General features: G+C 44.2%; 2 protein-coding genes across 2 annotated transcripts in view; both read right to left on the reverse strand.

Annotated features, from left to right (window-relative positions):
• ptges3l (prostaglandin E synthase 3 like) overlaps nt 1–963 on the reverse strand; it is a 15,531-nt gene extending 14,568 nt beyond the window's left edge. Inside the window, exons 1-2 of the mRNA XM_034055838.3 lie at nt 760–963; nt 279–392 (exon numbers count right to left, since the gene is read on the reverse strand). Coding sequence (XP_033911729.3) covers nt 279–392; nt 760–788 — 143 coding nt within the window. The 5' untranslated portion in view covers nt 789–963. The remainder of the gene's footprint in view (nt 1–278; nt 393–759) is intronic.
• Nucleotides 964–11,082: 10,119 nt separating this feature from the next.
• Nucleotides 11,083–73,867, reverse strand: LOC117433315 (ceramide synthase 6-like). Its single transcript, XM_059006767.1, has 10 exons — nt 73,734–73,867; nt 61,970–62,072; nt 57,986–58,116; nt 47,797–47,854; nt 45,885–45,935; nt 40,960–41,052; nt 24,191–24,319; nt 13,302–13,408; nt 11,987–12,143; nt 11,083–11,224 (listed from the first exon to the last, which is right to left on the reverse strand). The coding sequence occupies exons 1-10, from the start codon at nt 73,760–73,762 to the stop codon at nt 11,153–11,155; spliced, it is 930 nt and encodes a 309-aa protein (XP_058862750.1). The 5' UTR covers nt 73,763–73,867; the 3' UTR covers nt 11,083–11,152.
• Nucleotides 73,868–124,964: the final 51,097 nt, after the last annotated feature.

Consider the following 124,964-nt stretch of genomic DNA (forward strand, 5'->3'; position numbering starts at 1 on the left):
ATCTAAGCAGAACCCACTAAGGGTTTTCTATTTAATTCAAAGGCCAACATCGATATATATATATATATATATATATATATATATATATATATATATATATATATATATATATATATATATATGCCTTTGGATAAAGTTTAAAATGTTAAACTATAAACTATTAACATCCCTGGAAACAACTATAGAGTATCTTACAGAATACACATGACAGGAGATTAAACATGTAATCATTTATTCTGAGAATGTAGATGAAATCACTCCCACAGAGAATCACTCACCTGAATATGAGTTTGGTTTCTTGAATATCAACTTGGACATCTTTACTGTCTTCTACAATGAAATTGACGTACACAAACTTTGGACGGTCAAACCACAGTGCACGTGCTGGTTGACTTAAAACACAAAGGATGGAAAGAAAAGTTTCACATCGTTTACAGTTTTAATAATATATTAAAAACCATCTAGTAATACATTTTACGCTCAATAGTGCTGAATTTAAAAGAAAATAAATTCAGTGACAAATGTTTTGCTGAGAGGACCTTTTCAATGTCTTTGTCATGTTTGTTTAAAATATTTTAAAATGTAAATGTTCGTATTATTTCCCTAATTATTCTCACACTCTAGGTAGTTTACCACTATATGTAATATGGCTTAACAAAATACATGTTCATTTTCAAATTGAAAATAAACTGTAACTTAGTTTTACCTTCTCCTTTTTATTACCATCCAGTCTGCAGGTTCAGGTTTTGCTCTACATACCTGTCTTCCAGCCTGGTGATTTTGGGCATTGTGTTAATATCCAACAGCAGCAAGTTTGGATGAAAAAATTGGAATTCAGCTGAAATCCAGGCCTCTCTTTTCCTTTCAAAATCCTGCACAGAATATAGCAGCCCGCTTCCCCACGCTTACTATCTCCTCTCTTATCGGTTTGCTATGTTTAGATGGCCCACACTCAGCTGTTGCTTTCATTTATAGCCATGCCAGGGAGCACCATGGTTATTTCCAGAGGCTTCTTTCCCTATACCCACCCCCTGTGTGAAATGGGACACCACTCCTGCCTCAGCCTGGTTCGCTCTCTGTGAGTTTGTTATCACTTACTCCCTGGAGTGGCTTGGGGGTGTGCTGGTGGTAACAGCTGTCAAGTTTCTAAACAGTACCTAAATTTAAAAAAGTGTTTGACTGTATTTGCAAGAGAAATGGTGCCTTGTGAATTATGGCCATTTTGGGCATTTCGTATTTAGGACCACTAATCCAAATGAAACTGTCCACATACATGACTGTTGCATACATCTGAATCAAGAAGATGTGAAATTATGTATCAAACCTCACAATTCAACCCAAAATGGCCTTTTTTCATAAAAATCCCCTTTTCCCTTCCAAGCACAGTAAAACTGATTGAAAATGTAATGAAAGTATGTGGCAGGGCTGAGGCCCAGCACATGGAAAGTGTGGTTTTGATTTGTTCATTTTTCTTCCAGGGTTTTGTGTAAGTACTTTATTAGGGAGCCAGATGCTCCATCTGGGACATCCTACCTGCTGTGTTTGGTTGCAGGGAAAATAATCTGGTGATTGGCCAGCTGTAGATCCCTAACAACAGAGGTTTCCAATCCCAAGTCCTAGTGTGCCATTCCACTCCAGGTTTAACATGGAACATGATATAATTAACTACATCAGGGACTGAATGGGGGGGTTAACAATTTAGAACAAGGTTGGAACAAAGACCAGGAGTGGAAGGACAAAATTTGGACATCCTGCCAATCAAGCAGGTGGTTGTGTCCCGGTAGAACATCTTGAGATAAAAGGGGGAGCTGACACACATTGTGCACAGAATACAGCAGCCCGCTTCCCCACGCTTTCTATCTCCTCTCTTTGTTATGTTTAGATGGCCCACACTCAGCTGTTGCTTTCATTTGTAGCCATGTGTAACAGGGCGAGGAGCCCTGTACATTGTTTTGTTTATTTATTTTTAGAACAGGGTCTCCCCCTCCGCCCCTGTGCAGTTTATTATTTTGTATTTCTGGTTTATTATAATTTATGATTATTGTTATTATTTATTATTGTATTTATATGAATGCGAAGCGCCGTCTGTATTGTTTTTGTATTTAAATATGACGGTGTAGCCGTGTGTTTTGTTTGTTTATTGTTTTATTTTAAAGTGTGTTCTGGCAGAGGCGAGAGTGGGTACTCGTCCTCTGCCGGGAATAATTAAAAGCCTCGTGCAGAAGGTGGCCATCTCCCGAATTAATTAAGTGATTCATTTGTTGCTAAATCGAGAGATGGTCACCTGCATATAAACCTACAGCGCTCCCGGTTCCAAGTGGGTGTTCAAGAGGAGGAACGAGAGTGGAGAGAGCGAGCGAAAAAAAAAACTAAACTTAAAAGTAAATACAGGATCAGTGAAGGCTACTGCCCAGCCTGACCTGGACCATTTATTGTTTATTTTGTGTTCGTGATTTTGTTTTGTTTAAACCTTTTATTTTGCTCTGAGAGCAAGTCTTTTTGTTTAAACCTTTTATTTATTTTTGTTATTTAAAAATAAAACGGTGCAAGCGCCTTGGCACCGTACCTGCAGTGCCTGTGTTTCTTCCTGCATTCTGACCTGATGTCACCACACACGACCATCATGTCACACCATGTCAGGGAGCACCATGGTTATTTCCAGAGGCTTCTTTCCCTATACCCACCCCCTATGTGAAATGGGACACCACTCCTGCCTCAGCCTGGTTCGCTCTCTGTGAGTTTGTTATCACTTACTCCCTGGAGTGTCTTGGGGGGTGAGCTGGTGGTAACAGCTGTCAAACTTCTAAACAGTACCAGCTGTTTAAAGTCATGTCTGGAAATAATGCTTTACTGTAGTAAAGGATGGGTGGCAAATAGCCCTGGATTTTGACACATGAAAATGAGCTATAGTGTTCGCTGAGAGGTTCACTTGGTAAAGGCACGACCACCTGCTGTGCAGAGTGAGTCACAGACAAAGGAGAGCAGGTTTGCTTCCTGGCTGTCTAAGTTTGGCTATATTTCTCAAATGATAAAAAGATACTTTAGTACCTTCCCTAATATGAGTCCCAAACTCTTAATTTCTAGTTTAAGTTTTGATGAGAGACTGCAAGGGTCGAGGTCATGTAATCCCACATTTCCTTTTAGTTGGTTCTGTGAGACCACTAGCACAACCTCTGTTTTATTTGAATTCAACAGAAAATTTTGTGACATCCAATGCTTAGAACATAAGAACATAAGAAAGTTTACAAACGAGAGGAGGCCATTCAGCCCATCTTGCTCATTTGCTTGTTAGTAGCTTATTGATCCCAGAATCTCATCAAGCAGCTTCTTGAAGGATCGCAGGGTGTCAGCTTCAACAACATTACTGGGGAGTTGGTTCCAGACCCTCACAATTCTCTGTATAAAAAAGTGCCTCCTATTTTCTGTTCTGAATGCCCCTTTATCTAATCTCCATTTGTGACCCCTGGTCCTTGTTTCTTTTTTCAGGTCCGAAAAGTCCCCTGGGTCGACATTGTCTATACCTTTTAGGATTTTGAATGTTTGAATCAGATCACCGCATAGTCTTCTTTGTTCGACTGAATAGATTCAATTATTTTAGCCCGTCTGCATATGACATGCCTTTAAAACCCGGGATAATTCTGGTTGCTCTTCTTTGCACTCTTTCTAGAGCAGCAATATCCTTTTTGATGTCTGTAAGGCAATTTCTAGCCGGACTACACTGCACCGATGTTCCTCTATTGTTGTAATTCACCACACCTGCACTAAGAGTACTCACTACTGGGAGAAGTGACCGTGTCTGTGTTGTGTGTCTTTGTTTTTGTATTATTATTTCAGGACTGAACCCCAGGGTTTATTTACTGGCGATACACATCGTTGTATTATTATTTCTGGTCGCCAGACCAGGCTTACAAATAAAGACTTGTTTGGACCGTGAACTCTGTTGTTTGTCGTTGTTGGAGCACTACATCACCACTACACTTGCACACTGCAAACCACTTTGCCACACGTGGTGTCAGAACGGGTGATATGGACGTTGCAATGCTCACTGCGCTATTGCAAGCGCTGGAACAGAGACGGGAGACGGAGGAGAGACAGTGGGAGGAGAGGTACACGGCGCTAATCGAGAGGGTTGGACTCGGACACGCACCCCAAGTACCAGCAGAATTCGTAATAGCACCCCCTAAAACACAGGCGCAGAAGATGACGGTGAAGGATGACCCAGAGGAGTACTTGGTTGCCTTCGAGCGGTTGACCACCACTGCATTATGGCCGAAGGACTACTGGGCGAGTCAACTTAGCGAGGAGGCCCAAGCCGCATACCAGGCCATGACTAATGAGGAGGCCAGCCAGTATGACCTGGTCAAGCAGGCTATCTTCCAGCGGCTGAACATTACGGGGGAAACCCGGACACCCTGGAGGCCGCCATCAAACTGGTGGAGGATTACAAAGACTCCCTGGAGGCCGCCGTCAAACTAGCAGAGGATTACGAGGACTCCCTGGTCTCCGCACGTACCGGATTACTGAGCCCTCAAGCCCCACCGAGCAGCCAAGGATCAGCGCCGCCTCCACCACCACCTCGACAGCGACAGCGTGGGAGAAGTACAGTCGTGGAAAAGTACAGAGCAGTTAGAAGCAGTGAGGAGAAATTACATCTTTAATTGCTTTAACCAGAAAACACTGCAGCTTAAAGTCTAACAGCTGTGTCTTTTTCTGATAACAAGCTGAAGCTCAGAGCAGCTGATTCAAATTTGCCGCCATTCTGAGACACGGGGGAAGGGCGGAGCCAGCAGCACAACACAGATACAAACAAAAGCCAGGCAGTCTTCCCAGCGACAGCGTGTGGAAGCGACAGCATGGGAGAAGTACAGTCGTGGAAAAGTACAGAGCAGTTAGAAGCAGTTTGAAAGCAGGTTGACAGCTAAACTAAACTTCCAAAAAAAATAAAAAATAAAAAAATAACATGGTCTTCAAGCCACTAATCTGCGACACCTGCATGATGTGGGAAATCCGAGAAAACCCAGTAGAGCTCAACCAAGTGTGTGTAAAGTGCTGCACGATCCAGGACTTGCTTAAACTAGTAAGTATGCTAGAAATGGAGCTGCAGGAAATAAGACAGCAACAGGAGCTTGAGGAGCTGGCACACCCACAATTCATACAATTCATGGAAGTCAGTACCCCTAGCAGACTGAAAGCCACCAGGGAGATGGAAGATGGTCAAAACAGCTGGGTTCAGGTAGGCAGAAGCAGGGAAAAAAAGAAACTTTGTCAAACACAACCACCAGAAATAAACACAACCACCAGAAATCCAGACATCCAACAAATTTGAGCCACTTCAAAATATAGATGATCAAAACCAACATCAAGAGAATGAAAGGAACAACATCCAGGACCCTATAAAATGTGCTGGCCAGGCAGCAAAAAGAAGGGAGGTCATGATTGTTGGGGACTCCATATTGCGAAACACAGCAAGTTCAGTTCGCAGTTTGGACCCCCTTACTACAACAGTGTGCTGCCTTCCAGGAGCCTCTGTCAAGCACAACACTGAGAAAGTGGACAGGCTCCTAGAATGAACAGGAGACGACCTGGTAGTAGTCATCCACATCGGTACAAACAATATTGGAAGAGACAGGCCAAGATCCCTGCAAAACAAATTTAGAGAGCTAGGAAGGAAATCAAAAGACAAGACCAAAACTGTGGTATTTTCTGGGATACTGCCGGCACCTTGCAAAGGACCATACGGACAGCTGGAAATACAAAATCAAAATGCATGGCTGAAATTGTGGTGCACACAGGATGGCTTCATCTTTCTTGAACATTGGAGCACATTCTACAACAAGGACTATCTATATAGGCAGGACGGACTGTACTTAAACAAAAAGGGAACCAATCTATTTGGAGAAAGGCTCCTTGAGGAGGTTCAGAAGCATTTAAACTAGAAAGGAAGGGGGGAGAAAACAAAAAAACAGAAGGGAGACTACATCAAAACAACGGCAACAACTCAGGTAAAACAGTGTGAACAGGCTGGCTGTAGGGGTGACGTCAGGCCAGAAAGGAGTACACAGACAAGCAGTAGTGGCAAGTGAAACTGAGATGCTGCAGTGCTCAGTGTGTTTAATTGAAACAAATAAAAGATCAAAACAAAAACAGCACATGCCACTTGAGGCCAAAATAAATAGATAAACAAAACGGATTAACACTAAACAAATAGTGGATGAACAGCCAAACAAACACGGTGAGTCCAAGCAACTTATATTTACTTTACTTTTTATTTCATCCTTCTCCACACCCGTTCTCCACTCACCAAACACACAACCGCGAGTGAGTGAAATGTGCATCTATATATACTGTTGTGCCAGGATTCGATTACTAATTAATTATTCACTTGAATCCCAGCATGTGAACTAATTTGTGCAATCCCGTGCTCACAGATTATTACATACTTTAAATGCACGTGAAGTGCAATCCCTGAGCCTAAATACTACATATTTTAAATCACTCATGCTACACAGACCCATTTATATCCTGTGCACCAATATCTATACATATTGCAACATATAACACAAATACACACAAGGACGGGTCACACTGCCACAGACAGCCATTAAATGTATTTATCTAAATGCTTGAAGTCTCAGAAACAAAATGTTACAACTTGAAGCTACTGCACTAACAAGTAACTACGATGTGATAGGTGTTACAGAAACTTGGTTGTCTGAGAGTGATGGAGATGAATATAATATTAGTGGGTACACACTGTATAGGAAAGACAGGCAGGACAGAAGAGACGGAGGGGTAGTGCTATAAATAAGAAATAGTCTTGAAGCCCAGGTGTTAAATCTGGATGAAGAAAAAAAAAACACAAAAAAAGGGTGGCTGTTTTTTTTTTAAATGTAGTACTAGAGGCGCAAAACAATTACATCCCAAAAGTAGACAAATCTAAATCTAAAACAAAATGGCCAAAATGGTTTAATAGATCAATTAAAAAAAATATTCAAGGAAAAAAGACACTTTACAGAGCGTTTAAAAGGGACCAAAAACAAAGTACACAGAAAGAGTAATTGGAACTGCAAACACAAGTCAAAAAGGAAGTTGGAAAGGCCAAGAGAGAGATAGAAATGAACATTGCTAAGGGGGCTAAAACCAATTCCAAAATGTTTTTCCAATATTATAACAGCAAGAGAACATTCAAAGAAGAGGTTAAATGTCTAAGAGACACAAATGGCAAAATCATAGATGAAGAAAAAAAATAGCAAATATATTAAATGATTACTTTTCACAGTTTTTACGAAGGAGGATACAGACAACATGCCCCACATGTCGACCAGTTCCTATCCAGTTTTAAATATCTTTAGCATAATAGAGGCAGAAGTGTTAAAGAGACTAGGAGCTCTTAAAATAAACAAATCCCCTAGGCCAATAGTACTCAAAGAAATGAAAGAAGTTATTTACAAACCACTAACCAAGATCATGCAACAGTCTCTTGAAACAGGGATTGTACCGACAGACGTAATACTTATCCACAAAAAGGGTGACAAAACCGAACAAGGTAACTACAGACTAATAAGCCTGACTTCTATTATATGTAAACTTATGGAAACTATAATAAGATCCAAAATAGAAAATTACCTATATGGTAACAGTATACTGGGAGACAGTCAGCATGGTTTTAGGAAAGGGAGATCGTGTCTAACTAACCTGCTTGATTTTTTTGAGGATGCAACATTGACAATGGATAATTGCAAAGCATATGACATGTGTGAGAGGGGAGGGATTTGGACTGACCGTCAGGTGCATGCGGGAGCCTGTAGGGGGTTCGTATTCTCCGTGTATTCCCACGCTGTCAGGTAATGTGTTATGACGGGACGAGCTGTGAGGAAATCGGCTGACGTTCTGACATTGGCTGGGGGGTGGGACTACACGGGGTGAATGAATTAATAAAAAGGTGCTGTTTTGTATCCTCTCTGGCTCATACAGGAAACATAGTGGAGCGTGACTTCACGGCCGAATCCTGAACAGTCAGAGGCTCTGGAGAAGTGACTCGGAGGGACGGAGTGGCACTTCAGCGTGAGGCTTACAGACTCGGGGGTGCAAGCAAGGCACACGGGTTTATTTATTGGGATACTGTTTTAGTGAGTGAGTTTGGCTGGACTGAGCCATCCCACAGTGTATTAGAGGGTGCAGAGCAGTGCCTGTTCCTCGGGGCTCCCACCGCTAGAGGGAGCAACGAGCCACGGTAAAAACCCGCCCACTTTATTTTGTAGTTTTTCCTTAAAGTATTTTGTTTTCTTTTTTCCATTTCGCCTTTTTACTTATTGTTCTTTTGGATTACACACCTGTGTGTGTTGTATGAAGACGGGGTACTATACCATTGTTGGTAGAGTGCCCTGAACTATAACAAAACACCTGCCAACCGAGCGCAAACTAATAAATCTGGGCGTCTGTGCCTGCGTTTCATATTTGAACTGTGTGTCTGTATTGTGTCTTCCCACACCCTACCACAACATGGTTTATTTAGATTTCCAGAAAGCTTTTGACAAAGTCCTGCATAAAAGATTAATTCTCAAACTGAACGCAGTAGGATTCAAGGAAATGCATGCACATGGATTAGGGATTGGTTAACATGTAGAAAACAGAAAGTACTGATTAGAGGAGAAACCTCAAAATGGAGCGAGGTAACCAGTGGTGTACCACAGGGATCAGTATTAGGTCCTCTGCTATTCCTAATCTACATTAATGATTTAGATTCTGGTATAGTAAGCAAACTTGTTAAATTTGTAGACGACACAAAAATAGGAGGAGTGGCAAATCTATGAAAAAGACCTAGGAGTTTATGTTGACTCAGAAATGTCTTCATCTAGACAATGTGGGGAAGCTATAAAAAAAGCCAACAACATGCTTGGATATATGGTGAAAAGTGTTGAATTTAAATCAAGGGAAGTAATGTTAAAACTTTACAATGCATTAGTAAGACCTCATCTAGAATATTATGTTCAGTTCTGGTCACCTTGTTACAAAAAGGATATTGCTGCTCTAGAAAGAATGCAAAGAAGAGCGACCAGAATTATCCCGGGTTTAAAAGGCATGTCGTATGCAGACAGGCTAAAATAATTGAATCTATTCAGTCTTGAACAAAGAAGACTATGCGATGATCTGATTCAAGCATTCAAAATTCTAAAATGTATTGATAATGTCGACCCAGGGGACTTTTTCGACCTGAATAAAGAAACAAGGACCATTGGTCACAAATGGAGATTAGATAAAGGGCATTCAGAACAGAAAATAGGAGACACTTTTTTTACACAGAGAATTGGGAGGGTCTGGAACCAACTCCCCAGTAATGTTGTTGAAGCTGACCCCATGGGATCCTTCAAGAATCTGCTTGATGTGATTCTGGGATCAATAAGCTACTAACAACCAAACGAGCAAGATGGGCTGAATGGCCTCCTCTCGTTTGTAAACTTTCTTATGTTCTTATGTTCTTATGTTCTTATGTTATTGTGAATTTAAAACATATTGCAAATGACATAAAATCACGTTTCATCTGCAATGCTACTCACCCCTGCTGAACTATTATTTCCTGAACACTAATTTCCTGAACTTATGTTCTTATGTTCTTATGTTCTAACACTTATCAGTACAGCTCTTATAAATGTTTACCATAGAAAAATACATTGCAAACTTATGCTGCATATTGTGAAGCAGCGAGGTGTGGTACAACATATTGAAAACAAATTAATAAAAAAAAAAGTTAAAATGTGTTAAATGCACAGTATAACTATTTGAAAAATACAATAAAACTATACATGTAATTAAATATTCAAATGCAGTAGACTATATATATTTTTTGTCTACTCGATGTAAATAAAGTTTTTTGTGTTTGAATCATTGAGTCCTATGTGTTCTCCACTCGGTGTAAATAAAGTTTTTTGTATTTGAATCATTGAGTCATATCTGTTTTAACAGGGCAGCAGTGTGGAGTAGTGGTTAGGGCTCTGGACTCTTGACTGGAGGGTCATGGGTTCAGTCCCAGGTGGGGACACTGCTGCTATACCCTTGAGCAAGGTAGATTGCTCCAGGAAAAATCCAACTGTATAAATGTGATATCTTGTAACAATTTTAAGATGCCCTGAATAAGGGCGTCTGCTAAGAAATAAATAATAATAACAGTGAAAGTGCTAACCCTCCCTTTAAATTCAGAAATTTGTGTAGGCGATATCTACATATTTCATGGTCTACCAATTTCCCGTGACACCGGCACTGCCTCCGATCTCTCAAGCCTCGATTTTATGGCAATCCAGAGCACAGCTGGACGGGCTACCGATCCCGGAGAACAGAGACCAGCCCTCCTTTTTGGCCAGTAGGGTTCGCTGTTGCACAATGAGGAGAAGGAGTCCCCTGCCTGTTTCCCATCCCCCACCCCCGCGAGCGTCAGAGCCAATGTGACGCCCCCTTCGAGTCCCCAGCAAAGTTCGGCCTCTTTGCACAGCCTGGATGCAAAGTGCCGGGGTCCCCCGAGCTGTGAGACTCACCCTGCGCTCCCAGCCGCAGCGCTTTAACTGGATGAGCCACTCGGGGACCCCGACAAACACTGCTTAACAAGTGTGTAGAACCAGCACGTGTAGCAATTATTATTTCTTTATTTTACTCTCTCTCGTTTTTACTACCTGAACACTCAACCCTGGTCAGCAAAAGCTTCTGGTTTTTATATCATGGTCGAGGGATTGACTGGCCTTAATAACCTAGTTTATCCCTCAACCACCTTCTGCACAGGTTCTCATCTGCTCGGCCAACAGCCAATTTGTCAGTAACTCCTTAGCTGCCGACCACACATTCTCAGGAGATGTAGTCTGGCAGAGGCGAGAAGCAAACATCATCTCTGCCAAACTACATTAAACTAGAACAATAAAACACAAAACAGTATATTTAAATAACAGTAATAACACAAATCAACACAAATAAACACAACAGCAGGGGTATACCGTCACAGTATCCTGTTGCAAGTTTCAATCACTTTTTTTTTTATATATATATATAAAGTGAATACAACATTGATCAAATTATTACATGCAATAGAGTTTTTAATTTAAAAAATATATATATTTTATGGAATGGCTTGGAATTTAGAATGATACAAGAGTCATGTAAAAGGCTCTCAGTGGCTCTGCTTGACTTGTTCAGTCTCTCCCTCTGAGCTTTCCACATCACTGCGATCATCTTTGGAGACCTGAAACATAGAAAACTAATTACTCTAGGGACATATTTTTGAAGTGTGGACTATTTCACTTTTGAAGAAAACCACCGGTTGTGTTACATTTAAATCATGTATGAATCGCTGTTGAGGATTTGTCAAAATATATTTAGTTTATATCCCTCGCATATAACAGATGGCTCAATTCTAAAGTTAAAAAAACAGAACATGCTTTGTTTTATGTTTAATAGTATTTTCCTGGTATTGCAACAATATCAGTTTGTGATTTATGATAAGTTAAAACAGCTTATTATAAAAGTCATCATTTCAGAATGAGCAGCTCTGTTTTGTGGTCCTCTCACCCAAAATGCATAACATAACATCCGTTATACAACAAGCATGACAGTAACATGCATCCCCTGCCACGGCCGTCAATTTTAAAAGTATGATTAAAAAGTTGATGAACATGACATGTATGTTATGTACAGAATAGTACAGAAGTAGTATAGCAGGTGAATGTTTAATCACAATGTGTTAAGTCTTTCTCCAGGGTGAATGTTTAATCACAAACGTGTAAGTGTGGCAAAGACCGGTAGATGAGCGGACAGAAAGCCCATTAATCCCCAGAATCTTATATTCTCAGTAAGTTGAGATAAATAAAGTTAACACCAAGTTTAATGACACCTGGACAATCGGTTTTCAGATATATGGAAAAATGTGTAACCCACAGATGGACGCATGTACACACAGACAGCCACACCCCTATATCAGCAGAATCTGATATGCTGAGTACTGTACCTTGCCCTTGTGCCAAGCTTTAATCATCATAGCAATGATGAGACAGGACCAGTAGATATGCAGAATCAATAGCAAGATGACAATGGTATTGATGAAATACCAGCTGGGGAACGGTCCTATCACTTCCCAGCTCTCATAGTAGATAGACCTGCCAAACCTAATGGGGACAGAAAAGCAATTATATGTAGTGTGGCAAAGTGGGGTGTTATTTACCACAGTACTCAGCAGGTTTTTTCACAGCGGTCATCTAGTGTTGCAGATACACTCAGACAACAGAAATAAGGTCTAAACAGGGCGGGACCAGTGTGTTTATTCAGTTTCAATGTGTCCTGTCATGGGGACACAGAGTCACCAATTGTTAAACAAAAATTACAAAACAAAATAAAACTCTCTCCTTTTTGGAGAACTTACTAGAGCATGCGCATTAAACAATGTGACGTCACTGGAATGGCGAAGAAGGGCGCTAGGACCAGAAATACACTCGTTACAGTTTACATGCAAGTGTCGAATAAAATGTCGCTGCGAGTAAAAAACAAAACGAGCGAGCTTGTCATGTGAGTAAAAACTTCTTAAAAGTTGACTTAAACAGTTTTCCATAGCATTTGTCGGGTGTATTTTCTTATTCGCATAAGTTTTACTGAGCTTAAAAGTTGGATGGAAAAAGGCTTATAGTAAGAAATACCATTGGGACAGGTGTTTCAGGGGGATAGATTAATAGTTACACTACAGTATACCAGCTGTATTCCAGAGTCGTAGTTTGTTATGAAGTGGAAGCTGAAATTCACTGACAGTCGTGTGTGTGAACCGGGGCTGGATACCAAAGAGTAAGCAAGTTGAAATCGCGATCACTGTGTGGAACCCCTAAAATATAGCAAGGAGGGCATGTATTACAGTGTTTTATTTGTGCTTTTGTGCATTTCCATGTATGTCCTCAGTACGCTGCCATCGCTGGTAGTGTCACGTCAGTTTGTTTATAAATAACATCTGCGCGCCTGCAGGCGTGTCTACTAAAACCTCAGTCTCGATCTCCTGCCTGCATAGCAGCAAATCCACTCACACATCTCTACTCTGTTAGAGGGACCATTTACAGATCCTTGACACTTTACCACTGGGGGTGGAATCCACAGTGCCCAGAGATAGATGTATGTGAACCAAAACTCATTTCAACAGTGAAGGCACAGGTGAAATGTTTGTCATTGAATATATTGAGGTTATTTTAGTAATGAAACAAAGAAACAAAGAAAAATACATCAAATAACTGTGATACTTTATACCCATACCAAGTTTTTCGTTACATATTTAAAAGGCTACTTACACAAGGGGTAGAAAACCTAAGCGTGTAGCCATGAAGACTACAGCAAACACCCCGAACAGAGCATTGCAGAGTCTCTGCTGTTTGCAGTAGTTGGCCATCTTCGCAGCCTGTGGATCCAAAACAAAAGAATGTGCTTTAAAATATGTAAATATTATTTAATTCATTGAAATATTAACCTTCCTGGGTTTTCATATGTCTACAAACACACATAATCTAAATAGACTAACATGCACTATTTGATTTTCATAGGCACAAACTCTTTAGAAATCAGTTAAGCAATGATGGAATTCAGATCCGCTGCCTTTAACATCAATTCAATAGACTTCAGCGTCTGAGGCCTGGATTATAACATGTTATAAGGTCTGGGTGTCTTGAAAGAATCAAGGGTCGGCAGCCTTTTAATAGTACTTCGTTTTACTCCAAAGAGTAGATTACTGATTTTTTCAAAAAGAGATGCACACTTGTTAAAGTTAGAGAACACAGGCGGGTTTTCATTTGTAAGTAAATGGTGTTACACACCAGACAAAATCAATAGAACCTATACTTTTGAGAAGTATCTTTCATAGCACAGACGACGTGGGAGTGGTGTGAAATAAATATGATTGAATCCTATTTTTTGCAATTTCTTCACGCGACAATTAGGATTGGCCAATCAGAGAAAAGCTTCAATGCATATGTCCACCAGGGTGAAGCAGTATTCAAAATGACGGTGGAAAAAAAATGATATTTGCCATTGAAAAATACAGAGAGCTTATGACAAAGGTCATCACAATTACAAGATGAAAGAAAAAATATGGGAGTCTGTGGTGGAGTGTAACGCCCTTTTGTTTATTATTTATTTATGACATGTTTATATTACGGCGAAGCGCCACTTATTTGTTATTGTTTTATCATTTTAAAAACCTTGTGAGGATGCGTGACTGATCAGCTAATGATTATTTAACTGGCTGACAGTCGCGCATCCTTACTAAACTCGTGCAGACTATGGCCGAGGGGTAATAATTAATTAATAGCTAGCTAACCCCTCGGCCAGAATATAAAAGCCTGCAGCTATCTGCATAAAAGGGAGAGTGTACAGAGGAGAGTATGGGAGAGCGAGCAAGGAGAGATAGAAAGAAGGTATAGAAACAACTGCTAAGCGTGCTGGTTTTCATCAGCACGATACTTATTTGTTTATTTGTTTAGCCAACGCGCCTTTTTGTTTAGTGTGTTTTGTTCAAATCATTTGTTTTGTTTATTTAATAAAATAGCTGAGCGCCGTAGCGCTCAGTTTCACCACCGCCATTATCTGTTTGGTTTCTGTTTCTGGTCTGTGACGTACCCACTCACACACCACTCAACGACAGCTCGGCCACAGAGTCCGAGAAGACACTCATAATTTACACTTCATGTTGTCGAATATGTACCAGTCTTGATCATAGGTTTGGCAATAGCAATTTTTATAGTTTTAGGGCTGTGTTTGAAGGTTTGGCAGTAAGGATTCAAGGAAATGCATGCACATGGATTAGGGAGTGGTTAACATGTAGAAAACAGAAAGTACTGATTGGAGGAGTGTGACAGTCTGGCTCGCAGTGGTGAGGTTGATGACGTCACGGACCAGGAAGTAACTCAAACCAAAACAGTGGATGGACGGGTGAAGCTGAATGCTGCGGCACTCAGCGTATTTAATAATAAACAAAACAAAAGATTTAACAAAACACAAAACAAAAGGGCACGAGGGCCAAACGAATGAACAAACAAACAAGTAAGTGATGTGCTGGGTAATCCAGCACATTTTAGCAATAGTTTTTTTCAATGTTACTCGCTCTCTCCGCTCCCCGTACTCTCCTCTGTACACCCAACAACAAGTGCAGAGAGCTGCAGGTTTATATACTCTGGCCGAGGGATTAACTAGTTGGTAATTATCTTATTATCCCTCGGCCAGAGTCTGCACGCGTTTGGTAAGGATGCATGACTGTCAGCTAGTTAAATAATCAGTAGCTGATCAGCCATGCATCCTCACGGGGTTTTTAAATATAATAATAAAAGACGCGGCACTTTTACCCACGCCGCAAACAAAAATACAAATAATAATAAATAGGGGCGGGACACTCCGCCACAAGGAGAAACCTGAAAATGAAGCGAGGTAACCAGTGGTGACCCCCAGGGATCAGTATTTGGTCCTCTGCTATTCTTAATCTACATTAATGATTTAGATTCTGGTATAGTAAGCAAACTTGTTAAATTTGCAGAGGACACAAAAATAGGAGGAGTGGCAAACACTGTTGCAGCAGTAAAGGTCATTCAAAATGTTATAGACAGCATTCAGAACTGGGCAGACACATGGCAAATGAAATTTAATAGAGAAAAGTGTAAGGTACTGCACGTAGGCAATAAAAATGTGCATTATAAATATCATATGGGAGATACTGAAAAATGTCTTCATCTAGTCAATGTGGGGAAGTGTGACGAAGTGCCCGCCCCTGTGTGTATTTTCTGTTATATGTTGCGTGTGGTGTGTTAAATGTTGGTGTATAGTCATTGGTACACGGGATATAAACGGGTCTGTGTTTCACGTGTGATTTAAAATTGTATAATTATATTTAGGCACGGGATTGCACTTCACGTGCATTTAAAGTATGTAATAATATGTGAGCACGGGGTTGCACGTAATGAATTCACGTGCTGGGATTCAAGTGAATAATTAATTAGTAATTGAATCCCAGCACAACAGTATATATAGAGACACGTAGCACTCACTCGGGGTTGCGTGTTCGGTGAGTGGAGAACGGGTGTGGAGAAGGAGTAACTAAAAGTGAAAGAAAGTAAATATAAGTTATTTGTACTCACCGTGTTTGTTTGTCTCCGTGCACCGTTTGTTAAGTGTCTGTTCGTTTTTGTTTACCTGTTTATTTTGGCCGCAAGTGCCGTGCCCTGTGTTTTTGTGTTACAACCTTTTTATTTTTGCTGTTCTGTTTATTTATTAAATGCTGAGCGAGACCATTCGCTCAGCTCCACCAAACTCCACCTCTCTCTTGTTGTTTTATTTCCTGGCTCTGGTCTGACGCCACCCACTCCGGCCGTCTTTGTGACAGGAAGCTATAAAAAAGGCCAACAAGATACTCGGATATATTGTGAAAAGTGTTGAATTTAAATCAAGGGAAGTAATGTTAAAACTTTACAATGCATTAGTAAGACCTCATCTAGAATATTGTGTTCAGTTCTGGTCACCTCGTTACAAAAAGGATACTGCTGCTCTAGAAAGAGTGCATAGAAGAGCGACCAGAATTATCCCGGGTTTAAAAGGAATTTAATCTATTCAGTCTTGAACAAAGAAGACTATGCGGTGATCTGATTCAAGCATTCAAAATTCTAAAAGGAATTGACAATGTCGTCCCAGGGGACTTTTTCGACCTGAAAGTAGAAAAAAGGACCAGAGGTCACAAATGGAGATTAGATAAAGGGGCATTCAGAACAGAAAATAGGAGGCACTTTTTTACACAGAGAATTGTGAGGGTCTGCAACCAACTCCCCAGTAATGTTGTTGAAGCTGACACCCTGGGATCCTTCAAGAAGCTGCTTGATGAGATTCTGGGATCAATAAGCTACTAACAACCAAACAAGCAACCTGTGTTAAATTGTAGTGATGCACATAATTTCAGGATAAATTCAGCAGTTCCTGTAGGTTCCCTCTGCTGGGTAGTGCATTTCAAAGCAAAGACTCAACCATGAGCACCAAGGCACCAAGGCACTTTCAAAAGAACTCCGGGACAAAGTTGTTGAAAGGCACAGATCAGGGGATGGGTATAAAAAAATATCAAAGGCCTTGAATATCTCTTGGGGCACGGTCAAGAAGAGTATTAAGAAGTGGAAGGTGTATGGCACCACCAAGACCCTGCCTAGATCAGGCCGTCCCTCCAAACTGGATGATCGAGCAAGAAGGAGACTGATCAGAGAGGCTACCAAGAGGCCAATGGCAACTTTGCAAGAGGTACAGGCTTTTATGGCCAAGACTGGTCAGTGTGTGCATGTGACAACAATATCCCAAGCACTCCACAAATTTGGCCTGTATGGTAGGGTGGCAAGAAGGAAGCCATTACTCAAGAAATCCCCCCTTGAATCCTGTTTGAAGTATACAAAAAAAACACTCAGGAGATTCTGTAGCCATGTGGCAAAAAGTTTTGTGGTCTGACGAAACTAAAATGGAACTTTTTGGCTTAATGCAAAGCGTTATGTTTGGCGCAAACCCAACACAGCACATCACCCAAAGAACACCATCCCTACTGTGAAGCATGGTGGTGGCAGCATCATGTTATTGGGATGCTTCTCATTGGCAGGGACTGAGGCACTTGTCAGGATAGAAGGGAAAATGAATGGAGCAAAGTACAGAGAAGTCCTTGAGGAAAACCTGCTGCCCTCTGTAAGAAAGCTGAAACTGGGACGGAAGTCCACCTTTCAGCATGACAACGACCCAAAGTACACAGCCAAAGCTACACTGGAGTGGCTAAGGAACAAAAAGGTACATGTCCTTGAGTGGCCCAGTCAGAGCCCCGATCTAAATCCAATCCAAAATCTGTGGCATGACTTGAAGATTGCTGTCCATCCACGCTCCCAAGGAACTTGACAGAGCTTGAACAGTTTTGTAAAGAAGAATGGTCAAATATTGCCAAATCTAGGTGTGCAATGTTGGTAGAGACCTACCAGAATGGCTGGAAGCCTATTGTTCTTCAAGAGATTATTATTATTATTATTATTTTCTTTCCTTCCGCCGCAATGGTGAATCTTTAACAGCCCATAAAATGAAAACCGTTGCACAGAGACGTTTGGAATGCTGGTAGATACCTATGGGAAGTTGACCCTGAAGCAAAATGGAGCACGTAGGTCACATGGTTTGGAAGCCATGTTGGATTTTTGCAAAATGTTGTCATTTTCAAAACTCTTCTCCTCCGAAACCACTTATGATAGAGCTCTGAAACTTGCTATACATGTTTATGAATGGTCAATCTTTAAAAGTTATTAAAAGAAAAAGTTTTCGTCAATGGCGGCCATGTTTATGACATCAGAGGTCAAAAGTGAAAGTAGTCGATAACTCCTTATAGAATGCAGATAAGGCCACTGTTACAATGGAACACATATAGGAACCCATATGTGTTCTATCAAAAACATTAATCGCCCGTGCCCTTTGACCTCTCTTATGAGAGGATTATCACTATTGTTATTTCTTATCGTCTGCCAAGGACTTTAACAGCCCATAAAATGAAAACCGCTGCACGAAATCGCTCCCAGTTTGGTATGGTGGTACATGACTATGGCTAGTTGACCCTGAAAATGGAGCGAATAGGTCACATGGTTTGGCAGCCATATTGGATTTTGTATTTTTGGTAACTCATTTTGAAGACACTAAAACAACAAAAAACATTCCTGCTATTGCCCTCAAACTTCTCACATATGTTGAGGAGGGGTGTACAATTACACATATCAAGTGACATGACACGTAGCAGCCATTTTTGATTTATACATTTTAGCTTTAAAATTCAACTCCTCCAGAACCGCTGGACAGATTGAGCTGAAATTTTCCAGGGATCTTATTAAACATGAGAGCATCAAAAGTTATTCAAATGGTGAGTTTTCGTCAATCCAAGATGGCCAACATGGACCAATGTTGCTTATAACTCCGTAGAGAGTGCAGATAGGGTCATGGTTACTATGTAAGACATATAGTAAGCCATACATGCTCTATGAAAATATGTCCATGCCAGTGACCCCTGGCCTCTCCTAAAGTTCAAATGCAAAACTTGATTATAACTCCTTATAGAGTGCACATAGGGCCATAGTTACTATGGAACACTTATAGCAACCCATGTTTGCTCTATAAAATAATGTTAGCCTGTGACCTCTGACCTTTCCTAATGGTCAAATGGCTTATTACTCATTAGATAGTGCAGAAAGGGCCATGTTTACTATGGAACACGCTTCGCTAGTACCTTGGAAACCTTATAGTTGCTGGCAACTCTAGTTACACTTCTAACTTTAAAGTCTGTTTCAAAGCTATTTTCAAAATGTCCGCTCTAGTGCACCTTACAGAGACTAGGGTGTGTGAAGTATGCATCAGTTGCAGAGTCACTTACAATTACATCTCACCTGAAAGACAGAGCAGAAGGAGGTTAAGTGATTTGCTCTGGGTCACACAATGAGTCAGTGGCTGAGGTGGGATTTGAACCGGGGACCTCCTGGTTACAAGCCCTTTTCTTTAACCACTGGACCACACAGCCTCCTATCTGTCTTCTAAATCACTGCAGGATCTGTCTTCTAAATAACAAGTGCTCTGGCTTTTCTATTCTGGACCATCATTATTGCTGTGTCACCTGTTTGACAATGTGGGCCTTACATTATTAGTGCATGTGAGAGGGGAGGGGTTTGGACTGACCGTCAGGTGCATGTGGGAGCCTGTAGGGGGGTTCGTATTCTTGTGGTATTCCTACGCTGTTGTTCCTTTGGATTACACATCTGTGTGTGTTGTATGAAGACAGGGCACAATACTATTGTTGGTAGAGTGCCCCGAACTATAACAAAAACACCTGCCAACCAAGCTCACCCTAATAAATCTGGGCACCTGTGCTGGCGTTTCATATTGGAACTATGTGTCTGTCTTGTGTCTTCCCACACCCTACCACACGTGGTTTAACAAGTGGGATAACTGAAAAAAAAACCCATCAGAATGGATGCAATGCAGTTTGCAGAGATGATGGCCTTTCTGCGCCAGACACCTTCCTTTCTCCCCCCTTCCTTTCCAGTTTAAATGCTTCTGCACCGCCTAAAGGATCCTTTCTCCGAGTAGATTGGTTCAATTTCTGTTTAAGTGCAGTCCGTCCCACCTGTATAGATAGTCCTTGTTGTAGAAAGTGCTCCAATGTTCAAAGAAAGGTGAAGCCTTCCTGTGTGCACCACGATTTCAGCCATGCATTTTGATTTTGTATTTCCAGCTGTCCATATGGTCCTTTGCAAGGCATACACAATTGTTGGGATGGGTTAACATTAACTCTGCAAATGTCCATGATAGTCTCAGTGCGCTGACGCACTTAGCCAGCTTGTTTACTATGAACGCCCATTATCTGATACCTGATACCATGTATGACTATTCATGAAATACGCCTTTTTTTTTTTTTTTTTTCCCGACTTGTCTCGGCTCCTGTTGCTACCACTAGGCAATTGAATGGTTTTCTCGGCTTTTTCCGGAGAAAAAACGACTAAACACCCATTTATTGCGTTGCTATAATGATGTCGGACCCAGTCCGACAAAGGACCTGTGAGGAATAATTGCAATGTCGGACCCAGTCCGACAATGGAACGCAAAGGGTTAAATGTATACGTGGGGATATTCGCACCTACCCTAAGGTATGGATAACATTACAAATTCGCACTAAAACAACACGCATACAGGTAGGATTGGTTCCTCAGTTGCCATTTTGGGGCGGGACTGCCCGCAGTTCAATGATTGGGTAGTGGCTGTGGTTGCCCCGCCTTCCCCATTGGCAGAGAAGGAGGAAGTAATTGGAGATATCTTTCCCTTCCGCGACCCGGCTTGGTTTTGTCACAGATTTAAACCCCGTAAAACAAAAAGGGAACGCCGGGCCGCTAAGAATGAGGGTTGGCAATGGAGGGAGTCCATGACCTGCTGTATCGGGTTGATAAATTGCACCAGACCGGGGAGGTGCGTCGCCAGTTGCTTGTCCCTAAGCCTTTTAAGGAAGATTTATTGCATTTGGCTCACAGTTCCCCTGTCTGGTCACTTGGGTAGGGACAAAACTAAAGCAAGACTTGAGGCACGGTTCAATTGGCTGGGGTTGGATGGCGACATGAGGCGGTTTTGTGAGCAGTGCCCAGAGTGCCAACGTGCCAGCCCCAGAGCCGTGCCACGAGGGATGTGGGAGGAACAGCAGGACAATTCGACCAATACGGTCCGGTATGTGTTGGATCTGCGCAGATGTCTTGAGTCTATAGGTCAATGGGCTCGTGACAATCAGCAGCAGTCACAACACAGGCAAGAGACCAATTACAATAGAGGGGCCCGTTTGCGCACATTTCAGCCGGGAGATAAAGTGCTTTTATTATTACCCAGCTCTGAGTCTAAACTCCTGGCAAAGTGGCAAGGACCCTTTGAGGTTACATGCCGGGTTGGTATGGTGGATTACGAGGTCTGCCAGCTGGGACGAAGGAGGGAAAAGCACATTTATCATGTGAACCTCCTGAAGCCTTGGGTGCAACGGGAGACATTAGCAACACCCACAGATGACGTCATTGATTTGGGACCTGATCTTTCTGTCTTGGCAAGGATGGGGTCGGTTCAGGTTGGTAATAATCTGACACCAAGACAGAAACGTGAGGTTCACAATCTGATGGCTGCTTTTCCTGACGTGTTCTCTCCAGTCCCGGGTAGCCCATCATCATATTGAAATTGAGCCGTAGACACGAGTTTGTCAAAGGCCATACTGCATACCTGAACGTAAAAGGCAGGTAGTGAAAGCGGAGATTGAGGAAATGCTCAAGCTGGGGGTAATAGAAGAGTCCCAAAGTGACTGGAATAGTCCAATCGTTTTAGTAGATAAGCCAGATGGGTCGACACGATTTTGCATTGATTTTAGGAGAGTCAATGGAAAATCAAAGTTTGATGCTTATCCCATGCCCTGGGTAGATGAATTGCTGGAGCGTCTAGGCACGGCTCACTTTATGACGACACTGGATTTAACAAAGGGTTACTGGCAGATATCACTGACCCTAGAATCACAGGAGAGAACAGCGTTTTCGACTCCCTTCGGGTTATACCAGTTTACTACCGTGCCCTTTGGGTTGCATGGAGTGCCGGCCACTTTCCAGCGGATGATGGATCGCATTTTGCGGCCCCATCAGCAGTACGTCGATGCTTACATAGATGACGTGGTTATCCACTGTGAGGACTGGCCGAGTCATCTGTGTAAGGTAGCGACAGTGCTGCAATCCTTGCGGGAGGCCGGGCTCACTGCTAACCCAAAGAAGTGTGCAATTGGGAAGAGTGAGTCTGAGTATTTGGGGTATCGGGTAGGAGACGGCCAGATCAGACCGCTTGTTGCAAAGGTGAAAGCCTTGGCTGACTGGCCGACTCCTACCACAAAAACCCAGGTGCGCTCTTTCTTGGGACGGGCAGGATATTATCGTAACATCCCAAACTTTGCTACTCTCGCCGCTCCCTTGACAGACCTAACCCGGAAGGCTGCCCCAAATACGGTCCAGTGGACGGAGCCGTGTCAGAGGGCCTTTATCGCCTTGAAGAGGAGGCTGTATAGCAAGCCAGTGCTGTGCAGTACGGACTTTAGTCGGAGGTTTACCCTACAGACGGATGCATCTGAGACAGGTCTCGGAGCAGTGTTGTCTCAGGAGGTGCGGGGAAGCGAGCACCCGGTCCTGTATATCAGCAGGAAGCTCCTTCCCCGCGAGAAGAACTACAGTACCATCGAGAAGGAGTGTCTCGCAATAAAATGGGCAGTCGAGTCACTCCGGTACTACCTCCTGGGGTGGCACTTCACCCTCATCACAGATCATGCCCCCTTGGCATGGCTCCACTGAATAAAAGATAACAATGCCCATATCACACGGTGGTACCTGGCACTGCAGCCCTATGCCTTCAGGGTTGTCCACCGAGCAGGGAAACTGCACCAAAACGCAGATTTTTTCTCTCGAGAAGGCATAGAGGTGTAGGATTTTCGAATGGACCGGTGATGCCATTCTGAAGGGGAGGATATGTGAGAGGGGAGGGATTTGGACTGACCCTCAGGTGCATGCAGGAGCTTATAGGGGGTTCGTATTCTCCGTGTATTCCCACGGTGTCAGGCAATGTTTTGTTGACAGGCTTGGGGGGGGGGGGGGGGGGACTACACAGGGTGAATGAATTAATAAAAAGGTGCTGTTTTGTATCATCTCTGGCTCATACAGGAAACATAGTGGAGCGTGACTTCACGGCCGAATCCTGAACAGTCAGAGAGAGAGACAGAGTGGCAATTCAGCGTGAGGCTTACAGACCCGGAGTGCAAGCAAGCCACACGGGTTTATTTACTGTGAGACTGTTTTTAGTTAGTGAGTTTAGTGGGACTGAGCCGTCCCACAGTGTATGAGAGGGTGCAGAACAGTGCCTGTTCCTCGGGGCTTCCACCAAAACCCGCACACTTTATTTTGTAGTTTTTCCTTAAAGTATTTTGTTTTCCTTTTTCCTTTCATCTTTTCACTTATTGTTCCTTTGGATTAAACATATGTGTGTGTTGTATGAAGACGGGGCACAATACCATTGTTGGTAGAGTGCCCCTAACTATAACGAAAACACCTGCCAACCAAGCTCATCCTAATAAATCTGGGCGCCTGTGCCGGCGTTTCATATTTGAACTGTGTGACTGTCTTGTGTCTTCCCACACCCTACCACAGTGCACTAGAGCAAACATTTTGAAAAGAGTTTTGAAACAGACTTTAAAGTTAAGTGTAAAACACTGTCAAGATGTTAACAAAGAAACAAAAAATGACAGGTGTTATGTAAACAGTTGTAGCAACACATGGGTCGTGCAACGCTGTATTTCTCGGAACCCCGCTACTTACTCTAAGTTTGGTTGTTTATTACTCATTTTGTAACTTACTCTAAGTTTGGTTGTTTATTACTCATTTTGTAACTTGAATGTCTTTTAGTTTGAGTATTTTACACCTTAGTACAAGTTTATAATGATTTGTAGGAGCTTCTAAGTTTTAAAGCAATTCTTATATTACGTTCTTCCTCTGTAACTGTTTTAAAATGGACATTTCTAGGTTATCAACATATATATTTCTACTTTATCAACCTGTGTATTTCTAGTCCCCAGGATGACACAAACATCATCTATATCTACTTCTCTTACCTCCAAAAACACGTCTGCTATATCATGAAGGTACACGCAAATACTTGCGATTCGTGTCATATTGGTAATATAGCAATATACAAATACTGAAATGGAGATTAGATGATGAACAAACATAACTAGGAAGTCCTGTGAAAGAAAATGAAGCAAGAATTTATACAGGGGTTAAGTCTTAAAACAGTAATGTTATCATACTTTATCTGCTATTTATTCTTTCAGCTTCTTCCTTCTTCAGACAGCACGGTAGAAAATAGCTAGATAGACTGATGAAAACAATATATATTGTTTACTAATACTACATGGATGTGTAAAACAAAAAAGTATACACAGTACTGTATTGTACAAATAGTACTACAACAGCGTACTATCAATATCCTTAAAAACAGTAAACAAACTTGGTATACAGTACTTACATTTAATACAGAAGCATCATTTTAAAAGAAGTAGTTGTCCAATGTTGTTTTTTTTTTTTACGATTCGCCACCTCCAGCTGTAAATCACTCTCAATTTTGCGTGCAGCTTCTTAATCAATTTCAAAATGCAGGATACAACAGATTTTGAGATGCTATCCGTACTTGTTTTGCACCGGGTTCACGTAGTGCCTCCAGAGTCCAAACTTTATCGGTTAGAAAGGTCAAGTTTTGAAACCATGATGACAGATGACAAAGAGTACTACAACAACGTACTATCAATGTTGTTGAAGTTGACACCCTGGGATCCTTCAAGAAGCTGCTTGATGAGATTCTGGGATCAATAAGCTACTAACAACCAAACGAGCAAGATGGGCTGAATGGCCTCCTCTCGTTTGTAAACTTATGTTCTTACGTTCTTATGACAATCAGACTCAAAAAATATACAGCTGCATTATGAAAACTGATCCATAAATAGACATTGCGATGCGTCCGCTTGATGTATTCGTGTGCCGTAGCCATAGAAATTGTAAACTAGGGGGCTCCCGAATGGCGCATCCAGTAAAAGCACTTGCGTAGAGTGCAGGATGCGTCCTATAGTCCAGGCTATTCCTTTGCCGACCGAGGACGAGAGCTCCCAGGGGGCGGCGCTCAATTGGCCGAGCGTCTCCCGAGGGGAGGGAGGGTTAGGTCGGCCTGGGTGTCCTCAGCTCACCGCGACCCCTGTAGTAGGGGTGGTAGCGGTGAGCTGAGCATAATAAAATAATTGACCATTCCAAATTGGGAGAAAATAATAAAAATAATTGTCAACGACTAAATTTATATAAAAAAAATTAAAATAAAATAAATTGTAAAACAAAGTTGTCATTAAGTTGCAGGCAGTTGCTAATCCATTAACATTAAAGTCTATGGGATGGGATTGGTTCCCGTGAAAATGTTGTTAATAACCGAAAGTTCTCTTTATCAGGGTTGCTAATAACCAGCATCTACTGTGTGTGTGTGTGTATATATATATATATATATATATATATATATATATATATATATATATATATAGTAACAAAGTGCCCCTTTAATTATTATTGAACTTATTAAGGCGTCAGCCCTCACAAACACTGACTTCTTTAAATATAGGTGAACTTCAAACGCTGTAGTGTGTCTTTATTCTTTTCAAACGCTGTAGCGTGTATTCTTTCCAAACACCGTAGCGTGTTCAATTTGCAGATGACACAAAAATAGGAGTACTGCACGCAGGCAATAAAAATGTGCATTATAAATATCATATGGGAGATACTGAAATTGAAGAAGGAATCTATGACCTAGGAGTTTATGTTGACTCAGAAATGTCTTTATCTAGATAATGTGGGGAAGCTATAAAAAAGGCCAACAAGATGCTCGGATATATTGTGAGAAGTGTTGAATTTAAATCAAGGGAAGTAATGTTAAAACTTTACAATGCATTAGTAAGACCTCACCTAGAATATTGTGTTCAGTTCTGGTCACCTCGTTACAAAAAGGATATTGCTGCTCTAGAAAGAGTGCAAAGAAGTGCAACCAGAATTATCCCGGGTTTAAAAGGCTTGTCGTATGCAGACAGGCTAAAAGAATTGAATCTATTCAGTCTTGAATACATTCAATTCCCTGGTGGCAGAGGCGGGAACGGCGGCCCCTCAGGAACAGTAGGCAGACCCTTGGGAACAGCAGGCGGAGACGGCGGACCATCAGGAACAGCAGATGGAACCTCGGGAACAGCAGGCAGAGACGGCGACCACTCCAGCAACGGCAGTTCCAGCTCCTCTGATGGCAACAGCTCCAGCCACTCCGGCATTGGCAGTAGTGGTTGTGGACATTCTAGCGTCCTCTGAGGTCAGGCTGGCACTTCCTGACGTCGCAGTCGGGTGCGCCTCCACTGGGCTCCTCTCAGCAGCATGTGCAAGGGCTGCTGAGGGGCATCAGCCTTCTCCCCTTTCGTTTCTCTGGTCTGTGGCTCCTCCACTTCCGGTTCTCTGGTCCGTGGCTCCTTCCCTTCTGGCTCTCGGGTCCGTGGCTCCTCCCCTGGCTTTCGGGTCCGTGGCTCCTCCCCTTCTAGCTCTCGGGACGGCAGCTACTCCCCCTCTGGCTCTCGGGACGGCAGCTCCACCCCCTCTAGTTTGCGGGACGGCAGCTCCACTCCCTCTGGCTCTCGGGGCGGCAGCTCCACCCCCTCTGGCTCTCTGGGCGGCAGCTCCACCCCCTCTGGTTCTCGGGGCGGCAGCTCCACCCCCTCTGGCTTTCGGGGCGGCAGCTCCACCCCCTCTGGCTCTCGAGACGGCAGCTCCACCCCCTCTGGCTCTCGGGACGGCAGCAGCGGGGGAGATGGAGGCGGAACCAGCAGGTACTCTCCCTCTGCTGGTGGAGGTGGGAGCGGCAAGTCGTCCTTCCACAGAGGTGGAGGCGGAACCAGCAAGAACTCTCCCTCTGCTGGCGGAGGTGGGAGTAAATATCGACTGGAGTGGAGGCTACATATATATATATATATATATATATATATATATAAAATTATTTAAGCTGATTTTCCTGTTTATTATGTTTTTAGGTGTGTATCCCTTTAAAAAAAGATCCTGTTTCTTTAGTTGCTGAGAGAGAATACAGATTGTAGATTAGTTGTTTTTCTTGATTTATAGCTATCGAATGTTTGAAATACATTTGTTACTCAGGTTCTTAGAAAAAGAAAATAATAAAACAACATTATAGATAACAAATAATGAACTGCAGCAGAGCTGTTATTGCTTTGGATGTTTCTACCTCTGTTTGGAAGTCTTCATTTCCTCTCAAGCCGTGTTTGCCACACTGAAAAATTGCTCATTAATCTTTGGATTGGAAGATGAGTGAGACCATTGTTTTTTTTTTTTTGGGACAATTGATTTCTCCTCTTGTATTATTATTTTTTTTAGCTGTTGTTTTCCAGTTACTTTTTTGTTTGGATTACAAATATTACTTTGAACCGCTGTTTTTTTTTACAAGCACTGAAGATAACTAAGGACATTGAATCACTGCGATTTTACTGGTTGTTTTTTACTTTATTTTTCTTTCTTTTTTTTACTCTTTTCTTACATTACTGCATATACTGGACTCATTGACTCACAATCTACGTATTACTGTGCAAAATTATTTGTTTACATTATTCTTTTTTTCTATTTTTCATTAATTGCATACTGAGCCTGTGTAAATAAACATTATTTGGGGTTTTGTTTCAATTCCCATAGAATTTGCTATGTGAGCTGCTCTTCTATTTCCAAGGTCTATGCCTTGTAGTACTGAGCTGTGAGGTTTCCAGGATATAATGAGACAAGTTAACCACTGTATTTATTATTTTAGCTTTTATGAACAGTGTCTCAAACTCCTTTCCTCTCAACTCTCTCTTTCAACTCTCTCTCAACTCTCCCGCCAAAAGGTCTCGCTTCTCTCTTACAGACTGTCATCTCCACACACACCCCCAAGTCCCTCCCCATTCATCACTCATTGGTCCAACACTACCTATCCCTGACTGGTCATGTCAGACCTGCTCCCACCCCCCTCAGTGACGCACTCACACACAGACAGTCTCTCAGCTCTCAGTCACACGAGCACCAAAATACACAGAGAATACTAACAGATCTGAACAAGAATAACACAGTTTACAAACACACATTATTTACAGAGTACGCCTATCCCCTTCCCCAGTCCATAATCAGGTCCATTCCCACACTGTCTTGCAAATCAGCTGCCCCACGCTACATTGCCTCCCTCTTTAACATTTCCCGGAGATGAGCGTTTTTTTATTATTATTATTATTATTATTATTATTATTATTATTATTATTATTAGTTTATTTAGCATACGTCTTTATCCAAGGCGACTTACAGAGACTAGGGTGTGTGAACTATGCATCAGCTGCAGAGTCACTTGCAACAACGTCTCACCTGAAAGACGGAGCACAAGGAGGTTAAGTGACTTGCTCAGGGTCACACAGTGAGTCAGTGAGTGAGCTGGGATTTGAACCAGGGACCTCCTAGTTACAAGCTCTTTTCTTTTTCCACTGGACCACACAGCCTCCTGGTAGGGGTGGATGATGCAGGCTGAGACAGATGATGGTGTGGTCTCCTGCGGGGTCACAGTCGATCAGAGGGATGAGGGGAAGCAGGCAGTAACTCACCAGGTCTGCGGTCACCTTGATAAGGAGCTAAGTCATGGTGAAGGACTATGTCGCGACCAGAAAGAACATAAGAACATAAGAACGTTTACAAACGAGAGGAGGCCATTCGGCCCATCTTGCTCGTTTGGTTGTTAGTAGCTTATTGATCCCAGAATCTCATCAAGCAGCTTCTTGAAGGATCCCAGGGTGTCAGCTTCAACAACATTACAGGGGTAAAAGGGGTAATTAAAGGGGTAGCCTCACCCTGTAAATCACATCTCCCAGCCAGGAGATGATTTTGCAAGGCCCCAGCCAGGGGCTATCCAACTTCGGGCAGCGTCCTTTCCTCTTCTTGGGCCCGTAGACCCAAACAAGCACTCCGGTTTGAAAATGCCTCCCCTTCTCCCTCATGTCATAGTTACGCTTTTGATGGACTCCTGCAGCTTGGAGCTGGTCTCTGGCAAACTGATGGGCTGTGTCCAGTCGGTCTTGTAGGTGGCAGGCATATTCAAGTCCGGGGGAGGACCAAACAGCAACTCGGTAAGCATTTAGAGCTCTCTTCCCACCATAAGCAAGGCTGGGGTACAGGCGGTGGACTCCTGTACGGCAATATGGTAAGGCAGCAGAATAAGGGGCGTGATGACAAGTTGGGCAGCAAGTGTCCTATTGAAGTGCTCCACCAGACCATCACTTTGGGGGTGGAGGGGGGTGGTGCAGATTTTCTTCACCCCCAAGCAGTGGCAGACATCGGCTAACCTGGATTCAAAGTTCCGGCCCTGGTCAGAGTGCAGCTCCTGGGGTACCCTGAACCGGGCAAAGAATCCTTCAATCAGGGCGTCTGCAATTGTGCCATGAGCCTCTGGTCAATTGGAAAAATAGTCCATGGCCACCAGCACAAACTGGTTCCTGCATCAGATGTAGGTAGGGGGCTGTGACAGAGATCGAATGAGTCTTGGTGTTAGATCTCCCTCTCGACCTGTGAGGGCACGGTGCACGAGGAACAGAGTACCCTTAATGAAATGGCACGACAATTTATTCCGTAGGGTAGATGGAAGTCGGTCAGTTCGGAAGGGGGCGGAGCTATGGCACCCGAGCTCAGTGACCCGGACGGTAAGCGGCGTGGCATCCGAGGACTGGAGGAGCGGATGCGCTCGTTAACCTCAGGGTCATGGGCGAGGGTATAAATAGGGGGCATGGCTTGAGTGATCTGTTCCTTTGTATATGGTTAAACAAACTAACCGAGAAGGAGCCCGTAGCGTGAAGAACTGTGAGTGTTTTCATGTCTGTGTCTAACCTCTGTGTGTCTTGTGTATTGTTTAGCCACTGAAGGATACTGAGCATGATCCGGAGCTGCAGCCGCAGGCCAGCGACAAAACCGGACTTCACCATTCACGCTTTGCACTATCTGAACTGTCTTTGTTTTCACCACTAGCACTATAATCACACACTGTCAAAACTGTGTCTGTGTTTTGTGTTTTGTGTGGGTGACTGAACGGGACTTTGGGGTTACGGGTCAAACCCGTGGATTACAAATCAGAAGTGATACACGCCGCTGTATCACTTCCAACACTATTATTATTTGCAGGTTTGCCTTAAGGCGCTGGACATTTATTGAATTAAATAAACACCCTTGCACCTGTACCAACGTTGTCTGTGTGATTACTCTGCACTGCACTCACCTGCACGTCTTTACCACTTTGCCACAGGGGCCCAGAACATCACCCCTACCCTTTCCATGGAGGCTCCAATGGGGACCTGTTGAAGGGGAGCATGGGACTGACCGGAGGGGTTCTTGCGAGCAGTGTACTCGTCGCACCTGCGACAGTGTTCCTCCACGTCTTGGTGACAGATGCCCCAGTAGTATGACTGTCACAGGCGCGGCAGGGTCTTCACTCTAAAGTGCCCCGTTCCGTGGACCCCATGCACAGCCCCTAATACAGTAGCGTTTCGCATCCGGGGGACCACCAGCTGCCACCGTTCTTCCCTGGAGGCTGGTTCGACCCAGCGTTGCTGCAGTACATTTCCTCTTACTGCCAGGCTGTCCAATTGTAACCACAGCCCATTGGTGGTTGGTGAGCAGGCAGCGATGCGTTCCCAGGGGGGTCGTTGACCAGCAGCGACCCACTGTAACACGGGCTGTAGATCTGGGTCTTGCTCCTGTTGCATCTGTCACTCCACAGCTGGCACGATAGAGACTGCTTTGATCCCCCTTTGCCCTTGCTAGCGCTGTGTCCTCTTGTTGCTCCCTGTGCTTGCAGTGTCCACATGTCTGCATTTGTGTGGTGGTTGCCTCCTGGTGCAGGATTTTGAAACTGTACTGCAGCTGCTCCAGCCAGCAGGCAAGCTGGCCTTCTGGCTCCTTGAAATTAACCAGCAATTGGAGGGGGGCATGGTTACTCCTCAGCGTGAACTGTCTCCCACACAGGTACGGTCAAAATTGTTTCAAGGCAACCACACTGTTGTGCCAGACTGTTTCCACCGCAGCCCGAGTAGTAGTGAGGGAGAAGGGGGAGTCCAGTGGTCCAGCTGGTTCAAGCAAGGGGGGGGGGGGGTGTCCAGGTTCGAGAGGGTAGGGTGGTGGGGATGGTTGAACAGTCACAGGGGGGGTTCAGGGAGAATGGGGCAGGGGAAACACAGGAAGTGGTAGCTGTCCAGGGGATGAAGAGGGGTCTGGTTCCTGTCGGGGGGTGGGGCATAGTTCCTCACCCCCCCGTATTCGACCATCAGCCACCCCCTACCAGAGAACGCTAACAGATCTGAACAAGAATAACACAGTTTACAAACACACATTATTTACAGAGTATGCCTATCCCCTTCCCCAGTCCATAATGAGGTCCATTCCCACATTGTCTTGCAAATCAGCTGCTCCTGCACTACAATATTGTTACCGCCTGCCCCTCCATCTTGGCCTGTTTACTCCCTGGCTTACCCGAGGCAGGTCGCCGCGTGAGACTCGTGGATCGCCGGAGGTTGGCTGGGGACCAGCAGTTTGCTTTCTCCAGCATTGGAAAAAGGGAAATGGACTCAGCCAGCTTAGTGGTAGTTTTTTTTTTTATTTCTTAAAGAAAATGGCAAAACAAACAGGAAGGACACTAGTACCCTCCCTACAGGCTTAACAGAGACAAAAAAACGCCCATGTCCCACTCTTTTTCTTTTTATATAGCGCCCCTTCCCGCCAATTGGCCACAACCAATAACAGCAGCACAACAATACCCCCTTCTAAGGGTCAATCGTCCCGATGACTTTAATAGCCTTAAACAACATTTTTTTTCCTTTTTTCATTTTCAACCAGACTAATCCCCATTGTACCTCCAAAGGCGGTCCTGATGAATTACCTTAGGTTTGGACCTGTTATCTTTCCGAATAGCAAACACCACATCATTTAATTTTTTACACACTGTATAGGGCCCTTCCCAATCCTTTTGGGTGACCTGCCCTTACACCTGCATGGGTTATGAAACCACACTTTGTCTTCCACCTCATAAGTGTCAGCCACAGCTCTCACATCATAGCACCGCTTTACCTGGTCGGCAGCCGATTTTAAGCTTCCGCGGTCCCTTCCTCGCAGCACAGTCTGTACTCTTCCTACACCACCTCTCACATTCCTGCCTACACTTAAACCAGTAGAAGCACTCTCTTATCTTTTCCAGGGTTTTGTCCACACCAAAGTGCCCACCAGCCCTGGTATTGTGAGCCATGGTTAGTACCTCCTTCTTCAGGGACCCTGGAACCAACAGCTGATACCTGCAGCATCCCCACGATGGAGCCTCCCACTTACAATAAAGCAATCTTTTAACTCTATACTATCCCAAACAGCCCAGTTTGCTCTGATGTCTGAGCTGAGGTGTGACACTGGGGACGACCCCCCTGTTCTTTCCAATTAAACAGAGGAGTGAATCAGGCTCAGCTTGCTGAGCAGCCCTCAGGTCTTCAGCACTGTGACCATCGACAAGCGGCTTGCTCGCAGTGGCTTTGCGTGTTAACCGGCACAGTGGTTCTTGAGCTGAAGTAATCCCACCCTGGCCCTCCTGGGGGTCCCCCTGTTACAGCACCCTGTTCTCCACCCACACTGCTGCTCTCCCGCTGCTCTACCCTGGTACAGAAACTACACTCCGTAACCATACAGGGTCGTCTCGATAGGGCATCAGCATTGCCATGCTTTGCCCCCTGATGGTGTAACACTTTAAACTAATATTGCTGTAGGCTTTGTAGCCACCTTGCAATCTGGCCCTCCCTGAAAAGCCACTGTAAAGCAGAGTGGTCAGTACGTACCACAAAAGGTTGGTCATACAAATGATGAAAGTGTGTGACACCTTTTACAACACCTAGCAGTTCCTTGCGAGTGGTTCAGTAGTTCCTTTCTGGTGCTGTTAGTGTCTGGCTGTAGTGTCCTATGACCCGTTCCACTCCATCCTGGACCTGTGAAAGGACAGCTCCAACTCCCACGTTGCTGACATCTGTGTCCAGGGTGAATGGAAGGTCAAATCAAGGGTAACCTAGTAAAGGGGCAGAGCCTAAAGCCGGTTTGAGGTGAATAAAAGCACTCTCACATACTTCACTCCAAAGGAACGGCTGTCCCTTCTTTGTTAAAGCATGCAATGGCTTAGCAATGTCTGCAAAGGACTCAATGAACTTCCTATAGTAGGAACATAAACCCAAAAAGCGGCGTACCTCAGTTACATTGGTCGGTCTTGGTCAGTTGCTGACTGCTGTTATTTTGCTTGGGTCTGTAGCAACACAATGCTCACTCATTATGTGACCTAGGTAACCCACCTCTTTTTTAAAGAGCTTGTATTTCGCATGGTTTAGTTTTAAACCAGCTTTCTGAAGTTTAACAAGGACCTGCTCTAGATTAGCTAGCGCCTGTGGGAATGTGTGAGCATGCACCAGCACATCATCAAGGTAAATAAGACAGACTTCCCATGGCAAACCTGACAACACCCTCTCCATAAGCCTTTCAAATGTAGCTGGGGCATTGCAGAGACCAAAGGGCATCACATTGAACTGGTACAGCCCCCGTCCAACGGTAAATGCTGTCTTTGGTCTGTCTGCTTTGTCTACCTCCACTTGCCAATAGCCTTTAAATCTAGTGTGGAAAACGAGACAGAACACTCAATGCTTGAAGGGTGTCATCTATTCTCGGCAGCGGGTAAGAATCTCTCAGTAACCTCATTTAATTTTCTGTAGTCTACACAGAACCTAGTGCTGCCATCCTTCTTCTTCACCAATACTATTGGTGAGGCCCAAGGACTGCTGGAGTCTTCAATAACCCCTTGCCTTTTGAGGTCTCCAACCATGCTTTCCATCTCCCCTTGCTTGGCTACTGGGATCCTCCTAGGTGCCTGTTTAATTGGTGTTGCATTACCAGTGCAGTCTTACCAACGTCATCCTCATCTTTACAGAATACATTTTGGTACTCAATCAGCAAAGTTTTAAGTTTTCTTTGTTGTTCCTCATTTAGCTCAGCACTGCTTCTTTCCCCCAAATCTTTTAAATGGGCAGGCAGTGTTCTAGGAACCACCCCACATTCTAGTCTACAGCAATTCTCAGAATCACCACTGGATGGCACCTGTCTGCATGAGCAGCCCGCTACACTCTCAGCTTGCACAAGTGTTGCAGCTTCCCATTCAGCTAACACATGACCCTTTTTAATTACTTGGTCAGTGTGACAAATATTCAACAGCCTAATAGGCACCGCTTTCGATTTTAGATCCACCACTGACCTTGCGACTAAAATGGCAGGGTGCACATTACTGTCAGGACAAATTTCAATTAAACCCCATTAGCCCCATCAGCTCTTTCACCTTCTAACTCTGCTGCCACCAGTATCTCAGTACCTGCTGGGACAGTAAGGCAGTTCTGGTCACCTTGTTACAAAAAGGATATTGCTGCTCTAGAAAGAGTGCAAAGAAGAGCAACCAGAATTATCCTGGGTTTAAAAGGCATGTTGTATGCAGACGGGCTAAAATAATTGAATCTATTCAGTCTTGAACAAAGAAGACGCAGTGATCTGATTCAAACATTCAAAATCCTAAAAGGTATAGACAATGTTGACCCAGGGGACTTTTTTGGCCTGAAAAAAGAAACAAGGACTAGGGGTCACAAATGGAGATTAGATAAAGGGGCATTCAGAACAGAAAATAGGAGGCACTTTTTTACACAGAAAATTGTGAGGGTATGGAACCAACTCCCCAGTAATGTTGTTGAAGCTGACACCCTGGGATCCTTCAAGAAACTGCTTGATGAGATTCTGGGATCAGTAAGCTACTGACAACCAAACGAGCAAGATGGGCTGAATGGCCTCCTCTCATTTGTAAAGTTTCTTATGTTCTTAAGTCTACGAGCTGCAACAACACGCCCACAACAATCAGGTTCTGATTCTGCCTGTGGGTGACGTAATTCAACCTCTGTGCCATTTAAAGACAGTAAATTCCTGGTTAAATCTAAAACCCCATGGTGTATCTGTAAGAAATCCAAACCTAGTAATAAATTGTCTGCTATGTCAGCCACCCAGACGCTGTGATGTAAAGTGCATTGGCTGATTCAAAATTTTACCTCGCCAGTTCTAGTTGCTGACGTCACATCTCTGGTTACAGTCTTAATGCTGCAAGTCTCAGTAACACTACAATCTGGAATTTTCGAAACAATTTGCTCAAATAGTTTGGAACTCATGACAGTCAAATTCGCTCCAGTATCTATTACTGCATCGACCGGCAAACCCTCTACTTCACAGCGGATAACCAACACAGTTTCAGAGGCCTCCTTCACATTATTTACCAGGTTCAGCCTTGCAACCTAGGAACATACTAGTTTCCCTGATCATTTGCAGACATTGCTTTGTCCCCTGGCTTTCCCTCTTTATTTTGATCCCTTTTTTAACTTCTGACAAAATCCCTTAATGTGCCCTGTCTTGTGACAATAGTGATACTCCCCGTCAAATTTACCAGTTTTAGGAGTGGCCAATTCAGTTATAGCTTTCCCCACAGCATCCAATTTTTCGACCAAATTTCCTAATAACACCCCTATGTCAGGATTAGAGTTACCTTCCATTCTCCCACTTGCAGACACGCCAGTTGTCGCCTCATCCTGGGTTTGAGTGCGGCGAACAGTGTGCTGCTGAGCCGGTTTCTTTTCTCATGGTCACACAGATTCACTCCAGCAGAATGGTTTGATTGAGTGCGTCGGTGAGTGTAGCAAAAGATCCCTCCTTCAGTCGGATTCTCAGTTCACGGAACGGAAGCAAACTGATGAAGTTGACGAGCAAGGCATCTGTGCATTTCTCCGGCACTTCAGGGAATGAAAAAGCGAAAAGGCGCTGTAGATTCTGGGCAAAGTCAGCAAGGGACTCGTCTGGCTTTTTCCTCCTGGTGTCGTATTGAGCTTTGGCAAGCTCCTTCTGTGATCGCCCGTAGCGCAGAGCAAGGATATCCACCAGCCTGCTGTAGTCTGATGCAGCCTCCGTTTGTAGCAAGGTGAGTACAGTCATAGCTTCCCCGTCTATGCTAACAGCAAGCTGGGCCCGCTTCTCTTTGTCAGTCCACCCGTTTAGAGCACTCACCGTCTCAAAGTGCTGATAGTATGCTGTCCAGTCAATTTCCCCATTGAATTTACTCGGCTTCACTTTCTGTTGTGGAGTGGGGCTGGAGAGCGCTGTAGTCGGCCGTTTTTCCAAGCGCTCCACCCTTTCCTTCAGTAAATCATGTTCGTCCATAGCCATATTGCGAACTTCTTTTAGCTTACATTCAAAACCTTCCAGTTTCTCTGTGATGTCTCCGTGCCCTTCTATTTCATTGCGTAGTTGACTTGCGGTTTCTGCAATTCCGAGCTTGTGCTGCCTTGGTGCTGTTCTGTATGTCAGATTTCAACTCGTTCTGGCTTTGGAGCAACTGCACCAGTAATGCTTTCAGTTCGTTTGTTTCTCCCCTCTCGGTACGATCCCCGCTTCTGACACCAGTTGTTACCGCCTGCCCCTCCATCTTGGCCCGTTTACTTCCTGGCTTAACCGAGGCAGGTCGTCGCGTGAGACTCGTGGATCGCCGGAGAAAAGGGAAACGGACTCAGCCAGCTTAGTGGTAGCTTTTTTTTCAGTTCTTAAAGAAAATGGCAAAACAAACAGGAAGGACACTAGTACCCTCCCTACAGACAAAAAAACACCCACCATCCTACTCTTTTTCTTTTTATATAGCGTCCCTTCCCGCCAATTCTCTTTAAAAATAATAATTTGATTATTTATTTGGCTTTTAGTGCTGGTTGTTATAATGCTTGAATGTCTAAGGACTGATTCATTATATATATATTCATTAAAAATATATATACAGTACTGTGCAAAAGTTTTAGGCAGGTGTGAAAAAATGCAGTAAAGTAAGAATGCTTTCAAAAATAGACATGTTAATAGATTATATTTATCAATTAACTAAATGCAAAGTGAGTGAACAGAAGAAAAATCTAATTCAAATCCATATTTGGTGTGACCACCCTTTGCCTTCAAAACAGCATCAATTCTTCAAGGTACACTTGCACAAAGTCAGGGATTTTGTAGGCATATAGTCAGGTGTATGATTAAACAATTATACCAAACAGGTGCTAATGATCATCAATTCAATATGTAGGTTGAAACACAATCATTAACTGAAACAGAAACAGCTGTGTAGGAGGAATAAAACTGGGTGAGGAACAGCCAAACTCAGCTAACAAGGTGAGGTTGCTGAAGACAGTTTACTGTCAAAAGTCATACACCATGGCAAGACTGAGCACAGCAACAAGACACAAGGTAGTTATACTGCATCAGCAAGGTCTCTCCCAGGCAGAAATTTCAAGGCAGACAGGGGTTTCCAGATGTGCTGTCCAAGCTCTTTTGAAGAAGCACAAAGAAACGGGCAACGTTGAGAACCGTAGACGCAGTGGTCGGCCAAGGAAACTTACTGCAGCAGATGAAAGACACATCATGCTTACTTCCCTTCGCAATTGGCCATCAGCTCAGAATTGGCAGAAAACAGTGGGACCCTGGTACACCCATCTACTGTCCGAAGAAGTCTGGTCAGAAGTGGCCTTCATGGAAGACTTGCGGCCAAAAAGCCATACCTCCGACGTGGAAACAAGGCCAAGCGACTCAGCTATGCATGAAAACACAGGAACTGGGGTGCAGAAAAATGGCAGCAGGTGCTCTGGACTGATGAGTCAAAATTTGAAATATTTGGCTGTAGCATGGTATGGCCCCCACAGAGCCCTGATCTCAACATCATCGAGTCTGTCTGGGATTACATGAAGAGAGAGAAGCAACTGAGGCTGCCTAAATCCACAGAAGAACTGTGGTTAGTTCTCCAAGATGTTTGGGCCAACCTACCTGCCGAGTTCCTTCAGAAACTGTGTGCAAGTGTACCTAGAAGAATTGATGCTGTTTTGAAGGCAAAGGGTGGTCACACCAAATATTGATTTGATGTTTGATGTAGATTTTTCTTCTGTTCACTCACTTTGCACTTTGTTAATTGATAAATATAAACTATTAACATGTCTATTTTTGAAAGCATTCTTACTTTACAGCATTTTTTCACACCTGCCTAAAACTTTTGTAACAGCCCGGCACTCACTCGGGTTCGTTGCCCCTTTAAAATCACGACCCAGGACACAAGAAATGGAGTTTTTCAGCGCTGTCGCGCTAATTTTTAATAAACACACAAAAATTAAACAAAACGAAACAAAACACCTAGCTCCGTTTTGAGCACTAACTAAACGTTTCATGCAGGTCCCTGACTAGCTCGCAGGATGGCTAAGCCGTTTATCTGTCATAAAAACCAAAACCTAAACACACAGGTTTCACAGCACTTACACTTTGACTGCTCGGAAGCAGAGCACCTCATCTGCCTCCTTCTACTCAGCAGCCCCGTGCAGCCAAGCTGCACGTCTCAAATACCCCGCCTGGCATTAATTTACAATAAATATCTGGTGCGGGTGATAATTAAACAATAAAACAATTAAACAAAATAAAAAAACAATTAAACAAAATGTGCATACGCACATGTTTTCTTCAGGGAGGACACAAACCCCCTCCCTGATGTGTTACAATATATATATATATATATATATATATATATATATATATATATATATATATATATATATATATATATATACTGTGTGTATATATATATATATATATATATATATATATATATATATATATATTGTGGCGTAGTGTCCCGGGCCAAGGCTAGTATGCACCCTTGAAATATTTGACCCAGACAAATACCAAAACACAGGAACAAAATAAACATGGCACTAGGGCCAAAATAAAAGGTTTAAACAAAAGAATAACTATGTGTAGTCTGGGCATTAGCCTTCACTACCACATTGATAATCAATACAAAAAATCACACCATAAACTCCTCCAACAAACAAAATATTTCTGACTCCTTTTATACATGTGGCCACTCCTCAATTAGCACCAGTTACCTAACTGGGGAATGGCCAGACCTGTGATCCTGGCAGGGATAGATTTAACCCCATCCCTGCCAACCTTACATTCCCACACACACACTATTTACAGCAGCAGGGATTCTGCCATGCCACACCATGCTTTTCCCATGGTTATGCTATGCATTTACCATAGTTTACCGTGGTTTGTCATGTGTTTTTAAATTGCTTTACCATACCTCTCTGTGCATTACACTATATTTACAGCTATGGCCAAAAGTTTTGCATCACCCTAATTTTGATTCGTAAAGTCGAATGAAACCTGCTGAATAATGTTATGTAAAAAAATTTAATTACATAACTCTTTGTAGTATTCCATATACTTCTTGAAATCTGACATGAAATACTATACTACTATTATGGCTTCCGGTAGACTTTTGCAATATCATTTTGTAGTTTCTTTATGTAGTTTAATTATGTCTCAATCCTACATTTCTAGGTGATCCTGAGGGTGAGACCCTATATTGAACAACTTGTTATTGTGATTATTATTGTGAGTGTTATTCTACTGGAGATAGAGCCTTGGTTTATTAGGTATTCAGCATGCTGTTGATCAAGTGTATTTGATATATGATGGTGTATTGCTGTATTTAGATTAGGGCGGTTCCCTTAATGAAGTTGCCATAGCTACATGTGGGTCAAAGGTTTTGTTATAGCCGTATGTTCGGTAATCTTCCAAGAGAAGAAGGGGTAATGCTGATGTTCAGTCTTTAATGGTTAGGGACTAGAGAATAATAATGACAATTATAATAATAACGAGTAAACAATAGTATAGTTTAATGATCGTGTTTGGTAAACAAGGATGGTATTCATGCAGGTGAAACAAATACGTATAAATGAGAAGAAACATGTAAAAAGTTAGCAAATGCTTTATTGTAAATGGAATGGATGCTGGGTAATAGTTTATGTTTGTATAAAATCATTCCAGGTGAAATATTTATTGAATGATTAATCCTGTTCGGAAGAGGCATGGCTGGAGATTATAAAATGCTGTGTCTTTCCTTAGAGAGGATTATTACAAGATCATTCGTGAGCTTGTCTGTGTAAATGTCATTGTATTTGCAACCTGTTGGTTAGTCAGTTGTAATTTGTGTGCAGTATCCAGTGCCAGGGAGGCTGTTGTCTTCAAGTAAACCAGTTGCTCCTTATATTTATAGCCATTCAATGACAAGCGTTTTGGTCCTTCCCTTTTTAAGATGCTAACTATAGTTTTCATTGTGCATATTTTTAACATACAAAAATAACACACATTTTAAAAGCTACGTTTATTTTACACTATCTTCTGTATAGCTTGTGGGATTGTCTGTGTTTGACGTTCAATTTTGGTGTTTTCCATAATAGAAAATAAAATGCTTTCTTTCTAAAATTCTAATTTTGTATTTTATTTTTTTCATTTTATATTGTCTTTTGTATAACTTTCTATGAGACAAACATGTTCAAATTTTCAACAATGTATGATTAGAAGCATAGGGACCACAAGCATGCAATAATGCAAATAAAATTTGAGAAATGTATTGAATGCATTTTTTGTGAATCTCCTCTTGCATTCATTCAAATCCAACGACAGAATTCTTAAAAACGACACCACATTCCCATAGAACTGTACCATGTTGTGTTATCACTGGGCAACATTATTTGAAATCCCAATGAAAGTGGCTGGCAGAGTTTCCACTTGTCAAAACTAGTTAAAACTCTTATAACATGTAACTCATCCTATAGTTTTGGGTAAAACATACCTTTCGTTTTGTGTCAAAAAACTGCATGAAGACAAGGCACAAGTAAAAGGATAATTCAACCACCATGTGATAGCGGATATCAGGCAATAGATTCTGCAAGAGGGAAGAGCAGGAGGTTAATTAGACCCAAGCTTCTGAGAACATACTGCCTATGTAGGTTCAGTTTCTTTCTAGTGTGCCCAATTATTTTGTCCAATTATCTTCCTTCACCGCAGCTATTATTATTATTATTATTATTATTATTATTATTATTATTATTATTATTATTATTATTATTATTAATTTCTTAGCAGACACCCTTACCCAGGGCAACTTACAGTTGTATACAAAATAAAATACATATCAAGAATCACAGTACAATTAAGAGCAAGATACAAAATATAACGACTTCAGTCCTAATAACAGCAAATACAAAACACAGTACGATTTGATATTGGGGCAGATAACTGTGTTGATAGTTACATCAGGGTTAGATACGAGTGCAAGTGAAATACAAAATACTATAGATTGGATTAAGTGCAGGAATAAATACAGTAAAATAGGGAGCAGATAAGTGCAAGTTAAAGTGCATTAAAAATCAGAGTGCTATACTGTCCAGAAGGGAAGATTTGGGTTTTACAGGTGTTGTCTGAAGAGGTGTGTCTTGGGTGGTCAGGGACTGGGCAGTCCTGACATCCATAGGAAGGTCGTTCCACCACTGCTGGGCGAGGGTGAAGAAGGAGCGGGCTCTTGAGGCAGGGGAGCGTAGAGGAGGTACAGCCAGTCTTTTAGTGCAGGCGGAGCAGAGAGGTCGGGTGGGGGTGTAGGGAGAGATGAGGGTCTGGAGGTAGTTGGGTGCAGTCCGGTCAAGGCATCGGTAGGCGAGTGCAATTGTCCACAACAGCTCAAAAGAAATGAAGGTCAGAGGATGTTCTCAAACCCCATGAGTGAGCCATTGCCTCTTTACACCCAAGAACTTGAGAATGGATGTCAGTGAGCTACCGGCCTCTGGAGGACAAAGGCCAGCCCTGCAGGTGTCAGCTTTAACTCACAGGGCCCCTGGCCAGTAGGGCCCTCTGCAGGGCGGTGAAGTGAAATATACTCTGATGATTTAACCTCCCCAACATCACAGCACCAGTGCCATGCTTCCTGGGAAATCCCCAGTGAAGATGGCAACTTTACTCAGCCAGGATGTAACCCTGTGCTACCCTGACTGCTTGACTCACCCTGCACACCACATGAGCCACTCTGGGACCTGTAAGTTCAGTTTAGCAGCAGTCCACTCTAAGAAAGTTAAATCAACCAAGCAAAATAAACCCTGCTGTTAGCTGACTCAATTTAAATACTTTTCACTGCTGTTTAACTTGGGGGTAGTATTTGGGTATATCTGTCAGTTTTGCAACATAGCTTCTTTTTTCTTTGCAGTGGCATTTGTAGAACTAAAAGTATATATTTTTGTGATCTACTTTTTCATCACCTCAATTTGCACATTTTCTTAATTAAAATCAGATTTTTTTTTTAATCCACCTGTGACAAGGAATGACATGTGGGGGTGTGGAAGGGTGGTGGGTAATTCACTGACACAAGGGAGACACAGGTGAACTTGAAACACTGCACAGCTGCCCAGTTTTATTACGGGTGGGTAATTCCTCTTTTCAGCCCGCAGATGGCGCTGTTGACCGTGGTCTGCCTACCAACGATGGTAAAAACAGAACCACAACAATACTAGAGGCGGTACAGAATACAGGTGCAGGTGCACTCACATGTGCTCAACAAAAGAATAATGAAAAGGCGAAAGAAAAAAGGAAAATAAACCACAGTAATCAAAACTACAAATAAAAAGGTGCTGCATTCAGCAGCTTCACCCCAACCGTCGCTATCCGCACGGCCCGGGTCTCCATCCTACTCTCACCACTCCCTCAGCCTGCTATAAATACTTAGGGGGTCTGCCCACGGTTTTCCCCGCTACCCCTATTCTCTTTCGTTGGGTTATTTTTTTTCAGATTTTTCCTTCCCGTTCTGGACCAGAGTGTCCGCACATCTCTTTAAAAGGGCAGACCTAAGGGAACAGCAGAATATTATTTTATAGGGCCAGCAATCCCCCTAAAACCCTCCTCTCAGCCACTCAGAGAGAAGGAAAGCCCACACACCCTCTCTTGCACCTCTCCGTGTCACTGCCATGACCAACAGGCGGATATTGAACATCTGCTGCCCTCTTCCTGCAGCACTTTGAATACACCAGAAGAGTCAGCACAGGTCTCCCCCTGTTACAGGGGGTGATGTCAGACCAGGAGGAAACACAGCACTGCGAGGTGATATGGTGAAATGCGCTTGCTTACGCGTTTTAAGAATACACAGAAAATAAAAGGTTGAACAAAACAGAACACACTTAACAAAACAAACGGTGCGTTGGCCAAATTAAATAGACAAACCAAACACTAATACAAACAAGTATCGTGCTAGTTTAAACTAGCATGCGTAGCAATTGTTTACTTTTAGCTTTTTAAAGTTTACTCCCTACTTTCTCTCTCCCGTTCTCCACTATCGAACACACCACCCTGTGTGCGTGAAAACTCTTTATATGCAGCTGTACCAAGACTCGATTGCTAATCAATCATTCAATTGGAATCTTAGTACATCTGCACGTGAACTAATTGTGCTCCCTGTGCTTCCATACTAATACCAATTTTAATCTGCACGTGGAGTGATTGCAATCACCATGCCTAAATACCTGTCTAAATACCAGGCAGCGCGGGACAGGCAGCCCCAGGCGGTGCGGGATAGGCAGCCCCAGGCGGTACGGGACAGGCAGCCCCAGGGGGTGAGGGATAGGCAGCCCCAGGCTGTGCGGGACAGGCAGCCCCAGGCGGCGCGGGACAGGAAGCCCCAGGGGGTGAGGGACACGCAGCCCCAGGCGGTGCGGGACAGGCAGCCCCAGGCAGTGCGGGACAGGCAGCCCCAGGGGGTGAGGGACAGGCAGCCCCAGGGGGTGCGGGACAGGCAGCCCCAAGGGGTGCGGGACAGGCAGCCCCAGGCGGTGCGGGACAGGCAGCCCCAGGCTGTGCGGGACAGGCAGCCCCAGGGGGTGCGGGACAGGCAGCCCCAGGCTGTGCGGGACAGGCAGCCCCAGGCGGTGCGGGACAGGCAGCCCCAGGCGGTGCGGGACAGGGCAGCGGGAGCTCCACTTCTCCCCCTAGTGATGGAGGTATGACCAATCGTGGTGCTGTGGTTGGCCACTCTGACAGTGGCTGCGGCGGTGCTGGCCCTCTTAGCGGCCACTGCGGCCGGGTTGTTTTCCCCCGTGCTCCCCTCAGCAGCCTATGCAATGGCTGCTGAGGAATGCGAGCATCATGTCCTGGTCCTTCCTCTTGTGGTGAAGGTGGGAGCTGCAGGTAGTCTCCCACTGGTGGTGAAGGTGAGAGCTGCAGGTAGTCTCCCTCTAGTGGTGGAGGCAGAAGCAGCAGATAGTCTCACTCTTTCTCTAGAGACTGGTGCAGCTCTCCCTCTGTCACTGGAGACTAATGTGGCTCTCCCTTGGCTGCAGGGAACTGGTGCAGCTCTCCCTTGTGTGGTGGAGGTGGGAGCGGCAGGTAGTCTCCCTTTGGTGGGGAGATGGGAGATGCAGGTAGTCTCCCTCTGCTGGTGGAGGTGGGAGCTGCAGATAGTCTCCCTTTAGTGGGAGAGATGGGAGATGCAGGTAGTCTCCCTCTGCTGGTGGAGGTGGGAGCTGCAGATAGTCTCCCTCTTGCAGTGGAGATGGGAGCCGCATGTAGTCTCCCTGTAATGCTGGGAACTGGTGCTCCCTCTCCTCCTCCTGGAGGGCAGGGTAGCTGACCACAAAGTGGCCCCACTCCATGCAGGCAGGGCACAGGTTCTGGGCCTCGAGAGCGCTGAGGTAGGTCTCCTAGCTGCCACCCAGTCATCCCTCCTCCTCCTCTTGGGTTTCTCTTTGTCAGGCACCACCCTCTTGGGCGCTGAAGACAATGGCAAGAACATCGGGATGTCTCTCCCGGATGACGACAATGGGCACAGCAGGCTGTCATCCCCTTGCGGTGGATACAAAAACAGCCTGCACTGGGGCTATGGGTGCTTCTGGGTGATCCTTAGCTCGCCCCTTGGACCAGCCGCTCTTTCTTTTTTTTCTTCTTTGGCAGCTCCTCCTCTTCTCCTCTCATCTGACTGAACTCCCCACAAGCCAGGCACCATCCTTCTTCCTCCAGGCCCTCAAGGAAGTCCCGAAGTCTGCCGTTGTGCTGGAACCGGCCACTGTCCTTGCCCCAGCACACCCAGTTCTCCATTTTTTTTTCAAAAGAAAGAGATAAACTGCACCCGCAGTATCCCTGGTCTGACACGTGGAGGCACTGTTATCCCACGCTGGACACCATATGTGACAAGGATGACGTGTGTGGTGATGTCAGACCAGGAAGAAACACAGCACTGCGAGGTGATATGGTGAAATGCGCTTGCTTATGCGTTTTAAGAATACACAGAAAATAAAAGGTTGAACAAAACAGAACACACTTAACAAAACGAACGGTGCGTTGGCCAAATTAAATAGACAAACAAAACACTAATATAAACAAGTATCGTGCTAGTTTAAACTAGCATGCGTAGCAATTGTTTACTTTTAGCTTTTTAAAGTTTGCTCCCTACTTTCTCTCTCCCGTTCTCCACTCTCGAACACACTAATCAATCATTCAATTGGAATGTCAGGACATCTGCAAATGAATTAATTATGCTCCTCGTGCTTCCATACTAATACCCATTTTAATCTGCATGTGCAATCCCTGTGCCTAAATACAATTATACACTTTACATCGCCTGTGCTACATAACCCACACTCTGTTTACCAATACCTCCACCAACAATAACACGCCACATACAACTTATAACACAAAATACACACAGGGGCAGGGCCACCCCGCCACTCCGCCACACCACCTTACCTGAAATGGCCAGTTTTCCCAATACTGTCTGGTATCGAACACCCAAGGGTTCTGAAATTAAAAACAATATCGTATGTACTACATTTTCAAAATGTCATTGACATTTTTACTTGAATTATTTTTTAATCATTCATTTTGTTCTCCCAGTTCAAAATGTGGAAATTCTTAAATACTGTACAGTGGCCCCCAAAGTACTGACAACTTCTATTAATTTCAATATTAATATGATGCTATGATGAGTATCAATAAATGCTGATCTACTTCAGACCCTGGGTAACCACTGCTTTGTGCTACCATGTTATAGCCCTGTAAACAGTTTCCCCATGCTTTCCCATGGCTATAGTGTGTATATGTACTACACTTTGCCATGTTTTGCCATGTTTTTTAATATGCTTTACCATACATCTCTGGTCGCCAAAATGCTTACTTATGCTTTACATAAGAACATACAAAAGATCATTCAAAAACGAAAGGAGGCCATTTGGCCCATTTAAACTCATCTGGTTCTTAGTAGCTGATTGATCTCAAAGCTTCAAGTTGAATCTTAAAGGATCTAAGTGATTCTGTCTCAACATAATTAGGTGGCCCATTCCATACCCTCCATGTGTGAAGAAGCATCTCACTCCCTCTGCCCTAAATCTATTGCCACTTCATTTCCAACTGTTCCTCTGGCCCTGGTTTCTGTGCTGCGCTTAAAGTACTGATTTGGGTTACCTATGTCAATTGCTTTTAAATACTTCAATCAAGTCCCCCCTATTTTTTTTCTTTGTTCTAGGCTACATTTTTCATGGCTCATTCTTTGAAACCCTGGGATTATTCTGGTTGCTCTTTGTTGGACTCTTTGGTACTGCTTTACTGTCGTTTCAATATGCTTTATTAAACTTTGCTATGCTTTTGTAAGGGATTAACAACGAGAAGTGCTGAATTTGTAAAATAAATTCACCGTTAGGCACGAGAAACTGTGGATTATTTTCTTACCGATTCAACTCTTTTTATGTCACTTAAATGTTTTCCAAATTGATACTTGTTCGATAATGAGATTCAGTTTTGCTCTTTTGTTATGCTTAGTTCTGTTATAATGTTTGTGTCTCATACTGTGGGAATGTTGTCATGACTTCCTTGGAGTTTTAGTTTGAATGAAATCCCTCTTACACAGACAAAAGTGTCTGTTGTAAGTGAAGATGGTAGTGAGGACTATGTTTTAGATGTTGTGAACATGAAAGTGGTAGAAAAATAAAGATGCAAAAAACAAAAGAATGTGAACCAGGAACAGAGAGTAAAGTTATTGATTGTTTTGCTGAACCTAAACAGATGAAGACCTAAATATAATTGGCAGCGACTGGTTTTCGAAAAGTACTCAGGCAAAATGCAAGTGTGCTGTAAGCTTGTTTGAACAATGGCAAAAACAAAAGAAATGCAAAAGCTGAGTTTACATCTAATGTCTGTGTAATTGATGGAGATTTAATTAACCTTTCCAGAAAAATGTGAAAAAAAAATAGAAGGGGGGGAGGGGGGTTTATGTGGAAGTAACTTTGTACTTATGATTTATTTGTTTACATCATGTTAATGTATAATTGTATTACTTTTCATAACAATATGAAATGCTGAACTGAAATTGCAAGCCCTTTTCTAAGTGTTATGCTAGAAATGTGTAATGCTGTAATTAACTTAATTGTTGAAATGATTGTTGCGTAATAAAATACTATTCGCTTTTCTGTTGAATTGTTGACAAATCCACAGTTTTCTGTGGATGCATAGAACAAACTGTGGATTTGTTAATCAACAACATATCTGCCCCTCACTCCCCTTCATTTCAAAACCACTTTTAGTTAGAAGAATTAATCAATCAAAAGATCAAAGAGCGACATCACAGAAAGGTTTTAACTATGGTAAACTGTTGGGTCAAACTTACCCTAATTATTACACATGTGCCAAGGAAAGCCAGGTAAACATGGAAGACAAACTTCCACCTGCAAAGAGAATAAACTGTGAGGAAAAAAAATTATTGGAAAAGTCTCATAACACTGGATATATCAGAAACTGGATTTGAACATTTCCTTGAACATTTGTGAGATAAATCTATTTATTGATAACTTTTTCTATATTCAACACTACTGAGTGAATATATATTCTTTCTAATTTTTTTTCTCGTCCAATGACAAAATGCCATGATAAACTGACTGTTCCAAAGCTCCAAATGAGCTTGATCTAAGGAAAGTTATTCTCTGAATTCAGCTGTTTAATATAAAGTTGAACTTATTTGTATTATTGTTTGCGGCGTGGATAAAACCCGCCGCCATTATCTGTTATTGTTTTTGTATTTTAAAAACCCTGTGAGGATGCGTGACTGATCAGCTACTGATTATTTAACTAGCTGACAGTCACGCATCCTTACTAAACTCGTGCAGACTGTGGCCGAGGGGTAATAATTAATTAACAGCTAGTTAACCCCTCGGCCAGAATAGAAAAGACCCACTCTCTCAGTGTCAGAGGAGAGACGGGTTTTGTTGAGAGAGATAGAAACAACTGCTAACTGGGTTTCACCAGCACGATACTTATTAGTTTATTTGTTTGGCCAACGTGCCCTTTTGTTTGTAGTGTTTTGTTTTGTTCAAATTTTTTGTTTGTTTTATCATTTAATAAAACACTGACCGCCGTTGCGTTCAGTTACTTCCTGCTCCGTGACGTCACCACCCACATGCCACTCAAAGACAACTCGGTCACATATCGTGTCCTGCTTGGGACAAACACCGCCTACAGGAGCTGGACCAGGAACAGCAAAGGGCGTTTTTTTGGTTAGTTTTTTTCAAAAATAGTGTTTTTTGTTTTGAAAAAAAAAAAAAAATGGATAAAGTGGATGCCTACATGGAGAGGTGGCATGAGCATCAGAGGGAGTTGAAGGAAGGAGGGACTACATGGTGCCTCGCCTGCCTGGAGTATGAGCACCTCCCTGAAGTGTGCCCATATAAAGACCCCCTCTTTGTGCAGGCCTTCGATCGAGGTGAGGTGGAGACCGCAGAGTAGTGGATCCACCTGAAGGCCATACCATCGCCGCAGGTGGATCAGGAAACCTGCCTCACCTGCCTCAAAGGGGAGGAGTGGTGCTTTGCCATTGGCAAGGTCAGGCACAAAGCACCCGACAAGCCCCCTCCATGGCAGAAGGGGAAACTGCTGGTCCCGAAGAAGGGAAGGAGGGGAGGTGCCAGCCAGCGCCCAGAGGGGGGGAGCGCGTGCATCCAGCGCCCAGAGGGGGGGGGGGGTGCGTGCATCCAGCGCCTAGAGGGGGGAGTCTGTGCGTCCAGTGCCCAGAAGGGGGGAGCCCGTGCATCCAGCGCCCATGAAGGTGGAGCCTGAGCGTCAAGCGCCCAAGAGAGGGAAGCTCAAGAGTGGACGCTGGGATGGCTACCTTCGCCTGGTCGAGGCCTCAAGTTGGTGCCCTTCCTGCGGGAAGGGGGGCCACTCCGTCGTCAACTGCCCCCGCCCTGGAGAGGAGGAGGAGGGACGACCGAAGGGCAGCTGGGAAGCATACCTCAGCGCACTTGAGGCCATGAACTGGTGCACTGCCTGTGGGGAATGGGGCCACTTTGTGGTCAACTGCCCCATTCTCCAGGAAGAGGAGGAGAAGGAGAAGCACCGGTTCCCTGCAACAGGAGGAGACAACACGCTGTCCCCACCTCCACCGCTTCCACCAGCAGGAGCAGAGCAGCAGGAGTTGCCTCTGCCGCCACCACCTCCACCAGCAGAGGGTGAATACCTGCTGGTTCCGTCTCCACCACCGTGGAAGGACTGCTTGCCCCTCCCACCTCCACCAGCAGAGGGTGAATGCCTGCTGGTTCCACCTCCATCACCATGGGAAAGACAGCTCCTGCCCTGCCTCGCTCCGCCCAAGGATGCCTGCCTCGCTCCGCCCAAGGATGCCTGCCTCGCTCCGCCCAAGGATGCCTGCCATGCATTGCCTGGGGTTGCCTGCTGCTCCGCATCACCTGGGGTTGCCTGCTGCTCCGCATCGCCTGGGGTTGCCTGCTGCTCCGCATCGCCTGGGGTTGCCTGCTGCTCCGCATCGCCTGGGGTTGCCTGCTGCTCCGCATCGCCTGGGGTTGCCTGCTGCTCCGCATCGCCTGGGGTTGCCTGCTGCTCCGCATCGCCTGGGGTTGCCTGCTGCTCCGCATCGCCTGGGGTTGCCTGCTGCTCCGCATCGCCTGGGGTTGCCTGCTGCTCCGCATCGCCTGGGGTTGCCTGCTGCTCCGCATCGCCTGGGGTTGCCAGCTGCTCCGCATCGCCTGGGGTTCCCTGCTGCTCCGCATCGCCTGGGGTTGCCTGCTGCTCCGCATCGCCTGTGGAGCCACCAGTTGCAGGGTACGAGGGAGTAGTGGAGCTCCCGCTGCCGCCTCCATGGCCAGGAGCTCCCCTCCCGAGTTCACCCGTGGGTCCGCTGCTGCCGGCACCTATCTGGTTGCCTATGTGATTGCATACTTCCAGTTGAAAGTGGGGGTTTCGGTAGACATGTCAGTTCATAAGTTTGGTATTCATAACTCTGGGGTTCTACTATAATTCACTAGGTTAAAGAAATCTCTGTTTGCAAGCAATGCTTTTTAACTTCTTGCACTTCCTAGGTCACTTCTCCTGATGAGCAAGATCCTGGGATCCTTCAAGAAGTTGCTTGATGAGATTCTGGGATCAATAAGCTACTAACAGCCAAACGAGCAAGATGGGCTGAATGGCCTCCTCTCGTTTGTAAACTTTCTTATGTTCTTCTTATGTTCTTATGTTCTTACTAAACTCGTGCAGACTGTGGCCGAGGGGTAATAATTAATTAACAGCTAGTTAACCCCTCGGCCAGAATATAAAAGACCCACTCTCTCGACTCAAGGTGGAGAGTGTCAGAGGTGAGACGGGTTTTGTGGAGAGAGATAGAAACAACTGCTAAGTGTGCTGGGTTTCACCAGCACGATACTTATTTGTTTATTTGTTTGGCCAACATGCCCTTCCTGAGTCTGTGTTTCTGGTCTGACGTCACCACTGAAGCCATCTTGTTCACAACACTCATAGTGCTGTGGCTATGTCACTCACTAGGTCACGATGAAGGTAGTAAAATGTGATGTTTCTTAAATCCCCAATGGACAGAGTTTTGCAGCTCTATTTAAATCTACCACAAAGCTTTGTCTGCAGAATCTCTCTTTACTCCTCGCCCGCAATCAGGCGCCCCTCCCCTGCTCCCACAGAGCCAGCACAATTTACCGTTCCATCAGAAGATCCTGCCCTGGACCTCCATCAGCTACGTTCAATGTTTTAAAGACTTATCCAGCCCATTACAAACTTCATTTTAACCAGTGGCGGCTCGTGATTCGACTGGTCACAACATGCTCCAACGAGGGTATAGAACCTTGTGGCAGGATGGCTCGCAGTGGTGACGTGTGGTGACGTCACGGACCAGGAAGTAACTGAACCAAAACAATGGATGGGCGGGTGAAACTGAACGCAACGGCGTTCAGCTGATTTTATTAATAAACAAAACAAAAGATTTAAACAAAACAACAAAACAGAAACCAAAGGGCACGAGGGCCAAACGAATAAACAGACAAACAAGTAAGTGTCGTGCTGGCTAATCCAGCACGTTTTAGCAATTGTTATTTTCTGTCTCCTCTCTATCTCCTCATACCTCCTCTCTGTACACCCAACCCTGCAGCACGGACAGCTGCAGGTTCTTATACTCTGGCCGAGGGGTTAACTAGCTGTTAATTATCTTATTACCCCTCAGCCACAGTCTGCACGTGTTTGGTAGCTGATCAGTCACGCATCCTCACAGGGTTTTTAAATATAAATATAAAAAACAATAACAAAAGACGCGGCGCTTTTATCCGCGCCGCAAACAAATACAAATAATAATAAATAGGGGCGGGACACTCCGCCACACATGCCCCCCCTTGTGCGCAGCACACATGGCCTTTTCGGCCACCTCCCCCCTTAGTCCCCAAAGTCCCGGCTAGCAGTCCCGGCCCAGGAACAGGGGCAGCAACGGGCCAAAGGTGGTGGCCACGGTGGGATGTCCTCCTCCCACCCAAACAGCCGTAGAGTTCTGATGGCCTGCGCACAGGTCGGCTCCTCTGGCCAAAAAAATTTTGGGGCTCCAGCCACAGTATTTCCTGCCGCGAAAGTGCGGCTGGGGGAGCTGGTCTTCTGACCTCCCCCCCCTTCTTCGTGGCCGGCAGCTGCCCTTCATGGGGCTCCAGCCACAGTATTTCCTGCCACATGGCAGGACTGGTAGCGACCCCAGGCAAAACAGGACCCTCGGGAGGCGACGGCAGCAGCAGCGGACCCTCGGGAGGCGACGGCAGCAGCATCGGACCCTCAGGTGGCGAACTCGGGAGGGGAGCCCCTGGCCATGGAGGCGGCAGCGGGAGCTCCACTTCTCCCTCATACCCTGTAACTGGTGGCTCTCCAGGTGATGCGGAGCAACAGGCAGCCCCAGGCAATGCGGAGCAACAGGCAGCCCCAGGCAATGTGGAGCAACAGGCAGCCCCAGGCTATGCGGAGCAACAGGCAGCCCCAGGCTATGCGGAGCAACAGGCATCCTTGGGCGGTGCAAAGCAGGCATCCTTGGGCGGTGCGAGGCAAGCATCCTTGGGCAGTGCGAGGCAGGCATCCTTGGGCGGTGCGAGGCAGGGCAGGAGCAGTCCTTCCCATGACGGTGGATGTGGAACCAGCAGGTATTCACCCTCTGCTGGTGGAGGTGGAGATGGAACCAGCAGGTATTCACACTCTGCTGGTGGAGGTGGGAGGGGCAAGCAGTCCTCCCATGGCGGTTGAGGCGGAACCAGCAGGTATTCACCCTCTGCTGGAGGAGCTGGGAGCGGCAAGCAGTTCTCCCACGGCGGTTGAGCGGGAACCAGCAGATATTCACCCTCTGCTGGTGGAGGTGGGAGGGGCAAGCAATCCTCCCACGGCGGTTGAGGCGGAACCAGCAGGAATTCACCCTCTGCTGGTGGAGGTGGGAGGGGCAAGTAGTCCTCCCATGGCGGTTGAGGCAGAACCAGCAGGCATTCACCCTCTGCTGGTGGAAGTGGAGAGGGAACCAGCAGGTATTCACCCTCTGCTGATGGAGGTGGCGATGGAGGTGGCAGAGACAGAGGCAGCTCCTCCTTCTCTGCTCCTGCTGGTGGAAGTGGCGAAGGCAGAGGCAGCTCCCGCTGCTCTGCTCCTGCGTGGAAGCGGTGGAGGTGGGGACAGCGTGTAGTCTCCTCCTGTTGCAGGGAACTGGTGCTTCTCCTTCTCCTCCTCTTCCTGGAGAATGGGGCAGTTGACCACAAAGTGGCCCCATTCCCCACAGGCAGTGCACCAGTTTATGGCCTCAAGTGCGCTGAGGTATGCTTCCCAGCTGCCCTTCGGTCGTCCCTCCTCCTCCTCTCCAGGGCAGGGGCAGTTGACGACGGAGTGACCCCCCTTCCCGCAGGAAGGGCACCAACTTGAGGCCTCGACCAGGCGAAGGTAGCCATCCCATCGTCCACTCTTGAGCTTCCCTCTCTTGGGCTCTTGACGCTCGGGCTCTACCTTCATGGGCACGGGATGCACGGGCTCCCCCCTTCCAGGCGCTGGATGCACGGGCTCCCCCCCTCTGGGCACTGGATGCACGGGCTCCCCCCCTCCGGGCGCTGGATGCACGGGCTCCTCCCCTCCGGGCGCTGGATGCACGGCCTCCCCCCCTCCGGGCGCTGGATGCACGGGCTCCCCCCTTCCTCCGCTGTCTCCACCTCACCTTGATCAAAGGCCTGCACAAAGAGGGGGTCTTCATATGGGCACACCTCAGGGAGGTGCCCATACTCCAGGCAGGCGAGGCACCACGTAGCCCCTCCTTCCTTCAACTCCCTCTGATGCTCCTGCCACCTCTTCATGTAGGCATCCACTTTATCAATTTTTTTATTATTTTTTTCTCCAAACACAAAAACACTTATTCGAAGAAAAAAAAACGAACAAAAAAAACAACCTTTTCTTTCCTGGTCCGGCTCCTGGAGGCGTTGTTTGTCCCACGCAGGACACCATATGTGGCAGGATGGCTCGCAGTGGTGAGGTGTGGTGACGTCACGGACCAGGAAGTAACTGAACCAAAACAATGGATGGGCGGGTGAAACTGAACGCAACGGCGTTCAGCTGATTTTAATAAACAAAAGATTTAAACAAAACAACAAAACAGAAACCAAAGGGCACGAGGGCCAAACGAATAAACAGACAAACAAGTAAGTGTTGTGCTGGCTAATCCAGCACGTTTTAGCAATTGTTATTTTCTGTCTCCTCTCTATCTCCCCGTACCTCCTCTCTGTACACCCACCCCTGCAGCACGGACAGCTGCAGGTTCTTCTACTCTGCCTGAGGGGTTAACTAGCTGTTAATTAATTATTACCCCTCAGCCACAGTCTGCACGCGTTTGGTAAGGATGCGTGACTGTCAGCTAGTTAAATAATCAGTAGCTGATCAGTCACGCATCCTCACTGGGTTTTTAAATATAAATATAAAAAACAATAACAAAAGACGCTGCGCTTTTATCCGCGCCACAAACAAATACAAATAATAATAAATAGGGGCGGGACACTCCGCCACAAACCTACACAGAGAATTGTGAGGGTATGGAACCAACTCCCCAGTAATGTTGTTGAAGGTGACACCCTGGGATCCTTCAAGAAGCTGCTTGATGAGATTCTGGGATCAATAAGCTACTAACAACCAAACGAGCAAGATGGGCTGAATGGGGCCTCCTCTCGTTTGTAAACTTTCTTATGTTCTTTTTATGTTCTTATGTTCTTATGTTCTTATGTTCTTATGACACTGCTGTACTGCAACTTTTCCACCGGCGCCTCACAGACCATGGTTACCACGGCAATGCCCTCATTGAGTGACTGCGGGGAGTGGTAAGTTGCTATGGTGACCAGGCAGCTTCATCAGGCACTGCGTGTTCTGTACCACAGTACTGCAATCTTCTGGCTTCCTGTTACTGCCTTTTTACAACTGGTGGGGACGAGTTCAACTCGCTGAATTATGACATCTAAATACTAGGTTAACTTATTCATATACATGACTAACTGTCTTAAAACATGTACTGAATATTTATTATTCAAATCTAAAGGAATACACAAATGTTGTTCTACATAGACAAGGATTTTAATCACAATAACCTCATATATTCTACCCTGCTTCACTCAAGCCAATGGTTTAATTCCAATCATAACCTCTAGATGGCAGTATAATACCACAAGTTCTATATATATTTTAAGCCGGTTTGCTATCGCTGAGAAACTCGGACACTTCAGCTTTTCTATCCATTCCTGCAGTTTGTTGTCACTCTGAAGGATTCTCGGGAGTTTCCCTCCTGCCTCAACCTTTTGTCTACCCATATCAACTGACATTCTTCAATTTCAGCTCTACTTATTGGCTTTCTGAGATGCTCAGAATCTACCGTCACATCTACCGTCACATCATCTACCATCTACTCTCTACAGCAGACCACCACACTCTACCGTCTGCTTCCCCAACCCCCCTCCAGACTCCCCAGCTTCACCAGCTGCTATTTGACTGAATCCTACTCTCAGTAACCTCCTTCAATCTGCTCAGCATTTCATGTCTGCAGCCCTCGCCTTCGAGAGCTTCATATTCTACAACTTGGTCAGTGTTTTCAACCTTCTGTGCCCAGAATCGGATTCATCCTATTCCTTCAATCAAAACCGGATCCTGGCTTTCATCATCCATGCTAGGGATTCTCCTCCATTCTCTCCATACCAGCAGTTCACCTGACCTTCCGTGGGATTCTTAAGAGCTTTCCCTCTGCCTCACCTTCTCCCCTGTCTATATCAATGGACATTCTCCATTTGCTCATTTTACTCTTTGGAAAGGCCAATTCTCCCCCTACAAGGATCTACCTATGGAGATGATCTGCATTTCAGCCTTCTTCGGTCTTCTCAGAAGCTCAGAGTTCACAGTTTCTTCTGCTTCTAGTTTCCCCGTGGTGGGTATTCGTTTCTGTGACCTTTCTTCTGTTTCAGATGCTTACTTCGTTATTCGGCTGTGTACCTCAAAGATGGATCAATTTCAGCATGGTATGTTCATTCAGCTGTCAATTAGAGTCCCCTATCTCCCCTTCTTTTCAACATCAATGTATCTCCCCAGCAAGAAACCCTTCCCCCCCACCCCACCCCTCGGACCCTCTGTTCATCGATTCCTCTCGCTCCTATCATCGCTCGTCACTGGTTCTCAACCCACCTCTCCATCCTCGCCTCCAGAGCAGGCCTCCCTCCTCGACTCTACCCCCCCCCCATCATTCTGTATAGGCACAGCTCCCTCTGCCACGGGGGCCAACATCAATCACAGCCAGATCATGAATGTGGGGAGCTGGTCCTCTTCTGCGGTGGATTATTACATTCATTCATCCTCCTCTCATATAATTGCTGCTCATTTTAAAATTGCTAGTATGCCCGGAGTAGGGTCTTCCTGTCTGCCGGGTCACCAGAGGTTTTCCCCTAATCAGCCTCAGGGGGTTTTTTCCTCTCCACTGAGCGGCAGGTATACACAGTCACATCCTACTAACAAAATCACTAACCATCCCTCTGTTTGTCCCGTTTGTCCTTCTTGTCTTTTGTGCTGGCATGTGCTGTCTTTTGTTTGTCTCACGGTGTGGGAGATTTCGTGAGGTGCCGGGGGTCCATCCTTTGGGGGGCAAGTGAATCTCACTTCCCCGACCTCAGGGCTAGGCATCCACCTCCCTTACCTTCAGGGGGGTTCTCACCATGTGAGTCAGAGCGGACCCCCGGCCACACTCTGTCCTGTCGCAGCTCCTGTGCTTATCTTACCTCACTCGAGGCTCTGTTCTATTCTGCCTTTCTTTCGGGACATGGCCACTCGTGCTCGAGTGTCATACTAACTTCTATGCTTTGTCCTTATTTCAGGTCCCAGGCAGCGTGAAGTCTCGGCCAATCAGAGGTTTAACGGGCGCCTGTGGCAATGCGCCCCGCCCCTGTGTGCATTTGTGTGTTTTGTGTTGTATGGTGCGTGTGTTAATGTTGGTGTATAGATTGGTACACGGGATATAAACGGGTCTGTGTTTCACGTGTATTTAAAAAGTGTAGATTTATATTTAGGCACGAGGAGGGCACAAATCACTTCACGTGCTGGTTAAATGTAATAGGTGAGCACGGGGTTGCACGTAATGAATTCACGTGCTGGGATTCAAGTGAATAATTAATTAGTAATTGAATCCCAGCACAACAGTATATATAGAGACACGTAGCATTCACTCGGGGTTGGGTGTTCGGTGAGTGGAGAATGGGATTGGAGACGGAGGTATTTGTGAAAGTAAGAATAGTTAAATCTGCTCACCGTGTTTTGTTCGTCTGTCTGTGCACTGTCTAGTCCGTTTTGTTTGTCTATTTATTTTGGCGCAAGTGCCGTGTCCTGTGTTTTTGTTTCAAACCTTTTATTTTCTGTGCTGTTTATTAAATGCTGAGTGAAAGCATTCGCTCAGCTCCACCAAACCACAAGTCTCTGTCTGTTTATTTCCTGCTTCTGGTCTGACGCCACCCACTCCGACCGTCTTTGTGACAGCGCCCCATTACAGAAGTCTCAGATGCTGGGTACCTCTCTCTCTCGCTCTCATCTCCTTTCGTGTCCCGGTCTACCGGGACTGACTTCCTCCCGAGGGGTGGTTCCCTGAGTCATAACCCTCGTATGTGTTTCGGTTGCTGGGTCCTTCGCCCGAGATGTGTTGGCATTGTTGCCCTCAGTCAGTGACCACTTTTCTATCCTGTCTTCGGTTGCTGGGTCCTTCGCCCCTGAAATGTGTCGGCATCGTCGCCCTCAGTCAGTGACCACTTTCTCTCCTATCCTTACACCCCCCAGCTCACGCCCCGTGAACAATGCTTTAAAAACCTATAATTGGGAGCAATAGGTAAATGCCAGAGTAATGGCTTTATGGGACAAATGACACCCATGACCTCATACCACTTTATAACCAGTTCTATGGTATAAAGGACCACCTGTACATTAGTCAGATGACTGTGATATTTCACATAAGTCAGAACCAAGTTACTCTTTAATGACAGTCTGGTTAAGCCTACACTTACATGCTCTCAGAAAACTTCTTTGCCGTGCTGGGTTTATCCTGTTGCCTTCTAAGGGCGAACCATTCATCTATTCTCCTTTTGCTCCATTGCAGCTGCCTTGTCAAAGACATTAGGTGCTTATTTGTGGGATTCTGTCATAGAGAGGGGAGAACAGAGGATTCAAGCCAGGGGTTCTGAAAGCATGGGTTCCAGTCCTGTTTAAGTCCAAAGTGAAATTTGTTTGATTATCCTTTAGTAGGCAGAACTTACAGTTTGGGAGAATTATCACTGGGTCTCAAACAGAAAGACTAGTAACAGTATGGATATGGAGCCTAAACTGCTCAATCACCTCCTAAGAGGGATTCAGGTTGAAGTATTGTTTATACAAGAATCAATCAATCGGTGTTGATTTGTAGCATTTTTGGAACATACAATACAATTTGGTTAGAGTTTAAAGTTAGCATGTGATAGTTTGTAATAGAAATAAATACAGTTTATGTTTTTGGTCCCATGCTTGTAGTGGTCAGTGGGGAAATCCACAAATAGGGCTTCTGTTTTTCAGGTCTTATTAATTGTATTTTTCGGTGCTTATTTTTAGCTTATTTTTTGATATACTGTATGAAATTAGTGTTTTTGGTTACTTTACAAAATGCTTGAGCGTTTTTTTTTCTGTCAAAATATGTATAGTAGTAACTCGACAGTACTTGTACACTTAAGTTGTACCTTCTTTCCTTTGCTGTCTTCCACGATGAAATCCCTATGGTCACGGGCACATTCTTCTGGGGTTTTGTGTGGAGGCATTTTTGTACATTTCGCCACAATTCTGTTTTAAATCCTCCATATCTTAACTGTAATACAGCTTGAAATCCTGCTAACAAGCCTCCATCCTGATTGTAATCTCGTTTCAGATCTTGCAAGCGGAGTCTCCAATAGAACTGTAGGAATGTGCTGTCATTCAGTAGTTGGGGCGGGTTTAAAGTATTGAGAACGAATCAATGATAGATGCAAGTCAGGAAGGCGGGACATTGCCCAGCAGCATTGGGAAATGTATTTATTATTATTTTTGTAGTAGGTTTTATTTTTTAATGGGAAAAGGGTAAAGTCATCGTGAATAGATTAACCATTTCCATAGTTTTTCCAGTGTTTTCCGGTGTTTATTGGCTATCCACCAATTTCATTTATTTTGTATCGGGGGTGTTTTATCGTGTTTTATCGGTTAAAACCGAAAATCAGAAGCCCTATCCATAAAGTAATTGGAGCTCACAAAATAGTTCCATAAATGTTTTCCGCTATGCACATCTACTCCCTATAACACTCTCAAATGTGCAGTTTCAAAAGAAACACATGTTTAAACAAGCAGATGTTTTCATTTTACACATACTGTGGTACAGTAGAACCTCTGAGCTAGGAACCCCTTGGAAATTGAGGTTGTTGGTAAGTCTGAAATGTCTGTAACTGCCAAAATTGGTTTTCAATGGTTTTAATGAATGTGCACACCTGCTATCTACACCCCCAATATGGTAAATTATACAAGGATACAGCACAGTAATGCAATACTCATATTGATATGGGTCTAAAGTCTTTAAAACAGTACTATAAATGGAAAAAGGCTACATTTAAATTACCATTGAAATCATAACTGTAGCAAAAACACAGATTTAAAGGAAAACCTAGGTTAACATTGTGATTGTTTTAAACAAAATGCATTTGTGCAGCTTGCTCAATCATTCAGCCACCTTTTGGCGCCTATCTGGTTGCCTATGTGATTGCATACTTCCAGTTGAACGTGGGGGTTCGGTAGACTTGTCAGTTCATAAGTTTGGTATTCATAACTCTGGGGTTCTACTGTAATTCACTAGGTTAAAGAAATCTCTGCTTGCAAGCAATGCTTTTAAACTTCTTGCACTTCCTAGGTCACTTCTACTCTGCTTGATGAGATTCTGGGATCAATAAGCTACTAACAACCAAACGAGCAAGATGGGCTGAATGGCCTCCTCTCGTAAACGTTTTTATGTTCTTATGTCCCCACCCCTTCAAGGCTTCCTTTCCTGTCAGTAACCAATCACCAACAATCTTGCATGCTTTCAGCCAGTAACAGTGCTGGGGTGAAATGACCAAGGAAGTAAAGCAGTAACAGGACTTCCTAAAAACAAGGCAGGCAAACTGAGAACTTCCTTCAACCTAGTGTAGTGCAGTCGGCGCCACGTAATCGGGGATCTTGAAACTCGAGATTTCTGCTTAAATGGGATACAACTCTGGGAGACGGTTCTTCCCAATGCTATTTATGTCATTTAATTGGGAAGTGACTTAGTTTAATTGGGATACAGTATTTTCAAATCATGAACGGAGATCGCTTTTCAGAGGCTTCAGAGGCAGGTTCGCGTAGCACAGAGCAGTGAGAACGGGATTACGCTGTGACTTGCTGGAGTCTCAGGCTGCTGTGGCAAAGAAAGTTGGTGTATCAACATCAGAGGTGCCTCGCATTGTGATAAGATGGGATTTCATTATTTTTCATTTAATGTAGAAATAAAAAAACAGATTAATTTTGTTTAGGAATAAAAAAAATAATGGACTTGCATTTTAAATGATGTATTTAACATTTAATCATAATGTGATGCGTTTCCATTCTTTATCTTTTCATTCATAAATAAAAAGTGTGACTCGGGTCGTCTCAACTGCCTCTTGTTTAATTGGGACAGCTGCTTATTCGGGATATATTTATTTCTCCCGAGGCGTCCCGATAAAGCGCTGCCGACTGTACCAGATGTCATGTTTTAAAATGATAATACATCTTTGCTATGACGTGTTTCTTTCAAAACTGCACATTTGATATAGTGGATGAAAGTGCAGGACAGTTAAGATTCATGAAATTATTTTGTTAGCTACAATCTCTTTAAAGACCCCATTCAAAAAGTCCATTGGGCCAATTATTCTGGCACAATTCTGAGACGGTCTAAACACTTCTGGCCCTACAGTAAATGTGCAGAGCAACCACTTTAATAAAATATTTAACTAGTAAAACCTGGGGATAAGGGATTGGCAGCCAAATGCATCGATTCCTTGCTGTAACAGTCAAGTATTCAGAATCGGACTGTCAATTAACCAGACAACCAACTGTATTTTTTTTAACATGTGTTTGGTGTTAAATTTGGAATTGCCAATTATTTTTTCTCATTCTCTCCCCAATATGGAAAGCCCAATATTTTTTTTATTTCAACCCAGCCCACCACTGCCACCCCCACACTGACTTGGGAGAGATGAAGATGGACACACGCGTCCTCCGAAACATGTGCCATCAGCCGTCCATTTCTTTTCATTCTGCAGGCTCGCCATGCAGCCACCTCAGGGCTACAGCATCAGAGGACCACGCAGCTCCGGGCAACTTACAGGCAGGCCCGCAGGCGCCGGGCCAATCTACATGGGTTGCTGGTGCGCAGTGAGCCGAGGATACCCTGGCCAACCTAAGCCCTCCCCACCCTGACTGCGCTTGGCCAATTGTGCGGCGCCCCCTGGGAACTCCCGTCCACAGTCGGCAGTGGAATAGCCTGGACTCGAACCTGAATCTCCAGGCTATAGGGCGCATCCTGCACTCCACGCAGATTTACCGGATGCGCCACTCGGGAGCCCGTTTGGTGTTAATTTTTGTTTTGCAGGTTACAAAACTGATTAACTGGCAGCATTATGTTTTTAAAGCAGGCAGAGCTAAGAACTTGCATTAATTTTAAGTCTTGCAATGCGTCCTTGCTACTGTCAGGGTGCTGGTTAATTATCCAGAATATCAGCTAACCAGACTGCTTACACCCTCCAGTAATCAAGTTATTGGACATTGGACTGTAAGTTGTTTCTGGCTAATTTTAGACAATTACAACTTTTTATTCATCTGCCTTTGCTTTTGCACTCAAAATATGTCGCCCTCCATAAATTTTTCGAATCAGCTCATGTAACTATCTACACACAAAAATAACATTTCTTTTCATGTACAGACTATTTAAAAAAAGGATCTACCTTTGTGAAGTCCATGTAAACTTTTTCTAGTATCACATTTGAGGGAGCCCTGTTTTTGCAGTCATCTAGTTCAAACCAAGATGCACAGGGTTTGCAAACATACCTGTGGAAAAACAAACAAACATTGTATTACTATTAAAACGGGTTATATAGCTAATTAAATAATTACATAAATCTTACTTCCTTTAAATATCTGGCATGTGTTGTCATGTATGAAAACTATAATAAGATCCAAAATGGAAAATGACCTATATGGTAAGAGTATCCTGGAAGACAGCCAACATCGTTTTAGGAAAGGGAGATCGTGTCTAACTAACCTGCTTGATTTTTTTGAGGATGCAACATCGGCAATGGATAATTGCAAAGCATACAACATGGTTTATTTAGATTTCCAGAAAGTTTTTGAGAAAGTCCCACATAAAAGATTTAATTCTCAAACAGAAAGTACTGATTAAAGGAGATACCTCAAAATGGAGCGAGGTAACCAGTGGTGTACCACAGGGATCAGTATTAGGTTCTCTGCTATTCCTAATCTAATGATTTAGATTCTGGTATAGTAAGCAAACTTGTTAAATTTACAGACGACACAAAAATAGGAGGAGTGGCAAACACTGTTGCAGCAGCAAAGGTCATTCAAAATGATCTAGACAGCATTCAGAACTGGGCAGACACATGGCAAATGACATTTAATAGAGAAAAGTGTAAGGTACTGCACACAGGCAATAAAAATGTGCATTATAAATATCACATAGGAGATACTGAAATTGAAGAAGGAATCTATGAAAAAGACCTAGGAGTTTATGTTGACTCCGAAATGTCTTCATCTAGACAATGTGGGGAAGCTATAAAAAAGGCCAACAAGATGCTCAGATATATTGTGAGAAGTGTTGAATTTAAATCAAGGGAAGTAATGTTAAAACTTTACAATGCATTCGTAAGACCTCATCTAGAATACTGAGTTCAGTTCTGGTCACCTCGTTACAAAAAGGATATTGCTGCTATAGAAAGAGTGCAAAGAAGAGCGACCAGAATTATCCCAGGTTTAAAAGGCATATCGTATGCAGACAGGCTAAAATAATTGAATCTATTCAGTCTTGAACAAAGAAGACTACGCGGTAATCTCATTCAAGCATTCAAAATTCTGAAAGGTATTGACAATGTTGACCCAGGGGACTTCTTTGACCTGAAAAAAGAAACAAGGACCAGGGGTCAGAAATGGAGAGTAGATAAAGAGGCATTCAGAACAGAAAATAGGAGGCACTTTTTTACACAGAGAACTGTGAGGGTCTGGAACCAACTCCCCAGTAATGTTGTTGAAGCTGACACCCTGGGATCCTTCAAGAAGCTGCTTGATGAGATTCTGGGCTCAATAAGCTACTAACAACCAAACGAGCAAGATGGGCTGAATGGCCTCCTCTCGTTTGTAAACTTTCTTATGTTCTTATGTTCTTATGTGAATCGATGTGTTCCTCGACAAACAAGAGTTTTGTTGAAGCCAGGCCATGTAAAGCTGTCAGTCAGATCATTAGCTTAACAAAGCAAATTACAACTTTGACAGAATCAAACAATCACAAACTCAATAACAACGATCTTCAATAAACAAAAAGCAATTGGAGTTTAAAATAGGTGGTGTCATAACAAATACATTGTAGTCTTTATTATTTTTGATCAATTTGGTAGACGCCTTTATCCGAGGCTTACATTTTATTATGTAACTAGTGCTTAATTTGTGTCAGGGCTCTCCAGGGCTGAGCCACGGCACCTCTTGGTTTCCCCCTTTAGTTATGAAAGTTGTTTTTTTTTTTTTCGCTGGTGAGCAACAATACAACCCAGCTAACAGGGTAATACTGTGACGTGCCACTGCATTCTCTGTTTCACTTGTTCGTTTCTCTGACCGCTGACGTTGTGTGTGTGTGTGTGTGGAATGGAACACTGACAGTTTCGATGAACTCCCGACCGTATCATAAAGTGAGGGGGGGGGGGGGGGGGGGGAGAAAAACGTATTTCCTAAATGAACAAATTATTATTAGTTTCCCCAGTACTGAAGGCACAAACAATAATTATTATCACCGATTACCAGTTTTATCCTGACAGAAACACAGATCTGACCCGTGTGTGCTGAACTATAGGCTATTCAATGTCTCCCTATTCAGTGAAATGGAACGGTAGAAAGCAATGCTGCCAAGCACTGACGTCAGACAGAAGTGACGTCAGACCATTATCTTTTTTGGTTCAATTTCGGTAAAACCAGGACCCCCCCAAAAATATAAATACCCCGTTGCACATCTACACTCCCAGGACTATGTGTATGCCAAGTGTGTTTCCTTAATGCAGTACTAGAGATACAGGTGTATACAAAAGCGTCTTAATTTTTTTTAATTTTTTTTTTTTAAACAGCTGTTTTTATCGCCACACTGTAACTCAAAAAGTATTTCACCAAATGCTACCCCGTTCACAGGGTTTGTTGAGCCTGTCAATCCGACCACACACACCAATGTTCATGCATATCAATGGCGATTTACCCCCCTTTTGAGCTGGTTGTAAAATCGACTTTAAACAGAACCTTCGTTCAAACCTTAACTATGTTTGCGATACCGCGCAGACATAATATATAAAATATATTTTTTAATTACTATATGCATAAACTGATGTAATCAATTTATATGCATAATAGTTTTTAAAGCGTAACTAGAAATGTAACACAGTAATCCACAGCTCCACATGTATTACTGCATTTTTTTTACCCTTTCATAATGTCGATGAATCGATGCATCAGTTTTTTTGGAGAACGATATATCGACAGTGAAAAATTAGGCATTGCCCCAGCCTTATAGCAATTGTTTTCTAGATATACTCATACCTAGAAGCCCTGCAGCGGTCTTTCTGACGGCTATATTCAAAACACTGTAAATAGTATAACGAATGGAGAAACAGTGGCATGTAATTGTTTTTTTGTTTTTTTTATTAAGTATGTTATTGTGGCAGGATGGCTGGGCGGTGACGTCAGGTCAGAAGCAGGAACTAACACAAACTGACACCAGTACTGCAGATCCACATAAATGATGCGGCTCGCCGTTTTATTTAAATACAAAAATAAATAAAAAGTTTAAACAGAAAAAACTGTGCTCGCAGAGCAAAATAAATATTTTAAATAAAACAAATCTCAAACACAAAATAATAGAAACAACACAGGTCAGGCTGGGCAACTGATGTCACTGTTCCTGTATTTTAAAGTTTTGTTTTCTCTCTCTCTCCTCGCTCTCTCCGCTCTCGCTCCTCAAACACCCACCCTGAGTGCAGCGAGCTGCAGGCTTTTATGCAGGTGACCATCTCCCGATTTAGCAACAAATTAATCACTTAATTCGGGAGATGGCCACCTTCTACTTCTGCACAAGCTTTTCCAATTACTGTGGACGCTACTAAACAAATACAATAACAAAACCACGCTACGGCGTCATAAATCAATCATAATATAAACAAACACAAAACAATAAATCTGCACAGGGGCGGAGGGGGAGACCCCGTTCTAAAAATAAATAAACAAATCAATGCGCAGGGCTCCTCGCCCTATTACAGTTACATAAACATCTGAAAAACCGAAGCATATATATACATATATATATATATATATATATATATATACACAGTATATACATACAGTGCCGTGAAAAAGTATTTGCCCCCTGTCTGATTTTCTGCATTTTTCTATATTTTTGACACTGAATGTTCTGAATGTTATCAGATCTTCAACCAAAACCTAATATTAGATAAAAGGGACCCTGCGTGAACAAATAACACAACAATCTGATACATATTTCATTTACTTATTAAAGAAAGCTATGCAACACCCAATACCCCTGTGTGAAAAAGTAATCACCCCCTTAGACTCAATAACTGGTTACGTCACCTTTAGCAGCAATAACTGCAACCAAACGCTTCCTGTAATTATTGATTAGTCTCTCACAGCGCCGTGGAGGAATTTTGGCCCTCCTCCATGCAGAACTGCTTCAACTCAGTGACATTTGTGGATTTTCGAGCATGGGCTGCTTGTTTCAGGTCCTGCCACAACATCTCTATGGGGTTTAGGTCTGGACTTTGACTAGGCCATTCCAAAACTTTAAATTTCTTATTCTTCAACCATTCTGATGTAGACTTGCTTGTGTGTTTCGGATCATTGTCTTGCTGCATGACCCAGCTGCGCTTCAGCTTCAGCTCACAGATGGATGGCCTGACATTCTCCTGTAGAATTCTCTGATACAGAGCAGAATTCATGGTTCCTTCAATGATGGCAAGGCGTCCAGGTCCTGATGCCCAAACCATGACACTACCACCACCATGCTTGACCGTTGGTATGAGGTTCTTATTGTGGAATGCAGTGTTTGGTTTTCGCCAGACATAACAGGGCCCATGTCGGCCAAAAAGTTCCACTTTTGACTCATCTGTCCATAGAACATTGTTCCAGAACTCTTGAGGACCATCCAGGTGCTTTTTGGCAAACTTGAGACGGGCATTCATGTTCTTCTTAGTGAGTAATGGTTTTCGCCTTGCTACTCTGCCATGAATTCCATTTTTGCCCAGTGTCTTTCTGATGGTGGAGTCATGAACACTGACCTTAGCCGAGACGAGAGAGGCCTGCAGATCCCTGGATGTTGTTCTAGGGTTCTTTGTGACTTCCTGGACGATTTTATGCCTTGCTCTTGGAGAGATTTTGGCAGGACGGCCACTCCTGGGAAGATTCACTACTGTCCCAAACTTTCTCCATTTGGACAATATGACTCTGACTGTGGTTCGGTGGAGCCCCAGAGCCTTAGAAATGGCTTTGTAACCCTTTTGAGACTGATAGGCGTCAACAACTTTTTTCCGGAGTTCTTCAGGAATTTTTTTTGTTCGTGGCATGATGTGCCTCTAGAACCTGTGTGCTGACATCTTCACTCTGATGGCAAGGGCCAAAGTTAGTCAGATTTATATTGGGCAGGGCTGGCCCAAATTAGGCCTGGTTGTTAACCAAAGTACTCTGACCCTAATTATCCCTTTAATTGGGTTGCGTTAACTAGGGGGGGCAATAACTTTTTCACACCTGAAGATTGCATGTTTGATTACCTTGCACACCAAACAAATGAAAGAAGCACCAAACTTTGGTGTCTTTTTTTTCTCTCTGACTCCCTCTATATACTACTACAACCCACAAACAAATCTGACCAAATACAGTGGCTCTCAAAAGTATTCGCCCCCCTTGGACTTTTCCACATTTTATTGTGTTATAACATGGAATCAAAATGGATTTAATTAGGAGTTTTTGCCACTGATCAACACAAAAAAGTCCATAATGTCAGTGAAAAATAAAATCTACAAATTGTTCTAAATTAATTACAAATATAAAACAGAAAATAATTGACTCTACCAAATATTGACTCGAGGGGGTGAATACTTTTCAACATCAATCGGTTTATTATCAGATGCGCAAAAGCAATTGAACAATGTAGATAAATAAACTTAGAAGAAAACATTTTACAGAAGCACACAGCACAAGAAGTTATAAAAAAAAGTCTAATTTATTTTTCTTTTTTTCAACAAAATGGTATTCCTTTACCTTTAGTCTAAGGCTGTTCACAATCAATACAGATAATGTGCTTCTCCACGCCGCATTTCTGCACAGGGCACAGCTGTCCGAAGTTTTATTTTTATTGCACTTGCCAACCTGGCATTGGCGTCTCTTGCGGCTCTCAGCGGGGTTGCCAGCTTCAGCTATGGGTGCACGCTTGGCAGTTTCTCTCTGTTCCAAATGCTTCTTGAGTAGTTGCTGTGCTAACTGTAAAATATATTCTCTCATTGGTAAATTCTTCTCTGTGCATTATTTGTAAAGAACCCAGGCGTTGATGGCTGCTAGGTCCAATACATTGTAAAACACTTCTGTGCCATCTGATCTAAAACACCAACTCCATATTTTGTTGCGTTGTAAAACTCCAGAGTCTCTGGTATTTATTTTCACTAGTCCCGATGCTAATTGACTGACCAAAGCAGTACAGCTGGAAGCAGGCCCCAGCCTTTCAAAAGGCTGATTGAAAAACAATAGACTGTCAGTCATTCACTCAGGCAGAGAGTAGAGACTAATCGAATTACAGCTAAACACATTGCGGACTGGTAAATAAAAATAATAAAGTAGAATACCGTTCTGTATAATGAAAATACAACTGTTATGTGTGGCTGTCAATGTGACTGCTCCCGGGGCTTTTAGGTATAATGTAATATATCACCTTTATTTCTGCACTCCTGCGTTTCATGCTTTGTGAGAATATTTAATACATACGGACAGAAAGGTACACGAACGCACAGCCCCATATGTGTTACACGACTGGAGAAAATTATATTTTAAAACCAAAAACCACCAAAATGAAACTAAATACATATAGCGGCGGGGTGTACCCCGTCACATATGTACTCCCTTGTGCACAGCACACATGACCTCAAAGGCTACCTCAAAGCCCAACAGTCTTACCTATAGTCCTGAGCCAGGAACGGAGAAATCAAGGGGCCCACGGGCGGCAATGCTGTCAGCGGAAATACTGACAGAAAAAAGGCTGGTACCTCCAGCTGGGGCAATCCTGGCTGCGGAAATGCTGACAGCAGCAATGCGGAAATGCTGATAGCGAGGCGAGGTCCTCCTCCAGTGGGACCGCTGGCAGCGGAAAGGCTGACAGTGAAGTGGCACACTCCGGCAGCGGAAATGCTGCCCATAGCAATGCTGTCAGCAGAAATGCTTACACATGCCCAGGCTGGCTCCTCCAGCACAGGTGGTTCTGGCAGTGGGAAGGGACACTCCGGCCGTGGCGGCGGCACTGTGTATTCTGGCAGTGATGGTGGTGCTGGCAGCAGTAATGCTGCCCTCAGCGCGGGACACTCCGGTAGTGGCAGCGGCTCTGCATATTCCGGCAGTTCAACTACTGCGGGTGAAGGTGGTCTCCTCACCTCTCCCCCCTTCTCTGTAGCCGACGGTTCCTTTTTCTTGGGCTCTGGCCCCAGAATTTCCGGCAGCGCAACTACTGCTGCTGGACACAACAAAGTCCCAGGTGATGACAAGCAGGTATCCCCGGGCGGTGTAATGCAAGCATCCCCAGGCGATGGCGAGCAAGCCTCCCCGGGCAATGGCGAATGAGCATCCTGGGCGATGGTGAACTGGCCTCCCCGGGTGATGGCGATCTGGCCTCCCCGGGTGATGGCGAACTGGCCTCCCTGGGTGTTGCAGGCTTAGCAGCCCTAGGCATTGCAGACTCGGCAGCTCTAGGCGTTGCAGGCTTGGCAGCCAGAGGCAACAGGTGGTCTCCCTCGGCTGGTGGAGGCAGGAGCAGCATGTAGTTTCCCCCCGGCGGCGGAGGAGGGAGCAGCGGGTAGTCTCCCCCTGGTGGTGAAGGCGGGAGCAGCAGGTAGTCTTGCTCTATCACTGGGGATTGGTGCGGCTCTCCCTTAGTCGCTGGGCGCCTGTTCTGAGTATTTTGGCAAACATATCAGAAAGCATTTTGGCATATTGGAGGATACAAAAAAAATGTAGTGGTAATACAGCGTCCACACTTCTGTCAAACTGCACTACCTGATGCGATCTTATTTAGAACTGGACTCGAGACTACCCCATGAGGTGGTCTTCAGTCCAGTTCTCAAGTACAGTATTAAACGCTGCGTAGTGTAGATGCTAAACGTATTAAAGTCATTTTCAGTCCTGTAACTTAGTTTCATCCCTGCTGTAGTAGTTTAGCTATGACTGTTCGTTTCAAACTACTTTCATATGCAAATGTCCAGATCTCCTTATAATATCGAAGTTACGCGCTTACCCTTGATGTATTATAATTTTTTCCTGATTTTCGACTTCGGTCTGTGCCTGTTATTTTACGCATGCCTCTCACTAGCGTAGATTCAACAAGCTGTTTGTATGTGAAACTTCCTGTTTAAACGTTACAAGCTTTGTTTTTTATTTTCTGCTGCTTTCTTTTTTGTCACGCCATTTTTTTATGTCAAGTGTCTGTTGCATACAGTGTCCCAGTGAATTTATTTTGTTAGTTATTTTTTTCCATGTTTCTTTTCTTAATGTTTTTTGGCTCTGTGTTAAATAATATTTCTTGCTTTTTCCATTTCACTAACTAACAGGTCAATTTCATCTTTGTGTAAATGTGTTTTCCTTTTCTTTTTGGCTGGTGTCCTAGTTGCATCGAGGTCGGAGTCTGCAGAAGCCAGAGCTCCATCCTATTAGATTTGCTACTGCTTCTTCCTGTTCACTATAACACTCATTTATCTTCGCAAGAAGGAAGTTCTAAATCTTGACTTTCGGCGTTGTGAATCTATTTATAATGAGATGCAAATCCCGATGCTGTTAGTAAACTTGCAGTGATATTACGGATATAGGCGCCGAGTCTTGAAATTCCCGAGGGGGGGGCCGAGTTAGTCGTCGTCCCCCACCCCCACCCTCTAAATTCCTGCACTTTTTTTGGTAGCCGGAACGGACGTCCCACACTTCCGACACTTTTTGAAACCTTTTCAAAATAAGAACATTAGAAAGTTTACAAACGGGCTCCCGAGTGGCGCATCCAGTAAAGGCGCTCCTCGCAGGATGTGCCCTATAGCCTGGAGATCGCAGGTTCGAATCCAGGCTATGTCACAGCTGACCGTGACCGAGAGTTCCTAGGGGTCGGCGCACAATTGGCTGAGCGCTGCCCGGGTAGGGAGGGCTTAGGTCGGCAGGGGAATCCACGGCTCACCGCGCATCAGCGACCCCTGTGGCCGATAGGGCGTCTGTGGCTCTGCAGCGGAGCCGCCAGATCTGTGTTGTCCTCCGGCACTATAGGTCTGGTAGCATTGCTGTGGATCTGCAGTGCGAAAAATGACGGCTTGGAAGGAGCACGTTTCGGAGGACGCGTGTTCCAGCCTCCGTTTCCTGAGTCGGCGGTGGGGTTGCGAGCGGTGAGCCGGGGATACAGATAATAATTGGGCATGCTAAATTGGGGTGAAAACCGGGGTAAAAATAATTGGCGATGACTAAATTTAAAGGAAAGTTTACAAACGAGAGGAGTCCATTTCACAAACAGAAATCTTTTCCAGCAAACTATTTGCGAATTTCACCACACACATGTGAAAATGTATCAAAGAATATCGCCGTCGCCTCATTCTGGACGTTGAGACAGCAAACTCACGCTGAGTGCGGTTAGACTCATCCAGCCTCTGTTCGTGCTCATTGGAAAAGACAGTAACTGTGCGGATTGTACAGTATGTGCATGTTTGTTTTATAAATTCATGAAGACTTTTTATTTTTAGTTCATATATGTTTGAAACACTAGTCTTACCATATATTAAGTTAAGAAATGTACAATTTATTTTGGGTTCGTGACCAGACCACTGATTTTATATACACAATATTTAGAAATTACAAAAGCAAATGTAAAAAGAAAAACCATAAGAAAATATTAATGTATTTAACTTTTACTCATTATATACTGTGGGACGAGGGATATCATTTTTGTTTCTATGCTAGTATGTGCAGACACTTCCAGTCGCTTCCACATATGCTTCAAGTTCAAGTTCTTATCTGCTTGTGCCTGGTCCGGGGTTTTGTGCCTAATTGTTGGGAGCTGCATGCGGATCTTTGCCTAGGCATGTTATATAATCTTCAGTTTTGAACAATACCAATTTTTTTTTTTCTCACTAAAAACGTTTTACGTTGTACGAAGAGATAAGACAGTTAAAATAGTAAATTAATTTATTGAGAAGAAACGCAGGTTAAATTACAGGTGGACCCCGAGTTAACTTCATTTGGAATTTAAACTTGTACAGAAGCTGTTCAGAAAGACATGATGCTGTATTATCGCAGATTTAATTTCAAACGCCATAAACTGTCAATCTTCGTTGTTGTTTTGGGGGAAATATCCACACAGATGTAAGCGCAAACCTAGGACGAACAGCACTCTGGAATACAGCCTGCTGTTTTGAGAATTGTATTGAAACGTGTTTTCAGTACTGAATTCAGTTTATAGTTTTTACTTTTTTTAACGTTTTAAAAACATGTGAAACCAATGAATTGATATGCATGTGCATACAAATAAAACAGCAGTGCTTCACTTGTTTGACTCAGTTTTACAGTTATTATACTTGTAAATAACGCTTCAGTACGGCTGTCAGATGTGCTTTCTAGAGTGACGTTATAGGGGCTAACAGAAAAATACTCATTTTTAAATAAACCTTTAGAGTCCAATACATGTACGTGTATTGCTGTTTTTGTAAACATCTGAACGCTAATTAATACAAGCCATTGCTAGGTTCCCCAGCTGCTCGGATGAACGGGCTAGCCTTTCCAGTTGTATAGCTTCTAAAGGGCGTTCACACCGGACGCGGCGCGCATGCCGCCTGCTTGCGCGCCGCGCTGCGGTACTGTTCACACCAAACGCGGCAGGGTAAAGTCTGTGGGCGGTCCGTTGTTACGTCACGGCTCCAGGTACAGTGTCTTTTGGTTACCGAGCAACAAACAGTAAATGCCGGTGTGAACGCCCCTTAATTCGTGATTGCAAAGGGAGTAACAACCTGCATTCCGCGTGGTCCTAGTGTCCCACGACTTCCATATTCCGGCGCCTGTGATTACGGTAGTTGTTCACGAACAGCTGTTTAGTATATCGCACGGAAAAATTATACGAAGGACGGAGGCTAAGAATTCGCAGTATTTACGAACACGTAGTAACATTAGCACAGATCTCTTCACAGGTTGTGATCTTCACATACACACAGCGCTTGTTAATTTATTTTTTGAAACAAAAAAGTGGCCTTGCATATTCCAAAAACATTAATTAATACTCACATTGAATTTTTTTTCATGTAGTGTAAGTAGTCTGTTGAAAATAAATACTCACTTTCTCTAAAACTAAACATTGATAAACAAAATACTTTAGACGTTGGACATCTTTTTTATTTCCTGCAAACTGTAGATGTTTATCTGTTTCTGGTTTTTGTGATCTTTGTGATGCCCCGTTTCTCAGACAATGGTGCTGCCTGTGTGAGTTGACCTTTCAGCTCTGTTTTCTTTTTCTTTGTTTTTATTTTTAAAGGGGCAGTGCTCTGTATGCTACTCAGAAACAACTTAACTAACAACTTAACTAAAGTAACATTTAAAACTTGACAGCAGTCAAAAGCAATAGTCTTTATATTGTTGTTTTTTGGTGTACTATTTAAAAGCTCTTGTGTATGCTGATGTAGCTCAAACTACATTATTCCGTGAATTCTTGTGGGGGTGGGGGTTCTGCAACCCGCCCTTGAAATGTACAAAGATCACCGTGCAAAATCGTAGCCTTAAGCGTATATCACATTATTTTAGAATACAGCAGTGCACGAGGGATACTATCGTATTAGTTTCCACTGTCATTGCGCTGCTAGGAACTGTAACCGAACTATTCTTATGGTGTGTGGATCCATTATGCCCGACTAAACATGAAACGGTACTTCAGTGTGGACGCTTTGAGCTGGATTAAAACGTTTTAGAGTACGGTTCTCGAGATAGGTTATGATGTAGTGTGGACAAGGCCTAGTACGCAGCTCCGTAAATCCGCAAGTTCGTTGCAATTGACCCCCTATGCCTAGACATAATAATAATAATAATAATAATAATAATAATAATAATATGACTGTGTTTAATTGGTAAAGCTCTCTACTATGAATACAAAACACCTGACAATCAAGCATTGAACAACAACGATGTAAAACACCACCTAATCATGTTTTTTACATTGTGATTTCTTACGTTTCGAATAAAAACCTAGAGATGAACATTCCGATTGCTGCAGGTATTGCGATGCAGAGTTCTTCAGCTTGTGGATAAACATGATCCTCTGTGCTTTGTAAATCTGACCAGGTGATGTTAGCGGGCAGCCAGTACTCTTCATTCCAAACCGAGCACCAAACACCCCGCAGCCACGACTGCGAGCTCCCATTCAAGAACTCGGTCATTTTGTACAGCAGGTTTAGAAATGTGCTGTTGAAAACTTCTTTGTACTAGTATGAATGTGTGTGCCGTCCGTCCTCGTCCCCCCTTGTATCAAACTGCCGTCCACGTTTTGAACAATAACACGACGTAATTAATCTTAAGATTTCCACATTTGTACGTAATCATTGTATTTTTTTAAAATCGCAGTCTTCTACTGGTTATCAATTGGGTACACAGCATGTTAATATAGCTTTACGTATATTGTATTGTACCATTTTGTTTAAGCTATTACTTTATTAATTCATTCAAATAACTATATTTAGCAGAATGAGAATTGTTTTTGTTAATTGCGGTAATCAATTGAATATGAATATGTGATACTGTGTATTACATTACTATGATATAAAATCACTACGTTCAGACAGGATTTAAGGTCGATACTCCACAGAAAGCAATACAAAATGTTACATTTATGTCTCAAGCAAGATCTCAAATTATACCATCTATGGCTTTCTCTTTAGATGTTGAAAAAGCTTTTGTGGAGATTCCTTATATATATATATATATATATATATATATATATATATATATATATATATATATACTTTGCTAAATTAAATTTGGTGATACATTTATAACTTGGATATCTACTATGTATTACAAACCTGAGGAAGTTGCTTCTATTGGGCAACGGATTTCATCCCCATTCAGATTACACAGGATGCTCCTTATCTCCACTGCTGTTTATTTTAGCGCTGGAACCCTAGCGCTGTAGTAATTGCGAAACGTGTTGATTTACAGGGGATATGACTAGAAAGTGCACCTGCTAAATTACCTTAGTATGCACGTGATATTCGAGTTTTAATGATAAATCCTCTCTTTTGATACCCTGTATTTAAAGGAAATGTGAAACGTTTATAGAGAAATATCAGGGTACAGTACCAAATAAACTGTAATAAACCTTCCCACTATCCAAAACCTGCAACCTACAGTATTTAATGAATACAGGAGTATTGTTAGAAAGTGGTACCTCGCCAGAATCTGGTAAGTATACCAAAACTTGACCGGTGTAATGTCAGAAAGTGGTATGATGTCAGATTTTGGTACAGGTACAATCTGATGGGTGCAGACTTAAACTGGAAAAAGACTTCTCTAAAAAGAAAAAAAACAATTCATGACAAAGACAAAATGAGAAGTCCACCGTAAAGTTGCACAAGTAAAAAAGTGTACAAGACCCAGTGTATTGCATATGATAAATATTTGGATACTGTTTTCTTAAAGGTGGAAAAATATGTTAAATTACTTTAAAAATTATGTAAAAGACCAAAAATAGCATACCGAACCAGATTTGAAGAGAAGGGTATCACTGCAGCCTACAGCTCCTTTCTGGTAGCGCATGTCTCATAGCTCTTCTGTGGTAGCGGATGCTGAAGTTGTCACATGGTATGTAGTGGACGGAATCTCACGTGTGGCATGGCAGTGTATAAACAAGGAAGTAAAGCATCAAGATAAATAAAACACAATACTGTGGATCATTTCACTGAAAAGTAAAACAGTGTTCTCATTAATCATCAGCAGAAATGCATTCATCGTCACGCTGATTCGAAAGTAATATGTGTAATGTTAAAATGCTATTGCACTTTAGCGTCTGTGAGCAAGCTGTGTTTAATGCCACGGTATTAAAGGTGAAGTTGTGCTGGCTTTATTCCTCTGCCTCACATCCACTTAGTGCTAAATTTTACTGTTTGTATTATCAGGTAACTGTGAACTGTTACATTTTTAATGCTGTTATTTTGCTACTTATAAATCTATTTATACTGTGCTTATCGATAAACTACCATCTGAATGGCATATTTAGTGAGGTAATAATATATGTGATTTTTGATAAAGTGATAGACGCAGTCTCATGTTTCAAATGCTTGCGCTGCTATTTCATGTAATTGCTTTTATGTATGCTTATTTTTATCTAAAGACATTTTGTACCATATATTGTTGGTTTCTGTTTACTTTCTCTGGCGGATGCCCCTTTGCTATAACATGTGCCCTATTTAAATGAACCCTCCCACCCCCTCCACCAGAAAGCAGGGTGGGATTTGTTGTAGCAGCCCTTCAGAAAGCATGGTGGGATTTGTTGTAGGAGCCCTTCAGAAAGCAGGGTGGGATTTGTTGTAGCAGCTCTTCAGAAAGCAGGGTGGGATTTGTTGTAGGGGCCCTTCAGAAAGCAGGATGGGATTTGTTGTAGGAGCCCTTCAGAAAGCAGGGTGGGATTTGTTGTAGGAGCCCTTCAGAAAGCAGGGTGGGATTTGTTGTAGCAGCTCTTCAGAAAGCAGGGTGGGATTTGTTGTAGGAGCCCTTCAGAAAGCAGGGTGGGATTTGTTGTAGGAGCCCTTCAGAAAGCAGGATGGGATTTGTTGTAGGGGCCCTTCAGAAAGCAGGGTGGGATTTGTTGTAGGAGCCCTTCAGAAAGCAGGGTGGGATTTGTTGTAGGAGCCCTTCAGAAAGCAGGATGGGATTTGTTGTAGGAGCCCTTCAGAAAGCAGGGTGGGATTTGTTGTAGGAGCCCTTCAGAAAGCAGGGTGGGATTTGTTGTAGGAGCCCTTCAGAAAGCAGGGTGGGATTTGTTGTAGGGGCCCTTCAGAAAGCAGGGTGGGATTTGTTGTAGGAGCCCTTCAGAAAGCAGGGTGGGATTTGTTGTAGGAGCCCTTCAGAAAGCAGGATGGGATTTGTTGTAGGAGCCCTTCAGAAAGCAGGATGGGATTTGTTGTAGGAGCCCTTCAGAAAGCAGGATGGGATTTGTTGTAGCAGCCCTTCAGAAAGCAGGGTGGGATTTGTTGTAGGAGCCCTTCAGAAAGCAGGGTGGGATTTGTTGTAGGAGCCCTTCAGAAAGCAGGGTGGGATTTGTTGTAGCAGCCCTTCAGAAAGCAGGGTGGGATTTGTTGTAGGAGCCCTTCAGAAAGCAGGGTGGGATTTGTTGTAGCAGCCCTTCAGAAAGCAGGGTGGGATTTGTTGTAGGAGCCCTTCAGAAAGCAGGGTGGGATTTGTTGTAGGAGCCCTTCAGAAAGCAGGGTGGGATTTGTTGTAGGAGCCCTTCAGAAAGCAGGGTGGGATTTGTTGTAGCAGCCCTTCAGAAAGCAGGATGGGATTTGTTGTAGCAGCCCTTCAGAAAGCAGGGTGGGATTTGTTGTAGGAGCCCTTCAGAAAGCAGGGTGGGATTTGTTGTAGGAGCCCTTCAGAAAGCAGGGTGGGATTTGTTGTAGCAGCCCTTCAGAAAGCAGGATGGGATTTGTTGTAGGAGCCCTTCAGAAAGCAGGGTGGGATTTGTTGTAGGAGCCCTTCAGAAAGCAGGGTGGGATTTGTTGTAGGAGCCCTTCAGAAAGCAGTATGGGATTTGTTGTAGGGGCCCTTCAGAAAGCAGGGTGGGATTTGTTGTAGGAGCCCTTCAGAAAGCAGGGTGGGATTTGTTGTAGGAGCCCTTCAGAAAGCAGGGTGGGATTTGTTGTAGGAGCCCTTCAGAAAGCAGGGTGGGATTTGTTGTAGGAGCCCTTCAGAAAGCAGGATGGGATTTGTTATAGCAGCCCTTCAGAAAGCAGGGTGGGATTTGTTGTAGCAGCCCTTCAGAAAGCAGGGTGGGATTTGTTGTAGGAGCCCTTCAGAAAGCAGGGTGGGATTTGTTGTAGGAGCCCTTCAGAAAGCAGGATGGGATTTGTTGTAGCAGCCCTTCAGAAAGCAGGATGGGATTTGTTGTAGCAGCCCTTCAGAAAGCAGGGTGGGATTTGTTGTAGCAGCCCTTCAGAAAGCAGTGTGGGATTTGTTGTAGGGGCCCTTCAGAAAGCAGGGTGGGATTTGTTGTAGGAGCCCTTCAGAAAGCAGGGTGGGATTTGTTGTAGGAGCCCTTCAGAAAGCAGGGTGGGATTTGTTGTAGGAGCCCTTCAGAAAGCAGGGTGGGATTTGTTGTAGGAGCCCTTCAGAAAGCAGGGTGGGATTTGTTGTAGGAGCCCTTCAGAAAGCAGGATGGGATTTGTTATAGCAGCCCTTCAGAAAGCAGGGTGGGATTTGTTGTAGCAGCCCTTCAGAAAGCAGGGTGGGATTTGTTGTAGGAGCCCTTCAGAAAGCAGGGTGGGATTTGTTGTAGGAGCCCTTCAGAAAGCAGGATGGGATTTGTTGTAGCAGCCCTTCAGAAAGCAGGATGGGATTTGTTGTAGCAGCCCTTCAGAAAGCAGGGTGGGATTTGTTGTAGCAGCCCTTCAGAAAGCAGGATGGGATTTGTTGTAGCAGCCCTTCAGAAAGCAGGGTGGGATTTGTTGTAGCAGCCCTTCAGAAAGCAGGATGGGATTTGTTGTAGCAGCCCTTCAGAAAGCAGGATGGGATTTGTTGTAGGAGCCCTTCAGAAAGCAGGGTGGGATTTGTTGTAGCAGCCCTTCAGAAAGCAGGGTGGGATTTGTTGTAGGGGCCCTTCAGAAAGCAGGGTGGGATTTGTTGTAGCAGCCCTTCAGAAAGCAGGATGGGATTTGTTGTAGCAGCCCTTCAGAAAGCAGGGTGGGATTTGTTGTAGCAGCCCTTCAAGACTAACATTTCCTACGTAGATATATTGAAAGGCATGGATTCTGTAAAAAGTCTTTATTGTATAATCAACATCAATTATGGCCTGTACCATTTTAAACTTCAGAACAATTGTAACACTGTTCTTGGATATATTACCAGTGCTCAGTTAATATTTGAATGTGTTGTTTTGTAGAATGTATCTCTGCATGCTACCTACCTAAACAGTGTTTGTTGACAATAGTAAAGAGACAGTTTAAAACACTCCACCAGAAAAAGTAAACAATATACAATTGAGAACTTTACTGAATATACATCGTCATTTGTGCTTTACAAAAAATAATAAATAAATAAATAATGAATTGGCAATCATTTATTAATTCCAGTCCATCCCAAAATTTCGACAAGCACAGTTGTAGCTTGCGCACCTCGGGTGCAAGAACTTTTTTATTTTATTTTATGTATGGCAAACAGAAGGGAAAAACAATTTTTATATATATATATATATATATATATATATAGAACACCATTACATCATGTAAGAATAAATCATGGATTTGAATGTAAACAATAACAAGTAGTCAAAAACCTATAAATACCTCCTCCAATGTTTTGATTCAAACACAGGCTCCCTTGAGAAAGATATGTACTACATATCAAAGCGTTGGGCAACTGGCTCTTTGAGCTAATATACTCATATATATATATATATATATATATATATATATATATATATATATATATATACAGTGCCTTGCGAAAGTATTCGGCCCCCTTGAACTTTGCGACCTTTTGCCACATTTCAGGCTTCAAACATAAAGATATGAAACTGTGATTTTTTGTGAAGAATCAACAACAAGTGGGACATCATGAAGTGGAACGAAATTTATTGGATATTTCAAACTTTTTTAACAAATAAAAAACTGAAAAATTGGGCGTGCAAAATTATTCAGCCCCCTTAAGTTAATACTTTGTAGCGCCACCTTTTGCTGCGATTACAGCTGTAAGTCGCTTGGGGTATGTCTCTATCAGTTTTGCACATCGAGAGACTGAAATTTTTGCCCTTTCCTCCTTGCAAAACAGCTCGAGCTCAGTGAGGTTGGATGGAGAGCATTTGTGAACAGCAGTTTTCAGTTCTTTCCACAGATTCTCGATTGGATTCAGGTCTGGACTTTGACTTGGCCATTCTAACACCTGGATATGTTTATTTGTGAACCATTCCATTGTAGATTTTGCTTTATGTTTTGGATCATTGTCTTGTTGGAAGACAAATCTCCGTCCCAGTCTCAGGTCTTTTGCAGACTCCATCAGGTTTTCTTCCAGAATGGTCCTGTATTTGGCTCCATCCATCTTCCCATCAATTTTAACCATCTTCCCTGTCCCTGCTGAAGAAAAGCAGGCCCAAACCATGATGCTGCCACCACCATGTTTGACAGTGGGGATGGTGTGTTCAGGGTGATGAGCTGTGTTGCTTTTACGCCAAACATAACGTTTTGCATTGTTGCCAAAAAGTTTGATTTTGGTTTCATCTGACCAGAGCACCTTCTTCCACATGTTTGGTGTGTCTCCCAGGTGGCTTGTGGCAAACTGTAAACGACACTTTTTATGGATATCTTTAAGAAATGGCTTTCTTCTTGCCACTCTTCCATAAAGGCCAGATTTGTGCAGTATACGACTGATTGAGTCTCCCACCTCAGCTGTAGATCTCTGCAGTTCATCCAGAGTGATCATGGGCCTCTTGGCTGCATCTCTGATCAGTCTTCTCCTTGTATGAGCTGAAAGTTTAGAGGGACGGCCAGGTCTTGGTAGATTTGCAGTGGTCTGATACTCCTTCCATTTCAATATTATCGCTTGCACAGTGCTCCTTGGGATGTTTAAAGCTTGGGAAATCTTTTTGTATCCAAATCCGGCTTTAAACTTCTCCACAACAGTATCTCGGACCTGCCTGGTGTGTTCCTTGTTCTTCATGATGCTCTCTGCGCTTTAAACAGACCTCTGAGACTATCACAGTGCAGGTGCATTTATACAGAGACTTGATTACACACAGGTGGATTCTATTTATCATCATTAGTCATTTAGGTCAACATTGGATCATTCAGAGATCCTCACTGAACTTCTGGAGAGAGTTTGCTGCACTGAAAGTAAAGGGGCTGAATAATTTTGCACGCCCAATTTTTCAGTTTTTTATTTGTTAAAAAAGTTTGAAATCTCCAATAAATTTCGTTCTACTTCATGATTGTGTCCCACTTGTTGTTGATTCTTCACAAAAAATTACAGTTTCATATCTTTATGTTTGAAGCCTGAAATGTGGCAAAAGGTTGCAAAGTTCAAGGGGGCCGAATACTTTCGCAAGGCACTGTATATATATATATATATATATATATATATATATATATATATATATATATATATATATATATATATATATATATATATATAAAACATGAATACAAATAGAACACACATTAAAAATGTGGTACCAAAAAATCAAAATCACTTTCCCCTAGGCCCACTGTGCTTACCCATTTTTTGACAATTGAACTTTTTGAGCAAATACAGCTGTCACAGAGACACACAGAGAACAATTCAGAGCTTGACAGAAAGGGGAGCCATGCACACTACAACCATGGAGAGAAAGACAGAGGAATCACAAGCATGGCTTTACAAAGCTATAATCACAGTCCCTCCTGCTTTTTTTAAAGCAATCCAAATGCATATGTAATACCCTAGATATAATGAAATGCATGTTAATAAGAACATAAGAAAGTTTACAAACGAGAGAAGGCCATTCAGCCCATCTTGCTTGTTTGGTTGTTAGTAGCTTATTGATCCCAGAATCTCATCAAGCAGCTTCTTGAAGGATCCCAGGGTGTCGGCTTCAACAACATTACTGGGGAGTTGGTTCCAGACCCTCTCAATTCTCTGTGGAAAAAAAAAAGTGCCTCCTATTTTCTGTTCTGAATGCCCCTTTATCTAATCTCCATTTGTGACCCCTGGTCCTTGTTTCTTTTTTCAGGTCAAAGAAGTCCCCTGGGTCGACATTGTCTATACCTTTTAGGATTTTGAATGTTTGAATCAGATCGCCGCGTAGTCTTCTTTGTTCAAGACTGAATAGATTCAGTTCTTTTAGCCTGTCTGCATACGACATGCCTTTTAAACCTGGGATAATTCTGGTTGCTCTTCTTTGCACTCTTTCTAGAGCAGCAATATCCTTTTTGTAACGAGGTGACCAGAACTGAACACAATATTCTAGGTGAGGTCTTACTAATGCATTGTAAAGTTTAAACATTACTTCCCTTGATTTAAATTCAACACTTCTCACAATATATCCGAGCATCTTGTTGGCCTTTTTTATAGCTTCCCCACATTGTCTAGATGAAGACATTTCTGAGTCAACATAAACTCCTAGGTTTCTTCTTCTACAATTTCAGTATCTCCCATATGATATTTATAATGCACATTTTTATTGCCTGCATGCAATACTTTACACTTTTCTCTATTAAATGTAATTTGCCATGTGTTTGCCCAGTTCTGAATGCTGTCTAGATCATTTTGAATGACCTTTGCTGCTGCAACAGTGTTTGCCACTCCTCCTATTTTTGTGTCGTCTGCAAATATAACAAGTTTGCTTACTATACCAGATTCTAAATCATTAATGTAGATTAGGAATAGCAGAGGACCTAATACTGATCCCTGTGGTACACCACTGGTTACCTCGCTCCATTTTGAGGTTTCTCCTCTAATCAGTACTTTCTGTTTTCTACATGTTAACCACTCCCTAATCCATGTGCATGCATTTCCTTGAATCCCTACTGAGTTCAGTTTGAAAATTAATCTTTTATGCGGGACTTTGTCAAAAGCTTTCTGGAAATCTAAATAAACCATGTTGTATGCTTTGCAATTATCCATTGTCAATGTTGCATCCTCAAAAAAGTCAAGCAGATTAGTTAGACACGATCTCCCTTTCCTAAAACCGTGCTGACCGTCTCCCAGGATATTGTTACCATATAGGTGATTTTCCATTTTAGATCTTATTATAGTTTCCATAAGTTTACATATAATAGAAGTCAGGCTTATTGGTCTGTAGTTACCTTGTTCGGTTTTGTCTCCCTTTTTGTGGATCGGTATTACGTTCGCAATTTTCCAGTCTGTTGGTACAACCCCTGTGTCAAGAGACTGTTGCATGATCTTGGTTAGCGGTTTGTAAATAACTTATTTCATTTCTTTGAGTACTATTTTGAGGATCTCATCCGGCCCAGGGGATTTGTTTATTTTAAGAGCTCCTAGTGGACAGTGTGAGAAACTAAAGCTCTTGTAGAAATTTGGTCAGACACCAAAACCCAAGCCGAACAACTAGAAAACTCAGATTAATGCCTACAGTAGAACAGTGCAGTGTTGTGTAACTGAATACTGCTCTATTCTCCTACTGCAAGTCATTCAACAGATGTATTAATTAAATTAGCGAAGTGTTCCCCACCCAACCTCCCTTTCCCATACTTTCTTCCACAGCATTATGTAAGAATATCATGCCTGCCAACTTTTGAAAATTCCAAATCGGGAGATTTTTTTTCGTGCAGAGGCGGGTGCAGAATTAAGAACATAAGAAAGTTTACAAACGAGAGAAGGCCATTCGGCCCATCTTGCTCGTTTGGTTGTTAATAGCTTATTGATCCCAGAATCTCATCAAGCAGCTTCTTGAAGGATCCCAGGGTGTCAGCTTCAACAACATTACTGGGGAGTTAGTTCCAAACTCCCACAATTCTCTGTGTAAAAAAGTGCCTTCTATTTTCTGTAATGAATGCCCCTTTATCTAATCTCCAATTCTTGGTGCTTGTTTCTTTTTTCAGGTCGAAAAAGTCCCTTAGGTCGACACTGTCAATACCTTTTAGAATTTTGAATGCTTGAATCAGATCACCGCATAGTCTTCTTTGTTCAAGACAGAACAGGTTCAGTTCTTTGAGCATTCAAAATTCTAAAAGGTATAGACAATGTCGACCCAGGGGACTTTTTCAACCTGAAAAAAGAAACAAGGACCAGGGGTCACAAATGGAGATTAGATAAAGGGTCATTCAGAACAGAAAATAGGAGGCACTTTTTTACACAGAATTGTGAGGGTCTGGAACCACCCCAGTAATGTTGTTGAAGTGCGAACGATACTAAACACCATCTCACTATCTGCATTACTTTGAGGAATGGTTAGGATCACCAGCATGACCTTCACCAGTACAAATGTCTGTGTTGTACAATTTTTCAATTGCCCAATCATATTCCATGCTACATCAGCCCTGTCTACTGACAAAACGTCCTCTGAAAAACTGAAAATTTGGTATCTTACAAATTGGGACTCCAGTTCGTCCATTTCATCTTCTTTGACCAGCCCAAATCTGTCCACAAAATAACGGACACAGTCAAATGACACCTTCTCCCGCTGACTGATGTCTGCCACTTGGGCATTCTAAGCAGTTCATCCTGAAGAGGAGATTTCTTCTGCATGTATGTGCATGCCTCTGAAAAGTATGCCTTTACAGAAGAGTAGAAGAGCTTCACATCTTCATGTTGCAGTGATTTATCAACAATGCAGGCTGATATTGTCTGGTCTTTGTTCCAATCACCAGGTCATAATCAGATTTCTGGTTGTTGAGACTTCTAAAATCTACTGTGTACACACTGGAGGCTGCTACCAATACAGCTGGCTTAACAAACTTGCAGAGAAGATCTGTATAAAGGGCTTGTAATTCCCTGCCAAGGACATGTATATTAGGCTTATCACTTTGCAACAGGAGATTGAGTTTATCAAATGCTGGAATACTTGCTTGCAGGAATAAGCAATACAACTTTGTGGATGCCCTTTCAAAGCAAGACTTGATTCTATCCTGTTTAGTTGATAATGGCAGGCTCTCTCTTGGTTTGGTTTTTACAGGATGTGGAGAGGGATTTCTTCTGTGACTCTGAACTAGGCCTCTTCAACTTCTGACAGTGTCCTTCTTCTTGGGCTTTGGCTGAAGACTCTTTACTACAAACGTTTTGCTTTGTAGGTATCGAAGTGTGAACCAACTTCCCACTTATAGAAGGCATCTGCTTGGGACCAGGTTTCTTATGAACCTGACTCTGTTTAAGCTGTGCCTTTACAGTAGGCTGTTGTGCACTGCTAGACTGTGCTCTTCCATCTTCCACTGGAGCCTAAAAATAGAAAATAGCTGTAAACCTCAGTGAATACAGCTATAATAGACTTTTGCTGAACTGTAGGCAGATTGATAAATAAATATTAAAATTAACAGATTAATTTCAGCTCTTATACAAGTATATAAGCTGTTGAAAAGAGAGCAAGCTGGAGCAAAAGCTTCCCACATGCCACATAAACAAGATCACCAGAGTTAAAATTAAGTTACTGCACCACTATTACAAGCAATAAGATGAATGAAAAGATTACACAGAATAAGTACCTTACTAGTAGAGCAATTACTAAACAAATCATACTTCTACATAGAACACATCTAATACCAAAATTCTTTGTTTAGTTATACCTATACATACCTACATAAAGGATATGTTTGTGTGTATTGTATTATACCGTTAGTGACAGAAGATGAAGGACTCTCTTTGCTTGTAAAGTAGAGCAGGCCACTGTTCCAATAGACTGTCAAGACATTTGCCAACACTCAACCACCTTCAAAGTAAAAAGAGAGGATGTTTAATTTCTCATAAACATTGTGGAAAAACATTATTATATTACTATTACAATATTGATAATTGAACATTTACAAAAAAAAGGCAAATTCAATCAGGGATCAAATTACAGGTGTCATCTGTGAACCTGAATGAGAGCTGCATTTTACACTTTCTTTGTTGATGGCAGACAGTAGAAGGTTTTGTCCTTGATCAGGAACTTTTCTACAATTTAGCTAATAGTCCTTAAAATAAGCATATTTATTACAGCATGTAAAATGCAATTTTTCATATTGTCAGAACTGACTGGAATGTTATACTTGGATAAATGAATAAATAACAATAACTACATTTAAAAAAAAAAAAAAAGCAGGACACTGACAATCATTCAAATAATACATATTATTTAGTAATTTGGTTAAGGCTTACATTTCAAAAATACACAATGTACTAATAAATTATATAAGCAACACAACAAATTCAGCCACACAGTTAGTCAACAACCATCAATGTTAAATTTTTGTTGAATCATTAATAATGAAAATAATGATTTACAAAATGGATTGATTGCGCTGGTAGTATTATCAAGAATGACTGATTCAAATTAATATAAAGGGTAGCCTACCCTGTATTTACATGCTTGATGATTGTTCTGTGTGACAGGATGCGAGTGACGTGATGCAATAATTACAATGTCCAAACCAGATTCTCCCAAAAATATCCGTGATTTATTGATAAAATCCAAAAACATAATAACCAAAAAATAACAAAAGAAAAACACTCATGCACGAAAACTGTGCTCTGATATTCCAGGGATTGTGGTGAGTGATAGGTGCCGTGCTGTGAGGGAAGTGCCTCCGGGGATTGTGCTGGCTCAGTGGCTGCAGCCACTCGCTCCTACACCTCCGCTGTAAAGCCAAAAACACAGACAGCACGTAACACAAAACAAAACGAGAACAGCTCCGGCTGGTGGCTCATTCTCTCAGTCAAAAGTAGGTACTGACATAGCTGCTTCCCCTTTGTACCCAACAAACTCCTCCCTGCAATCAGCGCGTCGCCATGGTTTCTCCAATAGAGGGCTGCCCCGCAGCTGACTGCAATGGAGTTGTTCTGAGTACTTGCACCTACGCGCTCCTGCTAATATGGTTACCTTCCGGTTTCCACCTACCATCAACGTGGTCCATCTAGGAGGCAGCCCTCACCTTTACACAGCGCCCTTTCTGGTTGGGAGGGAGATTTACAGCATTGATCCTTTCTCTCTTTATCACATATCTCACCCCTCAGAGTGATGCCGAAGGAACACTCAGCCAACTCTACATTCCCCAATGGGCCCCCCTCCCTTGAAAAAAAATCAGCGTTTTGATGCTCCTACCCGCACGATGTTTCACTGTATAGTAGAAGGGTTGCAGCGCCAGATACCACCGAGTTATCCGAGTGTTATTGTCCTTCATCATGTGTAACCACCTTAAAGGAGCATGATCAGTGACAAGAGAGAAAGAGCACCCCAACAAATAATAGCGAAGAGCGTGAGTAACCCATTTGATGGCTAAACACACCTTCTCAATGACGTAGTTAATTTCCCAGGAGCCAATGTTTTTTTGTTTTTTTGTTTTTATTTTAAATTTAGTCGTTGCCAATTAGTTTTTTTTATTATTTTCTCCCCAATTTGAAATGCCCAATTATTTTTAGGCTCAGCTCACCGCTACCACCCCTGCGCTGACTCGGGAGGGGCGAAGATGAACACACGCTGTCCTCCGAAGCGTGTGCCGTCAGCCGCCCGCTTCTTTACACTCTGCAGACTCACTGTGCAGCCGCCTCAGAGCTACAGCGTCGGAGGACAACGCACTTCTGGGCAGCTTACAGGCAAGCCCGCAGGCGCCCGGCCAGACTACAGGGGTTGCTGGTGCGCGGTGAGCCGAGGACACCCTGGCCGACCTAACCCTCCCAACCCCCGGACGACGCTCGGCCAATTGAGCGCCGCCCCCTGGGAGCTCCCGTCCACGGTCGGCTGTGGAATAGCCGGCGACGTCCAGGCTATAGAGCGCATCCTGCACTCTAGCAAGTGCTTTTACTGGATGCGCCACTCGGGAGCCCCTAGGAGCCAATGTTTTTGCTCAAGTAAATAATAGGGTGTTCTACCCCGTCAATTTGTTGGGACAGGACCGCCCCCAGACCAATGTGGGAGGCATCAGTCTGCAGGATGAACTCTTTACTGAAATCTGGTGAAATCAGAGCGGGAGCTTGACAGAGTCGCTTTTTAATCGTATCAAATGCCTTCTGACACTGCCCTGTCCATTTAACTACTTTTGGAGCAGCCTTTCAGGTGAGATCGACCAGGGGGTTGATTATGGTGACATACCCGGGGATAAAACGGCAATAATAGCCGGCTAACCCCAATAGTGATCTTACCTGTGACTTGGTTCTCGGGATTGCCGTCTCCACCAGCGCCTGGATTTTGGAGGCGATCGGCCTCACCTGGCCATGTAGCCAAGATATTGGGTCTCTTGTTTGCCAAATGCACACTTGCCCAGCTTGGCTGTTAGCCCCGCCTCTCTTAGAGACTGTAGGATGACTGAAAGTCTAATAATATGCTCCTTCCAGGTGAAGCTAAAAATCACCACATCATCAATGTATGAGTGAGTGGAATCTGCCAGTATCCTTTCGTCAGATCCAAGGTCGAAACTAACTGCGCCATATCCAGTCGGTCAAGGAGCTCATCCACTCGGGGCATTGGCTAAGCATCGAACTTGGAGATGGCATTAAACTTTCTAAAGTTCACACAGAACTGAGTAGAGCCGTCCTTCTTGCCCACCATCACAGTAGGACTGCACCACTCGCTGCGGGAAGGTTAAATGACTCCAAGCTCAAGCATATCCTCCACCTCCTTGCAAACAAGATCCCTGCGACTCTCTGGGATCCGGTACGGTCTCTCTCGAACCCTGACACCTGGTGGAGTAATAACAGCATGTGAGATAACATTAGTTCTGCCGGGCAAGTCAGAAAAAAGAATTTATATAATTCTTTCAAACATTGCGACATAAAGTTTGTTCCGTGATCAGTGAGGATTTCTTTTGGAATCCCTACTCTCGCTATAATGTGTACTAGCTCTCTAGCAATTGCTGCGGCACTAGTGGATCTCAATGGTACTGCCTCTAGATAGCTAGTCGTGTAGTCCACCACTACCAAAATGTGCGTATATCCAGAGTCAGACTGGCTCAATGGACCCACTATGTCCATAGCAATGTGTTCAAAGGGAACTGAGATCAGGGGCAGTGGGACCAGCGGGGGCCGGGCAAACCCGCCCCGGCGCTACTTGTTGGCATTCCGGACACTCCACTACATATCGCGCCACCTCACTAAAAACTCCCATCCAATAAAATCAAGCCAATATTCACTCCCGAGTCTTATCGATACCTAAATGGCCTGAACAGGGGACATCATGAGCCAACCGCATGATCTCATGTCGAAAAGCCTGGGGAACAAGTAATTGTGTTACAATCTGACTTGTGCTCGTGGCTTGGGATACTCTATATAGTAAATGCCCGACAATAATATAGTGGGGGTATGTAAGCGGCCGGTTATCCTCTACATCCTTCCCCTCGATAGACCGAACCTGCCCCCAGATGTGTACCAGCAAGGGATCGTTCTTTTGTTCCAATGCTAGTTCCACATCTCGGTCCCAGAATTTCGGGATATCGAGCGGAGCTAAAGTAGCTTCAGCACTTGGGGGTCTCAGTAACCTGCCCCCGCAGGTCACACTGAGTCCCAATCCCCTTTCCCTTACATTTGACCGATTCTGAAGTTTCCCCTACCAAACCCCAGCCTTGTTTCACTAATGTTCCTTCCCATTTTTCAACCCTCCGCTCTCTTTTTGTTTTTTTCGGGTTGAAATCGAGAATGGAACAGATTAGTGTGTAGCGGAAAAATATTCCCAATAGCTTCCCCTGCTGCTCCCATGGTCTTACCGGAGACTGGCTTTACCGTTTTATTAATCATGCTGTCAAAATGTGGCCAGTCTCGACCTAAAATAACTGGATATGGTAACTTTTCTGCCACAGCCACCATTACGCGGCGGGTATGAGATCCAACTGTCAAATCTAATTTGGTGAGGGGGTAGTCCTTGTTATCCCCATGGATACAGGAAATGACCACAACCTCCAGTGACCAAGGTACCCCCTTCAATAGAGCTTTCAAAATCAAAGTTTGCCCACATCCTGAGTCCACTAACGCGTGGGTGCTCACATCACCAACCCGTACATTAACAATATTCCCAATCATTACCCCTGGACTTACCTGGTGCTGTTAGAACATAATTCCACACCACATTCCATGGCCGCCGGGCAGTTCCTGGCGAGGTGGCCGACCTCCTGGCACCGGTAACAAGTGGGGCGAAAGGGTGCCCATGGAGCTTGCGTGTCCCGTTGCCAGTTCAACAATGGGGAGGGGTGCTCTGATCTTACCCCGCTGGGGGTCGCCCTTGATCTCCATTGTGTTGGAGGGAGGCCGCTCATGGGGTGATGTTGCAGTGCTGGTCCGGGGGAAGTGAGGGTGAGACGTGTTGGTGGGAGTTCCGGCGCTCGTGGCTTGTTGGATGCAGGAGTCGGGATGGCAACCACTGGAGAGGTAGGCAGGGCATCCTTGAACCCTTCAGCCAATCTGACTGCTGCATCCAGTGTGGTGGGATGGTGGCAACTGACCCAGTTTTATGTGTCTGGCCCCAGCACCTGTATGAACTTTTTGATGGCAATCATCTCTGTAATTTGTTCTGCATAGTTGGTTCCGGGGCATAGCCACCAGGTCACATGGTCCACCAGTTGTTGCACCACCACCCGAGGTCGCAGTCCTGTGGGTCGCTGGTATTCCCGGAAACAGCGACGATGTGTTTCCTCTGAAATATCCAGCCACTGGAGAATGGCCTGCCTCACTCGATCGTAATTGAGGGCGTCTTCATCAGCTGAGTGTCTTTTTCTGATAACAAGCTGAAACTTGGAGCAGCTGATTCAAATTCCGTGCTGTTCTGAGACACGGGGGAGGGGCGGAGCCAGCAAAACAATGCAGAAACAAACAAGACCAAAACTGTGGTATTTTCTGGGATACGGCCAGCACCTTGCAAAGGACCATATGGACAGCTGGAAATACAAAATCAAAATGCATGGATGAAATCGTGGTGCACACAGGAAGACTTCACCTTTCTTGAACATTGGAGCACATTCCACAACAAGGACTATCTATATAGGTGGGACGGACTGCACTTAAACAAAAAGGGAACCAATCTATTCAGAGAAAGGATACTTGAGGAGGTCCAGAAGCATTTAAACTAGAAAGGAAGGGGTGAGAAAACAAAAAAAACAGAAGGGAGACCACATCAAAACAAGGGCAACAACTCAGGTAAGATAACTATTAAATGTATTTAACTTAATGCTAGAAGTCTCAGAAACAAAATGTTAGAACTTGAAGCTACTGCACCAACAAGTAACTACGATGTGATAGGTGTTACAGAAACTTGGTTGTCAGAGTGATGGAGACGAATATAATATTAGTGGGTACACACTGTATAGGAAAGACAGGCAGGACAGAAGAGGCGGAGGGGTAGCGCTATACATAAGAAAAAGTCTTGAATCCCAGGTGTTAAATCTAGACAAAGAAAACAAAGCAGAATCAATATGGGTCAGAATAATGGATAAAAATTCAAAAGGGCATAATAATAGGAGCATGCTATAGACCGCCAAATTCAGACACTGAGCAAAATAATCTGTTATACAATGACATTCGAAATGCGTGTAGCAAAGGAGAAGCCATATTAATGAGAGATTTCAACTTCCCCTTATAAAATGGGAGAACGACGGACCAAATTGAAATGGTGGAAATGACAAATGACTGCTTCCTAACAGAATAACTAAAACAGAGGTCAGAGAGCCATTGGCAAACTCAGACCACAACATGGTCTCATTTGAAGTATTTTTTAAAACCCCAAAAGTAATGGCTAAAGCTAAGGTTTACAATTTTAGAAAAGCAAACTATGAAGGTATGAAACAGAGACTAACAGAAGTAGATTGGAGTAAAATAGAGAAAACATCCACAGAAAAAGGATGGCTGTTTTTTAAAAATGTAGTACTAGAGGCGCAAAACAATTACATCCCAAAAGTAGACAAATCTAAATCTAAAACAAAATGGCCAAAATGGTTTAATAGATCAATTAAAAAAATATTCAGCGAAAAAAGACACTTTACAAAGCATTTAAAAGGACCAAAAACAAAAGTACACAGAAAGAGTACTTGGAACTGCAAACACAAGTCAAAAAGGAAGTTAGAAAGGCCAAGAGAGAGATAGAAATCAATATTGCTAAGGGGGCTGTGGCAGAGTGGTGAATACGTGCAGGTGAGTGGAGTGCAGAGTAATCACACAAACAACGTTTGGTACAGGTGCAAGGGTGTTTATTTTATTCAGAAAATGTCCAGAGCCTTAAGGCAAACCTGCAAATAATAACACTGTAGGAAGTGGTACAGCGGCGTGTATCACTCCGTTTTATAATGCGTTTCCTCCGTAATATTAAGACGGCGGAGAATAGCCAGTTTTACCAGGTCATATTGAGCGGCGTCGTCATCCCCCATCGCCTCGTAGGCTGCCTGCGCTTCCCCAATCAGGCAGGGTCCCAGCTGGCTTGCCCAGAACTGTCGGGGCCATGACGCGGTGGTAGCCAGCTGCTCAAATGCCACCAGATATGCTTCTGGATCATCATCCGCCGTCATTTTGTGAATCCTCGCTTTGGGCGCTACGAAGCTGCATTCTGCTGACGCTGTGGGAGGTATCGCCAGCCCGACCCTCTCGATCAGCGCGGTGTACCTCTCCTCTCTCCGTCTCTCCTCCACCTTCCGTCTGCTGTCCAGCTGCTTCAGCAGCGCCGACAGTGTTGCGTAATCCATATCCCTCTTCTGACAACCACGTGTGGCAGAGTGGTGAATACGTGCAGGTGAGTGCAGTGCAGAGTAATCACACAAACAACGTTTGGTACAGGTGCAAGGGTGTTTATTTTATTCAGAAAATGTCCAGAGCCTTAAGGCAAACCTGCAAATAATAACACTGTAGGAAGTGGTACAGCGGCGTGTATCACTCCGTTTTATAATCCAACGGGTTTGACCCGTAACCCAAAAAGTCCCGTTTCGTCACCCACATAAAACACAAAACACAGACACAGTTTTGACAGTGCGTGATTATAGTGCTAGTGGTGAAAACAAAGACAGTTCAGACAGTGCAAAGCGTGAATGGTGAAGTCCGGTTTTGTCGCTGGCCTGCGGCTGCAGCTCCGGATCGTGATCAGTATCCTTCAGTGGCTAGACAATACACAAGACACACAGAGGTTAGACACAGACACGAAAACACTCACAGTTCTTCACGCTACGGGCTCCTTCTCGGTTAGTTTGTTTAACCATATACAAAGGAACAGATCACTCAAGCCATGCCCCCTATTTATACCCTCGCCCATGACCCCGAGGTTAACGAGCGCATCCGCTCCTCCAGTCCTCGGATGCCACGCCGCTTACCGTCTGGGTCACTGAGCTCGGGTGCCATAGCTCCGCCCCTTTCCGAACTGACCGACTTCCATCTACCCTACGGAATAAATTGTCGTGCCATTTCATTAAGGGTACTCTGTTCCTCGTGCACCGTGCCCTCACAGGTCGAGAGGGAGATCTAACACTAAGACTCATTCGATCACCGTCACATATCCCACCGCTCAGAGTGGAGCCGAAGGAACACTCGGCTAAACCTACCTTTCCCATTACTCCCCCCTCCCGGGAAAAATAATCCGCATTTTGGTGGTCTTTCCCCGCACGGTGTACCATATGCAGGCCCGTATTAAGGTATTTGGGGGCCCAGGGCTACTGACATTTCAGGGGCCCCCTTGGAGAACACCCCCCCCCCCCCCCCCCCCAGCACAAACTCATACAATACCAACACAATAATGTCATTCGAATAGGCAGTGGACAGCATTACCACTCACATCACAGTAGCTATGTGTGGCAATGTGCCCCGTCCCTGTGTGCATTTGTGTGTTGCGTGCGTGTGTTAATGTTGGTGTATAGATTGGTACACGGGATATAAACGGGTCTGTGTTTCACGTATATTTAAAAAGTGTAGACTTGTATTTAGGCACGAGGAGAGCACAAATCACTTCACGTGCTGGTTAAATATAATATGTGAGCACGGGGTTGCACAGAATTAATTCACGTGCTGGGATTCAAGTGAATAATTAATTAGTAATTGAATCCCAGCACAATAGTATATATAGACGCACATTTCTTGCACTCAGGGTTGGGTGTTCGGAAGAGGAGAACGGGTGAGAGAGAGGAGTAAAAGTAAAGTAAAGTGAAGAAAGAGCGTAAATATAAGTGTTTGTTCTCACCGTGTTTGTTTGTCTCCGTGCACCGTTTGTTTAGTGTTAGTCCGTTTTTGTATGTCTGTTTATTTTGGCGCAAGTGCCGTGTCCTGTTTTGTGCTGTTTACAACCGTTTTATTTGTTAAATAAACGCTGAGTGCAGCCATTGCACTCAGCTCATCACAACCACTGTCTTTGTTTGGATTCCTTTCTGGTCTGACGCAACCCACTCTGGCCGTCTTTGTGACACGTGGTGTCAGAAGTGGGATAGCCGCGCCTCCAAGCGTCAGACCAGGAGGGGTTTTGTTTAAAAAAAAATAAAATAATAAAAAAAAAATGGCAGAAGACGCCATCAAAGTGCGGGACTGGATGCTGGAAAATGCTGGGCTGGAGGCCCAGTCTATACCAGTAGTCGTCCAGTTCCTGCAGTTGGTGGATAGGGAGCGATGGGAGGCATATGCGAGGGAACAGACCGTAAGCACCTGGGAGGAAGGTGTGGGGTTGGTCCTCAGCTACCTGGAGGCAATTATAAGTGGAACAGCAGCCCAGGTAGCAGGTCCACCAGCAGAGGAAGAATGCCTGCTGTCCCCGTCTCCACCAGCAGAGGAAGAATGCCTGCTGGTTTTGCCTCCACAGCCCAAGCGGGAGGAGCCTGAGCGTCCACAGCCCAAGCGGGAGGAGCCTGAACGTCCTACGCCTGAGTGGGAGGAGCCCGAACGTCCTACGCCTGAGTGGGAGGAGCCCGAACGTCCTACGCCTGAGTGGGAGGAGCCTGAACGTCCTACGCCTGAGTGGGGGGAGCCCGAACGTCCACAGCCCAAAAGGGAGGAGTCGGTGCGTCCACAGCCCAACAGGGAGGAGTCGGTGCGTCCACAGCCCAACAGGGAGGAGTCGGTGCGTCCACAGCCCAACAGGGAGGAGTCGGGGCGTCCACAGCCCAAAAGGGAGGAGTCGGTGCGTCCACAGCCCGAAGAGAGGGAAGTCGGGGCTTCCACAGCCCTAGGACCCAAGCTGCCAGCAGAGGGTGAATACCTGCTGGTCCCACCTCCACCAGCAGAGGGTGAATGCCTGCTGGTTCCACCTCCACCGCAGTGGGAGGACTGCTTGCCCCTCCCACCTCCACCAGCAGAGGGTGAATACCTGCTGGTTCCACCTTCACCGCAGTGGGAGGACTGCTGGCCCCTCCCACCTCCACCAGCAGAGGGTGAATACCTGCTGGCTCCACCACCACCAGGAGCAGAGGAGCTGGAGCTGCCTCTGCCTCCACCACCACCAGGAGCAGAGGAGCTGGAGCTGCCTCTGCCTCCACCACCGCCAGGAGCAGAGGGGCTGGAGCTACCTCTGTCTCCACCACCACCAGGAGCAGAGGAGCTGGAGCTGCCTCTGCCTCCGCCACCGCCCGGAGCAGAGGAGCAGGAGCTGCCTCTGCTGCCCGTACCTCCGCAGGGAGTACGGTGGCCGGAGCCCCAGAAAGGGGAGCTGTCGGCCACAAAGAAGGGGGAGGAGGTCTGGAGACCACCAACCCCAGCAGCAGTTTCACTGCCGGAGATCGTGGGGGAGGTCAGGAGACCTGCTCCCACTGCAGCAGTTTCGCTGCCGGAGATCGTGGGGGAGGTCTGGAGACCTGCTCCCACTGCAGCAGTTTCGCTGCCGGAGATCGTGGGGGAGGTCTGGAGACCTGCTCCCACTGCAGCTTCTTCGCTGCCGGCAGTACTGTGGTCGGAGCCCCACCAAAGGGAGCTACCGGCTACAAAGAAGGGGGACGAGGTCTGGAGACCACTTTCCCCAGCAGCAGTTTCGCTGCAGGAGTTCTTGTGGCCGGAGCCCCACAGGAGGGAGCTGCCGGCTACGAAGAAGGGGGAGGTCGGGGGACCACCTGCCCCCGCAGCTTTTTCGCTGCAGGACGGGACCAACAGGCTGTCAGCCGTGCCACTACCGGCAGGGGTGCTGACAGCATGGCCAGCCATGGGCCCACTGAAGCCTCCCTTCCCAGCCCGAGACTTTGTCCTGGACTGCTGGATTTTTAAGGGGGGAGGTGGCCGTTGAGGCCATGTGTGCTGCGCACAAGGGGGGGTATATGTGGCAATGTGCCCCGTCCCTGTGTGCATTTGTGTGTTGCGTGCGTGTGTTAATGTTGGTGTATAGATTGGTACACGGGATATAAACGGGTCTGTGTTTCACGTATATTTAAAAAGTGTAGATTTGTATTTAGGCACGAGGAGAGCACAAATCACTTCACGTGCTGGTTAAATATAATATGTGAGCACGGGGTTGCACAGAATTAATTCACGTGCTGGGATTCAAGTGAATAATTAATTAGTAATTGAATCCCAGCACAATAGTATATATAGACGCACATTTCTTGCACTCAGGGTTGGGTGTTCGGAAGAGGAGAACGGGTGAGAGAGAGAGGAGTAAAAGTAAAGTAAAGTGAAGAAAGAGCGTAAATATAAGTGTTTGTTCTCACCGTGTTTGTTTGTCTCCGTGCACCGTTTGTTTAGTGTTAGTCCGTTTTTGTATGTCTGTTTATTTTGGCGCAAGTGCCGTGTCCTGTTTTGTGCTGTTTACAACCGTTTTATTTGTTAAATAAACGCTGAGTGCAGCCATTGCACTCAGCTCATCACAACCACTGTCTTTGTTTGGATTCCTTTCTGGTCTGACGCAACCCACTCTGGCCGTCTTTGTGACACTATGGCATGCAAAATAGTATGGTAGTCGGTACCACTAGCTCTCATTACCGACCGCATCGTTTCGAATTAAATCAACGCTGACATTAGACAAAAACATAGTGTAATCGGCGCTACTCTCAAGCCTCCTTAACATTGCAAAGTATAAAGACACATTTGACTTAGCATTGCTAGATCTTATGCTTTCTTGCCTTAATACTTAAAAAAGAATTCCTTACTAATGTCCGTGAAGTCCAGTTGGCGAAGCAGGTCATGTTCAGTGAACATGAGAGTTAAATGATTGAGTCATTAAATTCAGTAATTCATTAAATTCTCTCTGAGGCAGAAAAATTACTGTCTTACTGGCAAATAAGGGGCCACTTGCTCACCTAGTGCGACCTCACCTCCTCAGTTATCGGACCCCAACATGCCGTATCAGAGCTAGCAATAGCATTATCTGTTTCGTCAGTTTCTCTCGCCTTAAATTGGCAGTTCAATGGCTGGCTCTCGTTTTTCTCCTCTGCTGTAGTGGCTGTGCACCCAGCGCTAACCGACTCGCTGCTCTCTGCTTGCTCCTCTGACTCATGTGGCTCTTCCTCACTTTCATTCTTCTGACACTGACTTTTAAAGAGTTTAGTGAGTTTTGGGGTACTATTTATAACCTCCTCGGATTTAGCTAGTTTGAGTTTAGTGATTTTTCTTTTTTTTCGCACCGCTACTCAGCTTTTCTTATTTGAGTTAGCATAAGATTTTTTTTATTTCGTCAAATAACTACGGCATGCCAAAAGGACACAAAAATGTTTTTAAAAAATAGGCAAATTGTTTAGTTTAGTACGTGCTTTTTTATTTGCCAACCGTTATCAGTTTGACTTTACAGCAGTGGTCCTCAAAGTAATTTGGGCACGGGCATAAATTGATCTTACTTGGCTGTTTGCGGGCACGCTGACTATTGCATAGGTTCTTATAGTATAACGTTATATATAGAGTTTTAGTGGGAGTTATTCTTTGTTTACTGTGATAAGGCCAAGTCTCAGGCAGTAATTGTGCGTGCTGCGCTTATTTTTTAAATAATTCATATAAAATACGCAATGCAAATATTTTTAAACAACATGTTTACATAGATAACCATGAATAAACTAAAATAAGAGGATAGATAGCATCTCGCTTTGTGTCAATTTGTCAAATCTGTCAACACTACTCTGTTTTAAAGATCGCTCATCTCCCAGTGCAATTATTCAGAGAAAGTGGATTTGTAACTAAATCTACTACGGTGTTTCCCTTGTCTGGTGAAATTAAAAAATATATATAGAGAAAATTAAATTCTAAATACTGAAATGTATTATTTTTCTCAATAACAGTCGGCGAAATTCAGTGCTTACCCGGCATATTAACAGCCCGCCTCTGCTCACGAATGATTGGACAGCTGTCGGATCTTTCACTTTCCCATTGGCTACTCACTCGCCTTCAATTTTCATGCAGAATACCGTGAACGGCCTCTGCTTAATTATGATTGGACAACTGCGTAAACTTGGCAGATATTTGAATCTCCTATTGGTTAAACTTACTGTCAGTACCTGCAACTGAAACAGACAGAGTTAATGTCCCACCCAGCTAATTTATGATTGGGCTACCGCAGAGAAAATGCAGATATTCAGTTGGATGATCGTATCACAGAGGTCCTTCAGGAAAAAAAAATATATGTCGAGTACGTACAAGCACAGCATAAGCGAGCAGCACTGAATTTGCCAGCGGGCACCACTTTGAGGACCACTGCTTTACAGGGACGGCGGGGGCCCCCCTAGGAGGCGGGGCCCTGGGCTTCAGCCCATGTAGCCCATTGGCTTAACACGGCCCTGACCATATGGTACATGAAGGGCTGCAATGCCAGATACCACCGAGTTATCCGGGCATTGCTGTCCTTCATTGTGCTTAACCACTTGAGTGGGGCGTGGTCAGTGACAAGATCAAATGAGTGTCCCAGCAGGTAGTATCTTAAAGAGTGAGTAGCCCATTTAATGGCCAAACACTCTTTTTCGACGACGGAGTAGTTGCGCTCCCGAGGGAGCATTTTTTTACTTATGTACAGAACAGGGTGTTCTACTCCACCTACCATTTGAGACAGGACTGCACCCAAACCGACATCCGAAGCATCGGTGTGGAGGATGAATCTCTTAGTGAAGTCTGGAGTGATGAGAGCAGGGGCCTGGCAAAGTCTCTGCTTAACAGTATTAAACGCCCCCTGACATTCTTCTGACCATTTAATTGAATTTGGTGCGCTCTTTTTGGTGAGGTCAACTAAGGGATTAACCACTGTGGCATACTCGGGGATAAAGCGGCGGTAATAACCGGCTAACCCCAGTAGCGACCTCACTTGAGCCTTGGTTTTGGGGATTGCCGTATCTACCAAGGCCTGGACCTTGGAGACAACGGGTTTCACCCTGCCATTCCCCATTACAAATCCCAAACATTGTGTTTCTTCTTTGGCAAACGCACATTTTCGCAAGTTAGCTGTCAGCCGGGCTGCCCTTAGAGACTGAAGGACGGCTGTGATCCTAGCCAAATGCTCTCGCCAGGTGAAGCTGTAAATGACCACATCATCAATATACGCTGCCGCATATTCACGATGTGGGTGTAAAACCTGGTCCATCAGTCTCTGAAAGGCAGCAGGCGCACCATGTAACTCAAACGGCATGGTTGTAAAATGAAACAGCCCCTCTGGTGTTGAAAATGCGGTTTTCTCTCTAGAACTACAAGTTAACGGGATCTGCCAATATCCCTTCGTCAGATCCAGAGTGGAGATAAACCTCGCCGTCCCCAGTCTATCTAGAAGTTCGTCGACCCGAGGCATGGGATACGCATCAAACTTGGCAATAGCGTTTACCTTGCGGAAATCAACGCAGAAGCGGTTGGTGCCGTCCTTTTTGGCCACTATCACAATTGGACTGCACCACTCGCTCCTGGAAGGCTCAATCACCCCAAGTTCGAGCATGTCCCATACCTCTTTGCGAACGCCACTCCGTCGACTTTCCGGGATCTGGTAAGGTCTCTCTCGCACTGTGACACCTGGGGAGAGATAATGTCATATTCAGCAAGGTTAGTTCTACCGGGCGTGTTAGAAAAAACATCGCTAAATTCCTCAATTAACCTGCGTAGTTCACGTTGCTGATCAGGAAGGAACTGTTCCCCCATCGAAATGTTCTTTGTGCCAGAGGGTTCTGGCTCGGGCCCTAAATCATCCTCTATATTGCCTGGGGCTATGAATAAAACCTCTCTTGCCTGCCAGGGCTTTAATAAATTTATGTGATAAATTTCTTTTTTATTACGGCGATCGGGCTGTCTAATTTCGTAATTCACCTTTCCTATAGCCCGAATCACCTCATATGGCCCTTGCCATTTAGCACATAGTTTGGATTCCGATGAGGGAAGTAGCAGCATTACCTTGTCTCCAGGCCGAAAAGTTCGGATTAATGCATTTTGATAGTAATGCTGCTGTTGTCGATGCTGAGCTGATCTGAGATTGTCTTGGGCCAAACGACTGACCAAATCTAGGCGATCTCTAAGTAGGAGCACATGCTGCACTACATTTTTGGACGAGCCTTTGTGCTCCTCCCACCCCTCTCTCAACAGATCGAGAATGCCGCGAGGCTGTCGGCCGTACAAGAGCTCGAAGGGGGAGAACCCTGTCGAACTCTGCGGCACCTCTCTCACTGCAAAAAGGAGGTAGGGAAGAAGCGATGCCCAATGTTTTTGCTTGATTCACAAATCGTCTCAGCATCGCCTTTAGAGTCTGATTGAAACGTTCCACCAATCCGTCCGTCTGTGGATGATAAACCGACGTTCTGATGGGACGTATTTTTAGTAATTTATATACCTGCTGTAGCTTATTTGACAAGAAATTAGTTCCATGATCAGTCAATATCTCGTTGGGGATCCCTACTCTTGCCATAATCTGCACTAGTTCTTTAGCTATCGCAGCAGCACTAGTGGACCTCAATGGAACTGCCTCTGGGTATCGCGTTGCGTAATCTACCACCACTAAGACATGCGTATACCCGGAGTCAGAAGGTAGCAAAGGGCCCACTATGTCCACTGCGATGCGTTCAAAGGGGGTGGAAATAATCGGCAGTGGGACCAAAGGGGCGGGGCGCACTCGACCCGGCGCTACTCGCTGGCAGTCTGGGCATGTGGCTACATATTTCGACACTTCCTTATAAAGACCTGGCCAAAAGAATCGAGCCAATATCCGTTCCCTTGTCTTGTCAACTCCGAGGTGCCCCGCAAAAGGGATATCATGCGCCAGCCTCATGACCTCCAGTCGACAAGACGGGGGAACCAATAATTGTGTTACAGGATGTCCTGTGCCCGCGGCCAGGTTTACCCTATATAGTAATTGCCCCTTGATAATGAAGTGTGGAAATACTAGTGCCCCAGCGCCTTCAACATCCTTACCTTCAATGGACCGGACCTGTCCCCAAATGTGTACCAGTGATGGGTCATTTTTCTGCTCCCACACTAGGTTCACATTTGAGTGCCACATGTCCGGTATATTGAGCAGGGCGGGAGTAACATCTGCCCTTGATGGCCCAGTAACCTCGCCCTCTCGGTCACACTGCGTTCCGACCCCCTTCGACTGACGTTTTTCACCGTTATAACAGGCTCCCACCAGCCCCCAGGCCTTGTCTCATTAACGCTCCCTCCCATTTCCGCAGCCTTCTCTCTTTGTTTGTTTTTTCCGGCCGGAACAGAGTGGAGAACATTTCCGCTTGAAAGGGAAAAACATTACCAATCATTTCCCCTTCTACTTTGTCTGCCACATTTGCGTGTATGGCCGGGACTGCCCTTAATTTCAACAAATCTTTATAGTTGGGCCAGTCCCGACCCAGAATAACGGGATGTGGTAGCCTTTCCGCTACCCCAACTACCAGGTAACGTTTAATCGGACCGACCGATAAATATGCTTTTACTGTGGGGTATGTTGCCGTGTCTCCATGGATACAGGAGATCGCCACCTGACCTTGTGGCTGCCACACCATACCGCCTAAGAGAGATGCTCTAATTAAGGTCTGACCACACCCTGTGTCCACTAATGCATGGGTTTTCACATTTCCAAAAATCACCTTAACAATACAAGGCCCCTCCCGACCATTATTCCCTCGCTTACCCGCTTCAGATGCCAGATTACAGACGGCCACGTCACACTCCATCGCAGATGGGCATGACCTAGCCTGATGTCCCGGCTGGCGGCACCTAAAACAGGTAGGGGGAAAGGAGAGCACAGTGTTAAATGGTCTGTCCCGCTGCTGGTATGGCAACGGGGCAGGGGCAGCACCTCTGCCCCAGCTGGGGGCCAACCTTGGTCTCCATGAAGAGGAGGCAAGGTCGTCCATTGGGGTCGGTGCTCTCGGAGGTCGTTGAACCGGTCCCGGTGGTGGGGCTGGTGGAGCAGAGAGAGGAGGTGGGGCTCGGCCGCTCCGGTGAAGTGGCGGGGTGAGTAGCCCGGTCTGGGTGGATACCAGGGAGTCCTCGACGAGCTTGACTGCCTGTTCCAGGGTGTCGGGGTTGTGGCGCCGTATCCATCCTTGGGTCTCGGCGCCGACCACATGACAAAACTGCTCAATGACGATGCCTCCCCCATCTGGGCAGTTGTTTTTAGCGCCGGGGTGAGCCAGTGTATCATGTGGTCACAGAGCTTCTGTGCGACCACCCTGGGGCGTACGTTCGGGGACCTCCTGTACTCCCTGAACCTCACTCGGTGCGTTTCCTCCGTAATATTAAGACGGCGGAGAATAGCCAGTTTTACCAGGTCATATTGAGCGGCGTCGTCATCCCCCATCGCCTCGTAGGCTGCCTGCGCTTCCCCAATCAGGCAGGGTCCCAGCTGGCTTGCCCAGAACTGTCGGGGCCATGACGCGGTGGTAGCCAGCTGCTCAAATGCCACCAGATATGCTTCTGGATCATCATCCGCCGTCATTTTGTGAATCCTCGCTTTGGGCGCTACGAAGCTGCATTCTGCTGACGCTGTGGGAGGTATCGCCAGCCCGACCCTCTCGATCAGCGCGGTGTACCTCTCCTCTCTCCGTCTCTCCTCCACCTTCCGTCTGCTGTCCAGCTGCTTCAGCAGCGCCGACAGTGTTGCGTAATCCATATCCCTCTTCTGACAACCACGTGTGGCAGAGTGGTGAATACGTGCAGGTGAGTGCAGTGCAGAGTAATCACACAAACAACGTTTGGTACAGGTGCAAGGGTGTTTATTTTATTCAGAAAATGTCCAGAGCCTTAAGGCAAACCTGCAAATAATAACACTGTAGGAAGTGGTACAGCGGCGTGTATCACTCCGTTTTATAATCCAACGGGTTTGACCCGTAACCCAATAAGTCCCGTTTCGTCACCCACATAAAACACAAAACACAGACACAGTTTTGACAGTGCGTGATTATAGTGCTAGTGGTAAAAACAAAGACAGTTCAGACAGTGCAAAGCGTGAATGGTGAAGTCCGGTTTTGTCGCTGGCCTGCGGCTGCAGCTCCGGATCGTGATCAGTATCCTTCAGTGGCTAGACAATACACAAGACACACAGAGGTTAGACACAGACACGAAAAAACACTCACAGTACTTCACGCTACGGGCTCCTTCTCGGTTAGTTTGTTTAACCATATACAAAGGAACAGATCACTCAAGCCATGCCCCCTATTTATACCCTCGCCCATGACCCCCGAGGTTAACAAGCGCATCCGCTCCTCCAGTCCTCGGATGCCACGCCGCTTACCGTCTGTGTCACTGAGCTCGGGTGCCATAGCTCCGCCCCTTTCCGAACTGGCCGACTTCCATCTACCCTACGGAATAAATTGTCGTGCCATTTCATTAAGGGTACTCTGTTCCTCGTGCACCGTGCCCTCACAGGTCGAAAGGGAGATCTAACACTAAGACTCATTCGATCACTGTCACATATCCCACCGCTCAGAGTGGAGCCGAAGGAACACTCGGCTAAACCTACCTTTCCCATTACTCCCCCCTCCCGGGAAAAATAATCCGCATTTTGGTGGTCTTTCCCCGCACGGTGTACCATATGGTACATGAAGGGCTGCAACGCCAGATACCACGAGTTATCCGGGCATTGTTGTCCTTCATTGTGCTTAACCACTTGAGTGGGGCGTGGTCAGTGACAAGATCAAATGAGTGTCCCAGCAGGTAGTATCTTAAAGAGTGAGTAGCCCATTTAATGGCCAAACACTCTTTTTCGACGACGGAGTAGTTGCGCTCCCGAGGGAGCATTTTTTTTACTTATGTACAGAACAGGGTGTTCTACTCCGCCTACCATTTGAGACAGGACTGCACCCAAACCGACATCCGAAGCATCGGTGTGGAGGATGAATCTCTTAGTGAAGTCTGGAGTGATGAGAGCAGGGGCCTGGTAAAGTCTCTGCTTAACAGTATTAAACGCCCCCTGACATTCTTCTGACCATTTAATTAAATTTGGTGCGCTCATTAACAATCATTCTGAGCTTTCTTTTTATTAAGTCGCATAAATGGATTGCTCATCTCTCATTTCACTTTGTTTTAGTTTAATGTGTCGCTTATTTTTTCTTTTGCTGTCAGCACGAACATGTACCTCAATGCAACAGTATTTGCAGCACTATGCATCCTCCGCCTCATCTGACCCACTTCTGCTATTTTTGCTTTTTGTATACTTCGAAACATTCGTTTTCTTTTGAATATTCATAAACTGATTTTCTTTTTCTCCCTATTCCTCAGCCACTAAAAATATTATATTTTTGTGCAAGTGTTTCAATTTAGTTTATGATCGAGCTAGTAGTCACTACGCCCAGCAATTGCACAAGAGTATATTGCTGCAAACAGGCGGCTCGCACAGCGTAGTTTTTGCAGGGAGCTCACACAGGGTTGTGCTGCGCGCGCAACTCGTAATTTATGTTGCGCTTCATTCACCCTCAACACCCCTACCATGTGACCCTGAACAGGGTGTGGGAGGGGGAGAACACTGAACATAGTGATTACCCTGTGACAATTCATTGGTGATCCACGGCCAATACCCCACGAACCTTAGGTTTAGGGTTAGATTATTGTTATGAAATATTAGTTTTAGTACCTACATTCATAACCCTTATCATGTGATCTGGCTGTAGCATATGCAGCGTAAAGGAATATTATTTATTTCTTAGCAGACACCCTTATCCAGGGCGACTTACAATTGTTACAATATATCACATTATTTTTACACACAATTACATTATTTTTTACACATTATTTTTACATACAATTACCCATTTATACAGTTGGGTTTTTATTGGAGCAATCTAGGTAAAGTATCTTGCTCAAGGGTACAGCAGCAGTGTCACCCACCAGGGATTGAACCCACGACACTCCGGTCAAGAGTCCAGAGCCCTAACCACTACTCCACACTAGAAAGTGTCCTGAGGGCATCAGATGATTCAAGGGCATTTGCTATTTACTCCCACCTTTCACTTCCAGAGCTCGGCAACTCTACGAAATCAACACATCCTGTCCCTAACCCAACCCCAACCCTCACCTTAAGCAACCCCTGCCTTAAAACCTAACCTCAAACCCACTACCTAACCCTAAACCTAACCATTAAGAATCATCTGATGCCCTCAGGACGCTTTCTAGGGGATATTCCTGTGTGGTGCTGTAGGCTATAATGATGACGTACTGTATATTACGGGCAGCAGTGTGGACTCCTGCTGTACCCTTGAGCAAGGTACTTTACCTAAATTGCTCCAGTAAAAACCCAACTGTATGAATGGGTAATTGTATGTAAAAAAATAATGTGATATTTTGTAACAATTGTAAGTCGCCCTGGATAAGGGCGTCTGCTAAGAAATAAATAATGATAATAATTACTAGTTGCACACGGAGCACAATGTGTATCAAGCGAGTTTCAAAGTTACTCGGTAAAATTGCTACAAAAATAGTAGCGACAAGGGCGAAAAAATGGTTTTCCATCCACTGCAATTTCTAGCGAGTCAAAGGGAATTCCCTGTGACGTTTCGTGATGTCATAGCCTAATTTAGAACATAAGAAAGTTTACAAACGAGAGGAGGCCATTCAGCCCATCTTGCTCGTTTGGTTGTTAGTAGCTTATTGATCCCAGAATCTCATCAAGCAACTTCTTGAAGGATCCCAGGATCTTGCTCACCAGGAGAAGTGACCTAGGAAGTGCAAGAAGCTAAAAAGCATTGCTTGCAAACAGAGATTTCTTTAACCTAGTGAATTATAGTAGAACCCCAGAGTTATGAATACCAAACTTCTGAACTGACATGTCTACCGAACCCCCACTTTCAACTGGAAGTATGCAATCACATAGGCAACCAGATAGGCGCCGGCAGCAGCAGACCCACGAGAGGGGAGCCCCTGGCCGTGGAGGCGGCAGCGGGAGCTCTACTTCTCCCTCGTACCCTGCAACTGGTGGCTCCACAGGCGATGTGGAGCAGCAGGCAACCCCAGGCGATGCGGAGCAGCAGGCAACCCCAGGCGATGCGGAGCAGCAGGCAACCGCCAGGTCCTGCGGAGCAGCAGACAACCCCAGGCAATGCATGGCAGGCATCCTTGGGCAGAGCGAGGCAGGCATCCTTGGGCGGAGCGAGGCAGGGCAGGAGCTGTCTTTCCCATGGAGATGGAACCAGCAGGCATTCACCCTCTGCTGGTGGAGGTGGGAGGGGCAAGCAGTCCTTCCACGGTGGTGGAGACGGAACCAGCAGGTATTCACCCTTTGCTGGTGGAGGTGGTGGCGGCGGAGGCAGAGGCAACTCCTGCTGCTCTGCTCCTGCTGGTGGAAGCGGTGGAGGTGGGGACAGCATGTTGTCTCCTCCTGTTGCAGGGAACCGGTGCTTCTCCTTCTCCTCCTCTTCCTGGAGAATGGGACAGTTGACCACGAAGTGGCCCCACTCCCCACAGGCAGTGCACCAGTTCATGGCCTCAAGAGAGCCGAGGTAGGCTTCCCAGCTGCCCTTTGGTCGTCCCTCCTCCTCCTCTCCAGGGCGGGGGCAGTTGACGACGGAGTGGCCCCCCTTCCCGCAGGAAGGTCACCAACTTGAGTCTTTATATGGGCACACTTCAGGGAGGTGCTCATACTCCAGGCAGGCGAGGCACCATGTAGTCCCTCCTTCCTTCAACTCCCTCTGATGCTCATGCCACCTCTCCATGTAGGCATCCACTTTATCCATTTTTTTTTTTTTTTCAAAACAAAACACACTATTTTTGAAAAAAACTAACCAAAAAAACGCCCTTTGCTGTTCCTGGTCCAGCTCCTGTAGGCGTTGTTTGTCCCACGCAGGACACCATATGTGACCGAGTTGTCTTTGAGTGGCGTGTGGGTGGTGACGGAGCAGGAAGTAACTGAACGCAACGGCGGTCAGTGTTTTATAAAGTGATAAAACAAACAAAAAATTTGAACAAAACAAAAAACACTACAAACAAAAGGGCACCTTGGCCAAACAAATAAACTAATACGTATCGTGCTGGTGAAACCCAGCACACTTAGCAGTTGTTTCTATCTCTCTCAACAAAACCCGTCTCACCTCTGACACTGAGAGAGTGGGTCTTTTCTATTCTGGCCGAGGGGTTAACTAGCTGTTAATTAATTATTACCCCTCGGCCACAGTCTGCACGCGTTTGGTAAGGATGCATGACTGTCAGCTAGTTAAATAATCAGTAGCTGATCAGTCACGCATCCTCACAGGATTTTTAAAATACAAAAACAATAACAGATAATGGCGGCGGGTTTTATCCGCGCCACAAACAATAATACAAATAATAATAGAACAGTGCATATATACATAGGGGCGGGACACTCCGCCACAGTGTTCATGGAGTATTCTGCTTAAAAAACAAGTACAATATAGAAAACAAAAATATGTTCATCTTTATATTAACAGCTGAATTCAGAGAATAACTTTCCTTAGATCAAGCTCATTTGGAGCTTTGGAACAGTCAGTTTATCATGGCATTTTGTCATTGGACGAGAAAAAAAATTAGAAAGAATATATATTCACTCAGTAGTGTTGAATATAGAAAAAGTTATCAATAAATAGATTTATCTCACAAATGTTCAAGGAAATGTTCAAATCCAGTTTCTGATATATCCAGTGTTATGAGACTTCTCCAATAATTTTTTTTCCCTCACAGTTTATTCTCTTTGCAGGTGGAAGTTTGTCTTCCATGTTTACCTGGCTTTTCTTGGCACATGTGTAATAATTAGGGTAAGTTTAACCCAACAGTTTACCATAGTTAAAACCTTTCTGTGATGTCGCTCTTTGATCTTTTGATTGATTAATTCTTCTAACTAAAAGTGGTTTTGAAATGAAGGGGAGTGCGGGGCAGATATGTTGTTGATTAACAAATCCACAGTTTGTTCTATGCATCCACAGAAAACTGTGGATTTGTCAACAATTCAACAGAAAAGCGAATAGTATTTTATTACGCAACAATCATTTCAACAATTAAGTTAATTCCAGCATTACACATTTCTAGCATAACACTTAGAAAAGGGCTTGCAATTTCAGTTTAGCATTTCATATTGTTATGAAAAGTAATACAATTATACATTAACATGATGTAAACAAATAAATCATAAGTACAAAGTTACTTCCACATAAACCCCCCTCCCCCCTTCTATTTTTTCACATTTTTCTGAAGGGGCAGTAGTGTGGAGTAGTGGTTAGGGCTCTGGACTCTTGACCGTAGGGTCGTGGGTTCAATCCCCAGTGGAAGACACTGCTGTTGTACCCTTGAGCAAGGTATTTTACCTAGATTGCTCCAGTAAAAACCCAAATGAATAAATGGGTAATTGTATGTAAAAAATAATGTAATTGAATGTAAAAAAAATAATGTGATATTTTGTAACAATTGTAAGTTGCCCTGGATAAGGGCGTCTGTTAAGAAATAAATAATAATAATAAACTCAGCTTTTGCATTTCTTTTGTTTTTGCCATTGTTCAAACAAGCTTACAGCACACTTGCATTTTGCCTGAGTACTTTTCGAAAACCAGTCGCTGCCAATTATATTTAGATCTTCATCTGTTTAGGTTCAGCAAAACAATCAATAACTTTACTCTCTGTTCCTGGTTCACATTCTTTTGTTTTTTGCATCTTTATTTTTCTACCACTTTCATGTTCACAACATCCAAAACATAGTCCTCGCTACCATCTTCACTTACAACAGACACTTTTGTCTGTGTAAGAGGGATTTCATTCAAACTAAAACTCCAAGGAAGTCATGACAACATTCCCACAGTATGAGACACAAACATTATAACAGAACTAAGCATAACAAAAGAGCAAAACTGAATCTCATTATCGAACAAGTATCAATTTGGAAAACATTTAAGTGACTTAAAGAGTTGAATCGGTAAGAAAATAATCCACAGTTTCTCGTGCCTAACGGTGAATTTTTTTTTACAAATTCAGCACTTCTCGTTGTTAATCCCTTACAAAAGCATAGCAAAGTTTAATAAAGCATATTGAAACGATAGTAATAAAGCAGTACCAAAGAGTCCAACAAAGAGCAACCAGAATAATCCCAGGGTTTCAAAGAATGAGCCATGAAAAATGTAGCCTAGAACAAAGAAAAAAAATAGGGGGGACTTGATTGAAGTATTTAAAAGCAATTGACATAGGTAACCCAAATCAATACTTTAAGCGCAGCACAGAAACCAGGGCCAGAGGAACAGTTGGAAATGAAGTGGCAATAGATTTAAGGCAGAGGGAGTGAGATGCTTCTTCAAACATGGAGGGTATGGAATGGGCCACCTAATTATGTTGAGACAGAATCACTTAGATCCTTTAAGATTCAACTTGAAGCTTTGAGATCAATCAGCTACTAAGAACCAGATGAGTTTAAATGGGCCAAATGGCCTCCTTTCGTTTGTGAATGATCTTTTGTATGTTCTTATGTAAAGCATAAGTAAGCATTTTGGCGACCAGAGATGTATGGTAAAGCATATTAAAAAACATGGCAAAACATGGCAAAGTGTAGTACATATACACACTATAGCCATGGGAAAGCATGGGGAAACTGTTTACAGGGCTATAACATGGTAGCACAAAGCAGTGGTTGCCCAGGGTCTGAAGTAGATCAGCATTTATTGATACTCATCATAGCATCATATTAATATTGAAATTAATAGAAGTTGTCAATACTTTGGGGGCCACATGTGAATTTCCACATTTTGAACTGGGAGAACAAAATGAATGATTAAAAAATAATTCAAGTACAAATGTCAATGAAATTTGGAAAATGTAGTACATACGATATTGTTTTTAATTTCAGAACCCTTGGGTGTTCGATACCAGACAGTATTGGGAAAACTGGCCATTTCAGGTAAGGTGGTGTGGTGGAGTGGCGGGGTGGCCCTGCCCCTGTGTGTATTTTGTGTTATAAGTTGTATGTGGCGTGTTATTGTTGGTGGAGGTATTGGTAAACAGAGTGTGGGTTATGTAGCACAGGCGATGTAAAGTGTATAATTGTATTTAGGCACAGGGATTGCACATGCAGATTAAAATGGGTATTAGTATGGAAGCACGAGGAGCATAATTAATTCATTTGCAGATGTCCTGACATTCCAATTGAATGATTGATTAGTGTGTTCGAGAGTGGAGAACGGGAGAGAGAAAGTAGGGAGTAAACTTTAAAAAGCTAAAAGTAAACAATTGCTACGCATGCTAGTTTAAACTAGCACGATACTTGTTTGTATTAGTGTTTTGTTTGTCTATTTAATTTGGCCAACACACCGTTTGTTTTGTTAAGTGTGTTCTGTTTTGTTCAACCTTTTATTTTCTGTGTATTCTTAAAACACATAAGCAAGCGCATTTCACCATATCACCTCGCAGTGCTGTGTTTCTTCCTGGTCTGACATCACCACACACGTCATCCTTGTCACATATGGTGTCCAGCGTGGGATAACAGTGCCTCCACGTGTCAGACCAGGGATACTGCGGGTGCAGTTTATTTCTTTCTTTTGAAAAAATAAAATGGAGAACTGGGTGTGCTGGGACAAGGACAGTGGCCGGTTCCAGCACAACGGCAGACTTTGGGACTTCCTTCAGGGCCTAGAGGAAGAAGGATGGTGCCTGGCTTGTGGGGAGTTCAGTCAGATGAGAGGAAAAGAGGAGGAGCTGCCAAAGAAGAAAAAAAAAGAAAGAGCGGCTGGTCCAAGGGGCGAGCTAAGGATCACCCAGAAGCATCCATAGCCCCAGTGCAGGCTGTTTTTGTATCCACCGCAAGGGGGAGAGAGCCTGCTGTGCCCATTGTCGTCATCCGGGAGAGACATCCCGATGTTCTTGCCATTGTCTTCAGCGCCCAAGAGGGTGGATCCTGACAAAGAGAAACCCAAGAGGAGGAGGAGGGATGACTGGGTGGCAGCTAGGAGACCTACCTCAGCGCTCTCGAGGCCCAGAACCTGTGCCCTGCCTGCACGGAGTGGGGCTACTTTGTGGTCAGCTGCCCTGCCCTCCAGGAGGAGGAGAGGGAGCACCACTTCCCAGCATCACAGGGAGACTACATGCGGCTCCCATCTCCACTGCAAGAGGGAGACTACCTGCATCTCCCATCTCCCCCACCAAAGGGAGACTATCTGCCGCTCCCACCTCCACCACACAAGGGAGAGCTGCACCAGTTCCCTGCAGCCAAGGGAGAGCCACATTAGTCTCCAGTGACAGAGGGAGAGCCACACCAGTCTCTAGAGAAAGAGTGAGACTATCTGGTGCTTCTGCCTCCACCACTAGAGGGAGACTACCTGCAGCTCTCACCTTCACCACAAGAGGAAGGACCAGGACGTTATGCTCGCATTCCTCAGCAGCCTATGCAATGGAACACGGGGGAAAACAACCCGGCCGCAGCGACCGCTAAGAGGGCCAGCACCGCCGCAGCCAATGTCAGAGTGGCCAACCACAGCACCACGACCGGTCCTAACTCCATCACCAGGGGGAGAAATGGAGCTCCCACTGCGGCCTTCTGGGCCAGGGGCTCCCCTCCCGGCTTCACATTACGAGGGACCGCTCCGGCCCTGTCCCGCACTGCCTGGCCTGGTATTTAGACAGGTATTTAGGCATGGTGATTGCAATCACTCCACGTGCAGATTTAAATTGGTATTAGTATGGAAGCACGGGGAGCACAATTAGTTCACGTGCAGATGTACTAAGATTCCAATTGAATGATTGACAATTGAGTTTTGGTACAGCTGCACGTGAACTTACACGGGGTGGTGTGTTCGATAGTGGAGAACGGGAGAGAGAAAGTAGGGAGTAAACTTGATCCCAGAATCTCATCAAGCAGCTTCTTGAAGGATCCTAAGGTGTCAGCTTCAACAACATTACTGGGGAGTTGGTTCCAGACCCTCACAATTCTCTGTGTAAAAAAGTGCCTCCTATTTTCTGTTCTGAATGCCCCTTTATTTAATCTCCATTTGTGACCCCTGGTCCTTGTTTCTTTTTTCAGGTCAAAGAAGTCCCCTGGGTTGACATTGTCTATACCTTTTAGGATTTTGAATGTTTGAATCAGATCGCCGCGTAGTCTTCTTTGTTCAAGACTGAATAGATTCAATTCTTTTAGCCTGTCTGCATACGACATGCCTTTTAAACCCGGGATAATTCTGGTTGCTCTTCTTTGCACTCTTTCTAGAGCAGCAATATCCTTTTTGTAAAGAGGTGACCAGAACTGAACACAATATTCTAGGTGAGGTCTTACTAATGCATTGTAAAGTTTTAACATTACTTCCCTTGATTTCAATTCAACACTTCTCACAATATATCTGAGCATCTTGTTAGCCTTTTTTATAGCTTCCCCACATTGTCTAGATGAAGACATTTCTGAGTCAACACTCCTAGGTCTTTTTCATAGTTCCCTTCTTCAATTTCAGTATGTCCCATATGATATTTATAATGCACCTTTTTATTGCCTGCATGCAATACTTTACACTTTTCTCTGTTAAATGTCATTTGCCATGTGTCTGCCCAATTCTGAATGCTGTCTAGATCATTTTGAATGACCTTTGCTGCTGCAACAGTGTTTGCCACTCCTCCTATTTTAGTGTCGTCTGCAAATTTAACAAGTTTGCTTACTATACCAGAATCTAAATCATTAATGTAGATTAGGAATATCAGAGGACCTAATACTGATCCCTGTGGTACACCACTCGTTACCTCCCTCCATTTTGAGGTTTCTCCTCTAATCAGTACTTTCTGTTTTCTACATGTTAGCCACTCCCTAATCCATGTGCATGCATTTCCTTGGATCCCTACTGCGTTCAGTTTGAGAATTAATCTTTTATGCGGGACTTTGTCAAAAGCTTTCTGGAAATCTAAATAAACCATGTTGTATGCTTTGCAGTTATCCAGTTTCAATGTTGTATCCTCAAAAAAGTCAAGTAGGTTAGTTAGACACGATCTCCCTTTCCTAAAACCATGCTGACTGTCTCCCAGGATATTGTTACCATATAGGTAATTTCTTATTATTGTTTCCATAAGTTTACATATAATAGAAGTCAGGCTTATTGGTCTGTAGTTACCTGGTTCGGTTTTGTCTCCCTTTTTGTGGATCGGTATTACGTTTGCAATTTTCCAGTCTATCGGTACAACCCCTGTGTCAAGAGACTGTTGCATGATCTTGGTTAGCGGTTTGTAAATAACTTCTTTCATTTCTTTGAGTACTATTGGGAGGATCTCATCCGGCCCAGAGGATTTGTTTATTTTATGAGCTCCTAGTCCCTTTAACACTTCTGCCTCTGTTATGCTAAAGTTATTTAAAATTGGATAGGAACAGGTCGACATGTCGGGCGTGTTGTCCGTGTCCTCCTTTGTAAAAACCTGTGAAAAGTAATCATTTAATATATTTGCTATTTTTTTTTTTCTTCATCTATGATTTTGCCATTTGTGTCTTAGACATTTAACCTCCTCTTTGAATGTTCTCTTGCTGTTATAATATTGGAAAAATATTTTGGAATTGGTTTTAGCCCCCTGTGACAGTCTGGCTCGCAGTGGTGAGGGTGATGACGTCACGGACCAGGAAGTAACTGAATCACAAACAGTGGATGGGTGGATGAAGCCGAGTGCAACGGCACTCAGCGTATTTATTAATAAACAAAATATTTAAACAAACCAACAAAACACAAAACAAAAGGGCACGAGGGCCAAACGAATAAACAAGTAAGTGTCGTGCTGGACAATCCAGCACGTTTTAGCAATTGTTTTTTTTAAATGTGACTCGCTCTCTCTGCTCCCCGTACTCTCCTCTGTACACCCAACCTCGAGTGCAGAGAGCTGCAGGTTTATATACTCTGGCCGAGGGATTAACTAGTTGGTAATTATCTTATTATCCCTCAGCCAGAGTCTGCACGCGTTTGGTAAGGATGCATGACTGTCAGCTAGTTAAATAATCAGTAGCTGATCAGCCATGCATCCTCACAGGGTTTTTAAATATAATAATAAAAGACGCGGCGCTTTTACCCGCGCCGCAAACAAAAATACAAATAATAATAAATAGGGGCGGGACACTCCGCCACACCCCCTTAGCAATATTGATTTCTATCTCTCTCTTGGCCTTTCTAACTTCCTTTTTGACTTGTGTTTGCAGTTCCAAGTACTCTTTCTGTGTACTTTGTTTTTGGTCCTTTTTAAACGCTTTGTAAAGTGTCTTTAATATTTTTTTTAAATTGATTTATTAAACCGTTTTGGCCATTTTGTTTTAGATTTAGATTTGTCTACTTTTGGGATGTAATTGTTTTGTGCCTCTAGTACTAAATTTTTAAAAAACAGCCACCTTTTTTCTGTGGATGTTTTCTCTATTTTACTCCAATCTACTTCTGTTAGTCTCTGTTTCATACCTTCATAGTTTGCTTTTCTAAAATTGTAAACCTTAGCTTTAGTCATTACTTTTGGAGTTTTAAAAAATATTTCAAATGAGACCATGTTGTGGTCTGAGTTTGCCAATGGCTCTCTGACCTCTGTTTTAGTTTTTCTGTCTTCATTATTTGAAAAGACTAAATCAAGGCATGCCTCCCCTCTAGTCAGTGCCTTGACAAATTGCGTTAGGAAGCAGTCATTTGTCATTTCCACCATTTCAATTTTGTCCGTCGTGCCCCCCATCGGCTTTTCCCATTTTATATGGGGGAAGTCGAAATCCTCCATTAGTATGACTTCTCCTTTTCTACACGCATTTCGAATGTCATTGTACAACAGATTATTTTGCTCAGCGTCTGAATTTGGCGGTCTATAGCATGCTCCTATTATTATGCCCTTTGAATTTGTGTCCATTATTCTGACCCATATTGATTCTGCATTGTTTTCTTTGTCCTGATTTGACACCTGGGCTTGACTATTTCTTATGTATAGCGCTACCCCTCCGCCTCTTCTGTCCTGCCTGTCTTTCCTATACAGTGTGTACCCACTAATATTATATTAGTCTCCATCACTCTCAGACAACCAAGTTTCTGTAACACCTATCACATCGTAGTTACTTGTTAGTGCAGTAGCTTCAAGTTCTAACATTTTGTTTCTGAGACTTCTAGCATTAAGATAAATACATTTAATAGTAGTCTTACCTGAGTTGTTGCCCTTGTTTTGATGTGGTTTCCCTTCTGTTTTTTGTTCTCACCCCTTCCTTTCTAGTTTAAATGCTTCTGGACCTCCTGAAGGATCCTTTCCCCCCCCCCCCCCCCCCCCGAGTAGATTGGTTCCCTTTCTGTTTAAGTGCAGTCCGTCCCACCTGTATAGATAGTCCTTGTTGTAGAATGTGCTCCAGTGTTCAAGAAAGGTGAAGCCTTCCTGTGTGCACCACGATTTCAGCCATGCATTTTGATTTTGTATTTCCAGCTGTCCATATGGTCCTTTGCAAGGCGCCGACAGTATCCCAGAAAATACCACAGTTTTGGTCTTGTCTTTTAATTTCCTTCCTAGCTCTCTGAATTTGTTTTGCAGGGATCTTGGCCTGTCTCTTCCAATGTTGTTTGTACCGATGTGGACGACTACTACCGGGTCGTCTCCTGTTCGTTCTAGGATCCTGTCCACATTCTCAGTGATGTGCTTGACTGAGGCTCCTTGAAGGCAGCACACTGTTGTAGTAAGGGGGTCCAAACTGCGAACTGAACTTGCTGTGTTTCTCAATATGGAGTCCCCAACAATCATGACCTCCCTTCTTTTTGCTGCCTGGCCAGCACTGTTTATGGGTCCTGGATGTTGTTTCTTTCATTCTCTTGATGTTGGTTTTGGTCATCTAAATGTTGAAGTGGCTCAAATTTGTTGGATGTCTGGATTTCTGGTGGTTGTGTTTGACAAAGTTTCTTTTTTTCCCTGCTTTTGCCTACCTGAACCCAGCTGTTTGAACTCTCTTCCATCTCCCTGGTGGCTTTCAGTCTGCTAGGGATGCAGACTTCCATGAATTGTGGGTGTGTCAGCTCCTCAAGCTCCTGTTGCCGTCTCATTTCCTCCAGCTCCTTTTCTAGCAGGCGTAATCGCTGAAGCAAGTCCTGGATCGTGCGGGACTTTACATAAACTTGGTTGAGCTCTGTTGGGTTTTCTCGGATTTCCCACATCATGCAGTTGTCACAGATTACTGGCTTAAAGACCATTTTTTTAAGTTTAGTTTAGCTTCTGCAGCTGTCAACCTGCTTTCTTCTAACTGCGTTGTACTTGTCCACTCGTACTTCTCCCACAATGTTGCTTCCACACGCTGTCGCTGGGAAGCCTGGCTTGCATGTGTTGCTACATTTTCAGGTTATTCGCAAGAAATATACTCGGTAGATTTTCTATACATCTTTTTTTTACTCGCTCGCTAGTTAAAGAGTATATTCTACCGAGTTACGCGCTTAAAAAAAAAAATCAAATAAAAAAAAATCAAATGAACCTTGGCCCTGTTCCACATATGCAGTTCACAAAACCAACAATGAAATGTACATCCCGTGTGAGAAAACTGAACCTGCAGTGAGTGTCAAAAATGATGGAAATAAGTGTTGCATGTGTAAAAGGTACTTACAAAGGTAAAGGTATAAAACCTGCAGCATTGTTTTCACATATTTTCCCACTAGTATAAAGGTTGCTTATTCTATTTCTGCTCTTTTGTTAGAAGTCTTCCAATTTTGTGTAGCACTGTGTAGGCTACTAGGATGCATACTACTAAACTGCAAACAAAGAAAGAAAAAAAACAGTTGTATTATAAAGCCATTTAAAAAGTATGTGTGTATACTGTACATGTATGTGTGTAACGCTCACTCCCAGGTGAGGTCGTTCGGGTAGCGCAACCGCTGCCACCACCTTTGTTGTCCAGTGAGGTCTGGGTATCAGCAATAAAAGCACAAAGAATACCAATTTTACACAAGAAATAAAAAACAATGATATTTATTTGCTAGTCTAATTAAAATCATATTGAATTACATATCTTTCAGTAATTACAAACAGTAGCAGCAGTATAAAGTGACGTTGTGCAATCAAAGCTTTAGTAGAATGGGGGGGGGGGGGGGGGGGGGGGTTAAATGCGCACAATAATTGTTAACACACCTAAAAGGGGTTTAACAAATAATCAAATAATAAAAGAACTCCAAACTAAAGTGCCTAATAATCAAACTGCAAGACATCAAATCAAACTCACACACTCAAAAGAACATCATAAAACTCAATGTGCAATAACAAACCAACAACAGAAATAAACACTCTCAATAATAAATCCCCACACTTGCAAAACCCTTGTAGGCTGTGCTAACAACCCAGTCAGCAATCAACACACCCCCCTCTAGATTTCAATAACATACTACAAGCAGACTGCAATAATACTTTATAACGTAATCCTTCAGTTCTAATATCCCACCCCATTAAACTAACAATTATAATTAATATTTAAAATATAATTTACATGCAGTACTATTCGAGGGGAAAATATCACAACCGCTGAAGGAAGAAGGTTTTGTCTTACTTAGTTTGGTCTGTGAACCTGCACGTCATCTGCGGCAAGTTGAAACAGCCAATTCAGGTCAAGTTCGCTTTTGATACTACATACACCTTCAAAACCACAAACGTCCAGGTTTAACTTTCCAAAATCCGTGGCGTAGTATACCACAAACTAAACCTCTCGAACCCCTTCCTCTCTTTACTTATTTCTTTCTTTCTTTACTTCGAGCGGCGCTTAACTCAGCGCTCCCGTTTCGCCTCACAGCCCCATCTCCCATTTCTCCTATACCTTTATTTCCCCTCCTAACAAGCAACGAATTTACTTGATTAATTAAAATTATCAAGCCAATACAAAACAGGTGACAGACATTACACTATCCCCTCCCTTCTAAAAGACGCGTCCCTGCGTCTGTCTCAAGAAGAAAAAAAAAAAAAAAAAAAAAAGAGAAGAATGTCTCAATCTGTTTTGTACAAAATTCATACATTGACATTCTTCTGAAACCAATCAGCCACAAAGCATACATAGTCTTGTTGCCACACTGGCGGTTGACGCTGCCGACCCGACCTTAACAGTCCACCAGATGGTACTCAGCTATGTCCACCCAATCCTGGGACAGTCAGCCCGCTCCTAGCAGAAGATGGGACCACCAAATCACTACTGCTATGATGCAAGGGAATAGTTGGTCCTCCACTACTCATAGGCAATGACACTACTCCACCACCACTAGGGTACGTCGAAACAACTAGTCCACTATCGCTTGTGGCCAATGGAGTAGGTTCAATACTGCTCATATGCGATGAGACAGGTTCGACGTCATTAAGGTACCCGAGAACTCCTGATCTCTTGTTGCTTGAGTACGATAGAACAGGTTCTAGGTTGCTAGGGTGCCTGGAAACCACTGGTCTCTTGTTGCTTGAGTGCGATGAAACCGGTTCAAGGTTACTAGGGTACCTGGAAACCACTGATCTCTCGTTGCTTGAGTGCGATGGAACCGGTTCAAGGTTGCTAGGGGGCCTGGAAACCACTGGTCTCTCATTGCTTGAGTGCGATGAAACCGGTTCAAGATTACTAGGGTGCCTGGCAACCACTGGTCTCTCGTTGCTTGAGTGCGACGGAACAGGTTCTAGGTTGCTAAGGGGCCTGGGAACCACTGGTCTCTTGTTACTTGAGTGCGATGAAACAGGTTCGAGGTTGCTAGGGTGCCTGGGAACCACTGGTCTCTCATGACTTGGGTGCGATGAAACAGGCAGGTTGTTGTTTGCTCCAAGTAATGAACCCGATTCTACCCCCGGTTGGTAAACCCACCAGGTATTAGGGATATCACCTACTGGCTGCCCGGAAGATCGAGAATGAGAACCAGAGGGTCCCTCGGTTGGGCGACGCCCCAACCTCCTTTCTGCCCCTCCTCCAGTAGGCTGGGAATACTGGACCTGATCATTACGGCATGCTTGATTCTGAGAAGCAACAACAGAGTTACTAAAACATGGCTTTAATCTATTATAATGCACCACCCGCATCTGTCCATCATGCCCACTCAGCTGATACAGTTCATCAGATAACCTTTTATTCACAGTATAAGGTCCCAAAAAATGCTTCCGAAACTTAGGACACTTACCTCTCCTCCGAGCGGTGTTTTTAACCCAGACTTTCTCACCCTCAGAATAGTACTGCATGCTCACCTTCAGGTCATAGAATGTTTTCTGTTTCCCTGAGGCTTTTTCTTGATGACGTTGCACAGCACCATGTACTGAGCGCAGCCTCTCTACTAGAACCTGCACATATTCTGGGACAGAATTATACTTCTCAGGGCATTCTAAATTCATGAGCAAGTCCACCTCTCGACCTAACAATACGTTATGGGGAGTGAACTTAGTAGTAGCTTGTACACTACTACGGTATGCAAACAGAACATAAGGGAGTAACTCATCCCAGTTATTCTCATTAGCAAACACTGATAACATGGTTCCTAATGTCCTATTGAATCTCTCTACTAGGCCATCAGACTGGGGATGATATGGGGTAGTACGAGTCTTATGAATCTGTAAAAGAATACAAACTTCCTTAAAAAGTCTACAATCAAAATTTCTACCCTGATCTGTATGAATGGTGCGTGGCGCCCCAAATCGCAATACAAACTGTTCAACCAATACTTTTGCTACAGTACCAGCCTCTTTATCAGGAATTGGGAAAGCTTCTGCCCATTTGGAGAAGTAATCCATGATTACTAAAATATGGCGATGGCCACTAGAGGTAGTTGGGAGAGGCCCTACTAGATCTATAGCCACTTTCTCAAAGGGGCGAAAAGCTTGAACGGGGCACATTGGGGCACATTGGGGCACGTGGGGCAGTACCTGTAGTTTTAAAAATGTTACATGCTTCACATTTTCCCACCCAGTCCTCTATATCCTTCACCCAACCTGGCCAATAGAACCGTTCCCTAACCTTCTCCTTCAATTTTGCAATCCCCAAATGACCCCCAGTAATACCATCGTGGAGAGACCGCAAGGCCACCGGTATTAATGACCTTGGTAATACAACCCGGTACTCAGAAGCCAATTGATTAGGATCTCCCAAACATCTCTTTAGGGTGCCATCTTGTATAATCAGTTGTCCCCACACCCCAAGGAACCTTCCCAGCTCAGGATGATCTTGCAACTCTGGGCGCAGCTCTCTGCCTTCATTCTTCCACTTAAAGAGTTTGCACAAATCAGGGTCAGCCCTCTGGGCTTCTTGAACATCTCCTGTATCCTGGTTTGCTTGCAAAGCCTCATCCAGTTGGGTTACATAAGCTGGGGCAACAATGGCCTCTAATGGTCGACGCGACAACGCATCTGCATTTTGGTGAAGACGCCCTGGGCGATGTATAATTGAGTAGTGAAAGGGAGCTAATCGTTCCAGCCACCGTGCCAATTGGCCCTCAGGCTCTTTAAAATTATGCAGCCATCGCAATGACCCATGATCAGTTCACAAAATAAACTCCTTCCCTAGCAAGAAGTGTCGAAAATACTCACAAAAAGTCACTACCGCTAGCAGCTCCTTCTTGGTAGTAGCATAATTGCGTTCCTGTTTGGTCAAGGCACGGCTAGCATAAGCTATCACTCTTTCATGACCTCCATCCATCTGGGATAGCACCGCTCCAATGCCCATATTGCTAGCGTCAGTATCCAACAGAAACTGCTTGTTCATTTCAGGATATGCCAGGACAGGGGAGTGGGTCAAGCATTGCTTCAGTTCATCAAAAGCTTGTTGACAGTTCTTAGTCCACTCAAACTTTGCACCCTTGTCAGTTAGTCGATGTAAAGGACGGGCTTTAGCAGCAAATTCCGCGACAAAACGCCTGTAATACGACGCTAAACCAAGAAAACTCCTTACATCAGTGGAGTTTCTCGGTACAGGCCAAGATTGAATAGCATCAACTTTGCTTGGGTCAGCTGAAATCCCTTTTCCTGATATGACATGCCCCAAGTATTTGACTTCAGAAGAAAATAACTGACACTTGCTTGGCTTGACCTTCAAGTTAGCTTGCTTCAGGCTCCCAAGTACTTCCCCCAAACGCGCCAGGTGTTCCTCAAAAGTCCGACTGAAAACGATGATATCGTCCAAATAGACCAAACACTTGGTCCACTGTAAATCAGCCAGCACAAGCTCCATCAACCGTTGGAACTTGCTCGGGGCGTTGCAGAGGCCAAAAGGCAAGACGTTAAATTCATACAAGCCGTACCTAGTGGAGAAGGCAGTCTTCTCCCGATCATGGGGGTTCATCTCGACTTGCCAGTAACCACTGGCCAAGTTGAGAGTTGAAAACCATTGTGCTCCGGCCAAAGTATCCAGCGTGTCATCTATTCGAGGAAGGGGATATGCATCCTTTACTGTGACCTCATTCAGCTTCCTATAATCAACACAGAACCGGAGCTTCCCATCCTTCTTCCGCACCAGCACCACTGGAGCCGCCCAGGGGCTGTGTGATGGCCTAATGATGTCACTGTCCAGCATCTCTTGCAGGTGGATATTAACTTCTTCTTGGAGGTGCACCGGCATTCTCCTAGGGCCCATCTTGACAGGTCTAGATGATCCTGTATCGATTTGATGATATACAAGAGAAGTTTTGCCAAGGTCATTATCACCCAAACTAAACACAGGTAGGTATTGCTGTAGTTCTCGTCGAACTGCTTCATATTGTACAGTAGATAGCCCACGATTTGGTAATCCCAACTCCTGAACCAACACATCCACACTAGCACATGAACTCTTATCCTCCCCCTGTCCAAGTCACATCACTGTCACTCCTGCCGTAAACTCAGCAATAACTGTTCCCTTCCACAACTCCTGTGGTACCCCCTGCAAATTAGCCACACAAACTACTAACTGTCCACCACAAGGGTGAGCAACAGTTCTAGCCACAAAAACATTATACTTTTCAGTAAAGGTAAAGGCTGGTTCTACTATCTCCTCACAACCTTGACCATACAACCCCCTCACCTCTGCAGCCAACATCCTTTCAGTACGAGCTGGAATAATCACAGACTCACTCAGACAGACCTGCTTAACTACACACTCCTTGAACTTGGACACCAAAGAGAAAGTCTGATTTAAAAAAACAGTGCCCAACAGTGCTAGCGTACAAGCATCCTTAACTATCAAAAATTCATGAGACAACTGTAATCCATCAAAATCACAGGAAGCAACCCATACACCACACAACTCCAGTGTCCCATTATTAGCCGTTCTAACACTCTTATTATAAGGGGTGAGAGCAACACCAGGGGAAATCTGATTAAAAAAAGTTTCACTCAATAGAGAGACTTGAGCTCCAGTATCAATCAAAAATTGGCAAGATACACTTAATATCTTCCCCTCCAAGTACACACCATCTCCCACACTCAAAGAAGGGCAGTACACCTCTGGCCGATTTTCAGATGTAAGCGATTGGGCAGACGAGCGACCAAACTCCCCTACCCCCTCTAGTTTTCCGCCGGTTCAGGACAAACTCTGCTTAAATGCCTCCAACTCCCACAATTCCAGCATTGTCTATTCCCTTGATTTCTCCTAATTCTTGGGGGCGATAACCTCTGAGGCCCATTGTTACGGGGAGGAGATGACCAGTGACGCTGTTCCCTAAACCTTCCCTGATTAACCTCTTTTAATTGGTATATTTCCTTCTGCAACCCCTCTACTATTCCCAACACTTTACATACTGTAGAAGCAGTTGTTTCCGGTGCATTCACAGTCCATATAGCAACGTCACTAGGGGGTACTATAGTGCTGTTCTCCAATCCCCTAATCAATTCAATTTCTGAAGCCAGATTGATTGCTTCTTCCAGATTCCTGGGTTTAGCACTACGAAGCTGTATTCTCAGCTCTCCACTGCCTACATGCATTATGAAATGATCACGAGCTATTGTATCTCGGGTATTGACATCAGCTCTAGGATATGCCTTAAAACTACCAAACGCTCTAATACTTTCCTTCACCTGCCGCTTTCGATTTTGCAGTTCAATACAGTAGCCTTCATCACTGGTCTGAGGAGTCAAATACCTCTGCATAGCAGTTTTTAAATTTTCATAATTATCTTGCGCTTCCACTGGCAACCCTTCATAAATTTCTCTTGCCCGGCCTGAAATCAAGAGCCCCATAAATTTAAGTTTAAGCCGATCATCCCAATTATTTATATCTGCCGCCAAATCAAATTGGTCCGCCCAATCTTTCCAATTCCACCCAGTACCACTAAACACTTCTGGCATAAATATGGGACGAGATATTGTCTCTCTCGCCCCAGTGATATTATTTGAGCTGCCAGGTTCCGACATTCTCTCTTTTCAATTCTCTTAAAAAAAAAGAAATCCCACCGCTGCCAACCAGTGTAACGCTCACTCCCTGTCTACAGGCGAGGTCGTTCGGGTTCGGGTAGCGCAACCGCTGCCACCACCTTTGTTGTCCAGTGAGGTCTGGGTATCAGCAATAAAAGCACAAAGGAACCGGGGAGCTCAAAGAAGACCAATTTTACACAAGAAATAAAAACCAATGATATTTATTTGCTAGTCTAATTAAAATCATATTGAATTACATATCTTTCAGTAATTACAAACAGTAGCAGCAGTATAAAGTGACGTTGTGCAATCAAAGCTTTAGTAGAATGGGGGGGGGGGGGGGGGGGGTAAGCGCGCACAATAATTGTGAACACACCTAAAAGGGGTTTAACAAATAATCAAATAATAAAAGAACTCCAAACTAAAGTGCCTAATAATAATCAAACTGCAAGACATCAAATCAAACTCACACACTCAAAAGAACATCATAAAACTCAATGTGCAATAACAAACCAACAACAGAAATAAACACTCTCAATAATAAATCCCCACACTTGCAAAACCCTTGTAGGCTGTGCTAACAACCCAGTCAGCAATCAACACACCCCCCTCTAGATTTCAATAACATACTACAAGCAGACTGCAATAATACTTTATAACGTAATCCTTCAGTTCTAATATCCCACCCCATTAAACTAACAATTATAATTAATATTTAAAATATAATTTACATGCAGTACTATTCGAGGGGAAAATATCACAACCGCTGAAGGAAGAAGGTTTTGTCTTACTTAGTTTGGTCTGTGAACCTGCACGTCATCTGCGGCAAGTTGAAACAGCCAATTCAGATCAAGTTCGCTTTCGATGCTACATACACCTTCAAAACCACAAACGTCCAGGTTTAACTTTCCAAAATCCGTGGCGTAGTATACCACAAACAAAACCTCTCGAACCCCTTCCTCTCTTTACTTACTTACTTACTTACTTACTTACTTACTTACTTACTTACTTACTTACTTACTTACTTACTTACTTACTTACTTACTTACTTCTTCTTTCTTTCTTTCTTTCTTTCTTTCTTTCTTTCTTTCTTTCTTTCTTTCTTTCTTTCTTTCTTTCTTTCTTTCTTTCTTTCTTTCTTTCTTTCTTTCTTTCTTTCTTTACTTCTCGAGCGGCGCTTAACTCAGCGCTCCCGTTTCTCCTATACCTTTATTTACCCTCCTAACAAGCAACTAATTTACTTGATTAATTAAAATTATCAAGCCAATACAAAACAGGTGACAGACATTACATGTGTGTGTGTATATATATATATATATATATATATATATATATATATATATATATATGTGTGTGTGTGTGTGTGTGTGTGTGTGTGTGTGTGTGTGTGTGTGTGTGTGTTTGTGTGTGTGTTATTATTGCGTACATCTGAAATGACAAAATAATACTGACAGTTCTCTCATTTACAAATTGCAGTGGTGGGGGGGGGGGGTTACTGAGTAATTTATTTTAAATTAATATCTTTAGCAAAAGGTGACGCATACAATAAGATTTGCTTGTGTGATTGTCGGGCATACCAGTGCATTTTTTGGCAGTGACACGATAAAATAATAATAATAAAAAATACTAATACTTCTGATTGTTTTATATTTGGAGAAACCCCCGATACAGCCTATATATGGATGCATCACATGATTTGAATTAACGTATAGATGATTCAGAAGGATTCCCTAAAATAGCCGGGAAGCAGACTAAGGGTACGTTCACAGAGATCATTATGCGCAGATTCTGCGGAAAACCTGTCCAAATTCACAGTCTGCGTGAACTCAGCCGCAAAAGACGTCACCAGGTCACGCATCCACCGGCTTAAAAGACTGCACAGCCGCGCAGCTTCTCAAGAGGTACTGCGCTGGAGCTGCCGCGGCTCAAAACAATAGACGAGCGTTGCCTAACAAAGAAGTGTGTAGACAACCAGATGCAATCCTCACTCCATGTGCTACTGCCACCTAGTCAGGGGGTGTGAATCGCCTTCGAGTCATGTCATTAATCTTATGAATGATTTGTAATACAAATTATTATTATTATTAT

The sequence above is a fragment of the Acipenser ruthenus genome, chromosome 33, assembly GCF_902713425.1.
Source record: "Acipenser ruthenus chromosome 33, fAciRut3.2 maternal haplotype, whole genome shotgun sequence".
Taxonomy (NCBI): Eukaryota; Metazoa; Chordata; class Actinopteri; order Acipenseriformes; family Acipenseridae; genus Acipenser; species Acipenser ruthenus.

Bases quoted from the DNA above. Each gene is read 5' to 3' on its own strand.
- LOC117433315 (XM_059006767.1), bottom strand. From the start codon at position 73,762: ATGTTCATCTCTAGGTTTTTATTCGAAAC. The intron at 58,117-61,969 runs GTAGATCCTTTT...TCTCTATGACAG, and splicing joins TTTACATGGACTTCACAAAG to AATCCCACAAATAAGCACCT. The intron at 13,409-24,190 runs GTAAGAGAAGTA...TTGGATCCACAG, and splicing joins TAGCAGACGTGTTTTTGGAG to GCTGCGAAGATGGCCAACTA.